Below are 144,179 nucleotides of genomic sequence, written 5' to 3' on the forward strand. Positions count from 1 at the left end.
AGTCTAGAGAGAGGAATAAGATATATCTTTAATTTTATCCACGCGATTTTGATTTTCACCACATCACCTGATTTAAGTGCTCAATAACGTTAATTTCACAAAATTATGAGCATCCCATTGTCTCCGGGATCTCAAGGTCATTTATTTTAATCATTGTAAAGGGTATCACGTTCGCAATGACGCGCAGACACCTAATGGAGGGAAACGGAACTCAAATTCAGAGTCTGCTAAAACTGTGAAGGGGACTAAATTTAGAGCAACTCCTTAGCAATGCGCATGCGTATCCAGGAGGTCATGGAGTATTTCCGGGAAGCAAGCCAATCGTATTCCCAACGCAAACTCAGCGGCGGCATTTTCAACTGGATGCCTGGCTGTGGTTCCGCCCTCTGGTTCCTTAGCTTTGTGTGCAGGAAACTGATGGGGCTCGGAACTGAGCGGGTAAAACCGCTGTGGATCTCGGTTCCTGAACGAAGCTTTTGGTGGACGTCGGCCTCATGAGTGGACGGCAAAGAACGCTTTTCCAGACGTGGGGCTCAAGCGTTTCCCGATCGGTTGGGACTCCTAGTTGCAGCTCCGGAACTGAACGGCCTCAGGCCCGCTCAGAGGCGCGTTTATCTGCCGCGGCTGCGTCTCAGTCGGAGTCGGACGATGATGTGTTACTAGTCGCGGTGTACGAGGCTGAGCGGCAGCTAAGTCTAGAGAATGGCGGGTTCTGCACCTCAGCGGGTGCCCTGTGGATCTACCCCACTAATTACCCTGTGCGGGACTACCAGCTGCGCATTTCCAGGACCGCTCTGTTCTGCAACACTCTAGTGTGTCTTCCTACCGGGCTGGGAAAGACCTTTATTGCCGCCGTGGTCATGTACAATTTCTACCGCTGGTTTCCTTCCGGCAAGGTTGTTTTTATGGCCCCCACGAAACCCTTGGTGACACAGCAGATCGAGGCTTGCTACCAGGTGATGGGTATCCCGCAGTCCCACATGGCAGAAATGACAGGTATTTGAGAAAGAATGGGTTGATTTGAAAATAAGAGCTTTATTTCTAGGGATGAACATACGTTGTGGTGGAAATAGAGCTAAAGAAATTCCTGATGCATGTGGAATACTTACTAGATCCAAATATTCTCATCTTACATTCTTTCGGAATGTGGTAGGTCCAGCACTGATGAACAGGATAGTTTATTAAACCTTCAGAGAATCCCTGTGGTTTGTCAGTATTTTGAAGCATTCGTGTATTATATCCCTTGGGCATTCTTACTAAGAATGATTTCCCAATTGAAGAATTTGCTTTGCTTCTAACATTATGCCATTTTGCAGGAATTATAAGGACAGTCTATTTAAATGATGCTCTTTGACATTTGGGGCAAATCAGAGATTTAACAAGTAGCATTCCAATGAGTTGTCACATTGTTCTCCACTTAAGCACATTCCTAAAGCATGATTACATTTTGAAGATAGGCTAGACTGTTTTTGTTTTAAAAATATCAGTCTGGGGCTGGGGATATAGCTCAGTTGGTAGAGTGCTTGCCTAGCATGCACGAGGCCCTGGGTTCAATCTCTAGCACCACAAAAAAAAAAAAAAAAAAAACCGTCTGGAGTTTAAAATATAGACTTTCACTTTATTTACAGGTTCCACTCAAGCTTTCACCAGGAAGGAAATATGGTGCAGTAAGAGAGTCCTTTTTCTTACACCTCAGATCATGGTAAATGACCTTACTAGAGGAGCTTGTCCTGCTTCTGATATAAAGTGTCTAGTTGTTGATGAAGCTCATAAGGCTCTTGGAAACTATGCTTATTGTCAGGTAATAATTTTGTAAAATAATATTTAGTAGTATACCCATATTGTTAAGGAGTATTTTGGGGGATAGTTATTAGTAGTGGAACTTACTGATGGTACTCTAAAAGCCTTAGATTTATTTATGATCTCAACAAATGGTGATTGTAAATAATTTTCCTTCTCCACTCAAATAAATACCTCTACTCTCATTTTTTTTTTTTAAACATTACAAGTCCACTAGCGTGAGATGTGGATTTTGAGAGCCTGGTTATGGTTGGGGTAGTGATTTAAAGTAGGAGATGGGTGATAAATTACATGCATGTATGATTATGTCAAAATGAACCCAACTTTTAGGCACAACTGTAACGCACTAGTTAAAATAGATAAAACATAAAGTAGAATCTGTACGGTGTTTGGAAACTAAGATAATCCAAAGATTGGTAGTAGATTTGTGGGGCCATTCTTTGGCAACTGGATAGGATAATACTTAACATTATTTTTCTAAGGATTAAAAAACATAATGTATGCAGAATGCCTAACAGTGCCTTCCACTTGAGTACTATAGGGATGTAAAGTATAAAGGTGGAAATGGTGGAATATGGTTGTAAAAGTTATTCATCTCTTTCACTAAATGGAATTAACCTTCTATTTACCTCTTTTATTGAGGAAACTTTGCCTCTTCTGTTCTGCTTAAGGACCGAATTGTGAAGGCATTTGATAGTTTGAAAGCCCATCTTTCTTATATTTGATCTTTTAAAATATATCCAGGAAATGGATATGTCTTTTCAATTATGTATTGAGATTTCCACTTTATAGGGATATTTTAAAAAATTGTTATAACTATATGGGATTCATTTTGTAAGTTATATTTAACTTATTTATTTTCAAAAAATTTCTAGGCATTGTTTTTTTCAAACTGCCAGCTTTATGATTTTATTGCATACAATCAAACATGGATTTGAATTTGTTAATAACCAAATAGTCCTGAGTTTATGCTACGCAAAGATTCCAGAGTTAATTTGCAATAGGCACAACAGCTCCATGAAGCATGTAGCTTCCTATGTTAAGAAAACACAGCACCATTTCCTCTTTTCCAAGATGGCTTAAGAATCCCTCTTGAAAAGAAGCAATGTATTTGGCCTGTTTTTCATGTGTAACAATTTTGGAAAGTCTGTTGGTACATGTGGCATATAACAATAAAACTATTTCATTCTGAACTGCCAGAATTGGTTTATAATCTGAAAGAACATTTTGAATTCTGGCTATCATACAAAAAGGATTTTTAAAAGACACTAATCCAACAAGTGATCTGTTTAGATCATCTTTCTTGTTGCATTTTTTATCCTTCAGTGATATCTGAGGACATCACTTATCACTTCTGGCACCAAGGATATTTGTGTTCCAACAGTTTTTTTGGGGGGTTGGGGCGTCATGCTGGTGATTGAACCTAGGGCCTTACATATGCTAAACAAGTGCTTTGCTACTAAACTAAATCCCCAGACCTTCTTAATTAGAATATTTCTACTTAGGTCTCTGTTGAGTATAAAGTTATTTCTTCATATGTAATCTGGGTTATGCTAAAAATTTCACAAATAATATTACTGAGTCTTAATCAGGATTCAGAATGAGTCTCATTAAACCTAAATCATTTGCTTTTCAGATAATAGACAAGTGGTAATTCCACTCTGAACTATCACTGCCATTGGAATAATGATAATAGACTAGAAAGAACAACTTTATTTAGCAGAACTACTATTATTTTTGCATTGAACTGATGAAATTAAAGAATTTTTTTTTTTTTTTAGGTTGTAAGAGAACTGGTCAAGTACACAAATCACTTTAGAATCTTGGCTCTTAGTGCCACACCAGGTAGTGATATGAAGGTAAGTAAAATGTTTTTCCATTTATTAACATTTAAGAAAATAAGAATTTCTGTATGGGGCCAGATCATTTTTCCATTCTAATATTTATATAGTCTGACTTTAGTGTCTCCTCTAACAGGCCTAACTTTTCTTCTATGTTTGTAGGCATTTCTTTAAACAGGTATTTATTTATTTATCTGTTTATTTATTTATTTTTTGAGATGGGGTCTGGCTGTGTTGCTCAAGCTGGGCAACAATCTTCCTGCTTTATCCTCTAGATCAACTGGTACTACTGGTATGTGCTACTGTACCCACCAGATTAGTACTTTTCTAAATTAAGTGTGCATAAGAATCACCTAAAGCTATTTGTTAAAAATACTGAATTTTTCAATAGTAGCATTTATTTGTTTGGGGTTTTTTTTTTTTTTTTTTTGGTTCCGGGGACTGAACCCAGGGGCATTTAACCACTGAGCCACATCCCCATCCCTTTTTTTACATTTTATTAGAGGCAAGGTCTTGCTGAGTTGCTCAGGGCCTCACTAAATTGCTGAGGCTGGCTTTGAACTTGCGATCCTCCTACCTCAGCTTCCTGAGTTGCTGGGATTACAGGTGTGTGCCATTGCATCTGGCTTAATAGTGTATTTAAAAAAAATTGTTAGTGTTTTTAGTTCTTTTTAATTAAAGCATAACTTTGCAATGACTTCAGACGTTCAAAAAATTTGCCAAAATTGTAGTTTTTATAACTCCCTTAACTAGCCTCCCCTAATGTTAGCATTTATATAAGTATAGTACAGTTATCAAATAAAATTAACATTAATATGTTAGTAATTAATCTGCCAGTCTTATTCAAATTTTGGCAGTTTTTACAACCATTTCTTTTTCTGCTCCAGGATACAGTCTAGGTTCTCACATTACAGTGGATTGTCATGTCTCCTTACTCCTTTCCAATCTTTTATAATTCTTTAGTCTTTTCTTGTCTTCCATGATCTCCATGCTGTTGAATAGTAGGTACTAGTTATTTTGTAGAATATTATTCAATTTGGGTTTGTCTGATATTTCTCATGATGGAATAAGGTTTTACATTTTTGTGAGAATATTCTAGAAGTGATGTTGTACTTTCTCAGTGTATAAGGGAACACATAATATTGATTTGTTTTATTAGTGATGCTACTAATCCTGACTTGGGTAAGATGATGTTTTTGGGTTTCTCAATTGTAAAATTAATTTTCCCCTTTGTGATTAATAAATATCTTGTGGGGGAGATATTTCGAGACTATGTAAATATCCTGTTTTACATCTACCTAAGGTTTTCACTGCTAAAGATTACTTCTGTGGTGTTTGCTTAATCATTGGTTCTTTTTTCCATGTCTTTTACATTCTTACTTTGAATTCTATAATGAAGAGTTGTATTTTTTCTCCTCCATTTATAATTATTTTAGTTCTTTATTTATATCCACATAGACTAATGGATATTTATTTCTTCTATGTACTACAATCCAACACTATTTTAAAAAAAAATTTTTTTTTTTTGAGGGGCTGGGGATGTGGCTGAAGCGGTAGCGCGCTCGCCTGACATGCGTGCGGCCCGGGTTCGATCCTCAGCACCACATACAAAGATGTTGTGTCTGCCGAAAACTAAAAAATAAATATTAAAAAAATTCTCTCTCTCTCTCTCTCAAAAAAAAAAAATTGTAGTTGTAGATGAACAGAAACTATGTTACTTGTTTATTTTTATGTGCTGCTGAGGATTGAACCCAGTGCCTCATATATGCTAGGCAAGTACTCTGTGCTGAGCTATAGGCCCAGTCCCTACAATTCTACACTATTAATAGCAGTTTTGTTTTTCAGATTGTTTCAGCTTTGGCTATTGGGAGCTTCTTCAAGATGGCTCCTGTGTCTTTTAGACATGCTCCTTTCCCACTAGTTAAAGTGCATCCTAACTTTCTGGCATCACGCGATATTTTATTTTAGTATTTTTCCTATCTCAGCCATGGAATCAACCATTTCTCTTGGGAGCTCTTGTTTCCTTTATTTGGAGAATGATAAAATTGCAGATTTTTCTTTGGTAGTGGGGTTGAACTAGGCCTTTGTACTTGTTAAGCACACTTTTTACTCTGAGCCATATCTCAGCCCCTAAGATGCAGAATTTTGAGCCGTATTCTATATTATCTTGGTTGTAGTACTTCTAAATGGTCTTCTGTTGTACCCCTGCCATGCTGAAAGACTTTTCCTGTCCGTAGCCTTGATAATGTTTTTAGAAATTTCTTTTACCCCTTGTTTAAACATGCTTAATTGTTTTTCAGTCAGATACTAAATCTCTGCTTAAATTTCATTCCTTTAAGAAAGATCCACTTTAAGCTATCAAAAATCAGCTTTCCCTATCTTGTTATTTTTTCTTAGACATTTTTCATAGCCTGTCATTCTTTTGCCCATTTTTTTTGTTTGTCTATTTCACTAAAATGTCAGCTACATGAATGTAGTGGTTATGACTATTCTATTTTTAGTTCTATTACTAATTTAGTGGCTGGCCTGTGGGATTACTTGAACATTGGTTGAATGAATGATTTATTGAAAATATTGAAATTTAATTTTATGAAATAGTAATAAATGCACTCTAGATTTTGAATGTATATAGATCCTCAGTAGCTGTAGTGTACTATTTTAGGCAGTATGGTAGGTGTTGTGAATACAAAGGTGACTTGAAATATGATTCTTGTCCTAGGGTGGTTTTTACTTAAACTAAGCCCCTGAGGAATTCTAGTGTTTTAAAAAAAAAGTACCTAATTTCTAGACACTTTCAGGATCCCTTTTCTTTTGTTTGTTTCTTTCTTTATGACTTTTAAATCACATTTTCAGTGTTATAGTCTTCTGATGTTGTAGTTGCTTATACCTAAACGTTATATCTGTTTTGCTCCAGTTCCCTGGTTTGATAATTGAGTTCCATTATATGCTTTAGGTGAATGAATTTTAGCCCAGAAATATATTCACAGCACTTACATTAATTTAAATGAAAAATTTCTACTAATTTATTAAAAGTTGATATAGTATATATCTTCCGTCTCAACAAGTCCATTTATAAACTATTCCTAAGATACATTGGTTTCCTTTAATAGTTCTCTCTGCTTTTCCCATAAAAATATCAGTAGAAAAAAAGTATTATGCCAGGTAATGAGGAAACCTGTGTTCTAATTCTGGCTCTGAAATTGACTGTGTTTTATAAGCTTTTGCGGATTCAGTTTGCCAATCTACAACTTTGGTTTTGTCTAAAACTTTTTTTTTTTTTTTTTTTTTCCATTTGGAAAGTGCCAAAATACATTTGAGGAACTTGTTGGACATTTACTAATATTCTTATTTCTTGGATGCTTGGCTTAAAAGGTTGTAGGGGGAAAAGATGTTCAAAAGTATTTTCCCTTATTGTGCTACTTGTGATATACTTGGTTAATAGGCTTGTCTTTTTTCTTTTCTCTTTGAAATTTAATGATATGAATTTCTAGTGCTTCTTTCAACATTTTATTGCTATTTTATTAGTAAGTTAAACCCCCCAAATTTAATGTGATATAATTTATAATCATACTTGATTGATTTTACATAGGCAGTGCAACAGGTTATTACCAACCTACTAATTGGTCAAATAGAGCTTCGTTCTGAAGATTCTCCAGATATTTTGCCATACTCTCATGAAAGGCGAGTAGAAAAGCTTGTTGTTCCCCTTGGTGAAAAACTTGTAGCCATTCAAAAGACATATATCCAGGTAAGCCGTTTTTAATCACAATTCGGGTTTTTGTTTTGTTTTGTTTTTGGGTTTTTTTGGGTGCCATGGATTGAGCTCAGAGGCATTCAACCACTGAGCCACATTTCCAGCCCTATTTTGTATTTTATTTAGAGACAGGGACTTACTGAGTTGCTTAGTGCCTGGCTTTTGCTGAGTCTGTCTTTGAACTCAGGATCCTCCTGCCTCAGCTTCCCAAGCCATGGGGATTACAGGCATGTGTCACTGTGCCCGGCTACAATTTGGGTTTTGATGGATGAACTGGTATTATAATTATTTCAGAATTTGGTTGTGAGATATACAGTATCTCATTGTATATAATTAACATGTGAGAAATTGTTTGGAAATTTTTTTTGGAATGAGCACCATGTTTTATATGTGCTAACCAAGTATTATGTTAAAGGGAAACATAAGAGACCATTTCTAAAGCTAATTATAGCTTTTTTTTTTTTCTCTTTTTTTCTTGTTGTACTGAGGATTGAACTTGGGACCTCACACATGCTAGGCAAGTGCTATACCACTGAACTACAATCTCAGCCTCCAGGTTTTTTTTTTTTAAAAAAATATTTATTTATTTTTTTAGTTGTACACAATACCTTTATTTTGTTTATTTATTTTTATGTGGTGCTGAGAATCGAACCCAGGGCCTCACATGTGCTAGGCGAGCGCTCTACCGCTGAACTAAAACTCCAGCCCCAGGTTTATTTTTTTAAGTAAATATTTTAACTTTAGTATGGAACACAGACATATCTAAAGAGCAGTCTACACAAAACTTAAGTGAGTTGTTGAGTGAATTTTCACAAAGTGAACATACCCATAACATACACCCAGAATCAGCCAGAAGTTTCCTTGTAATGAGATATATTTTTAATATTTTTCTTCCTGATCCTTTGTATAACAGTTCTCAAGTGAAAATGATTTTGCCCATTTGGTGACATGGCAATGTCTTGACATGGATTGGGTTGTTTTGGGTTGTTATAACTGGAAGCCACTAAACATCCTATAATAGACAGGATAACCACCTTACAATGAAGAAATTTCTGGCCCAAGTATCAATATTGTAGCTGTTGAAAAACTGCTTAGACAGTTGTTACTTTAAATAGGAGAAATCTGAGGTAAGGCATTGTTTTTCTGTAGTTTATAATTAGTCTCGTAGTAGGAGAACAACATGTTTTCACATCTACATAGGCAAAGATTAAAGGTGGCTGCAATTTATTTGCCACTTCTTGCCCTGAGAGGAGATAAAATTTCCCTTCTCTTAAATCTAGGCTGGCCCTGTGACTGACCTATATAGAATGGGATGACCAAGTTAGCCATAACCAATCTCAAGTTAGTCATTTTGAGAGGAAAGCAGGAGCAAGTCGTTAGGTAAAATCAAGAATCCAAATATATGGCTTCAGTCAAATTACTTCTTGTTGCCAGTTGTCTGAGACACCAGACATCAAGGAACTGAGACAAGCATTCCCTATTATGCTGTCTCTAGGTTTTTTTTTTTGTTGTTGTTGTTTGTTTGTTTGTTTTGTTATCAGGCGTTAAACCCCATGAAGGTTAATCACTAAGCCACATCCCCATTCCTTTTTTTTTTTTTTTGGAAGTTGTAGATGGACAGAATGCCTTTATTTTATTTATTTTTATTTTTTAATATTTATTTTTTAGTTGCAGTTGGACACAATACCTTTATTTTATTTATATATTTTTATGTGGTGCCAAGGATCGAACTCAGGGTCTCAAACATGCTAGGCAGGTACTCTACCGCTGAGCCACAACCCCAGCCCATTATTTATTTTTATGTGGTGCTGAGGATTGAACCCAGTGCCTCACGCCAAGTAGGCCAGAGCTCTGCCACTAAGCTACAGTCTCAGCCCCCCAGTCCTTTTTATTTTTTGACACAGGATCTTACTAAGTTGTTTAGGGCCTTGCTGAGTTACTGAGCTGGCCTTGAACTTGTGATCCTCTATCTCAGCCTCCAGAATCACTGGGATTACAGGTGTGTACCACCTGCCTGGCTAGAGTACTTGTTTAGGCAGTGTAATTAGAAATGCTGGAAGGGAAGAAGAGAAATCTACTTATATAACTATTTTATGAAATAAAAATTAGGCAAAATTTAAACAATCACATATCGCTGTAGTAGGTCTTCATTTGAAAATCTCTTTTTTTCTTCAGTGTGCCGTAAGCTTATTCCTGTCTCAGGACTCTTGATCTGCTATTTCTTTTCTGGAATGCTCTATTTTGAAAACTCACAAGGTGGACATACCTCATTATTCACATGGCAACTCAAATATTTTGTATTCAAAGATTCTGGAGCATTATTATGTTTTAGAGTCTTAAGAGTCTTTATCATTATCAATATTACCTACTTTAATTTTTCAGTTTTTTTTCCCTCTCTAGTATTGGGGATTCAACTTACAGCTTTGAGTATGTCAGGCAAGCACTCGACCACTGAACTGTATCTCCAGACCTGTCTGTGTTTACTTCTTCTTTTTTTTTTTTTTTTTTTAATTTATTTTTTAGTTTTAGGTGGACACAATATCTTTATTTTTTTTTTTAATGTGGTGCTGAGGATCGAACCCAGTGCCTTATGCATGCCAGAGGCTCGCTACCTCTTGAGCCACATCCAGAGTCCTCTGTTTACTTCTTTATTTTTGCATCCTTCCACCCTTTACTTCTTTATTCTTTGCTTCTTTCCACTGAAATGTAAACTACATGGGAACAGCAACTTTTTTTCTTTTATGTAGGGGGTTTAACGCAGGGGTACTTTACCACAGAGCTACATCGACAGTCCTTTTAGTTTTAATTTTATGACAGGGTCTCACTAACTTGCTGGGGTTGACCTTGAATTTATGATCCTCCTGCCTTAAGCTGAATCACTAGGATTATAGGATTTGCCTGGCAGCAAATTAAGCACAATTTACAACAATGCTTTTTATGTAATAAATGCTTAATAAATATTTTTGAAAGAGTAAATCAATTAGTGAAACTAAATATACTCAAGACATTTCAGTTTATTTAGTAGGCTACAAATATTTTCTGAAAAGCTATGTAGTATACTTTGTTCTGGGCACTGATGATGCAACAGTGAAGAAATCCAAGGCCCTCTTTTCATGGTACTTAGGGTGTGTGTAGGTTGACAAGGAGATGAGTAAATAAATAAATATGTTCTTAAAATGTAGCTGACAAAGTAGTTCCTTATGTTGACTTGTGGATATTATCTGGGGTTGCATGTCAAGTACTTCTAAATTTTGTTATCTTTGCTGGGTTTACTTAAAAATTCATTTAATGACAAACTTTATTAAACTTATAATTCCTATTTTAATATATGGTGAAATGATTGTATTTGAAAAAGGACTTTAAAATAAGCTTAAACTAATTTTATTATTATTTTTAATTTATAGATTTTGGAAGCATTTGCCAGTTCTTTGATTCAGAAGAATGTTTTGATGAAAAGGGATATTCCCAATCTAACAAAATACCAGATAATTCTGGCAAGAGATCAATTTAGGAAAAATCCATCTCCAAATATTGTAGTAAGTATTTTAAAATAAATTTTGATGACTGATTTAATTTTTGCTCAGAGCCAGGATAAAATGTAAATGATGAGTTTTAAGCACAGAAGGACTTAGATATGATTTATATAGTTTATAAAAGTCTAACAAGAATACAATTTAATTATTTGAATTAAAATAAATTTATCTTTTAACTTTTAATAAAAAATTGATCTTTAAGTCCATTCCTATTTTGTAAAGTCATATATCCTTGAGGTGGTATATGCTAACTAAACTTGAGACCCAGAGCATTTAGTCTTTTTTTTTTTTTTTTTTTTTTTTGGTGGTGCTGGGGATTAAATCCAGGGCCTTGTGCCTGCGAGGCAAACATTGTACCAACTGAGCTATATCCCCAGCCCTAGTCTTATTCTTTTATTTATTTATTTATTTGTTTAGTTGTAGATGGATAGCATGCCTTTATTTTATTTGTTTATTTTTATGTGGTGCTAACAATTGAACCCAGTGCCTCACATGTGCTGGGCAAGCACTCTGCCACTGAGCTATAGCCCCAGTCCCAGTCCCAGTCTTACTCTTAATACTAGTGTTGTAGGGACAAACGAGGCAAGGCACCGAAGATAGCTGGAAACAGTTTTATTTGGCTTCAGCCAGGTTCAGAGGGCACAGCTTTTGCTGTAATCAATCTCCTGAACCCCGAGTTCAGGGAGTTTCAGAGTTTTATACCCAGCATGTAAGGGGAGGGGCTCAGAAGTTCAAAGTCTGCAGAAGTTCACATAAAAGCAGCTTTATCTTTCACTGTTCTGGGCAAGTTAACTCTTCAAGGACAGCACCTGAGAAGGGGAGAGCTTCTTCTCCCTTTCTATTTTTCCCCTGCCAGCTGTTACCATGGAGCCCATTTGTAACTTATCTTAAAAATGTAGACATCTCTGTGAAGCCCAGCTCAAAGCCAGAGGCCTTGTTTGCACATTTCTTCAAAGTACTATACTGGATACATTTGTGAAAAACTAGTAAGGGGGTGTCCAGCACCTGGAGTGCTGGTATCTTCTCAGCCAGTGGCCAAGTAAAACAGGGCAACACGAAAATAGGAAGTCTATCTACATTGGACTCTTTCTCAGAGACTCTTTTGCTGACAGTCCTAAAATCAGCCATGGTGGAGAAAGAGGGTGCCACTTCACTAGCAGTTGGAGAAAATATCAAAGCAAGTTTCTTTTTCCTAATCTTCATAGGAAAAAAAGTAGATGAATACAAAAATATCCATCAAGCTAGGTTCATAGTCAGAGAGGCTCACCGGCCTAAGAAGGCAATGAGTCATTCTTGAACTGGGAGGTGATTCATGTGCAAAAGAACAGAACCAATTAAAAGAAGGCAGTGATGTGTACCCGTAATCTCAGCAACTTGGGACACTGAGGCAGGAGGATCATAAATTTGAGGCAAGCCTGGGCAACTTCTTAACAAGACCCTCAGCAAACTAGTGAGATCCTGTTTCAAAGTTAAAATTAAAAAGTTCTCCTGGATTCAATCCCCAGTATCAAAAAATAAAGGATCATTTTCTGTAACTTTAATAAACTTTTATAACTGTTGAACTTGATCTTATTGGTAAGGGTTTATGTTTTATAGAAAGGTGGATTTGCTTTTTTTAGGTTAATTAGGGTGACATTTTAGGCTTTATTGCTGCCCTGGAAACATTTAAAATGACTGTCACTAATGTTAAATATTTCTAAAAATGTAAGGTAAAACAGTTTTCATCCTGAATAAAGTAAAATAACTAAAATATATTCTTAGTGGACTTCTTTTAAAACTCTCTTATGTGAGTACACCTGCTGCACACTCCCATGAAAGGAATGTATGCTACATTTTTCCACAAGGATAAGTACTGATTGAAGTACAAGGCCTATTGACCAAATTTCCTGGATTTAAGTACTAACTCTGCTACTTATCACCTTTTTGAGCTTTCCTTTTCTGTAAAATGAGTATAACAATAGTACCTACTTCCTAAATATTAAATTATTTTGTTTGGGTAATATACTTAGAACAGTGTTTAGTGCTCTGTGTCAGATATTATGACATGTATACCTGGTATTAAGCCTTGGTGTTCAACAGTCTGATTAAACATTTGTCCTTTTGCTGATAACTTTCATGAGGATAGGTCCAGAACTGACATGTCCATTTCTGTTGTATCTCATATATCCAGCTTAGTGCATATTGTAGGTACTTAATAAATTGTCTTTGTTATTATTATTACTTTTTGGTCCTGGGATTGAACCCTGAGGTGATTTATCACTGGTCTATACCCAGACCCTTTTATATTTTATTTTGAGAAAGGGTCTCAGTATCAGTTTGGGAGGCTGAGACAGGAGAATCACAAGTTCAAGACCGGCCTCAGCAACTTATTGGGATGATTTCAAAATAAAAAAATAAAAAGGACTGGGGATGTAGAACACCTCTGGGTACAACCCCAGCACAGAATATTTAAAAAATAAATAAATAAATAGAAAGGACATGAATTTATAAAGGACTAGTAATTTACCTATAAAGAGAAATAATATGATAAATGTTTTTCTCTCTGTTTTTCTTTAAAATGTAAACTTTTCAGTTGAATTAAAGACAAAAGTAAGGGGGCAGATATTATATGGAAACTTCAGATTTCATGTGAAAGTATACTTTTCTGTACAATGCTGTTTAATAGAACCAGTAAATGTTAGTCTAGCATGGAATAATTATTATGATCATTTAAATTTTATTATAAATGATATACTGACTGTTGGCCTGATAACTTAGGCATGGAGGATATATCTTCATTTCTTTGTTTAAGTGTGATATGTGCTTGTTTTTCTAGGGAAAACAACAAGGCATAATTGAGGGAGAGTTTGCCATTTGTATTAGTTTATATCACGGTTATGAATTATTGCAGCAAATGGGAATGAGATCATTATATTTCTTCCTTTGTGGAATTATGGATGGAACAAAAGGTAAATTATATGAAATTATTTAAAGAAATAATGCACGTGTCATTTTGGTTAAAGACAAATTGACCAATTGGAGTGTCTTAAAAATGCTTTATTCTTCAAAGCAGGGGGCTAGTTATGTAATAAATGGCTGTATTTGTTTTTGAAAATTACTGAAAAAGGAAAGTAATTTATTAATATATATGTGAATATGGAATTGGAAAAAGTTGCTGACTTTCTTTTTCTTTTTTTTTTTAAAGAGAAAGAGAGAGAGAATTTCAATATTCATTTTTAATTTTTTTTAGTTTTCGGCGGACACAACATCCCTGCCTGCATGCTGTGCTGAGGATCAAACCCGGGCCGCATGCATGCCAGGCGAGTGCGTTACCGCTTGAGCCACATCCCCAGCCCAAAAGTTGCCGACTTTCATGTTTAAATTTGATAAGGTTGGGGCTGGGGGTTGTGGCTCAGCAGTAAAGTGTTCGCCTGGCACGTGCGAGGCCCTGGGTTCGATCCTCAGCACCACATATAAATAATAAAAAATAAAAACATATATGTCCAACTACAACTAAAAAATAAATATTTAAAATAAATAAATAAATTTGATGAGATCATTGTTTTAAAATTTTCATTCAATGTTGAAGTTTAATTTTTTAATAAATAATAAATCTGACTAGATTGCTATTAAGTTTATTTGTAAATTTTTTTCTAAATTTTAAAGGAATGACACGGGCCAAAAATGAGCTTAGTCGAAATGAGGACTTCATGAAACTCTATAATCATCTAGAGAGCATATTTGCACATATGTGTGATACTTCAGCAAGTGACGTTTCTGCTATCCAAAAAGGTCTGATTTAAAACAAAAATTATATATTGGTTTACCAGGAGTGGTGGTACATGCCTGTAGTCCTAGCTACTTGAGAAGCTGAGGCATGAGAATTGCATTAGCCCAGCTTATGTAACACAGCAAGACCATGTCTCAGTATAAAAAACCAGTAATCATTCATATATATATATATATATATATATATATATATATATATATATATAACATGTTTAAAATTAGTTTATAAATTAATAAATATATATTTAAAATTAATTTTGAAATTTTGCTCCGTTGATGTAAACGTCTATTTGTATTTATGTAACAACAGGTTTAAAGATTTTATTCTGTTAGAATTAATGTAGTCAGCCGTATACGTAATAGATATTAGTAGTGGTTACTAATAGTGAAATTCTCAGAACTGCCAAAAATTGATTTAGAGTTTGACTAAATATGTACTCTTTCCCCTTTTTCAATTTGGATTCTCTTTTAGAATATAAGTTTCATAAAAATTCCAATATTTTCTTCTGATATGCTTATGTGCTATGTAGATGCTACTTACTGTTTAAAATGAGGATGTAGCTCAGCAGTACAGAACTTAGATAGCATGCTTGATGCTCTGGGTTCAATCTCTGGTACCACTAAAAAAAAAAAAAAAAAAAAGGAAAATTTTAGCATGTAATTTGAAAAGGATATCTTCATATACATTAGAATAATTAATATGGAAAAATACTAAGAGAATGTTTGATTTTTTTTCCACAGGAGATAAAGATAAAAAGTTTTTCTATAGTCATCCAAAGTTAAAGAAATTAGAAGAAGTTGTAGTTGAACACTTCAGATCATGGAATGGTAGGTAATAATTTATGGTTCAAGGAAAGTTTTGAAAGAACTAAAACTAAATTTGTAGTTGTACTAACTTTTCTTGAAGAAGGTGGATTTTTAATTATTCTGGATAATGAATATTAAAAGCTCTGAGAAAGTTTGGAAGGGTGGGAGTAAGGGAAATAGTGGGAATGTTAATTAATCTACGAAAAAATTCAGTTTGGTGCAACACAGGGGAAGAAGGCAATGAAACTTTGTATAATATAGTGGCAGGGAAATGTGAAGTAGGAAAGGAGACAGAGAAAGAGAGGGAACATCATGGATGAGAGTTATTTTATAGGGCGACTAGAGAAGACCTGCCTCTAGAGTGATAGTGGAACAAACCTTCAGAATTTCTGGGGGAGGATCATTCCAGGCAGAGTATAGCAGATTCAAAGATCTTGAGGCAGTAGGGTGCTTGGTATGATGATTAAGGACTAGTAAGCAGACCAATGTGGCTATAGTGGTGTGAATGAGGATGAGAGTGGTATAGGTGAGAGGTAGCAAAGGCTAGATCATGCATGCATGGCTGGTAGGCCAACTCAAAACTTGGTTTTTTAATCTATGGCTGTTTATGGTTTTTGAAACCATCACTAGCAGCAAAGAACAGCAAGGATACATATGTAAGGTAGCACATATGTTTATTAGCTTGATTTAACCTTTCAAAAATGTATGTGTGTATGTATATATACATATGTATATAAAGTGTATATCATAAATGTATTTTCACTTGTTAATTAAAAAATACAAGAACAACATAGAGAGGAAAGAGCAAACATGTTAAGATGGTTCTGAGTCATCCAAGTAGAAATGTCAAGTAAGCACTGGACAAATAAATCTGGATTTCAGAAGAATGGTCTGGGCTATTTTTATGTATTTGCATATATATGAATAAATTTTGGAGTCATCAGCATAAAGATAATATTTAAAGTTTCAGGAATGGATGTGATCACCAGGAAGATAGTTTGGAGACAGAAGAGGGTCCAGAATGGTGTCCTGAAGAATAACAGCATTTAGAGTTCAGAGAAAGAAAGCTACCAAGGATCTTGATGAGGAAACCAAGTGAAGTATGATAGAAGCTGAGGGAAGAGACTATATTAGTAGGAAAGCGTGAATAATGTTCAATTTTGCTGAGAAATGTGGTAAAATGAACTGAAAAGTATTCATTGAATTTGGCAATATGAAAGTTGTGGATAGCTTTGGTACAAGGAGCTTCATTGAAATGAGGGTAGAAAGGCAAGCTCCAGTAAGTCAGAGATAGGCTTCGTGGTGAAAGTAGCAGTGTATCAGGAGTTAACAGATACAAAGGCTTGATGCAATGACAATTCAAAGGAGGTTTGTCTAGAATAATTTTACTTGTTAGAGCTGCTTCCTGCAAGTCCTACTTTTTGCTTATTGTGTTTATTGCTTGTATGCATTGTGAACTTGCTTGTTGCTTAAGTACTATAATTTATATGCATTAGATTAGTCTTTAGGGTTGTAGTGAAGATTAAATTAGTTAATATAAAATATGCGTACTGTAGTCTTTGGCACACATCTGATAGTTAATATAAGTCATAAAAAAGAAAAAAGGGCCAGACGTGTGGCACACACCTGGATTCCCAGCAGCTTGGGAGGCTGAGGCAGGAGGATCAAGAGTTCAAAGCCAGCCTCAGCAAAAGCAAAGTGCTAAGCAACTTAATGAGACCCTGTCTCTAAAGAAAGTACAAAATAGGGCTGGAGATGTGGCTCAGTGGTTTAGTGCCCCTGAGTTCAATCCCTACCACTTACAAGTTTTTTTTACTTATTTTTAAATATACTTCAGAGTGTAACTCCCCACCACAAAAAAAAAAAAAAAAAAAAAGAATTGTAAAATTCCTAACCAAATTCATAAACAAAAGAAATAATAATAAGCTGTGTGCGGTGTAATCCCAGCAGTTTACGAGGCTGAGGCAGGAGGATCACAAGTTCAAGTTCAAGGGCTGGGGATATAGCTCAGTTGGTAGAGTGCTTGCCTCACAAGTTCAAGTTCAGCCCCAGCAATTTAGTGAGAACTTAAGCAACTTAATGAGACCATGTCTCAAAATAAAAATAAAAAGGTTTGGGGATGTGGCTCAGTAGTAATATGCCTCTGGGTTCAATCCCCAGCATACTCTCTGCCACCGGAAAAAAAAAAATAGCCTTTATTGGACAAAAAGAAATAATCACCAAAACATCCACTCAAGTTGTAATTATGAATCAATTATTACGTGCAAAAAACTATTTTTTACTTCCTGTTAATCATCAATCCTTTTTAAATAAGAAGAAACTAAACCTCAAAGAAATTTAATACCTTTATTTACAATCACCCAGAAAGGAAGTGGCTCAGCCACAAAAATCATGTTCTCATTAGCTTATTTACTGTCTCCCAAGCGTAGATACATTGGGAACAGCTTTGGAATTGACTGTAGAGTATATTCTGCATTTATGTTTAGGAATTTCAAGTATAGCAGATTTTGGGATGCATGGCCTATATTAAATTAGTCTTTAGTAAACAGAAGGGCTGGTCAAAAGTGATTCTGATAACTCTTGTGTGATTTATTTAGTACTGTGACAGCCAATGAGAAATAGGGCGCCAGCCTTATTAAAAATTACTAGAAAATATAGTAAAGAATAGTTAAAATATAGTTAAATATTTTTAAAAAAGAATTATTGTTTATTAGTATATAGTTTCAGACTTGTATTTTGACTAGTTCTTATCTAAATGTTTTTCAGAAACTTTTAATTGAAATATTTTCTGTTATATAGCTCAAAACACCTCCGAAAAGAAATTTGGTGAGACCAGAGTTATGATCTTCTCTTCATTTCGAGATAGTGTTCAAGAAATTGCAGAAATGTTTTTACAGCATCGGCCAATTATTAGGGTAATGACTTTTGTTGGCCATGCTTCAGGGAAAAGCATGAAAGGTTTTACTCAGAAGGAGCAACTGGAGGTAAGTATTTTTGGAGGTGATGAAATAAAAATAAAATTGATTATCTTTGTACTTAAGGTTATTTTTATTTTAACGTACTGGCAATTGACTACTGAAAATAATTTTATAGTAAGTATGTGAATAAAGATTATCTTATTTTGAAAGATCAGGTAGTGTTTTAGTGGTTTTGAAAGTTTTATTATTTTTCATAACCTAAAGTATAATAGTTAATATATTATACTAGGTCCATACAATCTAGGTTGGAATTCTACCACTTACAAGTTTTTTTACTTATTTTTAAATATACTTCACAGCGTTGTTGTAAGCATTAAGTGATATCTTATTGTAGAGTTCTTAGTAAATGTTTACTATTTAAGTGACTTTAATAATTTCTTCTAAACCAATAATGAGCTTATCTCTTTCATCAGTTACTTAAAAATCTTTTTTTAAAGAAGGATTTTTTTTTAATTTATTTTTTTTTAGTTGTCCATGGACCTTATTTTATTTATTTATATGGTTCTCAGAATCGAATCCAGTGCCTCCCACATTCTAGGCATGTGCTTTACCACTGAGCTACAACCCCTGCTCTAAAAATCTTATTTTAAACGTATGGTTAGAGGAAACCATAATATATTTGAGGTAGCCCAGTGCTCTGAATAAGAAGTCATAAATTTAAGAAGTGCTGTGACATTTTGAGGGGGATTTTAGACTATCGGTTTTTATAAATCTGTAGGTTTTTGCAGATTAGCTATTTTTAGTCCATATATCAATAGTTACTTATAAATAGGTGTGTCTTTAATGTGCAGTTCATTTCAACAGCTCCTTTCTTGATTTTTTACAGTAGTAGTTGAGGAATTCCTCTTATTTTAAATACTGTTAGACTTGTCTGCACTGTACTCTCAAGAAGCCATTTATGCTTACTGAATATGGTGTGGAAATTTCTTTAGTCTGAAGAAAACAACACCTTTACCTGTTGTAACATCAGATTATAAGTAATTTAAAGGATGTAGACATCTAGTGATTATTGCTAATTTTAACAGTTATATATAAATGAAAAATAAAGTCAAATTTTTTGCCTTGGGGGGGTCAAGCATTTTCAATATTTGAAATACAGTGTCTATTGGAAATATCCAATCTGGTCTTTGCCGGTGTCAATATTACCTGAAGTCACTATTTCCTGATCTTGTTAGGCCCTGTAAGAAACTTAACTGGGCCGAGTGCGGTGGTGCACACCTGTAATCCCAGGGGCTTGGGAGGTGGAGGCAGGAGGATTGCAAGTTCAAAGCCAGGCTCAGCAATTTAGCGAGGCACTAAGCAACTCAGTGAGACCCTCTCTGTAATAAAATACAAAATAGGGCTAAAGATGTGGCTCAGTAGTCAAGTGCCACTGAGTTCAATTTGAGTGAGTTAGGATTTGTTTATTTATATCAATAATCTTTTTATGTAGGCCAAGGTAACAGCTCTTCTTATTATTTCTTTATATAATTACTTTCATTACAGCCATTTTATTCTGAAATGGGCTTTTATGCAAATAGTTGTGATTAAATTATCCATTTATTTAGAAACTGATTAGGTCAAGGAGGAACAGTAGAAGCAGATCCTTTAGGGCTCTGTTGGTCATTTCCATTTTATTTATTTATTTATCTTTTTGTGGTGCTGGGGTTTGAACCTAGGATCTTGTGCGTGCAAGGCCAGCATTCTACCAACTGAGCTGTATCCCCAGCCCGGTCATTTCCATTTTAATGATTTCTGTTTTTACCCTAAATGAGATGAGAAGAAATCATTGGAGGGTTTGGAGCAGAGGAAGTTCATGATTTTATTTATATTTTGAAAGAATCACCTTGGTAGACACGGGGAGAACAGTTGAGGCTTACTACTATTCAAACTGAAGATATGATGGCTTGAACTAGAGTCGTAGTAGGAAAGCTTGTGAGAAATAATTGAGGTATATTTCAGAAGTCAAACTGATAATATTTATCCACAAATTAGAATAGTATGTGAGATAAAGGAATATTAAGTGTAACTCCTAGGATGATTCCAGATTTTTTTTGTCTGAGCAGCTGAGATAACTATCAACTTAGATGGATAGAGTGCAGTAAAAACAGGTTTTGGAGAGAGTATCTGGAGCTTAGTTTTGGATGTTAATTGTGTCAGGCCTGTTAGATTAATGTTTTTCCAAAACTGATAATGACCACTTTATTTCCTTCCACTTGCTTCACAAACTGATACTTTGGAAGAATATAATAAAAATGAATTGCTAGATAAGTAAAACTGATGAAAACCAAAGCTCTAGTCTGTTTTACTTTTTTTCGTTAGAGTCAGCAAATATAAAACTTATTCTGTCAAATTTCTAAACCATTACTTTCAATTTTTGTACTTGTTGCCAACCAGTAATAAATAGTTCACAGGCTGGCACAGTATAAACAGATCATTGACCACACTTTAAGTAGCATTGTTTTAAATATCCAGTAGTGATGTTGAATATACAATTGAATATATGTCTTGAATGCATGGGAAAAGTTCACAGAAGTGAATATTCAATGACAGATCAATCCTAGGCAAATAAGTAACACTTTAAATTTTGACCGTTAACATCCTTTATTAATCTATTGACTATATTAAACACTTTCATTTTTCTACCTCTTGCACTGTGGCCCATTTTTTCCCTTCTCTGGTAAAAAAGGACACCTGTGTTACTATGTTAGATACACATAGTATTAAATCTTCCCCTGTCTTAATCCAAATCTTCCCTTATCTTAATCCATTACAGATTCCAGTTCTGATAATTAGTTCTCCCTGTACTGCGGTTTTCCATATTGAAGGAAAATCATTTGATCAATGATACTGTAAAGGTTTATAAGAGGAATTAATCTGATAACTTTATGTTTATATTTTATTACCTCACTTTTCAGGTGGTTATTTTTAAGGATTAAAATAATAAATTTTTGGAGTCAGATATCTAAATTCAAATGCTAATAAGTACTTAGGAGAGTTTAGACAAACATCTTAATCTTACCTTTCAGATCTTCAGTTTCTTTAATAAAATGGGTTGATGATATCTACCTCATAGGATTGTTGGGAACAGTATCTAGTGCTCAAGTTTAGTACTTGGTACATAGTATGCCCTTCATTATAGTAACTATCATCAGCCAATTCAGCTTTTGATGTTGCATTTCTCTTTTAATTACCACCATTATTACTCCCCCATATACAAACCTGCCAGCGGTGGTGTTGATATGTATGGAAAAACTGGGGCTCACACAGTTGAGACTAAGTTTATAAGTCTAGAAAGTTTTTCAAAAAGCTTTGCTGATTTTTTCATTAATTCATTCTTATACTATTGTGGTTTCATAAAATAATCAGAGAGAAAACCTGAAATGACATTATGAAAAGGTATGATATGAATTCTGGGAGTAATAAAGCGTTCTTAATTTACCTAATCATACATTTAGGTCTAAGTTGTAAGAAGTAGGGGTAATATCTGTAGGCTATTTACTTCTCCTATGCCCCTTTTAGTGATGCTAAAAAATAAAATCAGGGGGCTGGGATTGTGGCTCAGCGGTGGAGTGCTCGCCTAGCATGGGTGGGACCTGGGTTCCATCCTCAGCACCACATAAAAATAAAGGCATTGTGTTGTGTCCATTTACACCTAAAAAATAAATGTTTAAAAAAAAATAAAGTCAGAATCTTCTCCTTGAGTGAGAAACTGTTAAAATTGTTGACAATTCCTTATAGAATCATAATTGGGACTGCTCTTTCCATTTTATGAAAATTTCTTTTGCTTAGATTGCCATTTTATGCATTTTTTCATGTTCTGTGATATCATTAAAGTTGATTTTTAATCTGAATTCACCATTTTGTAATGAGTGAGAACAATATGCCTTGATCTGCAATTCTCTTTCATTTGTATCTAGCAGTTTTAAGTCATTTTTATTTTAGGTAGTGAAGCGGTTTCGTGATGGTGGTTACAACACATTGGTTTCTACCTGTGTTGGTGAAGAAGGTTTGGATATAGGAGAAGTTGATCTTATAATATGTTTTGATGCCCAGAAGAGCCCAATTCGTCTTATACAACGAATGGGTAGAACTGGCCGTAAACGTCAAGGCAGGATTGTTGTTATTCTTGCTGAAGGACGAGAGGAACGTGTAAGTAGACATATAAAAACATGATTTGACATTAGAAATTTGAAAAATACAGTCGAAAGACTACTGCCAATAATTTAGCATTCTAGGTCCAAATAATCTGTAGGTAATTGTAGTTTATTTTTTTCCCTTTGTGTTGGGTTTGAAATGTTCTTTTCTTATAATAAGAATTTCTAACTAGATTCAGTTTCCCATTTTTTGTGTGTGTGTGGTGCTGGGGATTGAACCCAGGGCCTTTGAGGCCAGCCTGGGCAACTTAGCAAGACCCTGTCTCAAAATCAAAAGTACTGGGGCTGTGGAGGAGCCTTGGGTTCAATCCTCAGTACTGCAGAACAAACCAGCCAGCCTCCCACATTTTAGTATTTCAGCATTAATTCAGAGACAGCTAGATGTAATAACCAGGATATACTACTATGTTTTACTATTTCCCTGTATTTCTAAGATTTGTTTGAATTTGTTTATCTTAGTTCTTTTTTTTAAATTTAAAAAAATGGAGAATGGTTTTTGATAAAATAAATACCAAAGAATATGCACCAGAGACAGTATGTATGATCTGCAAATCCTGGCCTTTTATCAAAATTTGTTGACGTGTATTCTAAGTGATAAAGAACTTGAGTTATATTCATACTTTGCTATAATGTTGGATAGAATTTCCTAAATGTTATATATGATATCTTGCATTTGTTACACTAAAGTTTTAACAAACTTTCATTTTATTGGGGCAAGTTCAATGTCAAGTATTTAGTTTCCTATTAAAGATATTCTCAGTTATGATAGTTTTTTAAATATGATTTTATTTTATTTAATTATTTTAGTACTGGAGATTTAACCAGGGGTACTTTACCACTTAGCTACATTTCTAGCTCCCCCCCTTTTTTTTCCCCAAATTGAGTCTCACTACGTTGTTGAGAGTGGCCTCATACTTGCTATTCTTGTCTCAGCCTCCTGAGTCACTGGGATTACACGTGTGTGTCTCTGTACCCAGATAAAAATTGAATTGAAGTGTTTTATATTTTCTTTAAAATCAGCCTAAACAATTAATTCTTTTCCCTTAAACTTTCCTTGTGATTATAACACCTTTGTTTATAACATTCAGTTTATCTTTAAAATGACCCTTATAAATGAAATGTTTGGTAGCTTGTAAAAGGTTAGATATTATTAACAAATGGAACTGAGTTTTAATTGTGTCACCTTACACTTATGTGACCTTACATTTTTTTTGTAATTATCTGCCTTATTCAAAAACAAACAAACAAACAAAAAATAGATTTCCTTTGTGTAAGATTGTTGCTAAGATAGGCTTTATAATAACAGTTTTTTTGGGGGGGAGGTATGTGCCAGGTGTTGAACACAGGGATGCTTAACCACTGATCCATATCCCCAGCCCTTTTAATTTTTGTTTTGAGATGGGGTCTCACGAAGTTACTTAGGGTCTCACTAAATTGTTGAGGCTGGCTTTGAACTTGCAATCCTCCTGCCTCAGCCTCCCAAGCTGCTGGGATTACAGGCATGGTCCACACACTCGGCTGTAATAATAGCTTTTGAAATGATTTTCATCAAGGATTCTTTTTTAAAATGTGTCCTTTTTAGTTATACATAACAGTAGAGTCTATTTTGACGTATTGTACAAACATGGAGTATATCTTATTCTATTTAGTATCCCAGTCTTGTGGAGATAGGTGATATTGAGATTCACTGGTATATTCATAGGAAAGTGATGTCAGATTCATTCCACTGCCTTTCCTATTCCTAATAATCCCAGTTGAGGCTAATGCAGGAAGATGGCAAATTCAAAGCCAGCCTCAACAACTTGGTGAGGCCCTAAACAACTTAGCAGGACCCTATCTCAAAATAAAACATAAAAAGGGCTAAAGTGTTAACAAACATTTTTTTGGTGTTCCCTTCCCTTCATTCCCTTTTGTATAATACAATGAATTTCTATTCACTCCCTCCCCCTTGTTGTGTGTTAGCATTTGCATATCAGAGGGACCTTTTGACCTTTGGTTTTGGGAGATTGGCTCATTTCATTTAGAATGGTAGTCTCCAGATCTTTCAGTTTACCATCAAATATCATTAGGTCATTCTTCCTTTTTTTTTTTTTTTTTTTACAATATCTTTATTTTATTTTTTTTATGTGGTGCTGAGGATCGAACCCAATGCCTCACGCATGCCACATCCCAAGCCCCAAGGTCGTCATTATTCTTTATGGCTGAGTAATGTTTTATATATATAAATTATATAACATTCATCTGTTTAAGACACCTGAGTGGGCTTAGCTGTTGTGAATTGAGCTGCTATAAACATTGATGTGGCTGCGTTACTGTAGTATGCTGATTTTAACTCCTTTGAGTATATACTGAGGAGTGGTATAACTGGGTCAAATGGTAGTTCCATTCCTAGTTTTTTAATTAATCTCCATACTTTCCATTGTGGTTGTACCAATTTGCATTCCCATCTACAATGTATGAATATATCTTTTTTTCTACATTCTCACCAACATTTATTGTTACTTGTATTCTTTTTTTTTTTTTTTTTTTTTGTAGGGGAGGTGGGTGTGGAGTGGAGTGTGGTACCATGATTGAACCCAGAGGCACTTAACCACTGAGCTAGTTCCCAGCCGTTTTTATGTTTTGAGACAGGGTCCTACTAAGTTGCTGAGACTGGCTTTGAACTTACCATCTTCCTACCTCAGCCTCTGAGATGCTGGTATTACAGGCTTATGCCACTGGGCCCAAACATTACTTGTATTGTTGATAATTGCCATTCTGACTGGAGTGAGGTGAAATCTCAGTGTAGTTTCAATTTAAGTTTCTCTAATTGCTAGAGATATTGAACATTTTTCCATATATTTGTTGATCGATTGTATTTCTTCTTCTGTGAAGTGTCTGTTTAGTTCCTTTCCCCATTTATTGGTTGGGTTATTTGTTTTTATGGTGTTAAGCTTTTTGAGTTCTTTGTATATTCTGGAAATTAACACCTCATCAATGATTATTCTGCTATGTTTTAAAATTTGGGGCAATAGAAATTTTATTCTTTACACATTTAAGTGAATCAGGATTTAGTTTAATGTTTATAATAAGCCCCAACTAATAGAACAATTGCTTATTTTGGCTGAGTGGTTATAATAGAAATAATGTGATTTGACATTTTATATTTTTTCTTTTTTCAGACTTACAACCAGAGTCAGTCCAACAAAAGAAATATTTATAAAGCTATTTCAGGTAATAGACATGTCCTTCATTTTTACCAAGGAAGTCCACGAATGGTTCCTGATGGAATCAATCCAGAATTACATAAAATGTTCATCACACATGGGGTGTATAAACCAAAGAAGCCCTCTCGGAATGTACAGCGGAACTCATCTCTGTTTTCCTGTAGAAATGGTAAATGAAGTTTCCCATTTGACACATGCTTCATTCACCCCCTTATTTTTATCTTGATAAGATAGGTCATATCTTGATATAATATTTCTTTGAAAATCTCAGTATATCTTCTAAGATGTTTTGGGTGTTTTCTTTGGAAGAATAAGAAACTGTTCATGTGGCGAGGGGAAAGACATATTGTCCTTACAGAGTGATAGAAACGCAGCGCTGGGGAAAATTGAAAATAATATCACCGACCCAGAGAATCCTCTCCACAAAGTATTGAAAAGAAAATTATTTTTTATATTGAATAAGCATTAAGTTAGATTACAGTGTGCATTATGGGCATCTACTAAGATAATACAAAGACAGAAATTCTCCCTGTGTATATCACTGAGTGATTATAATCCTTTACATATGTTCTTAAGATTAACAGTAACTTGTCCTCATATACTATACATTCTTTCCTATTTTATCCTAAATTTACCTGGTAATTGAGATAACTGTTTGTGTTAGTAATTGCCTTTATTCAGAGGAATAATAAAACTTCTCTTACTTCTATGACAATGAGAGGTAGACAACTTCCAGAAAGGTGCCTAAGCTAAACTCTTATGGTGATTAAAAGGTAGGGACACTGTCGGGTTCCTTGATGTTTGCATTTTAAAGAGATAGCACCTCAATTCTTAAGATGAACATTTTTTATTTGAAAAGCTGTGTAGCAGCTCCTTTATCCTTTAAAGATTTCCATATATGTCAAAGGGTTAAAGAAGGACTTGGAAACATTAAGTGCCTCTGGAAATGTTCTAAGAAAGGGGGAGGGAACACCTTTCCTTTATTCAGATGGAAGAAACATAAATATTTACCCTTAGAACAGATAATGGTTAAATTTAGACAGTTACTGGTAATATTGAGAGAGTAAAAAACAAATAATGTTTTGAAAAAAATATTTTTGCCAAGAACACAGTAATGAGAATCACTAGCTTAGAAGCTATAGAGACTTTGCTGATACCAAGAAAATTACCCGCTCCCACCCTAGGGATTGAAGTTAGGACCTTCCACATGCTAGGCAAGTGCTCTACTACCGAGCCATATCCCCAGTATCCCCCAAAAATATCTTGAAATATTTGCACTATGAAAATTAGAAATAAAAAAGTTTATTTCTTGGATTTTACTTAATGTTAAAGGGGCTTTTAAAGAATCATAAATACATAATAGTAATTTAAGATTTGGAAGGAATCTTAGGGATCATCATTATTATCAAGGTAGGAATGTTTATTACAACATCTTTTTAAAATGCATACCCTGCCTTAACTTGAATATTTCTGTTAATAGAAATTTTACTTCTTCCCTGTGCATGGTAGCCTGTGCCTATAGTCCCACTATTCAGGAGTCTGGGTTAGGAAGATTCCTTGAGCCCAGGAATTTGAGGCTAGCCTTTGTAATATAGATCCTATCTCTTTAAGAAAAAAAGAAAAATAGATTTTTATTCCTTTATGAGAGTTCTTTTTTTAAAAAATTATTTTATACATTACAGCAGAATCTAGTTTGTATTTAAATAATCATGGAATATATCGTATTCTAATGAGGATTCTTTTCATTGTTGAACAAGTGTATGTAATTGTAGAATATTGTACCTTATGTTGAAAAATCTGTCTCTGTATGTTTTTCCAGATGACTTGATTTTGTCTTCTAGATAAAAAGTATAGCTTTTCACAGAGAATAGATGTTTCGTGATCTCAATCATACATGGAAACTAAAAAAGTTTTATGTGTCTCAGATGTAGAAGGTATAATAGTGGTTACCAGAAGCTTGAGGAGGGATGTGGATGGGAAGAGGTTGGTCAGTGGGTAAAAAGTTGCAGTTAGGAAGAATAAATTTTGGACAACTATTGCATGATAAGATAGATAACAAAAATGTATAATCATCTCTTTGTGTTTGTTGGGGATTGGTCTCAGGACCCCACCAGGTATGTTCAAGTTCCTTAAATACAATGACATATAACATATGTATATATCTTAGGGACATCCTTTCATATACTTAAAAAAAAAACAAAACACCATTTTTAGTTGTAGATGGACACAACACCTCTATTTTATTTATTTATTTATTTTTATGTGGTGCTGAGGATAGAAACTAGTGTTTCACATGTGCTAGGCAAGCACTCTACCACTGAGCCACAACCTCAGACCCCTTTCGTATACCTTAAATCATTTCTACTTTGCTTATAGTACTTAGTACAATATAAATGTTATGGTAATAGTTGTCATACTGTGTTGTTTAGAGAATAATAGCAAGAAAATAAAGTCTGCATGTTTGTACAGGTATAATCCCCCTCACCTCGAATATTTCCAGTCTGAGGTTGTTTGAATCTACAGATGCATTCTCATGCATAGCTTCTTTTGGAATTTTTTTGTTATCTAAAGTCTGGAAGAAATATAGTATGAAAACTTACAAGTGAAAACTAGTGTGATTGTATTGTAGCAGTTTTGGAAAGTTTGAAATTTGAGGTGGGGATAAAAGCTAAAACTAAAAAGGTTGTAGGCTTAAACTTTTAAATAGGCAGTGGGAAAAGAGAAGTAAAGTGCAGGGGGAATAGGCCTGGTACTTCCAAAAATGACATAATAACACTAACTAAAATTTAAAAAAAAAAAAAAAAAAACCTATAATAGAAAGATCAGGAGGGTAGAAGGAAGGGAGTATGGAGAGGAGAAGGGAGGGAGGGAAAGGGGAAGTACTGGGTACTGAATTAGCAAATTTCATGCTTTTATAATTATGTCAAAATGAATTCTAATGATATGTATAACTAAAAAGAACCAATAAAAAGAAAAAAAATGAGATGATAAGTTCGGCGTGGTGCACACTTGTAATTTCAGCAACTTGGAGGCTGTGGCAGGAGAATTGCAAGTTAGATCACCCTCAACAATTTAGGGAGACCCTGTCTCAAAACAAGAAATAAAAGGGCATGGGATGTGGTTTAGCAGTAAAGTATTCAATCCCCATACCAGAAAACAACAACAAAAATGAAAAACTGACATTACAAAAAATAAATTAAAAAGCTTTTAAAAAGCTGCATAATAGGTTGGGCAGGTAGCAAGGCCTGTAATCCCAGAAACTCAGGAAACAGGCAGTTCCAGGTCAGTCTCAGCAACTTACCAAGATGCAGTAGGTTTTGAGCATAAAAACAAGAGTTGAGCTGGGTGCATTCCTGGTTCCCTGTGATTTGGGAGGCTGAGGCAGGAGGATCACAAGTTTGAGGCTGGCTTGGGCAACTTAATAAAACCCTGTTTCAAAATAAAAAATAAAAGGGCTAGGCATATAGCTCAGGGTAGAGTGCCCCTGGGACAATCCCTAGGACTAAAATAAATAAGGAATCGCTGCATAGAAAATTAATTGTTCTTGGCTTCTGTAATCTCTAAAGGAAAATAAATGAAGTCATTGCTAAAGGTTAGTTCCTAGACAGAGGAGTACTTTAAAAGAGATGAGAGAAGTTTAGAAGATATGTAGAAGCAGAAAGTGATAAACAGATTGCATTCCTATAACAAATTATAGTTTTAAGAAATTGAGGGCTGGGGATGTGGCTCAAGCGGTAGCACGCTTGCCTGGCATGTGTGCAACCCGGGTTCGATTCTCAGCACCACATACAAAACAAATGATGTTGTGTCCGCCGAAAACTGAAAAATAAATTAAAAAAAAAAAAAGAAATTGAATTACTTAGAGAATGTGAGTAGACAAAACAGTTTAAGTTGATATTTATATATTTTGTGTTTGCCTTTGCAGATTTTTAAAAACTGTTTTTCAATAATTTTTTCACTTACAGGAATAAGGCAAAATAATTCAAATAACTGGTTTTTATCAGAGGAAGAATTTAAGTTATGGAACAGGGTCTATAGATTAAGAGACAGCGATGAAATTAAGGAAATAACACTACCTGAAGTACAGTTTGTATCTTTACAGGATGGAGAAAACACATCAGTAAGTTGATCATGGTTTCAGATATTCCTTATAATGATTATGCAGTAGATTTGTGAGTAATGAGTGATGTGATTGGAGTTATCAACTTACTTTAAAAAGTAAGAATGTAATCAGTTTAAAAAGAAAAACTAGACTGTCTTTTAAAAATTACTAATTTTCCTATTTATTATATGTAAATGTAACTGATATTTTTGCATAAGTTCTGCTTTTTCTTCCATTTTTTACCCCACCATATAATTGTTTCAAAATGGGCACATATTTGTCATTTTACTCTGTAATACATGTAGTTTGCTATGCTATTGTTTCCTTTTGTGTTTTGGGATTTTTTTTTAATATTTAACTAAGTTTTGTTGTCATGTGCATTTTTATTTTTACAAACTATTTTGATTTTTGTTTTTAAAGTATAGTTAAAACTTTAAATTGGGTGTTACTTGTTTTTTTCATGTATTATGAACACATTGATAAGCTTAATGAAAGTCAAAAGAACTGATCAAAGTTTGCATATATGTAATTACTATAGCTGGAAAAACAACCTCAGAACTGATTTCTTTCAGAAGATGTATAAAGCCTATAAGATACAGCTGTTAGAATTTATTTTATTCATTAAAAGGAAGAGTAAGGAATGGAAGCAGGCATGAAAAGTTGGGATCAGTATCACCAAAAGATTATGAATATTTCCTTGTTAGATTATACTATAGACCGAGCAAAATAATAATTTTGAAGCCAAAAATATTTGCTTAAATATTTGCTCTTAACATGAAACTATATAAATAGGAATATGGTCAAATTGTAATTCATATAACAATTATTTAAAAATATGTTTAAAGGAGCAAATTTATATTAAATCATTTTCCTTGAGATTTTAGTCGACAAAGACTAAATGAATTAAAATTATTTGTTAGGCTTTTTTGCATATTAAGTGTGTTTTTTTAAATTAGTTTGAAATCTCACTGTGTGTCTGTTTTTATCATTTTTATTATTATTTGAATCATTAATCAAGACTCTACCAACTCTTGGGATTCATCAGCTCTCTCTCTCTGAATGGAGAGTGTGGCAGGATCATCCTTTTCCTACACATCAAGTTGACCATTCAGATCGATGCCACCATTTTGTAAGCATTATGCAAATGATAGAAGGAATGAGACATGAAGAGGTAGTGTTTTATATAACTTCCTTTTGTTGCTGTGATAAAATAAAGTACCCTTTATTTTTCTTAATTTGAAGTTATAATGATAAGAAAAAGTATTATTTATATTTATTGAGTAATAAGTATTATCATTTTATCTGCCTCAGTTTCATCTATGTAATAGGAATAATGATAATGGATACTTCATAGGGTTATTGTGAAGATTAAATGACAATACATGTAAGATACTTAAAATAGTAATTGGCATATAATAGGCGCTCAATAAATTGTGGCTGCTATTTTTATTATAGTTATTGTTTGAGAATATTTGTAAATAAAGTAATTAGTTGTTTATTCCAGAAAAACAATGTCATCAAATTAACATGTGTTTACGGAGTTCCAGCCATATGCCAAATTCTGTTCCAGGCCTTGTGGCCACATCAGTGAATAAACTAAATAAAACATTCTGCCTCTGTGGAGCATATCTATTGGCAGGGAAACAGACTGCTTATTTTAGTATTTATTGTATTTATTATTCAAAAAAGTGGGGCGTTAACTGCTCAAATCTGTGAGTAGGGGAGGAATCCTGAGTAAGTAGCATTTTGGGAAAAGAAGAGGGATGGTGAAAATTGTAATTTTAGCTTAATGGCTGAGAGAGAAGTAAAGCTCCTTCCTAAATTCACTTTACAAGTTCTTGTTTGGGACTTTGTTATAAATAGAAATATATTCAAAGCTATAGCTTAATAGACATATATGTACCATTGTTTTAAGAGTTTCTAAACACTGTCCTTAATTTACTATTGTTGAGAGAATAAATTTAACATATGTATGTGATTTTCATTAATGTATATTAATTTCTTAACTTTTAGGAAGTTAGAACATTATTAAATTAAATGTTAGAAGTGTAAAAAGTCAATATTTTTATTTTTATATATTCATTAAATTTGTTATTTGTATAACTAGCTATCATGGGTCCTTTGTTTATTAAATGTGAGGACTAAAAGAATAAAATGATTAAAGATAATTTGATTATTTCAGTCATGTCATTTATTGTTTTGATTTATAAGAGTAATTTTTAAGACTTAAAAGATGATCATTCAATGAAATATTGTTTACAATGTATTTAATATAGAGTGAAACATTTCTTGGAATTATAATTTTGTTTTGTTTTCCTGTGACTTTCTTATGTTCCTTATTTACAGGATGAATGCAGCTATGAATTGGAAATGAAATCTTATTTACAAATGAAAGATGTTAGCTTGGCATTTAGCATTCCCAGGAATGACTGTAATAATCTTACCGATGATACCTTAACTACTCACAAGAAATCTTTATTTATAAAGAATATAAATCAAGGCAGTTCACTTTTAATGACAGAATCTGATGAGAAATATGCTGAAATTTTTAAAAAAACTCACATCAAACCTACTAAAATTGTTTCTGCAAATAAAAAAACTTCTAAAGAAACGAAGAAAGACTGGCTTAATAAAGAAAATTGTGATGATATTAATTCTTTAGATACTGACAGAAATTCTACTGTTGAAACTATTTTTCAGGTAGACTTAATAAATGGTAAAAAGACAGATGGAATTTCTGCCACATGTACTATTAATGAAAATGGTGTTAATGAGCCAGGTGTCTTAGTAACAGAGGGTCAGTTTACAAATAAATCTAGTTCTTTTGCTGGAAATTTTTTAGATTCTGGTTATAATAGTTTTAGTGATGAGAAATCTCTTTCATCTAATTTGTTTCTTCCATTTGAAGAAGAGCTTTATATAGATAGAACAGATGATAAATTTTATAATTGTCACTCATTGACAAAAGAGGTACTTGCTAATGTAGAGAGATTTTTATCTCATTCTCCTCCACCTCTCAGTGGATTCTCAGACTTGGAATGTGAAACTGCTAAGGGTTTTACATTTGAGAATTTGCTTTCCCTACCCTATGCAGAGCACATACTAAATTGTAAGTCCACCTCTTTGATGTCATGTTCAGCTATGAATTCTCAACAAAAATTAGGATTGGATTTACTTAAACTTATCAATCATTCTTCGGAAAAAAGTTGTCTCTCTGATGCATCTAATGATAAGATTTCTGATGAGTCATGCTTCCATGGCTTTGATGATAAAGTACATAAAAATATTAAAAATGAAAATATAGTGACTAACAACCATGTTCAAATATACATAGATCCTGCGAAGAACTTAGTTGACGGAAATAACTGTGATATTGTTAAAAGTGACCTTCCAGTGTTGTTAACTAATCAGGATGAGAGTTTATCACTATTTGAAGAAGGTAGTGAAGAGTTTAATGATGTGACCCTTTCTCCTTTGAAGAGTGATTGCAAATCTTTATGTGTGTCAAAAAAAGCTGTTATAAGTGAAATGGCTCCTATCTCGCAGTTTTTAATTTCTGATGAACATTTATGTGATAATTCTCAATCCCAAGATCAAATTATTAGTGGTACTAATAGCTGGAAATCTCATGAAGATTTGAAAGATATCCATGAGGAAAAACGGAAGAGTGATCAATATGCTTTTGATTGCTCTGGGGATTTATTTTCCATTACCTTTGATTTAGGATTTTGTAGTTCAGATTCTGATGATGAAATATCAGAACAGCCATCAGACACAAATAACAGTAGACTTCAAGATGATATGTCTGGAAGAAATGTATGTATTAAGGAGGCAAAGGATACACATTATGTCTCAAATCAACCAAGAGATCATGTTGGAAAATTTACCAGTGGAGCCATACCTATCCCATCAAGTGAAGATATACACAGTCCAAATTTTGTACATTTTCCACTGACTGCAGCAAAGGGTAAAGAATTTGTATCTCCTGGATTTTCTGAGTTTTCTTTGCCAGTACGAGAAAAAGTTATGAGTACACCACTTCCTAAAAACACATTGAGCTCACTTTCTAAGATAAGAGAGGATATGCTTAAGACACCAGATTCTAATAAGGAAGAAGTAAATCTACAACGTTTCAAAGAAACATTGGATTCAGTTTTTGATGGTTCAGAATTTTCTCCAGAAAAGGCTAAAAGCAGTGATCAAATTTCTCTGCATCAATTCTGTGATTATTCTGCTGAAGGTAAGATTCTATATTTAGGGACTGCAATTGTGGCTCAGTGGTAGAGCACTTGTGTAGCACGTGTGAGGCACTGAGTTCAATCCTCAGTACCACATAAAAATAAATAAAGGTATTGTGTCCATCTACAACTGAAAAATAAAAAAAGATTCCATCTTTATAAAAACCCATGACTCTAGAATAGTCTAGAAATATGCCTGTAATTTTTCCACATGTAACTTTTTAGTATAAAGGGTATGTGTGTGTGTGTGTATACATGTATATTTGTCAAATTATATTTTTCTTAAGATGATGCTTACTAATATAAGATTTTTATATGCATGCCATGGGAAAAGTATTATGCTAGGTACTGTAAAATATACAAATAAATATAAAGTTGTGGTTGTAAAACACATTTATATAGCATATGTTTGATGATGTCAGTAAAATGTGGAAATTACCATAATAAGACAGTGGCTGTTTAGGAGGTTCAGGAGATGACAAACTTTTGAGTTATATTGGAAAGCCTTCATATATATGTTAATTGTCATTTTATCTCCTCAGAATTTTTTAAATTTAGATATATTGAAAATAATAAAGAATTTATGTGCAATAAGATGATGAAACTAAGGAAAAGAAGGAAGGTAAAGAATTTTGTGGGATAGTTTGAAGTAAAAGGATTTATCCAAAAATATTTGAGACATAAGACCATATGTAGAGGATTGAGAGTAGACCACAGAATATCCAGAAAATTTCTGTGATCTGAGTTAATAGCTACAGAAAAACTAGAGAATATAATGCTAAATATTTGGTATTAAAATGACTTAAGTATTTTTTAAATTCTATAGATCACAACTGTAATTTATTTACAAATTATTTTGCCATTTATGAATTTTATTCCTTATAACTAAAGAAAAAGAATAGTTGTAGGATAAAATGAGAGTTTCCTCTGTAAAATATTTTCCTTATGTTATTCTCATTAGTATTGAAGGCATCATTCATGAATATTCTATGTAGGATGAAAGCATTTTTAAGGTGAGTTCTGGAAATAGGTTTAATTTTCAAAACATGACTGTTCTGCATAGTTTGAGGTGTGTCCTGACATATGTATTTTCACTAAGTGTATCTTGCCTCTGAGCTTTCAATATTTGCTTTAATGTGACTGTATTAAGTCTTTGTTAATGGGTGAGGTTATTTTACTGTTTCTGTGTTAGATTTATGCTAAAAATTTTTTTAGCATTGTACTTAACTACAATGATGAGCAATATAATCTTGCGTGTGTGTGTGTGTATATATATATATAATTTATTAGGGACTATGTCTTTATTCCCTAATATACTTTATTTCCTAATATATACTTTTGATTTCATCTATTGAAGGATTTAAGATCACTTACCATATTATATATATTAAAAAATAGCTCATTTAAACAATACTAAGGCAGTTAAAAAGGAATCCTTCTATAATTAGTTCTTTACTGTAGCCTAGCCCTTCATTTAACTCTGGCTTCCTTACAAGGTAATGAAAAAAGGAAAAAAACAGATTATGTAGTGCCCTTCCCCCAGTAATTTCATCATTAGTTTATTAAATCATTTTCTATATTTTTGTCACAAATATGTGGTTCGTTCATAGAAGTTTTTTAGTTTGTTTTTCTTTTTTAGTGCTTCTTTGCAAAAAGGAATCATTCAGGTTTATCTGTCTGGGTAGATGTTCCCTAGCACAGAATGTGAGGAAAAGCTTATTGTGTGGATTTGTATTATCTATTGCTGTGTTACAGAATACCACAAAATTCTGTGGGGTAAATGTTAGAATAACATTTATCTCAGTTTTCATAGATCAGGAATTCAAGAGTTGCTTAGCTAGGTGACTTTCTGGCATAGGATTTCTCATTAAATTGTTAATAGTCAGGATTTTTTCTGGTTGCAGTCATCTGAAGGCTTGAATAGGCATGGAGAATCTGCTTCCAAGATGACCTGTTCAACAAGGAAGCTAGGCACAGGGGCACATACCTGTAATCTTAGCTGCTCTGGAGGCTGAGACAGGAGGATTGCAAATTTATCCCCAGCCTCAATAAGAGTAAGTTGCTGTGCAACTTGGATCCTGTTTCTAAATGAAATACAAGGTGGGGCTGGGGGTGTGGCTCAGTGGTTGAGTACCCATGAATTCAATCCCCAGTACCAAAAAAAATAAAAATAAAAAAGGGTAAGGGAGCAATGGAAGGTACACAGGAGTTATTAGTCCATAGCGACTGAAATCCAGCAGGGCTAAAACTGGAAGTTCCTTGATTAGGGCTCAAAATATGGGAATATTCTCTGATTCTTGGCTCCATCCTCTGAATATTTGATTTTTTTTCTTTAAACAGGTGACTCCTGCCTGCTGCTTTTTGTTATAAATTTGGAGTCAGAGTTGCCTTTTCAATTTATACTATTTATCCCTTTCAATTGCAGCTGGCTATTTATCTTCCAATATTATTTCTTTTAAGTCTTGATGAGCATCTTATAAATCTTCTTGGAGTCCATTCCATTATTCCATTATACATTGTCAATTATCTATGCCCATAAATCTTTTTGGGGAAGAAAAATGTCCTTCTTTACCTTAGACTTTGTGTGTGTGTGTGTGTGTGTGTGTGTGTGTTGCTGGTGATTGAACCCAGGGCCTTTTGCATGCGAGGCAGGAATTCTACCAATTGAGTTATATCTTCAGCCCCATACCTTAGACTTTTGCTGAGATATCTAGAAGATAATTTCTTAAGCTTCTTAAAAAGTCTGTTATTTGAGAGAATCTTTGAGGCGCATCCTTAAAATATTTAAGGGACCTTTTGTCTGACTGAACAGTATTCTGAGGCATCACCTTATTTTAGTTTATTATTTTTACCTCCTGGGTATTGAACCCAAGGGGGTTTTACCATTGAGCTACATCTCCAGCCCTTGCCTTGCTAAATTGCCCAGGTTGACCTTGAATTTGTAATCCTCCTGTGTCAGCCTCCTGAGTTGCTGGTATTACATGCATTTACCATTGCATCAGCTTGAGGCACCACCTTTGATTTCACTGGGCCAGTGAGAGTATTGGAAATAAGACACACACACACATACAAATATAGAGAAAATGGGACTTGGTGGACCAACTAAACTCCTGATGGGAAAGAGACTGATCACGTGAGGTTCTACATATTGATTAAACATCAAAAGGATTTACTTTGAGAAAGCTTCTTCAGGATAAACAACAACAAAGTTGTGAGTGGAAACAGCCTAATTGGGGCTTATCAGCTTACACCCTTCTCTCTTCTACCTCCAGGCAGTTTCTGTTTGAACACAAATCCATGAACCATTAAGTTCTGTGAGTGTTACAGAACCCCCTTTGAACAGATGTCACCAGTGACTAAGTAATCTCAATCAGTGCCTTTCCACTGAGAGTTCTGAGAAGGGCATTGCTTCTGCGTTGGGACTTTCCGAGAAACCTGTAATTCATTCACTGCTCCCAACAGTTTTATTAGAAAATTTACTAATTTTAGTATTGTCTGCCACCTGAGGATGCCTGGAGTTTTCAGAAGCAGCATGTTCCACCCGTTTCATGTTTTGTTTTGTTTTAAATATAATTTTTAGTTGTCAATGGATCTTTATTTATTTTATTTTTTTTTACATTTATTTATATGTGGTGCTGAGAATGGAACCCAGTGCCTCACACATGCTAGGCAAGCACTCTGCCACTGAGGTACAACCCCCGCCCCCGCACCCCCCCTTTCATGTTTAATAGTTCTTTTTTTAGTTTATTCTCTCTCTCGTATTTTACTTTAACAGCAAGAAGCAATAAGTGATATTGTAAACATTTGTCTAGAAGTCTGTTTAGTGAGATCACCTCAGTCAGTAGGTACATATTCTACTTTCCATGTTAATTACAGTGTTTCCACACTTTCTGGCAATGTTTATAAAAGATTTCCTTTCCTCCTATTTCCAATAAGTTCTTACCTGTGGACTCCTCAAGTGGCATTAATATTCTTATGAACAATGTCTCTGAGGCTCTTCAAGGCTTCAAGAAAACTTTTAAAAATCCTCTCAGTTTCTGCCCACTATCTAATTCCAAAGTTGCTTCCCCATTTTAGATTTTTCTTATGTCAATTCCCTTTTGAAGTACCAAAATCTGTATTTGTTATCTATTGCTGCCTAATTAGCTACTCTCAGAATATAATGACTTAAAAGAGAACTGTTTATTTTCTCAAAGTTTTTATGAATTAGAAGTTTAGGGTAGTTTAGAAAGGTTCTGGCTCAGGATAGTTTAGAAGTTGTAATTTAGACATTGACCAGGGCTCTGGTTATCTGAAAGCTTGAATAGGTTTGGAGGATCTGCTTTTAAGTTGATTTACATTACTACTGGTAGGAAACCTCAGTTTGATGTGTGGATTTCTCCATAGGGTCCTAGATATGTCCTTAAAACAAAGCATGTGGTAGCTGGGGATGGTGATATATGCCTGTAGTCCCAGCTACTCAGGAAGTGGAGGTGAGAGGATTGCTTGAGCCTAGGAGTTAGAGATTAGCCTGGGCATCAGAGCAAAACAAACAGCGTCTGGCTTCTCCTCATGCAGGTAATACAAGAGAAAGAGCAAGGATGTAAACATAATTCCTCTTATGATTTATACTTGTAAATAATATGCCTGCAAAAGAACTTGCAAACATATCTTAAAACTACCACAGGGCTCTTGTAGAAGGTTTCATGAAGAATCAAAGAGTGTTTTCAATCAAAATTTTATCAAAATGTAGAAACAGAACTTTAATTAAGTACTTAAAAATGTGAAGTAGTTGATTTTGCGTATGAGGACTTTGTTTTTGTTTTCTTTTGGTGCTGGGCAGTGAACCCAGAACATTGTTCATGCAAAGTATGCGTTTTACAACTGAGCTACGCCACAAGCCTGAGGGTTTTCATTTTCATGTTCCCTCTGACCCTGAATGTGTAATGCTAGTTACGTTTTGGTGAATATCTTACCTCTTTTTTTTTTTAATTAAGATGTTGAGGGACCTTTATTTTATTCATTTACTTATATGTGGTGCTAAGAATCAAACCCAGTGCCTCACACATGCTAGACAAGTGCTCTACTACTGAGCCACAACCCCAGCCTGCATTTTTTAAATCTTATGCTTAAACGTACATGTTCATGTACACATATGTATACAGAGAAATAAAAAAAGAATCTTTTAATACATAATTTTGTAGACTGTATTTTAATGATTTCATTCATTCAGGAAAGAGGATAATAAGTGCAAGGAGCAGAAAGACCATAATAGGTTTGGAGATGAATTCTAGACTAAAATTACATCTTGCTTTCTCTTGTTCTCATTTCATGCAATGTATAAAGCTGAATCTCATTCAGGATTTATTATCAAAGTTATTGTCCCTATTTTCCCCATTGGCACTGTTTTATTTTTCTCTCTCTTTCCAGGCTGATTTTTTTTAGCCAAACTTTTGAAAAACTTTTTTAAAAAGTAAATAAATGTTGAGATTGTCAGAAATATTCATTATTGTAACCATTTGTAAGGTAGGTAGTTATGATTGGATAAACTCAAATCTCTGACTGGATTTTTTAAAATAAATTACAGATGAACCATTACTAGTAAGCAATGAAAGTGAAGATGATGAGATTTTCCTAAGAAGTAAAAAACGAAAAGGAAATGTTTTAGAATCACCTGAAGTGAGTCATTCAGTAATTACAATAATCTAATCATTAAAGAATATTTTCTTCCCTTGAGGATTTTGTATAACCTTTCTCAGTCTGTTTATCCATTTGCTTACTTTACCTAGGATCAGAAAAATAGTGAAGTTGATTCTCCAATTCATGCTGCCAAAAAGCGCAGGTTTCTTAGAGTAAGTAAATAGATAATGTATAATAATTTAGATTCTTTTAGAATAAATCTTAAATGTATGTATAGGTAAATATAGTTATATTTTATCTATAAGTATATGGGTAACAGGAAAATTGATACTATATCTGATGTGATTAGAATTTCTACCTTTGTTGGGTGCAGTGGTACATGCCTGTAATCCCAGTGGCTTGGGAGGCTGAGACAGGAGGATCACGAGTTCAAAGCCAGCCTCAGCAAAAGCGGGGTGCTAAGCAACTCAGTGAGACCCTATCTCTAAATAAAATACAAAATAGGGCTGGGGATGTGGCTCAGTGGTTGAGTGCCCCTGAGTTCAATCCCCTATACCAAAAAAAAAAAAGAAGAAGAAGAAGAATTTCTACCTTTTAGTTTTCAGAGCTGTATTTATTGTAGACTTTTCTAAGCATAGTACTATGTTAAAATGCTGGGGATATTATCAAGAATATATTCTGTTAGGCATGGTAGCACGTGCCTATAATTCCAGTGGCATGGGAGGCTGAGGTAGGAGGATCCCGAGTTCAAAACCAGCCTCAGCAATTTAGTGAGGCCCTAAGTAACTCAGTGAGACCCAGTTTCTAAATAAAATACAGAAAAAGGCTGGGGATGTGGCTCTGGGTGAACACCCATGGGTTCAATCCCTGGTACCAAAAAAAAAAAAAAAGCTACGTACTGAATGCTAATGATCAATCTGTTTTAAGTTAAAAATTGTTTCTGTGAATTGAAATTATTTTGATAAACTATTGATTCTTTTGATGGGCTTTATATTATAAGAGATGTAGTGGTAGGTCTTGGAGTCAAACTTTGTTATTGTTATATTGATTTCTTGGTTTCAAAGGATTCCTGTATTTTCTAACAGATTTGATTAGTTTTGGGGAAACTCTCAAGGATATTTAAAGGAAATTAAACTGAAAATAAGAGTTTATTAAATAATTTGTGATACTAAATTGAATAAATATATATGCTAGTATTATTTACATAACCTGATTTGGTAATTAGTATGTAGTATTATTTAACTTATTGGTTTTAAAATTCTTCAGTATTATGTGTTTATAACAATAATCTGAGTTGTGAGATCAATTTTATTTTCCTAATTTTGGGCCAACTACTTAAAAATATGAAAATGAAAGCAACAGTCCTTGAAAAATGCAAGATAAAACAATTCAAATATTTTTGCTTATGTCAAAATTTTGTTGCATTTTTATAGTCAGAATTATCATCTAGTGATGAGGGTGAGAGTTTTCACAGACCACATTCACAATTAGAAGATTTCAAGGACTGTAACAGGAATGCCAGAAGAGGCACCAAAGTCCAAAAGACACAGAGTCACCTAAAGGTAATCTTTTCTTTATTTTACATATACATATTTTATTAGTAAGGATCATTGGCTTCTATATTAAAGAAAGTAAATTATTTATACATTTTTTATAGAAAGATGCCACAGTTTCTTTTTCTTTCTTTTTTTTTTTTTTTTTTTGTACTAGGGATTAAACCAGGGGAATTCGACCACTGAGCTACACCCCCCAGTCCTTTTTATTTTTCATTGTTTCACATTTTGACAATATCTAATTAAGTTGCACTTGCTGGTGCCTCAGCTTTCTGAGTCACTGGGATTACAGGCGCACACCACCATGCCCCACAGAAAAATCGCACAATTTTTTAAAAAGTATTTTGCTACCAATCTTGTTTTTTTTTCCCTGGAATTAAAATCTCCAAATGTGATATATTTTTTTCTCCTTTGTGTTGGTACTTTGTCTTCCAGTGTTGCATTACTTTAAATTTAGTACAGGGCCCTGGGTTTGATCCCCAGCAAACCCCTCCAAATTAAAAATCTATTTTCAGAAATTAAACCGTGAAAAGAAACTATTTTCTCAAGGGTGTTTTCTAATTTATTTTAGCATATAGCTAGGAAGTTTTTCGATGATGAAGCAGAACTTTCCGAAGAAGATGCAGAATGTGTTTCATCAGATGAAAATGATGAGTCAGAAAATGAACAAGATTCCTCATTACTAGGCTTCTTAAATGATGAAACTCAACTTTCACAGGCTATAAATGGTAAGTGTTATAATGATGCTTTTTAAAAAATGGTCTTTCAGCCAGGTGTAGCGTGGTGCATACCTGTAATGCCAGCGGCTTGGGAGGCCAAGAGAGGAGGATGGAGAGTTCAAAGCCAGCCTCAGCAACAGTGAGGCACTAAGCAACTCAGTGAGACTCTGTCTCTAAATTAAATACAAAATAGGGCTGGGTATGTGGCTTAGTGGTTGAGTGCCCCTGAGTGCAATTCCCAGTACCAAAAAAATTTTTTTTAAATGTTTCTAATATCATTTAAATATTTTAATTCATTTTCAAAGAAACTAGACATTAAAGGGAATTAAATTTGGTATGTGCGTAGTATTGGTCATTTTAATTTAAATTCTGTTAGTACTTGCTTTATTTTAGACTTGTTTGTTTATAGGCTTCTGCCTATTTAGAATAATTCTCTCCGGATTGATCTCGATGGCCTGTGTGTCAAAGGTTCATTTAGCTAATATTTAATGTTTGGTAATATGAGGCACTTGGGAAAGATGGCAGTGAATAAGGGGACAAAAAGTTTTCTGTATTAAACATATTTGAATGGAAGGAGATAGAATATACATAACAACTAAATTACTCAGTGTATTATAAGATGAAATATTTACATAAAAATAAAAATATAGGAAATTGGACTGGCTGGGGTTGAAGGTGTTAATAATGGACAAGTTGCCATTTTAAATAAAGTGATGAGGAGTAGGCCTTATTGAGAAGATGACATTTGGTTAGTGACTAGAAGAAGAGGGATTGGGTCTGGAGAATATAGCTCATTTGGTAGAAGGCTTGCCTAGTATGCACAAATCCCTGGGTTCAATCCCCAGCACCACCAAAAAAAAAAAAAAAAAAGAGGGATTTAGCAATGTGGATTAATAAAACCATCTGAGAAAAAAAGCTAAACTTCACTGAATTTGCCAAGTAAGGGAGATTTGGTTTCAGAAAACATGTCTTCAAGCAGTGCCTTGAGCATATTTTGTATATCAGACATTTTGAGTTAACGATTAAAACTGGCTATAACAGAAGTGAGAAATACTGTGATACGCTCTTCAGTATTCTGGTCTTTCACAGATGTTGTCCTTTATTCTGCTCATGCAGTCTTTGCTAATGGTTTACAACAGCAAAGTTTCCCAAGTTTAAAGAGAAAGAAGTATAAAGTTCTGATTATCCTTAATACTAATATGATTTGCAAAATAAGATTTTATGCCTTTCATGCTCATTAATCGTAACCAATGTGGTTTTTGTAGGTTTACACCATAATCTTGGTGGTAGAATGTTGATTTAAAGATAAGATAAATCAGATACAGTCCTAAAGTCTTTGTATCCATTTGTTTTGAATAGAAAAGCACTATCTAAATCATGTTCACCCAACTAGATGTCTGATTTCAGAAGCAAAAGTCCTGAATTTGCATTTTTGAGTAACTGTTTTTCAACATATTTTGTTATGTATTACTATCATTTGAATAAAATGTTTTCACATTGTTTGAATCATTAAATATGAAGTCAAAGTTAAATACCAGTTTTTATTTAAAATAATTCTATTTTATCTTAAATTCTTACCTTTTACAGATTCTGAAATGAGAGCTATTTATGTGAAATCTTTGCGTAGTCCATTGATGAGCAATAAGTACAAAATGATCCATAAGAAACATAGTAATGTAAACATTTTCTCACAGGTATGAACTATAGAAATAATAATGGAGAATTTCTTGATGCTGATGTTGAAATAAATTCCTGTTAATGATCTCTTAATTTTGTTCCTAAAGCTGGGCTATTAAGGCTATTCAAGATTTCTGCCTAGAGACAGGAAGGTGGATTAAATTAGTTCTTGAGGTCCCTTTTCGGCCCAATTGGATCAAATTATTCTTTAATTTAATCCAATTAGAATATACTTTGAAGGGGCCTAGGGATATAGCTCAGTTGGTAGAATGCTTGCCTCGCATGAACAAGGCCCTGGGTTCAATCTCCAGCACCATTAAATAAAATAAAACAAAACAAACAAACAAACAAAAAAACAACAAGCTGGTTGTGGTGGTGCACACTGTAATCCTAGCGGCTCAGGAGGCTGATGCAGGAGGATCTTAAGTTCGAAGTCAGCCTCAGCAACTTAGCAAGGTGCTAAGCAACTCAGTGAGGCCCTGTCTCTAAATAAAATACAAAATAGGGCTGAGGATGTGGCTCAGTGGTTGAGTGCCCCTGAATTCAATCCTTGGTACAAAGAAAAAAAACCCAAAGAATATACTATGAAAATTTTTTCTAATTAGGAGAATGTTTAAGGGAAGTGAGTAGAAATGTATCATCTGTTATTTAAAAATTTGATTTTCATATCCTGTTTCTCTTAAAATTTTAATTTTTTTCATAAAATATATTCTAAAATCTATAGGTCATCTTTGACTTATGGATAACATTTCTGTATTCATAAATTGTCATATTTGGTATGATAATTGATTATTCATATCTCTATACTTACCATGTAAGTATACATACATTTATCTCTATGCACACATTTATGGTATAGCACTCATTACATTTTTATTATTGGTTACTTTTCTGGCCACCCTCCCTAGACTATAAATTTCTAGAGGGTAAATCAGTTCTTTATACCCCAAGTTCTTATTTTCCTTCATAAAGAATGTACGAGTATGTGTTAGATGAATAAATTACTGAGTTAAGGAATATGTGAAATGAACATTCATGTTTAAAAGAATATGTAAAAACATGCTGATTATATGAAATAAATTTTATTTTTATTTGTGTTTTTCTTGTAGATTCCTGAGCAAGATGAAACCTATTTAGAGGACAGTTTTTGTGTTGATGAAGAAGAGTCTTGTAAAAGCCAGTCAAGTGGAGAAGAAGTTTGTGTCGATTTTAACTTAATAACTGATGATTGTTTTGCAAATGGGACTAAAAAATATAAAACCAGACGTGCAGTAATGCTAAAGCAAATGAAGATGAAACAAAATTGTGCACGCTCAGAAAAGAAATTATCCAGAATTATTTTACCAGATGATTCAAGTGAAGAGGAAAACAATGTAAATGATAAAAGAGAATCTAGTGTTGTGGGTAACACAAGCACTGTTAACAAGAATAAACAGGATTTGAATTTAGAGCCTTCTGGATCTTCATTGCAGCTCCGAGTTCTTCATAATACTATAGTAAATCAATCACCAAAGCAGAAACAACGGACATCACTTAATTCAAAGGATACAGTTTCTGAAACATTGGACTTCAGACCTCAGAGCCAAAATCAAATCAAATCTACCTCACCACCATGCACTACTATTGCATCACAGAAAGAATGTAGATCATTTCCAACTCAGTTAAAGGTATGGATCAAATTAAAGGAAAAAAACCTTCATATGTTTACCAGAAATGTTTTTCTTGGGTTTATCTTAGTTTTGTTTTTCTGTTTTTGATTTTTTTCTTTTTCTGTGTTTTGTTTTAAATAATTAGGTCAAGAAAAATTAGCAACAATATTTTGAAGAAAAAAATTTCAAATTAGCAAATCATATTAAATTATATTAATAATTCAGAGAATGCTTAAGTTTTAATTTTTAAGTATATTAATAGTTTTCTTAATAGTACTCTGCCAGAAAACTTGATAATTTTATTAAAAAACATGTAGAAAAATAGGGCTTCCTATAAGGTGAAATGAATAGAAATTATGTGTTCAGAACTTGTTACAAGTTTAACTTTTCCCCAAAAGACTGTGGGTACAGAACTTTTTATTAGGCAAAGGGGTGTACAGTCAGTACCTGGTTTCTCCGCTTTATGTTTCTTTACAGATTGTTGATAAATAGTCCAGTTTTACCTTTTCCCCATCTTTCTTTACTAAAAGAAATACTAAAATCATTTTCAGTTTTTTAGAGTTTATAGTTACAGTAATTTTGCTAAATAGGGGTTGATCATAGTAATAGGAATCCCTTAACTAAGTATTTATTTATTTCTGTATCACCTAGGAATGAGACTGAATGTTGACTTTTTAAAAAATTAAATTTTTAATTGGCATAAATAGTTTATATTCATTGTGTATAATGTGTTTAGAAATATATATACATTGTGGAATGGCCAGATTAAACTACTTAAAATTATTTATAATGGTTGTAGTGAGAACAGATATACAACATATTGTTATTTACTATAGTCACCATCTTGTGTAATAGGTATCTTGAACAAGACTTCCTAGCTAGCTAAAATTTTGTATTATTTGATCTACATCAGGATCTACATCCTTGCCCCACTGCCCTGGTAAATAACATTGTACTCCGTACTTCTTACCGGGATGTTCTAGTCCACTCTAGGCCTTCGAAGCAACATGTCCCATAGTGTCCACATAATTGTTCCCAAACCATAATTGTTTCCAGTTCCAGTTGTGCCCTGCTTTTTTTTACAAAATTATTTCTTGAAGACATAATTAAGATTAAATTGACTAGATTAAATCCTTGGACTAGACTGGGGAACAAGAAAATGCTTAGCTTCTTTGAGCTTCAATGTCTTCATCTGTAGTAATAATATAGGAACAGATTGGGTAATGTGTTCACAATACTTTAGGAACCAGGAAGCACTGTCATTTTAGAAAACATTTCAACTTTGTTATATCCTAACTGAAAATTAGATGTAGGCTAGTAAAACCTTAAGGACTATGAAAAAGTTAAAGTAGATTTTGACAGAAACTTGTTTTAAATTCTTTTCTATTATTTAATAGAGATGCATATAGTAGGATGCTTCTTTCTTGAAATTAGGAGGGGAAGGAATTCAAGGTAAATTTGAGAAAATGGCAAAAACCTTCAGATATTTAAATATTAACATTTGCTTTCTTACATATTGCAAACAGTATTCCTTGTCTGCATTTGCCTTTTGTTTTTAGTGTTTTTTTGCCCTATGAAAACACTTTTTTTATGTAGTTCCTATTTTTTTTTCCTTATACTTCATGTCTTCACAGTCATTTTTAGAAAACCATACTTACTCTAAGATAATTAAATACTTCCAATATTTTCTTTCAGTTCTCTAGAGGCCAATTCTTCATTACATTTATTTTTATAGTTTCTGAAATTAAATATTAAACATATTTTAAAGATTATTTCTGAGTGATTAAGATGTCTATCTTAGTTGAGGATATAAAAAGCCAGAAAGAGTGTTGCTCTCCCACCCTTACACTGACAACAAAAAGCCATATGAACTACAAAATCATAATTTTTCTTGAAACCAGTACAAAGCTGTAAGACAACCATTTTAGGCTGATATATGAGGAAGGACAGGTAGACCTAAAGACAGACTTGCAGGTTTGGGACAATTATGGAATACCATTAAATCTAGTAAGAACTCAGCTAAGAAATTAATGAATTGCAAAAGGCAATGCATTTGCATTAGCATTTAGAATTTCTGTGAGGTGTAAACACAAGGAGGATTTGCAACCACTTTTTGATTCCATAGACTTGTCAGTTGAGAATCCTTCCTGGTGCAGGCCTTCAGGAAGTGAGCAGCAGTTACTGTGGAAGAGGCACCAAACCAAACCAAACTCTAAGCCACTGGGGGATACTCTTTGGGGTTTTCTATACATAAGATGATGTTACTACCTAAAGTCATGTGATTTGAGGTAGTTTACATGTTATTTTCCAATTTGGATTTTTTCCCCCCCTTGCTTGATTGCTTTGGCTAGAACTTCCAGTTCCATGTTAATAGAAATGTCAAGAGTGGGCATCCTTGTCTTGTTAGCTATAAGAGAAAAGCTGCATGATGTTTGGTGTGGGCTTATCATAAGTGGCCATAATATCTATGTGTGGAAGTTACCTTCTATTCTTGATTTTGAGTGTTTTTATCATGAAAAGATGTTAGATATTGCCAAAGACTTGTAATGTATCAATTGAGATGATTGTGGGTGTGTCCTTCATTCTATTAATGTGGTGTATTGATTTTCATATATTGAACTACCTTTGCCTTCCTAGTATAAATCTTCCTTGGTCATGGAGTATAAATCTTTTAAAAAGCTTCTGAATTTGATTTGATAGTATTTTGATGAGGATTTTGCATTAATATTCTGAAGAGATTCTGATCTGTGGTTTCATATAGTATCTTTGTCTGGCTTCCATATTAGGATCGTGCTGACTTTTTTATTTATTTATTTTTGTTTTCTATTTATTTTTTTTTTTTTTTAGTTTTCAGCGGACATAACATCTTTGTTTGTATGTGGTGCTGAGGATCGAACCCGGGCTGCACGCATGCCAGGCGGGCGTGCTACTGCTTGAGCCACATCCTCAGCCCCCTTTTTTTAATTATTTATTTATTTATTTATTTTTGTTTTCTATTTATTTTTTTTTTTTTAGTTTTCAGCGGACATAACATCTTTGTTTGGTGTTGACTTAATAGAATAAATTAAGAAGGCCTTTCTTTTATTTTTTGGGAAAGGTTTAAAAAGGTTGGTGTTAATTAATTCTTCTTTAAATGTTTGGTAGAATTAATCAACAAAGCCATCTGCTTCTAGACTTTTCTTTGTTGAGAAGTTTTTTAAATTACTAATTTAATCTCTCCTTCTATTGATCCAATCAGATGCTCTGTTTATTCTTTTTTCCCCCCTCTGTTTGTTCTTGCATCAGTTCCATCAATGTATGTGTTTCTAGGAGTTTGTCCATTATCATATAAATCATCCAATTTGTTGGCATATGTTATTTTCTTTTTTAAAATATTTTATTTTTTTAGTTTTAGGTGGACACAATATCTTTATTTTTACATGGTGCTGAGAATCGAACCCAGTGCCTTACGCATGCTGGGCGAGCACGCTACCACTTGAGCCACATCCCTAGCTCCAGTTGGCATATGTTATTTTCATTGTATCCTTTTATAATCCTTTTTAGTTCTATAAAACTTGAAGTAATATCCCCGTTTCTTGCTACTTTTAGTAATTTGAGTCTTCTGTTTGGCCTTGTAGTATAGTTTGTAAAGGAAAGGAAGGCTTAGTACTAGATACTTCCCCTTCAGTGTTAGAACAATAGTTTCTTTACCAGCATCTCTCAGTAGTTTATGTATTTTTTTAACATTATAGACTCATGAACTTTCAACCATTACAGATTGTTTTGATGTCCCAAATTTGGCCATTGAGACCCTTCTTCCACATATCTCCTAAGTGCTTTGATAGGGCCCTGGTAGTCTTTGATCTTTTTTTTTTTTTGTATTTGGGAGTTGAACCCCAGGGGCATTTTATTGCAGAATTCTATTACTAGTCATTTTTTATTTTGAGAAAGCATATACAAAGAAGTCTTGCTTGTGCTTGTGTGCCTTTCACCCTGTTTTCTCCCTTGTACAACTGTAATATTTAAGTATGTATATTAAATATACATATTTAAAAATTTTTTTAGTTGTAGATGGACATACTACCTTTATTTTAATTATTATGTGGTGCTAAGGATCAAACCCAGTGCCTTACACATGCCAGGTAAGCATTCCACCATTGAGCCACAACCCCACCTCAAACATAAATATTTTTCATTTTATAAATATATATATATATATTTATTTATATATAATATTATAAATATATGTATTTGTTTTTCCATTTTTTGAAATATTATATATGAATCCCTTTAAATAGATGATAGCATTCATTTTTCTCCACCTTGTTTTTTCACTTAAATATATATATCCTAGGATTTACTTTATAGTAATATAGTTGTTTCTAATCTTTCATTCTTATAAATACGCTTGTATCAAATAGCTGTGTGTATATCTTCTTGTATTCTGACAGTACTGCTTTGGGGTGGATTCTTGGAAATGAGGTTTTTGAAAAGGTAAATGCAGATATAATGGTGCCAGATATTGCTAACTTCTCCATTGGGGTTTTACTGTTTTTTTTTTTTTTTTTTTTTTCCTTTCCACCAGCAATGTAAAAGAATTCCTGATTCTTCCAGATCCTCATTAATAGAGAATGTTATCAGTATAATGAGAATTGGTGTTTTCATGTGTCATTTCAAGTTGTCATTTTTCTTATTATAGCACCATTTTCATAGTATGTGTATTTATTTATTTGATGTGGTGCTGAGGATCAAACCCAGTGCCTCTCATGTGCTAGGCAAGTACTGTACCACAGAGTTACAACCTCAGCCCTCATTTTTCATTTTTTAAAAATTTGAGACAGGGTCTTGGTAAATTAGCTAGGTGCTTGCTAAATTGCTAAAGGCTTTGAACTTGCAATCTTTCCTGTCTCAGTCTCCCGAGTTTCTGGGATTATAGGCATGCATCACCACACCCAGCCCTTTATTTTATTTATTTTTATATGGTGCTAAGGATAGAACCAGAGCCTCACCAGTGCTAGGCAAGTGACATACCACTGAGCTACAACCTCAGCCCCTGCATTTCTTTTCTGAGCGCGTTTCAAATTGTTTGAGGTTTGTGTGTATTGTGTACAGGATTTTGGTACAGGCTCACAGGACTGAAGGGCTAGTTTGTGACTACTGATTCTGATAGGATTTTCCCCTCCTTTTCAGATGTCAAGATTGACTGTTTTTTTCTTTCTGCTTTTGTGGAATAGATTTTATTTCTTATTAAGCATTTATACTGTTTAACTGTGTTTTGGGTAGGTGTTTGGACAGCTAGTACTATGCATCTTTTTCATGTAGTGTCTCTGAAAAGAAAAGGTAATGGTCCACAGGATTTGGTAGAATTTTTCTAAGGGAATCTGGGTTTGTTCTGCCTTAATCAACTTGTAGAACTCTCTTTTTTTGGTATTGGGGATTGAACTCCGTCATTCCAGCACTGAACCACGTCCGCAGTCCTGTTTTGTATTTTATTTAAAGACAAGGTCTCACTGAGTTGCTTAGCGCCTCACCATTGCTGAGACTGGCTTTGAACTTGGGATCTGTGCTGGGGATGTGGCTCAGGCTGTAGCGCGCTCATCTGGCATTCGTGCGGCCCGGGTTGATCCTCAGCACCACATACCAACAAAGATGTTGTGTCCCCCGATAACTAAAAAATAAATAGAAATTAAAATTCTCTCTCTCTCTCTCTTTAAAAACAAACAAACAAAAAAAAACTTGAGATCCTCCTGCCTCAGCATCCCCAGCTACTGGGATTACAGGTGTGTGCCACTGTGCCCAGCCTAACTTTTGTTTTTGACTTCTGTGCGTTCCTTACTTGCTTTTCAGCCAGTTAAGCATTTTAATTCCCCCGCCCAGTGCTGGGGATTGAACCCAGGACCTCAAGCATGCTATGCATGTGCTCTACCAATGAGCCTTCATCTCTAGCCCTTAATTATCTTTTAAAATATGTTATTTAGAATTTAGCTCAGTGGCATTGTTCTTGCCTAGCATACATGAAGCCTTGGGTTCTTTACCCAGCACAACACTGTAACAAAACAATGTTATTTAGGAGATTTAATTGTTTTCAGATGAAGACACTTTTTGGTTATCAAAATCTCCCAGTTATTTTTCAATGATATCTTGTCTAATTTTCTTATTATTTGAGATAAACTCAAATCTGCTTTCAGGTTATTATTTAATCATTTTTTTTTAAATCTCTAGCTAGGCTAAAATTTAGAACAACTTTACTTTTAAAAACTTATTTTCCTTTCCTATTCATTGTTAGGCTTTCTCCTACTTTAATTACATCTTATTGCTCTTGGCTTTTGTTTTTAATTATAGCCTTACAATGTTTTTTGAGTTGTAAAAATGGGGACTTGTTCTTTAATTACAGTCACATTAGACTTGTTGAAGGAAAAGACCTGAACATTATCAGTAAGAAGAATCAGCATGAGATCTGAAAAGTCTGTGACACTAATACATATTTAACCAATTTGTGATCAGTGTTTTCTCTTCTTTCAGGTTTGTAGTACTTTGCAGGATTCTAGAATTTCATACGGTTTCAGTTCAAGACCACATTTGACTGAGATGCATAGTTCTCTTAAAATTCCACAGGAAGGAAAAAGAACCTGTATTCTTGTAGACAGTCGTGAAATCACTTCTGGTGTAGAAGTTATTTCTTCCTTAAGAGCAATCCATGGGTTTCAAGTAGAGGTATGTCCTCTTAATGGCTGTGATTACATTGTGAGTAATCGCATGGTGGTGGAAAGGAAGTCTCAATCTGAGATGTTAAATACTGTCAATAAGAACAAGCTCATCGAGCAGATCCAGCACCTACAGAACATGTTTGAAAGAATATGTGTGATTGTGGAAAAAGACAGAGAAAAAACAGGTTTGTATTTTAAAATATTTGTTTAGGAGCCTGAATAGGAACTTGACTATTTTATTATTCTACTGTCAAGCAATAGAAAACTCTTAAAATATAAATACTTAACTCGATGAATGTCATTTCACATTTTAATGCCATTATGTTTATCATCAGTTGTTGTAATTAAATGAAACCTATGAGAACTGAAGGCAAGTAAAGTCAATCATGACTTCAAGAATCCGAGAGAGGAGGGCCTTAAATAAAGCAGCAATGGAGAACAGAAGTAGGATCAAAGAGATGCTTAAGAGTCAGGATTTGTAGGAGTTGGTTGGAAGAGTTGAGAATTACTCTTACTTGACCAACTTCTTGGTAACTGGCCAGTTAGGTAATGGTGCTGTTTATTGCAATATGATTATAAAAAAAGCAGATTTAAGGGGAACTCAACTTTGAATGAACATGAAGATTAACTTTGCAATTGGTCATTGAAATGGGTGCTAAGATAAATTTGGAAATGTCAAATTGGAGTTACAAATTAGGGAATTTCTGTGGTTATTATTTAATTGTATGTATGGGGAGTTCCAGAGAATAGTGAAAAGATCAAAGGAAATGGAATCCAGATGTGTTGATTTCAAGTTTCTTGATGGGGATGTGGCTCAGTAGTGGAGCATTTGCTTGGCATTCCTAAGACACTGGGTTTGATCACCAGCACTGCTAAAAAAAACAAAAACAGAACAAACAAACGAAATCCAGCTTCTTTATAGCTATGTGATGTTTGTTACCTTGATAGATCACTCCCTCTGATGAGTAAGTATTAACCATATACTTGTAACACTCATTTTATCATATTATGAGCATTAAGTGAAATCATGTAGGCAAAAGCCATTATGGACAAATTGAAGACTTACACACGAAACGAAATAGTATAGTTTATGTAAAACATTGATTTGAGAATTAGGCAACTTTTTCATCCTCCATACTATCACTGGTGAACCATTTGACCTTGGATAAGTAAATTTTATCTTTCAGTTAAATTAAGGTTTTTTTTTTTTTTCTCCTTTTTAATTTAACAAGTGAGGGATAAAGGAATTAGATTTAGAACAGAGAGAAAGTAACATAGAAAAAAATTATATAACCAGCTTCTTGGTTAACTGGCCAGTTACAAAATGGTATAAATGGGGTGGGCATAAGTGGGGAATGCCAAAAACAGGTTGTACCTAGAATATGGAAAAGAAAATGAACAGGAATGTTAGGCTAATAAATTAATGATGAAGTAACATTAAAATGGGCATGCAGGATATTTCTGTAGTTTACCTTTGGAATAAGTACATGAGATAATTTTTTTATATTAGTTAAACCAATAATTAAGGAGCCCTTCATCTATGCCAGCAATAAGAAATTAATAATATAGCCTTGGTCTTCAAAAGTGAATTATCTAGAAATATAAATTCTCCCTTATATTTTCACCTTCCTATGTTGATTTCGGTTGAAGTTCTCCTTAATATCTCTTAGATATTAGAGAGTCACTTTAAAACGTTTGCTGTCAGTTTCTCATTAGTAGAATGTAGCACTAGTTTGTTCAATGCTATAGATCTTGGTATTTAAAAAATATAAATTAATGATTCTACTTAGTGTTAGTTACTAAATTTTATATTTTCCTAAACATGAAATATTTAGGAGACACATCAAGGATGTTCAAGAGAACAAAGAGTTATGACAGTCTGCTGACCACCTTAATTGGTGCTGGAATTCGAATTCTTTTCAGTTCCTGCCAAGAAGAAACTGCAGATTTGCTAAAGGAATTGTCTTTAGTGGAACAAAGAAAGAATGTTGGTATTCATGTTCCAACAGTGGTAAACAGTAGTAAATGTGAGGCACTTCAATTTTATTTAAGTATTCCCAATATAAGTTATATAACTGCATTAAATATGTGTCACCAGTTTACATCTGTGCAAGAGATGGCTAACAGGTATGTCTATTTTTGTAACATTTTATAATGATTACTTTTAAATGATTCTTAGAAGCATTTCATAGAATTTTAATATTTTCAAAAAAGACTCAGTGACCATTAATAAACTGTTTTTTTGTTTTGTTTTTGCCTGTTAACTGGTACCAAGTATTGGTTAATTCATGAAGATGAGACACTAATTGGGGGCAGTGGGGGAGTAGGCCTTGCCTTCAAGGTGCTTAGAGCTCTATGGGGAGATAGACAACAGTTTGACCTTGCATTCTAACATTTCTGGGCCATTCAGTTCTGTAACTAGAACATTCAAGTTGAGAATTATACTAGTTTTGCTTGTTTTAAAGTGCCAAGGATCAATCCCAGGACTTTGTGCATGCTAGACAAGTACTTTTTTCATTGAACCATACCCCTAGCCTGGTTTTTGATTATTATATTGCTTGCAGAAGGATATATTAGAACGTAAGTTTATTTTAATTAAAGGTCCATAAAAGGTATGGTGTCTTAGTTAATTTGGGCTGCTATAATCCCATACACTGGTTGGCTGACTTACAAAGAGTTGTAGAGGCTAGAAGTCTGAAGTCTAGGTGGCAACATGGTTGGGTTTTGGCAAAGGCCCTCTCTTCTGGGTTGCAGTCTACTGACTTCCTGTATTCTCTCGGGTAGAAGCAGAGTTAGTTGGGGCCTCTTTTAAAAGGGTGCTGAGGACTCTTACCCTTATGATCTACTTACCTCCCATAGTCCCCACCTCCAAATATCATCTGTGTTAAGTCATCCCACTGTTATGCTAATGAAGTAACTGGCACAGAAAGGTTTGTTTAGCCCATTTTGGAGATTGAAAGTTCAACAAGCACAGCAAAGGCTCTGTAGTGATTCTGTGTTACCTCAAGGAGTGGATAGCAAAGGCAGGAGCACATGATTTTATGGAGCACATGATTTTCTCTCCCAGGTACAGGGAGAGAAACAGGGATCCTACAATCCCTGCCAAAGGCAGTGCTGACTCCAGGAATCTAAACTTTTCCCACTAGGCCCCACCTCTTAAAGGTCCATACCATCTTCCAGAACTGCCGCCTGGAGGACCAAGTTCTCTACACATGAACCTTTTTTGGGGATGGTAGTAGTAGGAGACAGAAACCAGCACCATCAATTTGGGATCAGAGTTCCATCACATGAATTTTGGGGAGATAACAAATATTCAGTTGATTACACATATTGAAATCATTAATGCAGATGATTTTATATAAATGAAATGTTTTTGTTTTATTTAACTAATGCTAAAGACTTTATCAGTCGCATGTGTAATGCTCAGGAAGATGTGATTTTTCTTAAATGCTATTTGGTGTTCTTTAGGTAAGGTAAGAATATTAAATTTTATAAAAACCAAAAGTTATAGTATGTTTTTGTCCCATTTATTTTTCAGCTCACCTCAAGAAATCTCCACCTGTGCACAAGTAACTCATCAAAAAGCTGAGGAGATCTATAGATATGTTCACTACATATTTGATACGGAAATGTTACCAAATGATCTTAAAGATAGATTGAAATCTGATACATGATCAGAGACTACTCAAGATAGTTATTGTACTCTCACAATTCTAAATGCACTTCAGTAATCATTGCTGTGGTTTGTGCCAGTTTAAAATATGTAACAGAATATTTCCTTATCACTTAAAGATATTTTGTGTACATTTTTATTTATGTAGATTATACAAATTATTTTAAAAGAAATTCTTTAATGCTTAGTAAACATTTTGACTAGATTATGAAATTAATTTCTTTATTTAATAAATCAATGTTTTGTTACAGGTAATATTAAGGAGAAAATAAAAGCTGAGTGAGATGTGTTCTGGGATTTTCCCTGTCATTGTTATTTCTTAGCATGAATAGTATCCATGTCTACTGCCAACTTAGTGGTCACAAACCATTATTCCTATATATGAACTATAATATTGCCAATATTTTAAATGTACTGGATCTAAACATATATATTGATAAGGTTTAAGTGGTAGGTGTCTTGTCAGATCAATGACCCAGTCCAGTCACTAGGAAAGTAGAAAATTTAGATAGGGCAAGGGGATGGAGGGGAAGGGAAGGGGAACTGGGGTAGGAAAGACAGTGGAATGAGATGGACATCATTATCTTAACTACATGTATGAAGACACAAATGGTGTGGTTCTACTTTGTGTACAGACATGAAAAATTGTGTCTATATGTGTATTATGAATTGAATCACATTCTTCTGTCATATACAAGTCAAGTATATTCAACTATTACTTTTGTTGTTGAAATATATTCTAAGTGGCATAAGAGCTTGAACTTAGTATTTCTTGTGTGTGTGAAGGGGGTGGATTTCCCTAGGGATTGAACCCAGGGCTACTTTACCACTGAGCTAAATCCCCTACCCCCGTTACTTTGAGACAAGTTTTCACCAAATTGCTTAGGGAGGTTTATCTTTAATCAAAGTAGATTTATTTATATAGAATAGAAAAAAAGCGATACTTTTTCCCCCCATGTATGTATGGTACTAGGGATTGAATTTAGGAACATTCAACCACTGAGCTACATCCTTGTCCTTTTTATTTAGAGACAGTATCTCAAACTTGGCAATTCTCCTGACTCAGCCTCCCCTCCCAAGTCCATAGGATTACAGATGTATGTCGTAGTACCTGGCTGGAAAAATTTTTTTGAACAAGTTATTGAATGTATTTGGTTTTCACCCATTATGTTTGTGATGTTATTAATTTAACATGACTTTATGTTTTTATTTCGAATATAAATTAGACTCTTAAAGTCAGTCTAGAAGAACTAATAAGCAGCAGTCTCAATTGTGTCCCTTTACTATTCATCTTTTTGATTACTAATCTTATTATTTTAATCCTTGAGCCTTTTAAAGTCTTTTGCATTTTTGCTTTGTTTTCTTTAGAGGTTACTTATCTTACCTTAAACATTATTAATTTACTTTATGACCTAATAGAAATGGGACTACCAGGAACCTGGCAGGGTAGGATACCAAAAAGAAAAAAAGAAAGAAAAAGAAAAAAGACGACCAAAGTAGAAAAGGACACTGAAGGAGTTTAGACTGGACATAGGGAATATGAGCACTGAGAGTAAGACTTGTGTTCTGGGTCAAGTGTATGCCATTCCCAAATTTTTTGTTATTAGATTTGACTTAATGTTATAAAATACTTTTGTGTCATGGATTTCTTAACTTCTAATATATTACGGTAAATTTAAGCAGCAGAATGTAATATCAAATATTGGCACCTAAGTTGTAAATGGTATTTTTTTAGGGCCACTCTAAAATAAACCTTTTATATCTTTCCTTTCCTTTATTCCATCCTACATCAAATAAGAGTTGTGGGAATGGAAATAATTATAGTAGTTTAAAGAAGAAGGGTAGTCCAATCATGGTATTTTTAAGTAATCTTTTAAATTTTTTTTAAGACGTTGATGGGCCTTTATTTTATTCATTTATTTATATGTGGTGCTGAGAATCAAACCCAGTGCCTCATGCATGCTAGGGAAGTGCTCTACCACTGAGCCACAACCCCAGCCCCCAAGTAAACTTTTTAGAAATGCTCAAGTAGAAAAACTTCTACTAAGAAACTTAATCAGCACCCTTAACAAAATGTGTATTTGTTTTCTTTCTCTGATCAGTCAATAAAACAAAAATAAAAACAACCTGGAAACAAATACTATAAAGACTAACTTTATTTGAACAGTTAGGAATGAATGTGTACTATAACCAGAAAGAAAATATTTTTATGTCAAACTTTGAAACATAATGACAGAATTACGCTAAAATGTTATTTCTAAAGAGCTGTAAGTAAAAGAAAGGATGTTTACTATGACATAATATTCATTAACTTGGCTCCTTATAATGGTGGATCTATTAACTTGTATGTCTGCAAATGAAAGCAGGTTGGTAGAATGCAGCAGCATCTGTTCTCTAGTAAAATATTTAAAAATCAATAAATTAAAGTTACATTGGTTTCATAGGGAGATCATGAGAAATGAGAGAAATGTTAAATAGTTTAAAACAATGCATAATTTAAACATTAAATCAACTTTGGTGGTGACAAATGCTGTAATTTTTCATGAATTCAGAAGTCATTAATCCACTTCTTTCATCTTCCCACCTCCCCTTTTTAGGGTAGCAAGACTTTAAAAAGTGTTATTTGGGACATGATTTTATCAAATCATTAAAGTAAACAGACTTAGATGCTTATAAGAAACTTGACTATATTTTAATATTACAAAACACACAAATATATAGCTGTGTCAACAAGCTGCAGCAATGAGGAATATTCTACAGGATATTTTAATACAAACATGAAACCTTTGGGGAAAAAAATCCATATTTTCATATGAAGCTACATTATGAAAAAAATGCTTATTCACCCAATGGAGATACAAATATACTGTCTGCTTTATGATAAAAATCATTAAATCATTCTCATTTTTACTATTCAGAATCAGTATTTGAAAAATAATCATCTTTTTCTTCTTCATCTGAAGGTTCCATAGCATTAGTTAAAAGTTTTCCAATACCAGATGTGTCTAAGTCTGTAAGGAGATATTTAATAAAAAGGATTAATACATATCCAAGTAATTTTAGTGAAAATTGAAAAAGTGTAAGGAACTAACTCTTTGGAGCTAACAAACAACAATTTCAGGATTGTTTAAATAAATATTACCAAATAATAGATGCCTTATTTACAAAATAAATTACCTTGATTAAACAGGGTTTTTCTTGATGTTGGAGTTGAGAAATTAGTTTCAACCTATAAAAGAGTTCACATTTATAGGTAAGTGGTACCTACTTTGATGCCTCCTCAAGCATAGACAAAATTAAGTATGCTTAATACATAGTATAACAGTTAAATCACTTGATAGTTATTTGTCAAAAGCCTAATTTTATTTTGCATTCATCCAGGGCAAAAATCACAACTTGTTCGATGTTGTTTCTCATTGTTGGCAAACATTACTATAAGAAAACATTACAAACTAATGCTACATACAATGGCTAAAGGATAGTCTATATGCTTCGAAAGCTAATATTGAAGTATTTATTTCACTTAAATCCTTGTTAGTAAAAATATATTTTATCATAATCAAATAACTGACTATAGTAAAAAAAAAAAATAAGTCCATATTTGGAAAACATTATACTATCAAAGTATTAGTTCCCCCTACCTCAAAGTCTTGGCTTAAAATGGTGGTAACATGCAAATTTTTAAGTGAATTTTCATATACAAGGTTTTTCAAAGTACTAGCCACAATTGGCACTCTTTGTGCACACATTTGAGAAGCACTGGATTGGAGAATTTAGCAAGAATCAGTTTACTGGAAAAAAAGACAAATCTTACACTTAACCATTGAGCCACATCCCCAGCCCTATTTTGTATTTTATTTAGAGACAGGGTCTCATTGAGTTGCTTAGCAGCTCACTAAGTTGCTGAGGCTGGCTTTGAACTCATGATCCTCGTAAGCCACTGGAATCACAGGTGTGTGCCACAATGCCTGGATGAGTCAAATCTTTAGACTCCCATTCATTCCATGGCTTTCTCCCCCTAAGGATGTGGGACTGTAGAAAAGGAATCTTAAGGATCACTAAGGAGTCTATCTAGTTCATTTATGGAGTTCAAATTTCTTTGGAAGAACAAGAGTCCCCAGACTGATTTTAAAGCAAGGTCCCAGTGAAATACCTACTATTTCCTGTGTATAAGTGAATGCCAATATTTAGAGAGACTGAGAGAGGAATTATATTCCAGCCAGTATGAAGCATAAACATTTCAAGTTAAGTTAGGGAAGAAAAGGAGTACTTTCAGGGAATGAATGTCCTGTCCCCATAAATTATTCTGCAAGATTAGCTTTGAGGAAATTTGAGGTGAATTAGCTATTCTAAAATCTTGCTACTTATTTCTGGTTATCATTAAGTAGATGAATCTGAAAATCATCTGAAAATTATTTTAAAGCTGCATGGAAGCTGATGAAATGTCTTCTATAAAAATCATGATTTAATTAGTCTGATTATTCCCTGGTAACTGAATAGACACTCTTTTTACTCATTCTTACCTTGCTCAAATGTTTGGTCTACGAGTTTCCATCTGTAATCTTACAGTAGTTATTTAGTTATCATGGCCACATATTAGATTTTAAGTATCTGTAGGGCATGGACTATTATATAGCTATTATAATATGTCATATCTTACAGGGTTCTATAGATAAATGTTGGATAAAATAATAAAAATACTTACCCTTTTTTTCTTAACATTGCCCCAGACAATGCCACCATTACTTTTATGATTTTTTTGCATACGATAAACATACTTATCACAATCATTCCTGTTTAAATACAAAATAATTTCAAGTCAAAATTAACTATAATACTTTTAACTTCAGGCTGAAAAGTAATCGTTAAAAATCTAAAATCTATTCAATCTTAAAAAAAAGTAGATTTTCACCCGGTGTGTTGGCACACAACTGTTAATCCTAGAAGCTTGAGAAGCTGAGGCAAGGTGGATTTGCAAGTTCAAAGCCAGCTTGGCAACTTAGGGAGACCCTGTCTCAAAAAAAAAGAAAAGGTTGGGAATGTGGTTCAGAGCCCCTGGGTTCAGTCCCAATTACCAAAACAAAACAAAACAAAACAAAAATCAGTAGTTCACTACTGAGAATGTACACCTCTTCCAATTATGTTTGGTTTTCAATCAGCTCAGCTTTTATTTCTCTATATATTTCTTGTATTCCCCATAACAATGATGAAGGTTTTGTTTTTTCATTTCTTTTTACCTCATCTCTACTCCAGCTCATTCTCAGAAAATAGGACTGCCCTACAATTTACAGATGAAAACTGAAGCCAAACATAATGGTTGTTTTCAATTCCCTATCTCGCTTCGCATGCACAAGGCCATGGGTTCAATTCCTAGCACAACAACAACAAAAGTTAAGCCAACTTTTAGAGCTGGTTAAGTCAAGAGACAGTGAAGGTTTAGAAAACTCAATTTCTTAAAGTAAAAAAGTTTTTAGGAAAGAAAATCTATTGGGTATTTGCGCTATAAGAAAAAAAGAAGTCCTGTTTTATTATAAACGCAGTATAAACAGTAAATATCCTCCCCTTGAAGACCAAACAAAAACTCACAGACTCATATCAGTGTTATCCCACACAGCCTATAGATAATAGCTATTGATGTTTTAGTTTAAAAAATTTCCTTTCTCATATGAATTCATGTTGTATAAAATTGGAATCATGCTATATGTTGTTTTATTTAATTTTTAAAAACAATTATTGTCTGAACATTATTCCATGTCAACAATTTTTGAAGACATATATTTTTTTTTGGTACCAGGGATTGAACTCTGAGGTACTCAACCACTGAGCCGCACACACCCCCTTTTTTTGTATTTTATCTAGAGATAGGGTCTCACTGAGTTGCTTAGTGCCTTACTATTGCTGAGGCTGGCTTTGAACTCTCGAACCTCCTGTCTCAGCCTCCTGAGCCACTGGGATTACAGGCGTGCATGATCACGCCCAGCAAGATCAGCATTTTTAATTGCCAAATGGAATAGCCCTCTTTGTGACATCAAACTATTGGTCACTCCTATTCTTTCCTGTTAATTTCATTTATATTTATATTTCAAATAGTTCTTATATACACACAGTTCAAGATTCAAGTCACACTTTCATTCATCCCTAGGTCCCATCCCTAAAGATTTTTACCTATCTCGTCAAGAGATATTTAAATAAAAGCAATTATACACATATATATGTACATAACACATTATTCACTGCATCTTGCAATTTTCAATTAATATATCTTGGGCATTTGACCATAGTAGTAATAAAAAATTTCTTCATCAATTTGTATGATGACATAATATATCAGAATTCATTTTGAGATTCCCTACTGATAAACATTTGAATTCTGCCATTTTAACAATGCTACAATAAATTAGGTGTGCATTCACAATTCTAAAAACAGAATTCCTGGTTCAAAGGCCATGTATGGTTTATACATATTGACACATCCTGACAAATTGTTGCTGCAGATTCTACTTATTTATTTTTATTTTTTAGTACTAGGGATTGAATCAAGGGGAACTCTACCACCTAACTATCCTCCCAAGTCCTTTTTATTTTTTATTTTGAGACAAGATCTTGCTAAGTTGCTGGCTTGCCTCAAACTTGGGATCATCCTACCTCATCCTTCTGAGTGTCTGGGATTACAGGTGTGTGCCACAGCACCTGGAAGATTGTACTGATTTACATTTTTATTAACATATGCATGAGAAAAGCTTGTTTTCTTGCTGATTTGTAGGAAACATATTAGGGAAATTATTAGCCTTTGCCTGTGACAAATTGCAGTAAGTTCTTTTGTGAGAACTTATCTTTTCAATGTTTGCAGTAGTTAATACCAGGTGAAACGTATACAATTTTTTCATATGGCTGACTTTATTTATCATTTGTGGCTTCTGGATTTTTGCATCACACTTAGAAAGACCTTCTTCCATACCATCGTCCTACCTTAGCTTCCTGAATGGCAGGAATTACAGGTGTGCATCATGCTTGGCCCATCATTCTTTAAATAATAATTCTTCCCATTACTACATCTTTGTTTCTCAACTCATGAAATATTTAAATGTTCCTCAATGATGCAGAATATTAAAATAGCACATGCAAAATTATTCACCTGTTTATAGAGATCAGCATGCCAGGAGTGACATGCCGACACTGAGGAGTTTCTGCCAGTGGAAAGATAACTGATGATGGAGTTGTTGGATTTCTGTCCATATTTGGCAGAATATCATCAGCATCTTGACTGTCCTGGAAACTTGGTAACTAGAAAACAAATATTTTCAGCAGGCACACATAAAAATAAATATTTTTTTCGTTATCATAAGATGATTTTTAGTGAACTGGTGTTTTTCTCCTCATAATTTTCCAAATTAGATAATTAAAAAGAGTACTAGATTGATGACAGAATCACTAAAGACAAAAGAAATTGTTTGCATGTAAAATGGATTCAGTAACACCTATTTCTAAAGGCTGTGCTGACTAGAAGTATGCAAATGATTTCTGCAGTCAGATGGTAAATACTTTAGGATTTATGGCCTACACAGCTTTGTCCCACCTACTTAAAATGTGTCACTACTATGAAAGCAGATGCATATAATATGCAAACAAATCGGCACCTCTGTGAAACAGATGATAAACTGAATTTGACCAAAAGGCCCACAGCTTGCTGACTTTAGGTGTAGAAAAAACAAAATAAAAATAAAAATGAAAATGAACTGTGCTTGGCTCTTAGTAGGGACTCATGCAGTGTTAAAGATCTTTATACTGAAATTGTAGAAAAAGTAGACCTATGCCATGGAAAATGAGCTAATTCACTTTCCATTTCTATCTTTTTAATGTTGTTACTCTTGTATTTAGTCCTAAACATGTATTCAGAGCATGAAACGATGGTGGGATAACAAAGGGTACAACCTCTATTGGACCATGATATTGTGAAGGGAACACAGTAATGGCTTCAGATGGCACCCTTAAAATGTATCCTATAATTTGTATAAGCAAAAAGGAGGCAGAAATAATGTTGTAACTAGATTCTGCAAAGCACTGAGTACTAGTCTTGTTAAATTTTAGAAGATGATTTGAAAACAATATGAAGAAACTGGTAGCTGAAAAAATTACAGTTATTACATTATTCAATTCAATTGTCCATATCCACGTATTTGTACATTAATCTATATACACTTAACATTTAGGTTCTAAAATACTCTTAAACTAGCACTTCATATTTGCACTGTATTTCATTGCTTATGAAAAACATTTACTGTATATTCATTTCCAGGTTTTTGCTATACAGTTAAACCCAGAATGATTATTTGCAAAGATTTTAAGCTTCTGAATTTCTTAGGGTGAATTCTGAAGAACAGAATTTACCTTTATAGCTTTTGTAATATATTACCACAATATGCTTTCTGAATGGTATGAATCCATTGATGTATCTACTGATATATGACTATTAATATCAGACTTCCTTTTGTTAGCAGTGAACATTTTAACTAATTTTTTTAAAAAGTCTATAACACAGAAGGTATGTAGATATACACATCTATATACCTATACATATTTTATATTTATTTATTTACTTACTTATTTGCTTATTTATTTATTTATTGCTGCATTGCTGGGGACTGAACTGGGCGGCGGGGGTAGGGGGTGGATGGGGAGGTGGCGCTTTACCACTTAGCCTAGCCCCTTGTTTTTTAAAAAATTTGAGACCAGATCTCATTAAGTTTCCCAGGCTGGCCTCAAAACTTGGGATCTTCCTTCCTCAGCCTTCTGAGTTTGCTGGGATTATAGGTGTGTGCCACAGTACCTAGAAAAACAAAACAAAACAAAAATCTACTCAGCTGTTCATTACATTCATCTTTTGCATTTCTTTTTTAGTCTCTACTTCAGTAAATTTTGCTCTGATGTTTACTATTATTTTCCTATTAATTTGGGGTTTGGTTTGCTCTTATTTTTCTAGTTTCTTAAGTTATAGTGTTAGACTATTTGGTAGCTTTCTCATTTTCAATATAGGTGCTTATTGCTAATTTTCTCTGTAGTATGAATTATGCTGTATTCCATAGGTTTTGGCATGTTGTGTTTTTATTAGTTTGTTCCAAGAAATTGTTTAATTTACTTTTATATTTCCTCATTGGCCAATGGTAATTCAAGAGTATGTTTAGTTTTCATGTATAATTGCTAAGTTCCTCTTGTTGAATTCTTCAGCACCACTGGTGTAAACTCCACTGTTGGAGGGGTGTAGAGTAGTGCCAGCTCTAGCAATGCTGGCGTATTGAGTATGTATACTTAGCAGACGCAGTCTGGGGTATGTGCTCTCAGGCCTAGTGCTGGAAATGGTATGAAAGGTAGCCAATGGGGTAGCTAGTTCTATTGGGAAGTGAAAAGGCAGGGGTGCAGTTCCAGCGGGGAAGTGCCTTGATATCTTGGGTCCTGGGGGTGTCCTATACTGCTGAGCTTAGCCACCTACTGTAACATAAGGCATTGTGCAGGCCTGCATGGTGCAGTCAATTTCACTCTGGGTCTAATTGTGTTTGTGAGACTGAAGACCTCTGTCCTAGTACGGTAGAATATCTATAGGGCCTAGGAGATGGGGATATACAGAGGCTTATGGCCCCTAGGGAAGTCTGAATTCCAACTGTGACTGTTCTCAAGATGATGTCAAGCTACAATAGTCTAGACTCTTGGAATGCAGTTTTCCATCCACCTGTTGCTCTGGTCTTCTTTGTGGAGAAGGAGAAGGTGAGCACCCAGAACCTCTTTTTGGTCATCTTGAAATCTCCTTACGTTTTAAACATATATGTTTGACTATTTATTTGTTTCCTATTTGGTTTTACAATATTAAGTTTGAACCACTGAAGGACAGACTCTAGAAACTGGTGAAAATGGCATACAGATTATTTCCTATCCTACTCTTTGGTCATATCTATAAAAGCTATCCATCCTTGGGCTGAAATATTAGTAATGAACACTACCATAAATAAAAATGAAAGATGTAAAATATAGTCAATATAAGAAGCTGGGTGTGGTGGCACATACTTCTAATCCCAGTGATTTGGAGGGCAGAAGCAGGAGGATCAAAGTTCAAAGCCAGCCTCAGCAACTTAGCAAGACTCTGTTCCAAAATAAAAAATAAAAGGACTGGGGATTCAGTGGTAAAGTGCCCTTGTATTCAATCCCTGGTACCCGCCACCCTCCCCCCCAAAAAAAGGTCAGTATAGGTTAAGAAAACAATGATTTCATACATTTGAGACTCTTACCAATACTCTTTTTTGATTTTTTAAAGGTGTTGTACTGAAAAAATCATCATGGTCATCTTTTGGCAACTGTTCCAGAAAATCCCTCATTTGTTGTTTCCTTTTAAGAGTTCCCACTTTGGCAGTTATCTTAATATTCTGCTTTTTATCATTCTTTCTCTCACCTTAAGAGTCATCAAGACATTTTGATAAAGATTTAGTTATATATTAACTGCTTTATAGTTAACAACTTCTATTATTTTAAGTCTCTTATATAACAAATGATTCTTTCTACATTGACATCTATGCAGTATGATTAGCCTACATAAACTCATTAAACTAAGATTAGGCAAGGTGAGGTTTAAGAGATTGTTACTCTGTGAGAAAGGCTATGTCCCATACTCCTGCTGCTAAATGCCTGATTTAGTTATTTAGCTAAAATGTAAAACCTTAATGAATTATCTCTCTAAATCTTGTTATAGGATTTCTCTCGAATAAAACACCTTTTATTAGCAACCACGGACCTAAGCATGTAATCCTGGGACTATGAAAATTAAATTTATTCTCATCGTTTTCTTGTTTGTGAATCACTAGTGAGCCCTAATCAAGCAGCCTCAAAATCAAATTAGATAATCAGAATAATAATTTGGGTACTGAATCTCTGTATCTAATTTACGATTTCCTAGAAAAAATTCAAAGCACAAGGCTACAAAGCTACTACTGACAAAAGTAGGTATATAGGATAACACTTTTAAGAAAATACCTATAATAAGACTATGGATAAATATAAAATATAATTGGTGAGTGATTAGAAGTCTACACTGAGCACTAGGAAAAATTACAAAGGTTACCATTTTGGCCTTTGGGATTGGCTTGCTTTTTCTTAATCACATGTTTCTGGTGTCCTTTTCCTCGAGGATCTTCCAGGTATTTCTTCTGGCATTCCTTAGCAGTTCGAGAACCTACTGCCTTAGCCACATCTGACCAGAAACCAGGTTTGTACTTTGGTAGAGATGCAAAAGCACTGTGGAAGACCAAAACCAGTTAAACAAGAAGAAAGTCAAGGGCTAGGGATGTGGCTCAAGCGGCAGCGTGCTCGCCTGCCATTCGTGCGGCCCGGTTTGATCCTCAGCACCACATACAAAGATGTTGTGTCTGCCAAAAACTAAAAAAAAATAAATATTAAAATTCTCTAAAAAAAAAGAAAGTCAAATCAACAAAAACAATCTCCTGAAAGCACACCATTGAGTAAATGAGGTTTACTGGGCTGAAGGAATTTTATCAAAATCATTCTAGATAACTTTGGAAAAAAGATGTTATTCCCTCTGCTCAGTAGTGCTTAAAATATGAAGATGTAAGTTTACAAATCTAGTAGATACTATTTTGTTGAATTCTACTATACCTGAAATTTTTTTTCCATATTTCAACATTTTTTTTTTCAAAGTTCATCTAATCAATGATTTGGGAAAACTTTGGCATAAATGACTTCTATATACTGTTTTGTAAATCTTATTAGTGCCGACTATGCCAGAAGATAAACCTTTTTTTGTTGTTTTTGTTTTGGTGGTATTAGAGATTGAACCTGGGGTTGTTCTACTACCTAACTATATTCGCAGGCCCACCCCCCCTATAAAAATCTTATGCTTAGTTTCATTCCACTGTAATTTGAAGATCTTCGTATTTTAGAACAAAATGCCCTTTTAATTGAGGGAACCAAAATTTGAAAAAAAAAAAAAAAGTAGAAACATAAGGTAATTCCTTACTCATTCTAAAAGTTCCTTTGTAAATTTGTTTAGAACCTGGTATACATATTACCTCCCACAATAAAAAGACTTTATATATTGTACTTAGGCTGACTTTTCAGGCAGAAAATACTTATTTATCTCACCAATTAGTTTTAAAATGGTGTAGGATGAGTATCCCTTATCCAAAATGTTTGGGACAGGATCAGAAGTGCTTCAGATTTTCATTGTCATTGGACTTTGGAGTATTTGTATGTAATGAGGATGGAACCCAAGTCTGAACGTGAAATCTGTTTTATAAACCACATATATACACATAAACCAAAAGTAGTAATTATTGTTTTTTTAAATATATGTATATTTTTAGTTGTAATTGGACACAATACCTTCATTTTATTTATTTATTTTTATGTGGTGCTGAGGATCTAACCCAGAGCCTTGCACATGCTAGGTAAGTGCTCTACCACTGAGCCACAACCCCAGCGCCAGTTATTATTTTTTGGAAATGTTAGGTTTTGAGCCCAGGGCTTCCTATATGCTAGGCAAGCATTCCACCACTGAGCTATATCCCTTGCCTGAAGGTAATTTTGTACAACATTTTTAGTGTGCTTGTGTTTTGACTATGATCAATCATGTAAGATTAGGTATGGAATTTCCCACTTGTAGCATTTGTCAGTACTCAATAAGTTTTAGATTTTGGAACTTTCAGATTAGGGATGCTAGTGTTATATCAACTATATCATGTCTTTACTTCAAATACTGTTTCTTTGACAAAATTTGCAGCAGCCCTCTATCTCTGTGGTTCCACCTCTGTAGATTTGACTAAAATATTCAGGAAAAAAAAATCTGAATGTTTACAGACATGATCAGAATATTCAGGAAAAATAAAATACATCTCTACTGAACACATACACTTTTTTCTTCTCATTCTTTAATGATAACTGTTTATATAGAATTTACATTGTATTAGGTATTAGAAATAATCTAGAGATGATTTAAAATATATGGGAGGATTATAATAGGCAATATACAAATACTATTCAATTTATTTAAGAGACTTGAACATCCACAGATTTTGGTATCCCTGAGGGGTCGTGGAACCAATCCTTATGGGCATGAGATTTTAAAGAAATAATGATAAAGAATTTAAACCTAGCTTTGGAAGAATTACATTTCCAGAAATTGAAATGGGCAGGCAAAGTGGGTAGAGGATTTGGGAAGTCTGTTTTATCAATGGAAAATAAACCTCTCAACCTTAATTGTATTAAGTCAAACCTTATAAAGTGATATCCAGGCAACATCTAAATACAAGAATTCAGGGCCAGATAGATAGATTTGAAAATCACTATATTAAAAAGAGAGTTGGAATTTGAGAGGACATAAGATCACTAAGGGGGATACCATAGCACAAAAGCAGCCTAGAATAAGAATCTGAAGAGTAAGAAGGAAAATTACCTTCTCTGTCTGAAAATAAGCAGAGGCCATGCATGGAAGTGCATACCTATAATCCAAGCAACTTGGGAGGCTGAGGCAGGAGGACTGCAAATTTGAGTCCAGCCTCAGCTGGACCTAAATTTAGTGAGACCCTATCTCAAAAATAAAAAGGGTTGGTGATGTAGGTCAGTGGTAAAGCACCCCTGGGTTCAATCCCCAGGGATAATGAATAAGTAAATTAATGAATAAAATAAGTTAGAGGAGGACTATTTAGGAACTGGAAGAATACAATGCCATGGAAGTGCCTGAAGAAAAATATTTCAAGAAAGCAGATTTGACCAAATGTTATAAGGTTGGAAGGATTCAAAGGAAACAGAATGTTCCCGTTATCCTTCTCTCCTTTAATCAATCACTTTTTCCTTTTTTCCACTAGATCATTTCCATCAGCATACCATTATACCCTGGCTTTAGCCATCTTACAAATAAGCAGGTTAGCAACCAAATATCTTCCCTTATCTTCACACCTGCTTTTGGCCCCAAATTTTTCTATTCCCCATCATTGCCAAATTTCTTGGGTTGTCCATCTAGGTTGTCTTTATGTCTTTACCCTCCTATTCATTCTTGATTACTCAATTGTTACCTGGTTTCTGTATTACCACATTACCCAAACTGTGAAATTTATGTAGACAAATCCAATTCTTATCATACCTGAGTTACCAGCAACAGACACAACAGATCAATCTCACTCTGTTGAAAACTCACTATTGGCATCTTAAAGTAATAATGGTTACAATTCACTAAAGCAGCCCCTTACTGATGTATTTTATGTCTTTAACACTTTTGTAGCCACTACTTACCAATGAAGTTTCTGTGATTCCTTTTCATTCCATTCGTCATCCTGAATTAATGAAGGTAAACATTCTAAGGGATGCCTGTTAGTTTCATCGGATCCCATTCCCTCAATAATTGGAAGCTTATTCCTAACACCAGATTTCAGAAGAGTTTCTTTAGCAGAAGATCTAGCTTTCTTTTGTTTAATATGAAATTCATTTTCACCTTCCTCAGTTTCAGATTCTGAAATCACTGAGATAGTCCTTGTGGAATTTCTTGTGCTTTTTCTCAGCTGAACCATTGTTTCTTTGGTATTTCTTGTTTCTGGTTTCCTTCTAATTTCCTTTTTAATTTTACTCTCTTCACTTGACAAATTTAGTGATGACTGATGATTGTAAAAACACATAGCTTCTTGATTTTCAGTTTTCTTCAATTTTGATAGTGACCCGGCATTTTTCTTAAAGTCATAGGTGACCATTTGTTCATTTTTAGGGCTAGGCGTTTTTATTTTCTGGTTGACAGTGAGTAAATGACATTCATCACAATTTTTCTTGTTTTCACTATTATGATGCTCACTACACTCAAATGTATTTTCCAGAATCTCAGTGGATATACTCATGGGACTTACAGTTTTGTTTAAGTCTGACTTGTAAGTTTCTTCTTGATGCTTTGGCACTGCAGAATTTGTTATTGCTTTAATGGTTTCAAAGGACAGATTATACTTCATGCATCTTTGCTCTATCAATGTTTTAGTTTTCAGTGGTGTTACTAAAACATAAGCTTCCTTCTGCTTGACAGCCATGGATTTTCTTTCTTTATCTAAGAAAAACTGTTCTCTTGAGGTTAGAATATCAATGGGTACATCCGATTCTTCAGTTCTCTCTTTAATTTCACAAGACAAAAACAGAACCAAAAATCTCAAATTACGTCTAAATAAATTTTAGTATAGAAAAAAATTTTAACATAAAATATACAATATTTTTTACCAAGTTCCATTGTATATCCTACTGTCCTATTAATCTTCCTGAAGCACAGGTAAATTTAAATCATTCCTCTTTCAATTTAAGTATACCAGATTATTTATACAAACCTACCAACGACTTCTCAGTCTACTGGTACACATACGAGCTCCTCTGAGAGGCCTTCAATAAAGTTCCAGTCTTTCACTGTCCTCAAATCTGAACCATATTCTATAAGACCATTGGCTATTTCTCACATCTGCTTGGTTCTTGGCTTTAATGCTTTTCACTCTACATGTAAAGTTTCCTCACTCTTCTACAAACCAAATTAATACCTGTTTTGGTTTAATTCTCTAACCCAGTTAATCTACAAACTTTCTTTTGAATGAAAGCTATTCTTTTAAGCTTGCAGCATACACTTAAAGTCATGCTATGTTTGAAAATGAGTCCTGCATTATAACTGCATATTAATCTTTTCTTTTAATTAGACTGGAAAAAAAACATTAATGATAAGAACTTTATTTTCATGTTCAGACATTTTTGCTATTGTTGGTACCAATGTGTATGTATACTGTAGACACTAAACAAATATTTGTTACATTAACTCTCTGGAACTAAAATATTTAGAAGATATTAAGAAAACCACTAAGGTCACTAAACCTGACTAGACATGTAAAATATGAAACAATAGTTGTGCTAGTTAAGGATGGAATTAGGAGAACATAGAACTCTAATCTTTATAGCTCTACCTCAACCCTGAAGGTAGTCAGAGACAAACCTTCACTGAATCTCTGCCAACTCCATGAATTATCATGGGAAAGTAACCAAAATTAAATAACTGAAAATTCTTTACCATATCATGTCACTAAAGAAAATATGTTGAGTGCAGTGCTCTAATGTGAAACTTGAGAAATCAGAAGCTAAACTAAGTGAAATTCGAAATTTAAATTTCCCATTATAATTATAAATACATATAAATTTCAAATCATCATACCAATCATAAAACAACAGACTACACATTTTATATGCTACTGTTTACAAGATCAACAACAAAATGAAAGACTAATACATAATACTGAATCTGTGGGCTGGGGTTGTAGCTCAGTGGTAGAGCACTTGCCTCACACGTGTAAGACACTGGGTTTGATCCTTAGCACCACGTAAAAATAAATGAATAATTAAAGATGTGGTGTCCATCTACAACTAAAAAAATTTTAAAATAATAATAATATTGAATATGGGAAGAAAAGCCTCTAAAATATAATTTGTGAAGAAGTAGTACTAATCCAAAGTAACCCAAAAAATTTCTGTAAGATTTTTCACTGGCGTCATAGATCTTCAAATCATGAAGAAATTATTTCTCCTAATTCCTCATATAATTCAAGTGTTCAACTGAAAATTGGAAAATTTTGAAATTATAATTTTGAAAAAAAACATTTCTATTCAGAATATTTTAAATCATTTTATTAAATAATCTTGACAAAGATTCTGCCTATTTTGGATACTTTAACCTAATATGTATGAACTCGGCAATCTAAGCAGTATTGATTTCCTCACCACATTTATAAATGTTCTTCATTTTCATATACAGGAATAAAAAACATAAAAAGAAAAAAAACGCTATTAGGCTGATGGATTTAAATAAATGTTCAAATTTGAACTCGCTAATATTTAGAGAAAGGCTCTTTAAATTTTGATACATAAGATTTTAATTAAATCACTCTAAAAATGCATACAACACAAAACTAATTTATAGTATTCATTTAATGAAAGGATTCAGTCTTTGAACATTTCTGTAAGTATACTTAAGATTATGTATAATTTTGTAATCTAAATAAAATTATTTAGTACCAAGACTTGAGAAGGTAGGCCTGTGCATAACGTAGTTTTTAAAGTAACTGATTATTTTATTATAAAAATCATTTCATGTAAAAAAAAATTTAAAGCCATTAAAACAGTTTATTGTTTTCTTTTATTTTTTTTAAAATAACTTTATTTTACAGTTATTTGGTGCTGAGGATCGAACCCAGTGCCTCGGGCATGCTAGGCAAGCACTCTACTACTGCGCCACAACCCCAGCTCCCAGTTTATTGTTTTCAATTAAAAAATTTTGGGGCTGGGTTGTGGCTCAGTGGTGGAGCACCTGCCTAGCACATGCAAAGCCCTGGGTTTGATCCTTAGCATCACAAAACACTAAACAAACAAATAAAGGTACTAAAAAATTTTATAAGATCAGGTTTAACATATTAAAAACATTTCAACAGTAACTTCTTATCATTACAAAATCATTAAAAATATATTACCTTGCTTCTGATTTTTAATTATCCTTTTATTTATCTCTTCACAATTTTTATGTTTCTTTGAAGACAATTTTTTATATTCTTTATTTCCAATCAATTCCTTCAAAAAAAGGAGATAATTTGCTTTTATTTCAGCAACTACCATTTAAACAGGATTTTAAGCATTTTTTGGGGGGGAGGGGGGGTACCAGGGATTGAACTCAGAGGGTGTTTAACCACTGAGCCAATCCCCAAGCCTTTTTGTTTTTTATTTTGAGATAGGATCTCACTAAGTTGCTTAGAGCCTAGATAAGTTGCTAAGGCAGGCCTCAAACTTGAGATCCTCCTGCCTCAGCCTCCCAAGTTGCTGGGATTATATGCATGCACCTCCATACCCAGCTCTCAATTTCACTTTTCAACTAAAGACTGGGGAAAATAAATATCAAGACATTTACCTAGAGTTCCAAAGTTAATGAAAAGTTATGAGAATTATAGCAAAGTCACAATAAAAACAATATTAAAAGAGCTTTTCAAAATGGATTCAGGAGGCTTTCAAGTGAAGACTTGTACAAGAAGATTCCAACTATGACCTAGGATTGTGGATTTTGGTTGCCTTCTGACTTCAGGCAGCTAGAATGGATAATTACACTGTGCCCAGAGAGTTAAGATGCATAACCAAGTTAGTGGATTCTTATTCTACGGATATTTTTACTACATATACAGGTTTTTTTTTTTTTTTCTTTTTTCTCTTGGTTACATGGCCCTATTGCTAGTACCTGGTTCAACACTAAAAGCAGTTTCTTCACAAAAAAATTTGTTATTGTCTTTTAGTAGATTAACATCTTTTGTCCAATATAAGTTCTCACTTTTCCCAGCCTTCTATGGAACACTTTTTTAAAGATCCAAATAAAGTCCCTTTTACTTTTAGTTTCTGAGGTTGGACTGACACACAAAACTGATACTGGTACTTACAACACTTGTGTCTTTTAAACCTTTTCAAGTACAACATTACCCCTCTAAACAAGCAGTGTACAGTAAATAACTTACCTGCTTAGAAAAGTAAGATCCTCCTGTATTTTGACTAGCATTATTTACTTGGTCAATTGGTGGTTTATTTTGACAATTATTATAGCCATTGTTTATTTCTGTAGGTCCTGGCAATCCACTACACTTAATATTCTTCATTTCTGTGAGTACAATAATGGACAGTTCAATAAATGATTACAGCAAAGGTAAGCTGCTTTTCTACATTAAAGAGCCTATTTTGAAAAAAAAAAAAAACTTACTTAGAAAGGGCTATAAATTAATGTTCATACTTTTTTGATGGGGGTGGTGCATATAAGGCAGACTCTTATAGTTTGGCAAAAGGATGAAACAGAAGTCTGTCAGCTACCTCTATACCAAGAGAAAAGACCAGACGTACCCAAATTATCACAATCAAGGTCATAAGTGGTGCTGGCCTTTTGGACGACATATGTTTGGTTTTCTTCTGCATCATTTTTCCTTGATTTTCGTATGTCAGAGTCAAACCCTGCAGTTTTCTGTTCTTCTCTGGCCTCTTCCCTGTTCTTTTCATTAGCCCTAAAGACAATTATATTATTTTTTTCTCTAATATTATTTCTCAAAAACAAAACAACAACAACAAAAAAAAACTAAACCTAAAAATAAAGGAAAACCCTCAGATAAAGTTCCCCCTCCCCCAGCCAACTGTACTTTTTAATGTTACATTTTTATTTTTTCCAGATTTCCATCCCTATTCCACATATTCAACATATTGAATCAGAGGATTCATAAAAACATAACTGATTCCTACTGTATGCTCTTAATTCCTACTTAAGCTGATATTATAAGAAAACTATGGGGCAAGTCCTGTCAATTGACTGTTTTGTAAATAAAGTTCATTGAAACACAGACAGGTTAATTCATTTTCATACTACCTATGGTTACTTTTCTGCCAAGGTAGATCTTCTGGAACAGACACAACATATTCACAGAAATACTTACCATCTGGTCCCTTACAGAAAAAACTGCTATCCCTAAGTTATTTGTACTCTGATTAACTTTAAGCTCTGTATCCCCTATGGGCTCCTTAAGGACAAGAATTATTTACACTCTTTATTTTTTTCAATGCTAACTACAGTGCCTGTTAAGTAGCTGACAGTGAATAATTACTAAGAATTAATGAAAAGAAAAAAGGTATTAAACAGCATTATGTCCTTCAAAGGGTAGGTGAATGAAGAATATTTCTAGAAATATGCTGAAAGTTTTATTTCCCTTTTAGATTTATTCAACATGACAGAAATACTTACAAAGTATTATTTTTTCCTGAAACTCTTCTGAGATCAAAAAGAACTTCAAAACTGGTACCATCCCAAAAAACAAGTACATGTATGTGAAGTTCATTATATTTTACATCTAAAATGCATACATTTATTAAACGTAAATTATACTTTATTAATGTTCATTTTTTTAAAATTTAAAAGAATACTTTACCTTAATTGCTCTAGAAAATTATCAATGTATTCTTTCCAATTTTCTGGAAATCCAAACATAAATTTCCTTATGAGATAATATGGATATCCTATTTAAGGACAAATGACAACAATAATTATCTAAAAGCCTAGAATTTTAAAGAGATATCATTAATTCACTAAATCAGTCAAGAAACATGTACTTTTGTTTATTATGTGCAGTCATTTTTAGTGAGGATTCAGCAGTTAACAAGGTAAATAAAAATCTCTGACCTCGTAGAACTGGTCTTCTAGTATATACAGTTAAGCACACCAACAAGTAAAATGTCCTGTTTGCTAGATGTTCTGCAGGGAAGGGGGATAAGGATGTTCATGGGAGAACAGCAATTTTAAAAATGGATAGTCAGGGAATACCTCACTGAAATGCTAAGCAAAAGTCCTAAAGAATTAGAGGGAATGAACCATGTAGCAATGTTGAAAATGTAAGAAGGGCAGAGGAAAGTAAAAAGCCATGAGGCAAGAGGATACCTGATCTGACTGTGAAATAATAAAATCAGTGTAGTTGCTAGGGTTGTGGCTCAGTGGAATAGAGCCTAGCATGTATGAGGCCCTGGGTTCAATCCTCAGCACCACATAAAGATAAATAAAGTATTGTGTCCATCTACAACTAAAAGATAAATACATAAAAAAAAAAAAATCAGTGTAGTTCCAGTGATATGAGGCGTTAGTATTAGAAGGTTACACAAATGGATAACAGATGCAGTGCATAGGAGATTACAATTTGAAGTTTTGTGGTCATTTTGTGGACTTGGACATTTATTTAGGGTAAGATGGGCAGCTATGAAAAGATTTTGAGCAAAGAAGCTACAAGATCTGACTTACTTTAATAGAATTGTATTAGCTGCTATTCTGAGAAGAGTCTGTGTAAGTGAGTGGAAAAAGAACGAGACTAATTAAGAGAGACTAATTAAGAGACTATTATTATATTAATTGAGACAAAAGGCTGGGTGTGTTGGTACAAACCTATAATCCAGTGACTTAGGAGGCTAAGATACAAGGATTGCAAGTACAAGACCCGTCTCAGAACTTATCGAGGATCTAAACAATTTAGTGAGCACCCCTGGATTCAATCCCCAGTATTAAACAAACAAAAAACTGAAACAAAAGATGAGGTAGGTCTAGATTACAGTGGTGCAATAGAGATCAGTGTTTTAAAGGTGTTTTGGGAGATACTGCCAACAAGTTGTACTGATAAACTAGACGTGGGTATGAGAAAAACTAAAAGGTTTAAAAATGGTTTTTAAAACTAAAAGGTTTAAAAAGCTCTAAGGAGCTAGGCATGATGGCATATGTCTATAATTCCAGTGTCTCAGGAGGCTGAGATGGAAGGATTGCAGGTTCAAGTCATCTTCAGTAACTCAGATAGACCCCATCTCAAAATAAAAAAAATTAAAAAGTGCCAGGGATATAGCTCAGTACTATAGTACCCCAGGGTTGAATCCCTAGTACTCTGCCATCCCAAAATGTCTCCAAGGATTTAGGCTATTCAGTAGAAGCATGGAAAAGTGGGGAAGAGTACTGGCCAAGCAGATTTAAGGAAGATCAGATATTAAATCTGAGATAATTATAAACATCTCAATGGAGATGCCAAATAGATAGAAAATGAACTGGATACTTAGAGGAGGTCTTGGTTTGAAAAATAACATTGGGGGTTGGGGTTGTAGCTCAGTGGTAGAGCACCTGCATATATGTGTGATTCAATTCTCAGCACTGACTATAAATAAAATAAGGGCCCATTGACAACTAAAAAAAAAAATTATTATAACACTGGCATTTGGCACTTCAAACCGAAAACGATTCAGCACATAAATGAGTGTACAAAGAGCCCTAAGTTACCCCATTACTTGGAGGTAAAGAAGAGAGAAATATACAAATAAATTAAAAAAGAACAGGCAGTGAAGAAGCATCAAAATTGAGATATGGTATTCCAGAAGTCAAATTAAAAAAGTATCTCAAGGAAGTAGGTAGATTAAATCCAGTATAAGTGTGTACTGGATCTATCAATGTAGAGGCCACTGGTGACTTTCATATAGGATGTTTTGCTTAAGAAATGGGGGTTAAGGCATGATTAAAGAGAATTCTAGAAAAAAGGGAGAGAGAACTCAAGAAAAATCTGATGTAGTAAATCTTCTGAGAGTTATTTTTATGTAAACGAGAGCAGTGGCTGAAAGAGGTATGCTTAAAAGAGCAGTGTTTTGCTTTTGAAACAGGAGAAGAGAAAATTACTGGAGTGATGTCCTCAAGTAAAAGAAGAAAAATGGAGCTAATATTTAAATGGAAAGACTAATACATAGGAACATGGATAGTACATTCACAATGAAAGCAGGTTTGGATGTAAACAGATAAGTAAATGCAGTGGGGAAATTCTCTTCTGAATGTTCCTATTGTTCAGGTACTCCCCTCTCATTCTATCCTCTTTACCTGAGAATGTATGAGGGAGAAGGTGGTGGAGATTTAAAAAAACATGAAATAGTAATCAGGAAGGATGGGAAAGTAAATAGATTAGGGAAATACAGTAGGTTGCCAAGCATCACCAAGGGACCACTAAAGAACTAGTCTATAACTTGTTGCTGGTAATCAAAAATTTAAAGTAGAATATTTGGGTATGTTTTCTGACCTACATTAGACTGTATGCAAGGAATATGCAAATTAGATTATACCCGGAGAGGGTTATGTCAGCGAGGTTTAATAGAGACAGAAACCAAGGAGCTCAATTATATTCTTATAAAGCAGTTCCTTATAAATAGGAAATTTTGAATTTTTAAATCACAAAAACTTAAACTGTAACAATTATGAAATTCAAGAAAATGATTTTGTAAAATTCTTATGTAAATTTTACAAAATCTAATCAATTGCTTTAATTTATTCATAATTTTAAAAAAGCACATATACACACATATATATTACTGTTAGAAACACGGTTAATCGCTTCACTTACGAAAATAACATCAATTAACAATAATACTTATTTACCTGCTTCTTTCATGGAAATCTTGTCTATCAATCCTTTTAATATATAAATGTTGCCTGATACAGTCCTAAGTTCATTGTGCTTAATCCGATCTATAATTACATTACTGTGCCAATATATGTTAGTCATGTCTCTAAAAACAAAAAACAAAACAAAACAAAACAAAACTTAGTGAAGGCCAAAATATTCACATTTTATCAGGAGTCACAAAACACATATATACGTCTACATTCTAGCTACAGTAACAATACCAATATTGTTAATCAAATTACAAAATATTTGAGTGACAAACACTACAGTAGAACTTAACTGCTTCACTAATGTGGTCCTCAGAGTATGTGCTAAGAAACTTACTGTGGCTAAACCATGTCCCTGATATAAAATACATCATTAGGATGGAGGCAGAGCTTTCTCTATCTTGTGCTGGCGATATCTGCAACTTCAGCTTAACTGATACTAAGCTTCCAAAGAACATTTTCTGTGACCCTTTCCCACAGATTTTAATGTTTCAAATTTTGTGCAGAAGTGTAGTTTTTGTTTTTTTTTTTTTAAGATGTGGTCTTGCTATGTTGTCTAGGCTATCCTGAACTGGTGATCCTCCTCCTTGGTCTTCCAAGTAGCTAGAATTATTATAGAAACATAATTAAATTTTACAAAATCTAATCAATTGCTTTAATTTATTCATAGTAAATTATGAATTACAACAAAAACAGATCAGAACCATCTAATCTTCTGTGTATGTGTTTTCCCACAGTACATAGCCAGATGTTTTCATCTTCCATTTTGGAAAAGTACATTCTCACTCATTAGATAATAACATGCTATTTACAAACATAATAAGGAAGTTATTTTAACTCAGCCAATGGGATTAAACTCATATATTATACTTAAATACACTATTCTCTCCTTGCATTCTTTTTTGCTTTATTTAACATTTAAACAATACTCTAAAAGCACTCTTCTTTTGTATTACAAATATTAACTTACTTAATTCTTAAATCAATCTACAGGGCTGGGTGTGATGGCTCACACCTGTAATCCCAGAAACTTTGGAGGCTGAGGCAGGAGAATAGTATGTTTGAGGCTAGCCGGGGCAACACAGCAAGACCACATCTTAAAAATAAAAATTAAATGACAGTAAGAGCCTGTTTCAAAATAAAAAATGAAAAGGGCTGGGGATATATCTCAGTGGTAGAGTGCCCCTAGGGTACAGTCTCTGTACTGCAAAAAAAAGTATGTAATACTATATTCTTATTGTACAGATAAAGAAACTTGAGCCTGAAAGAGGGTAAATAAATAACCCAAGTCATTCTGGTGTAAGCATGAATAATAGGATTCCTAAAGACAATCTAAACTACATCTTGGATATTAAGAAAATGGGCACAAGGCAAGCAAAGTGAATAACACATACTTTATAAACTTCCATGTACAAACTTTAAATACTGAAATCCTATACTATTTTATTACAAAATTTGTTTTACCACCAAGAATAGGTTTTGAAAATAAAAACTGGTGCTGACAGAGTGGCACGTACCTAGATGAATCTCTTATTTTATTTTAGGGTGAACCAAAAAGAGACAATTACTTAATATGTAGCTATATGGCAAAGTTTTCAATAATTTAAATTTATTTTCTGGATCAGTAATTTATATCTGGTTTTTCCAATTGAGATTCGAGAATCTGGACTAAAATGCAAGTAGTAAATATTAAGTGATCATACATAATTAAGCAGATAATACCAGTCTACTTATTAGCCCCTCAGGAAAAAAAAAAAAAAGCACCTTATAAAATTGAGCTCTCACTATTTAAAGAACAATTGGAGAAAACAGGCAAAAACTAAGAAAGCTGGTAGCAATCAATATGGTGAGTATCTGCATAACCATTGTACATTTTTGCCTTTATAACCTCATGACAAAGTTTTTATAGCTTTATAGAAAGATACTATTTTTTTTACTTTTTTTTTTTTGTACTGGGGATTGAACTCAGGGATGCTTTGCCACTAAGTTATATTGGTTCTAAATTGCTGAAGTTGGCCTGAAACTTGCAATCCTCCTGCATCAACCTCCCAAATCACTGGGATTATAGGCATGTATCACTGTGCTTGGTTTCGCTAGTATTATTTTTTTTTTAAATATTTTTTAAGTTGCAAATGGGTCTTTTATTTATTTATTTATATGCGGTGCTGAGGATTGAACCCAGGGCCTCACACATGCCAGGCTAGTACTCTACCACTAGGTCACAACACCAGCCCTCTTGTATTACTTATAAGCTTTTAGACAAATGTCCTCTTAAATTTTATTACAAGAATATTTAAATGTTATACTTACATCAGTTTTCCTTCTACACATATAGCAGTATTATTATTGATGACTTTAATCATCCATTCTTGAAGCTGGATTACCTAATCAAGCATTAAGCAAAGAACATGTCTTATACTACTTCCAGGATAGACATTACAAATTAAATTATAAAGAAAAAACTTAGATCTAAGTAATCCTAGCAATTCCTTATACTCATCTATATAAGAATGTTAATGTATTAAAACACAAATTATCATAAGGGATCTAATAATTTAGAAGAAAAAAGAGTTACAGACCATCAGCTTTGTCCCTTAAACAATTAGACCATTTGTTTTATAAAGCTGATGTACAGGTGCATTTCAATTTCCTATAAACTCTGGTGACTGCTGGTAATATACATTTAGTAGCATTTTATTTCAAAGTGAAAGTATTTGAATAGCTCAGAAAACTAATTTTCTAGTATGAGTAAAATCCCATTCAAGCGGAAAAATTTCTATGAACATCTGTGCAAAAAAAAACTGTTTATATTTCATAGTAATTTAAGATTGAACTCTCTCTGATGAGAACAAAACCCAAAATTTATAAGATAACTAATTTGAATTGTCATTTACATTATATGATATTATACATTTACATATAAAGACAAATTCTCCAGTGGTGGTTTTATACTGCATCAGAAAATGTTAAAATGGGAAGATAGTCTTATAGGTAAGACTTGGGCAAAGTAAAATAAAAAACATTCCTTTTTTCCCCTACTCCCCACATTTGCTACTACCTGAGATTCATCAAAGCATTGGTCAGATGAAGATAATATTACAGTATAAACTAGTACTAACACTGTTCCAAGTACCTTAGCTGTATTAACACATGCTATCTTCACAACACTTGGAGGCAGGTACTATAACCTTCATTTTACAGATAAAGAAACTGTAAAATCTAGTTAAATAACTTGTTCATGTCAAACACATCTAATTAATGGCACAAAAGTCACAAACTGCGGAATTCTGCTGCCTCTAGAATTCATTCATTGTTTATTCAGTAAATATTTGTTGAGTTCTATACACTATTCTAGACAATGGGGATGCAGCAAAAACCAAAATGGCTGACCTCGTGTGGCGGGGGGAGGCAGGGGAGGAGGGGTTTGGTGGAAGCAGGAGGCAAGTAATGTGGTGGTATCCAAAAAGATAAAGATTAAGATGTCAGCAGACAATAATTACTAACAGAAATAAGTTTAAGATGTGAGATAATTGGAATGATTCTTCAGATATAATAGTTAGGGAAAGTCCTGGAGCATGGAATTGAACAAAGTTGACAGATGAGCTATATGAACAAAAAAAGCTGGGGGCACTGGGATTGTGGCTCAGCCATAGAGTGCTTGCCTAGCATATGCGAGGCCCTGGGTTTGATCCTTAGCACCACATAAAAACAAATAAAGAAAATAAGGCTGGGGATGTATCTCAGTGGTTAAGCACCCCTGGGGGTCAATTACTGGTACCCCAGAAAATAAATAAAATTCAGATGAAATTTGAATACATCTATTTTGAAATAAATAAGTAAACTTATACCCTTCTTTTTTTTATTTTTTAATTTTTAAAATTTTTTAGTTGACACAACACCTTTATTTCACTTGTTTATTTTTGTATGTGGATTGAACCCAGGGTCTCGCACATGCAAGGTGAGTGCTCTACCGCTGAGCCACAACCCCAGCCCCATATACCTTTCTTCTTAAACCTGTATTTCCATTCCAATTCCTTCAGAGAATTTATCCTAATGTAATAGAGTTTGATGTTCTAAAAAACTCTTTTATGAATCACTCTACATCGTAAATCTTCAAATCCTTAGATGCTGTAATTCCTTTTTTTTTTCAAGTATTCTCTTTGTACCCCAAAATCAGGCAAGAAAATTTCAGAGCAGGAATGAATTCAATGTTCATAAGTAAACTGTTGAAGGATGTGCAACTAGAATAGAGAAATATAAACATTAACACCAGGGTCTTATTACTTTCAGTTCACTGTTCTTTTTATCATGCCACACTATTGCTATAGTAAATAATAATAGAGCATTAGAGTTCAACCTCTTAAAGAAAGAGGAGTAACAGTTCTGGGGGTAGCTCAGTTTTAGTGTGCTTGCTTAGCATGCGCAAGGCCCTGGGTTCCATCCCTAGAATCACAAAAACAAACAAAAAAAACACAGCTAAGAACAAGTGATACAAACAGAAATAAATATCTGCCTTAAAAAATTTCCTACCTGACTTTTTTTAACTTCATTTCTAATAGTTTGAATTACACTTTGAGGAGAAAGCTTTGAAATATTTCTTTTTGAATTCCGAGGTAGTGTTAAATGTAATCTTGGACTTGCAAGTACAATTTTACATGTATCATTCATGGAACCTGGAAGGCTAGTCATTATAGACACTGACTTTTCATTTTGTTCCTTAATTTCTTCTTGTGAAGTCCCATCTTTTATCACTTCACTATCAGAAACCATTAATTGATTACCATTTTTAATAGGAACACAATTAGTATTAAGAATCTCAGCATTAGTATCTTGGAGTTTTTCATAAGCAGAATCATTGCCTTCTAAAACAAACGTGTCCTTTTTGGAATTGGTGGTTCCAGTTGTATTCTCTTTTGAGTGCAGAATTTGTTTAGTTAGTTGAGCTCTAATTAATGCCTTATTTGATACTTCTGCAACTGAAACATTTTCTTGGTTTAGAATTGGAAGTTCTGCAAAAAAACACAAAATAAAATTTACAGAAGAATCACATGAAATTAAAAGAAATAACAATTTAAAACTCTTATATTAAAAAAAAGACTTCACATTAGGAATGTACCTCCCTTCTACCCAGTATTTCTCTGAGTACCTCTGGGTTTTATAATCCAACCATTTGTCCACAGTCAATATTTATTGCCTACAATAGGAAAATAATTATCTACAACATTTAACAATACATTGAACTAACAAACTAAAAAAGAGACAAAATAAGACAACACTTTACCGTAAGTTAAATTGTGCAGTTGTGCTTTCTTTTCATTCTGGTCTTGAATCTTTTGTTTGATGGGAAGAATATTTGATGATTCTAGAGGAACTTCTTGAACTGAGGCTGAGTTTTTTTAAAAAAACAAGTTGAATTGTATTAGTTATGCTTAAGAAAAAAATGCCTATTTAAAATCTTGAAATAAAGACATTTAGGTTCAATAATGATCAGACTAGTATGGTGCACTTTTGCAAAACATGACCGTCATATAAATTTTCCCTTTATTATTTTTTCATGCCTTTACTCCATTATATATGTATAAATATATATATAAATTTCTCTAAGGTCTAATCTGCCCAATATAGACAAAACTATACTTACTATTTCTTTCAGTATCTTGGGCCCTGGCCCTACCTCATGCAAGGGGTAACAAGGCTCCTGGTTCAGGCACCTAGGACAGGCTTGACCTCCATATAGCAACACACACCAACCATCTGCACTGGGTACCAAGGCCCCATGTGGCTGGGCATAAGCCCTGCTTGAGAACCTGACTAAAGGACAGATGGACAGTCTCACACAGTGGCCTACAGGCTGATTCACACTTCCAGCCAAGAACTCTGGGAATGAAGGAGAAGGGGACCAAATAATATACTACTAGACTTAGAAACCTAAAATATGGAATAAAATTCTTGTGCTGCCACAAACTGGGTATGCTAAGATTACGCATGAAATACCACCCAGGCTTGAAATTTCTGCTTCTGTTTTCTATAAATTTCTAAAACATGAAGAACAGTTGAAGAGCGGTTACTTATTCTTTAAAAATTTTATGTTGAGAATCTAATAGCAGACTTAATCATAATTTATATGGCTTTGAAATCTCTTTTGTAGGCCTTCAAAGGCACAGAAGTCTATTGACATCTATGATAAATAAGGACTTCTGGTATTGCTTGCACTTTATACACTTTATTCTGATTTACATACTAGATCTTTTTTTTTTTTGGATACCAGGGATTGAACTCAGGGGCACTCGACCACTGAGCCACATCCTAGCCCTATTTTGTATTTTATTTAGAGAACAGGGTCTCACTGAGTTACTTAGTGCCTTGCTTTTACTGAGGCTGGCTTTGAATGTGTGATCCTCCTGCCTCAGTCTCCCAAGCCACTGGGATTGGAGTTGTGCGCCACCGCACAACTAGGTCTTGAATGTTTCTTGTGTATAGAAACATTTAGAAGTTAGAATAAAGGGTAGAAGGCCACTGAGAAAGGTGTATAGAAATGAGATTCTTTCACTCATGAACGGAATGATTATAGATTTAAATTTGTGCTAGAGAAAGAAAAACTGGGTTTATTTAATGTCAAATATTATACTTGAAAAAAAAATAAGAAATGACTATGCTTTAATATATATACCACTTTGGACTTATAAATCTTAATATAAAGATTTGATTATAATGATGTCATAAAAAGAAGCTTAAATTTCATGGCTAATTGTTATACTCTTGTACTCCTCCTCAACTCTTTTGTCCTTCTGTCACTGCATCTTACTTGGCAAAATTATAACTCAGATAATATTTAACTCCCTGCCTATTCCACACCAGCATCTATGCAATTAAACAGGGCTAGAGGAAAACTTACAACCATATTTATTGGTCCCCCTTTAAATTCATGCCCACAAATCTCAAGTAGCTCTTTAATGTCACCCAGAAACTCAAATTTATGCCTAGATAATTAACTATTCTCCTCTCCTATACTATTCAAACCTCCACCTCCTCAAATTTCAATACTGTATAATATTTAAAGCTGTGAGATTAGATGGGATCATCAAGGAGTTAAGTCTAGAAAGAGAAAATGTTCAAGGTCTGAGCCTTGAACATTCCACCAAAACTGCCCTCATTCAAGTCATCAGTGACCTCTAAATCACTAAATCCAAGTGATCCTCACTCAGTTGATGATCTTATTTCATATTTCAGACTATGTGTAAAATTTTACAATGACCCACCAGTATCTGTATTTACATACTGGCTTCGTTTTTTTTTTTTTTATATTTTTAATTTTTTATTGTGGGTTGTTCAAAACATTACAAATTTCTTGACATATCATATTCCACACTTTGATTCAAGTGGGTTATGAACTCCCACCTTCACCCCATACACAGATTGCAGAATCACATCAGTTACACATCCACTGATTTACATATTGCCATACTAGTGTCTGTTGTGCTGGCTTCGTTTTTGTTAACAATTTTGTGTCCTAGCTAAGGTCAAATCTCTACTTATGCATTAGATTCTATTTCCTTTCAACTATTCAAGGACATCATACAAGCAATCCATTCATCTCTTCCCACTGAATTATTCCCAAAAGCATATAAAAATATTGTTACTTCACCAAATATCAAAAACTACAATATACTCTTTAACAATTCTCATTACCTCTTTGTTCCCTCAGAAACACTTTATCTATGGTCACCATGCCAATTTCTCTACTTACATTCTCTTAAACCCTTTCGTAACATTTTTATTCCTACCATTCCACCAAAACTGCCCTCATGCAAGTCATCAGTGATCTCTAAATCACTAAATCCAAGGATCAAATCTTAGCCTACTTGACCTACTAGCAGAATCAGACATCGTTGATGTCTCCTTCCATTTTTTTAAAAAATTTTCTTTGTAGTTGTAGATGGATAGCATGCTTTTAATTTATTTGCTTATTTTTGTGTGTCATGCTGAGGATCAAACCCAGTGCCTCACACGTGCTAGGCAAGTGCTCTGCCACTGAGCCACAGCCCCAGGCCTGATTCCTTCCATTTTTAAGCATTTTGTTCTTTCAGCTTCTTTGGCTTCATTCTCCTGGTTCTCCTTCTTCCTAATTACCTTTCTCAGTGGCCTTCTACCCTTTATTCTATCTTCTAAATGTTAGAGTACTACAGGCTCAGACCTTGAACATTTTCTCTTTCTATACTTAACTCCTTGATGATCCCATCTAATCTCACAGCTTTAAATATTATTTGGTGCTAATAATTCCCAAATGTCCTTCTCTGCCCTTTATAACTTCCTTAAATTCCAACTAAAAATTCCCAACAGTCTAACTGACTTATTTGCTAATTTCTAATAGTCATACCAAAATTAACCTGATGAAAAATTAACAAGGTCCTCCCACCATTCTTCCTTCAATCTATACCAGTTCAGTTAAATTATCCTTCCAGTTGGTCAGGCTAAAACCCCAAACCAACCAATCAACTAACTAACCTGGAATTATTCTTTATATTGCTTTTTCTCTTTTATATTCCACACCCAGCCTATGAATCAAATCTATTGATTCCACCTTCAAAATATAACCAGACTTTAACCACTTTTTAATCCAATCACACCTACCTCCTGGACCAAGTTAGTATTGTCACATGCATAATTGTAGTGTCTCTATTTCAAATCAACAGCCAGAGTGATATTTCAAAAACGTAATTAGATCTTGCCATTCCTCTGCTCAAAGCCTTCCAATGGCTTCTTATTTTGCTTACAGTAAAAAACAAGCCTCTATTTTTTTTTTTTTTAACCAATAAGGTTCTATATTATCTGACCCTCTCTTATCCTCTCCTCTTTGGGCAGTCTATTACTCCATGGCACAATAACTTCATAGTTAATCCGAGTTTTCCAGGCATGTTCAGCTGTTACTTAGGTGTCTGGATCATGCTCCATTTCCCAAAATACCTGTATCTATCACTTCCTTCAAATTTTTGGGCTCAACTGCCACCTCACTGATGTTTACCCTCACCATTCCACTGAAAATTACAACACCCTCCAAGTCTCCCCATCATCCTTATTCTGCCTTTCCTTTCTTTGCTTCTTCCTGCTTTTCCTCTTCAACTATACCATAAAAAATACTCTTTTAATTTACCTGAATGTGACCTATGCTCACAGAGGCAGAGATTTTGAAGCACTCTGTTCATAGCTGTATCCCAAGCACCTAAGATATCTGACACATTAAAACACTTATGACTTTATAGCTGTTTAGCCAACACATGATAAAACTAACCTCTTAGTGAATTGTTATCTGATAAGAACGAGTTATTTTCCTTTTCTTCATAGAAGCAGGTATGCTGCAATAGTCTTTTTTCATTTTTATTAGGAGTAAAGATTTTATGATTTTCACTTTTCGGTGGTTCCAACAAACTATCGTTTCTTGATGCTTGTTCTTGCTTATCACGCAGTACTTTTTCTTTCATTCTTTGAAATATTTTTCCTGGTGATTCATAATTTGCTTTACTTTTTAATGCATCCATGTTGGACTTGATAGCACTGATATCAAGACAACTGTTAGATGTAGTAACCTCTGTTAGCATGGTAGATTGAAATATATTTTTATTCTTAGGAGTTGTCATTTCTAAAGACTGATTCTTTTTGTGGTCATTAGATTTTAAAGAGGAATTCTGATATTTGACCAAATCTTTTATAGGAGTAAGTGTGCCTGAAGGAATGTTGTCAAAAAAGATTGCATCCATGGACATATTTCTTTTTTGAGAAGAAGTCTCTGAAGACAAATGAATTCCTGGATGTTTTAAAGGTGTTGTAATCATCTTGATAAGGACAGTAGCAACAAAATCCCCCTAACAGAAAATCCAATCAAGCACAATTTTCAGGATAGTGTGTCCAGAGAAACCTGCAGTTCGATGGGAAACCAATCATCATCATGGGTTAGTGCAGAAAGTTTTATTTATTTGCTTTCCATAACAATATCTCAATTAAAAGGTTCAACTACTCATAAAAACACTAGATATTCTATACATCCCACAAATCTGACTAGGATTTTATTTATTTAAAGTCTCATTTTTATTGTTTTTCAATAGATGAGCAACTTGGTCTTTAATTTTACTTCTTTACAAAAAACAATATTCACCAAATAATATATCCAATAGCTCTACTGAGTTTTGAATATCTGTTTTGAAATTTATTTGAATATTAAGTTTTAGATGTTTCAATCTAATATCTGCATCAAAAAGCAATGACATAGGCAGTAAGTATTAATTATATTGTTATAAAAGATTAAGTTTTGGGGCTGGGGTTGGGACTCAAAGGTAGAATGCTCGCCTAGCATGTGTGAGGATCTGGGTTCGATCCTCAGTACCACATAAAAATATATAAATAAAATAAAGTATTGTGTCCAACTATAACTCAAAACAAAACATATTTTTAAAAAAAAGATTAAGTTTCACAAATGTGGCATTTCCCTTTATGCACTTAAATTTTAAGGCAGCATCTAAAATGTCCAAAAACAAGGGCTGAAAATTCTATTCAGTTATTTAAATAATCTCCAATGCTGACTTTTATGCTCCAGAACACTTAGATTATGAGGTCCTAATTGAAAACCTTCAAATAGAAAGTAAATTATATTTATTCTAAATTTTTTTGAAAAAAGAATGCTATTTAGAATTTTTGGAGAAAATCATATACTTGAACATACCAGTTCTTAGACTTGTTTTACACTTGATCTTAGCCAAAAGGCCAAAAAGCAGTTTCTTTAAAAAAAAACAAAACAAAAAAAACTTTATTTCATTTACTTATTCATTTTTATGTGGTGCTGGGGATTGAACCCAGTGCCTCATATGTGTGAGGCAAATGCTCTACCACTGAGCTACTACCCCACCACCCCTTAGACTTTTTTAACTTGATTCTTACATATGAATTTTATTTCCCATACCTAGAAATTAAGATTCTAGGTGAGGAACCACAAATTTCGTAAAGTAATTCTTGGGAAAAAAACACAAAACATTTCAATCCAAGAGGCCTGGAACTGACTAATCAAGATCAAAAAAGACATCAAGCATATTATCTACATAACTTCTATGTTAAATAAATAAGCAACCTAAAAATTCATATAAAATATTTTATACAATAATTTATAACTGAAAATGGAAACAAAAGAGTATTACTCAATATATAATGAGGAGGGGGTCTTGGAAGTTTGATCCTGTGACAGGAAAACCATTGTAATTCTTTCATAAAATACATGTTAATGCATTTATTTGTATGTCTCTCATTGTGCTAAGTGTCAGAAGCACTGGGAGTTATGATAATCACTATTGTTCATTTTAAAGGGTATCAATAATGCTATACTATTTCTCATAACCAAAAATGTTCATGGACAAATACAGGGGAAAATTATTAGAGTATGTTCAAGATTTCCCAGTCTCAGTTCCTCAAACCCTTATCAAACGCTTAACAGAAATTGCAAACACACTAGTAGCACTGAAAACAGGCCAATTCTGTACTGACATAAAGAACTGCTTTAATTTAAAGACAGATATTTATGGGTACGTTGAAAGGCTCCAATAATCAGTAGCACAGAGCTTCTTCCAACAACCTACCCTTTCTCCAACTAATTCAAACAAGTAGCAGGATGAAGGTGAACAATCAAGACTCTGAAAAAATCCTCAAATTCTATTCTCTCCCCAAAAGACACAAGAAGTTCCTCTAGAGTTATTCTTTCCCACTATGTGATAAACAGAAACTCTAAAGAAGCTAAACAGTTAGTGGAAGAGAAGACGCAATGAAAAAAAAATTACCTAGGATTTTCTGACCATAGAGTCTCTGCAGAATACCTATAGAAGAAAAACAAACCTGGATAGTCACCCAAGAAAGATCTGAAGCCCCATTCCCTAGTTAAAAGGGCAGAACAAAGAAAACAGATCATTATCAATGTTCAACCTTTGATGAAACAGAGGTTATAAAATGGGAAAATAGGGTCAGTGGTTGAGTGCCCCGGAGTTCAATCCCTGGTACCCCCCCACATCAAAAGTACATTGAGATACCCACTCACTCTAGTTAGAATGGCTATTATCTATAAAATACAAAAGAAAACAACTGTTGACAAGGATGTGGAGAAAAGGGAACCCTTCTACACGTTGTTGTAATGTAAATTAGTACAGCCATTGTTGAGAACAGTATGGAATTTCCTCAAAAAATTAAAATGGAGTTATCATATGATCCAGTAATCCCTATGTCAGAGTAATCTGTACACTCATGTTCACTGAAGACTATTCACAATAGCCAAGAGGGAAACAACCCAAATGTCCAATAACCGATGAATAAAGAAAATGTGGTATATCTATACAATAGAATACTACTCAGCTATAAAAGAATGATATATCTTGTCATCTGAGACAACATGGATGAAGCTGGAGGAAATCATGTTAAGTGAAACAAGCCCCACACAGAAAGACAAACACTGCATGATCTCACTCATGTAGAATTTGTAAAAAGCTGACATTATAAAAGTAGAGCTGGGCGCAGTGGCTCCTACCTGTAATCCCAGCAGCTTTGGAGGCTAAGCCAGGAGGATCCCGAGTTCAAAGCCAGCCTCAGCAATGGCGAGGTGTTAAGCAACTCAGTGAGACCCTGTCTCTAAGTAAAATATAAAATAGGGCTGGGAATGTGGGTCAGTGGTTGAGTGCCCCAAATACCCTGCAAAAAAAAAAAAAAAAAAAAGAGAGAGAGAGAGGATAGAAAGGTAGCTACCAGAGAATGGGGAGAGGGTTGGAAAAGAGGAGATGAAAAAGGAATCGCGAAGAGGGAATATGAGGAGATTGGGAAGAAATGGTGGTCAAGTGGCACAAGATAGGAGGAATACGTTCTGAAGTTTTAGTGCTAAGGTATTATATTTTTCAAAATAGCTAGAAGAAAGTTCCTATTCTCACCACAAAGAAATGATAAAACTGATGAGGTGACAGATATGCTAACTATCCTGATACATAATGTATACATGTATCGAAATATCAAATTATAGCCCATAAGGGCTGAGGTTGTGACTCAGTGGTAGAGCGCTTGCCTAGCACGCATGAGGCACTGGATTTGATTCTCAGCACCACATAAAAATAAAGGGCTGGGATTATAGCTCAGTGGTAGAGCGTGTGCCTAGCATGTGCGAGGTACTGGGTTCAATTCTCAGAACTGCATATAAATAAATTAAATAAAGGCCCATCAACAACTAAAAAAATTTTAAAAAATAAAGTTACTGTGTCCACTTAAAGCTAAAAAATAAATATTTTAAAATATTGTAGCCCATAAATATACACAAGAAAAAAAATCACAGATATGAAAATAAAAGTAGAGTAGCATAAGGGAGTATAAATATGGTGGAAAATAATAACAACTATGAACAATAGAAATGAAACAATAAGATGAAATTATAGTTTTAAAGTAAGTTATAAAGAAACTGAAGATGGACAGTGGTGATCCAATAGCACATAAATGGAATCCCTAAAGAAAAGCAAAACAATGGAACTGAACAAACAGTGCAAGTAAATATTCCTGAAATAAAAAGCAATTTGACGCTTTTTAGCAGTAAAAATGACAAAAAAAGGTCACTGCCTAGACATATATGTGAAGTTAATATAAGTAAAAATAATATCTCTTCAAAAATAATTGTATTCTTCAAGTTGAAGAAAGAATAGAACATACTGAAGGTCAAGCAGACTGGATCTAATAGATGGAAGTTGTTAGGGGACAGACAGATGAGAATGGTGTGACTACAAGGTTAATTGACATTCTATAAAACGGGCCAATCCCCCACACTCTTTGCTAAAAAGCAATTTACATGCAGCCCTGCCTGGCCTAAGTAGAGAGGTTTTGTCACATTCTTCAGCAAACTACCTGTTATTTGCAAGGAAATGCAAACAAGAAATAACCTTGATAACAGGAACCCACGTTTCAACCCAAGTTGAAAGTAGAGATTTTTGTGACTCTTTTCACACACCAGATTCCGTAAGGATAATTCCTTCTGACCATAAAACCTGTAATTATTAAGAATCATTAAAATTATTAAGAATCCAATTAGAACTGCTCAGCATGGGTCAAGGATACATGAAATAGCAATGAGGCCAACCTCAGCAAATTTGCAAGGCCCTAAGCAACTTAGTGAGACCCTGTCTTAAAATTGGAAAAAAAAAAAAAATTGAAAAAAGGGCTGGGGATGTGGCTCAGTAGTAAAATTCCCCTGGGTAAAGTCCCCTCTACCCTCACTGCCAACACATACACACAAGGAAACCAAAAAACTGGCAATAGGTACATGAAAGTCATGATGTCACTGTGCTGTCAGTCAAAAGTCAAGAGGTAGATGTGGGGGAACTATGGAAACTTCTCTAGGATCCACAATAAAACTTGAGTGCAGGAGAGGTATATTGTCTCTCTCCTCTCTGAAAGGACCCACTTTCTCTCTGTAGAGTGTCCCCTTTCCCTTTTCCTATCCCTTCAATAAAACTTAAGCCTGTTACTCTGAGGGACATCTCTGAAATCTTCTCATATTAGAGACGGTGAATTCTAAAACGGTATACTTCTGTTTTCTTTAATTGCTTATGGCTGTTTAGAAAATCTACTTTAAAAACTGACAAATGCTGATAAACTAGGGGAAAAAATGCCCTTTATTCATCACAAAGACTCAGCTGAAAAAACATTTATGAAAAGGTGGGCTTTAAACATAGTATATGTAAAGAGTTAAGGCTAAACAACTGTTATTGTGTATGATACTGAATGCTACTCTTCCCCAAAATAAATTCTTCTGGGGACTTACTGCAGTGGTAGCTGTAGTAATAATTACCATAATGGAATGGGTTGAAAATCTTGAGTACGCTAACAAAAACTGGTAGGTGGAGTTAAGAGAAACAAAATTCTAAGTTAATGGGCAAATAAATGTGTGTGGATGTGGCAGGGGACTTGGCATATAAGACAAAGGGCTAGTATACATGACACTCAATGAGAACAATGAACCAATTTTAAAGGATTATCAATATGGAAAATGGCCAAAGTACACGAAAGGCAATTGACAGAAGAAATACAAAAGGCCAATAAATGATTCATCTAACACTCTATTTTACTAATAAATGAAGAGATGCAAATTAAAACGTTTTACTTATCAGATTGGTAGAGACTAATTTCAAAATATATGTCTATACCACTGACACCAAAATTCTTCTAAATTATTTTCTCTACAGAACCATAAGATTGCAAATTCATATTAGTGTTAATATTAATATACATTAATAATAGCCAACATCTACTGAATAGTATTAACATCATGCCAGCCACTATATAATCTTACTGCAACTCTTTTTTTTAATTTAAAATTTTTTTTTTTAATTTGTTCTAATTAGTCTTACTACAACTAAGTACTGTTATAGGGGCTGGGGCTCAGTGGCAGAGCACTTGCTTAGCATACATGAGGCTCTGGGTTCGATCCTCAGCACATAAAAATAAAACAAATAAAATAAAGGCATTCTGTCCATCTACAACTACAAAAAAAAAAAAAAAAAGAGAGAGAGAGAGACACAGAGATAAGTACTGTTATTGTGACTAGTTGGTTAAGTGATGTGCCCCAGGTCACACTTAACAGTGAGAAAGAGCAGGAACCAAGTCTACTGGACTTCAAAGCCAAAGTTCTCCAGCAACAAGCAACAAAAGCTACCACCACACAATGACCTTCACTGCAGTACCAGGGAAATTAAAAAACAACCTAGACTAGACATCCACCAATAAGGGTTAAAATAAATTTCAAAATAAAATATAAGAAATTTAATTCTATGTACCCAACAACAACAACAAAACATACATCTATCTATCTATCTCTCTCTATATATATATTAACACGAAAGCTTCCAAGAAATACGAAATTAAAAAAAGGAAGCAGGTCAGGATGTATGGTTTCACTTCTGTAAAAAAATAAACACATATGGCGGGGTGGCGCACTCCGGTAATCTCAAGGCCAACTTCAGCAAATTTGCGAGACCCTAAGCAACTTAGTGAGACCCTGTCTTAAAACTGAAAAAAAAAAAAAAAGAAAAAAGGGGCTGGAGATGTGGCTCAATGGTAAAATTCCCCTGGCTAAAGTCCTCTCTACCGTCCTCGCCAACACACAAACCAAAAAACTGGAGGGGTCCATTATCTATATATCCCTGTGAGTCCTGGGCCCCGCGGTGAAGAGTGGGGTACCGCGGCAAACAATTTTCCTACCTGATAATTATTCTAACCAAAGATTCTCTCCCTAGAATTGACTCTTGAGCAAACGCGTGGTGCGCTCGCCATCCAAATCAACGCGCGAGGATTCTACCATCGACAACCGCATGGACAGGCAACACCGAGTGAGTGCGCAGTCGTGAAACCACTGCCACCACCAGAAGCGTATAAAAGCCCGCGTGAGTCCAGAACGCGGAAGGGCCGGCAGGATAGGGAGGGGGCGCCCGCGCGGCTGGAGAGGAGGGCAGAGGTGCTCCTACCTTGGGTGAACGGCCCGGCGGGCCAGAGTGCGGCAGCCCCAGCTCCGCTCCTCGCCGAGGGCACCCGGAGCCCAGAGCTCGCGCCTCAGGAGCACCGCGGACCCGCGGGCAGCAGCGCGGCGCAGAGCGACGCTCACCTGTCTCTCGAGCTTCCTTCTAACCCAAAACAGTCTGGGATTTCAAATCTGAAAGGCCCGCCCTCAAACTAGCACGGGATTGGCACATTCAAGAATTGCGTCACGGTGCGTCTCACGGGGACTTAACCGGATCCCGCGAGGACAACGCTGTGTTTATAAAATTTGTGTAACTCCAGGCTGCCGCGGTATGGGGCTGGCGCGTCCTCTGCGCAAAGTTAGGTTCCTCTTTATAGGAAGCGCGCTCATCTCCTATTCAGCTGCACCCTACCTCGTGGGAGAGGCAGACTACAGACCCCGCCGGCGCGCTCCACGAAGGCCTGACTAAGTTTGGCCCTTCCCGGCCACCGCCTACCGGCTCCTGTACCAGCCCCACTCGCGAGGTGGCATTTGTTATCCTTTCCTTCCATCTCTGAGGAGCACGGGTTGCTGAGTGCATTTGGGATAACTTAATTTTTCTCAGTGCTCCACATATTTGAGGCCGAGAAAGAACGTTTTGTTCTTGAGGCATGGTGGACCGAATTCAAAATCGCATGCATAATTTTTTAGTTTGGGCTGGTTTTTTTTGTTGTTAACTCTAGCATCTCAGATTCTGAAAGCATTATTTTTTTTTAACTGAATCATTTTGTTTATCTTGTGTTCTCTTGTTTTATAGACTTTTAAAGATCTTGATTGTATTTTTAAGCTTCGTTTTTAATATTGCTTTGGAAAAAATGCTACCTTTTAAAGGTAGTATTTTAATTTTACCACTGAGCCACATCCCCAGCCCTGTTTCACAATTTTTGTTTTTTAAATTTTAAGACAGGGTCTCAGTAAGTTGTTTAGGGTCTCGAAAATTTGCTTTTAAAGGTGTTTCAGATTTACATAAATTTTAAAGGAAGCACGGAGATTGTCACTCAACATCCCTTCTCCACCCCCACCCCTGCAGCTCCCCCTAATATTTATTTGTTTGTTTGTTACTCATCTATTTACTTATTGGTAAAGCACTTCTGGAATCTAACCCAGAAGTGGTTTACCATTGCGCCACATCCTCAGTCCTTTTTTATTTTTCATTTTGAGACACGTTCTTACTAAATTATAGAGGCCCTCGATTAATTGCTGAGGCTGGCCTCAGACTTCCCATCCTCAGGATTCTCTGGGATCAGGTGCCAGCGCCACCATTGCCAGGCAATTTCCCTTATTAACATCTTGCACTCATGTGGTACATTTGTTACAGTTAAAGAACCAATATCAATGAGTTATTGGTAATTAAAAGCCTTAGTTCATTCATATTTCAGATTTCCCTCGGTTTGGGCTGGGGATGTAGTAAAAGCATTAATTTTGGCAGCTGTAGGTTGCAATGCATTTCGTGACAGTGTTAGAGTTTATTGGTGATGAGTCCTTGCTTCCCCAATGCTGAAGTATAACACCAGAGAAGCAGCCCAGGAAAGTTTAAAGTGGAAAGTAGAAGCTTTATTAAAGGACAGCAGAAAAGACTTCTTCCCCCCCCCTTCCCTGCAGGAAGAAGGGGACCCAACAGGTGGAATCCATGGAAGGGCAAGATCTTCCCTCTTTTATATCTAAGGTCTTTTGTCAGCTTTCCCGCATTTCTGTCGGCATTCCGGTCCATTCCGGTCCATTCCGGTTCTGTTATCTTGTAGTGAGAGAATGTAGGTAGGAAGCCGCAAAAGGTGAGGCTAGAGGAGTAATCTGGGCAGGAAGGGCCTGGGGCCTGCTTTTGATTAGCACCTCCCAATTTCCTGGGAGCTGCTTCATTAACATTTCTTTAGAATGGGCTCTGGGCCTTGGGAACTGTTGAGAGCCACGGCCAGGTCAAGATAGTGCCTGGCATTTTGCCAGAAGGAGGGGTTCCTGCTGCCTCAGGTGCCCGCTCTGGCGGAGCTCCTAGAGAGTTCGCGTTGGTTGGTTGAGTTCTGGTGGAGCTCGGGAGTTCCTGGAGGGTCGCGTGGGTGACGTTTGCGTGACTTCGAAAATAAAGTTCATTCCTGCTTGAATCTACAAGTGGCTCGACCTCCCGGTTGTTTGTGCCCAGCCAGACTGCAGCAGGGAACATTAACATTTCAATTTCCCCAAGTGCTGCTCTGCTTTCGCGGGCTCCATTCTCAACATGGCCTTCATTTTCCATTTTACTCAATATTAGACCCGATTTACCTAACTACACTATCTTTAAATCTGGCTTCAACAGTGTTCTGTAGAATGTACCCCGCCTTACATTGCAGCCAGTTACGGTCTGCTGTCAACTGTGCAAGACGTCTTTCCTGGCTGGAAGCGTTTTGTAGGACTCCTAGTTTCAGTCCTAAAGCCATTTAACTCCAAACCTGTATCATCGCTCCATGAACTGCTCCCTTATTTTCTGCAGTCAGCAGTTGGGACAGGAAAGTTTTTAAATTTTTATTTATATATGAATAAGGCTTTTTTTTTTTAATTTTGTGTTTTATTTAAGAAAGTTCCTCCCATGTGCAGTGACGCACCCCTGTAATCCCAGCGGCTGGGGAGCCTGAGGCAGGTGGATCATGAGTTCAAAGCCAGAGCCAGCCTCAGTAATTTAGCAAGGTCTTATGTAACTTATGGAAACACTGTCTCAAAATAAAAAATAAAAAGGGCTGGGGATGTGCTTCAGTGGTTAAGTGCCTCAGGTTCAACCCTGATTTAAAAGATAAAAAAAATCTCTTCAACTTCCCTGTTGAGTATTGGACTGAAAAGGTTATTATGGGTTAAATTTTAGAAGTGGCTTTTGCAATTCCCTTTTTGATATTCTGTGTGAAAGGAAAGTGAGAAAGCGAGAGGCAGACCAGCGGGAAATAAAGATCGGAGACCAGGCAGAGATACACACAAAGGTTTTTTTGTCAAAGGTGACAAAGGCCATCTCTCTATAAAGTGGAGAAAGAAGCACGAAATAATATTTGGGTGTTCAGCTTTTGTGGGTAGGGGTTTGGAGTTGTAGCTGTGATGCTAGGGGATAGGCTTGGGGGGGGGGGCGGCTTGCATCAGAGATAGGCAGGTGGATAATAGCATGGGATTGGATTAGGCCCATCACACCAGGGGCTTCCAGAGTCAAGGGGTTGTGTCCTTCTGGGATTGGCCTAGGGTTATGGTACCATGGGGTAGGTCACTAATGGGGGTGGAGGGAGTTCCGGTAAGAGGAAGTACAGGAAAGCAAAACTTATCTCATAAGATGGTGGTTAACATTTAAAATGGCTGCTCAGATATTAAATCAAGACCCTATACTGTGTCTGCTAAATTTTGTGCACACCAAGTACTCTGAATCTAAAATATAAAATTTTTTTTAAAAAATGTTTTCAGTTGTAGTTGGACACAATACCTTTATTTTATTTATTTATTTTTATGTAGTGCTAAGGATCAAACCCAGCGCCTTGCAGGTGCTAGGCAAGCTCTACCACTGAGCCACAATCCCCAGCTCCTAAAATATAAATTTAAAACATACAAATGAAAGCAATTAAGGAAAATAAACTAGGTGGGTATTAGGTCGGTGGTGGCGACTTAGAACAAAGCAGCCCTCATGGGAAAGAAAAATCAATCAGGTGCCGGCGGAAACGCCTGTCAATCAGCAAGATCTCCTGACTAATGCCTGTCAATCAGAAGGACCCCCTGGCCAATCCTGGAGTTCACCCAACTCCCCTGACCAACTCCAAAGGGACAAGGGACCCTAAAAACACCTTTTCCTGTCCCAAGCCCTTCCCTTTCTGCTGTAAGTCCCATAAAAGTCCAGTCCAGTCGAGCTTCCACGCGGTTTCTCCTCACACCCTTCTCCTGTCCACTCTGTCGGTCTGAGTTCCTCCTGGGAGTGATATCTCAATAAAGTTTGGCGGCCCTTTTTAAATCTGCCTCCTTTGGTCGATGCCCGCCTCGCCTGATCTGACAGTGGGGGTGTAACTGAAATCTCAGTCCTTGTCCCCAGTGCCAATTAATGCCAATTTAATAATGAGGACACAGTTTTGAGAAAAAGGAAAAAGAAGTTTTATTGCTTTGCTAGCAAAGGAGAAACACTGGGGACTCCTAAGGATGTGATTCTGCCCATTACGGAAAACAGAGGGCTTTTAAGGAAGTTGTTTGAAGCTGGGGATATAGTTCAGTTGGTAGAGTGCTTGCCTTGCATCCACAAGGGTTTTATCCTCAGTACCACACACGCAAAGCCTATTAAGGACTACATTCCAGGTGTGCCCTCGGAAGGTCCCCTCTTAGAGCCTCTGGACAGATATCCACCTCCTGTGGTGGGTCCTTTCAAGGACAATTAAATAGGGGAAGAAGAAAGAAAAGAACAAGTCCTTTTAAAAATAAGCCTCAGAGCCAGGAGGGCTATATTCAAAAGGTAAAGTCATGGCTCAGTGATAGAGCCCTTGCCTAGCACAGGTGAGGCACTAGATTCCATCCCTAGCACCACATAAAACAATTAAGTAAACAAAGTAAAGGTATTGTATCCATCTACAACTAAAAAATATACATTAAAAAAAAAGGTAAAATGGATCACTGTTACAGGGGGTAGGGAAACAAATCTACAGGAATAAAATGAAGTTTCTTGTCTTTACCCGAATAACCAAAAAATGGTTGGGGCTGGGGTTGTGGCTCAGTGGTAGAGCACTTGCCTAGCACACATGAGGCACTGGGTTTGATCCTCAGCACCACATAAAAAAAATAAAGATATGTGTCCACCTAAAAATAAAAATTAAATGTTTAGAAAAGAAAAAGAAAATTGTTGGTCATGGATTTGCACCAAATTTGGGAAACACCAGACTTAAATTGTAGATTAAGCAAAACCTATGAAACACATTTTGTGGGATAGAGGGACTTTAAAGAGGTAGACATTTAACTGCCAAAGTGTCTGCAATTTAGGTGTGAGAGGTTTTTAAATCTGCAATGGAAATAGTCATGGCTCACACAATTGGGAAAAATAGGCATTCTTGAAATATTAAGAGCAAACACTCAGAATTTCAGACTTTTATTTTTTTAGTGAGTTACTTATGTGAAAAAATAAGTATGTAGCATACTCCAGTGCAAACAGCAATAAGAGCTTACATCAGAATGCCTAATGATTTTCCAAGAGAAAGTAGATAAAACAACTGTGAATAACAAAATTTGATAAGAAGGCATAGAGGCTAAGGGCCAATGTTTACAGGTCCATTGGAATGTCAGGAGGCTGGCCCTGGGTGGGCCCCCTTACATTTCTGTCTGCCTGCAGGAAAGAGCATCTCCTAGCTCATAGCCTCCTGGAATAATCTGTCCCATCTTAGGCCTGTTACTCATGGGAACACATACAGACCCTACTAAGGTTCAAAGAAAAGACAAGAGGAAGACACTGGAAGCTTCACATTGTGTCAGAGTTGCTGCTGAGTCATCTGGGATTGTTAACCTGGAGGAATATTCCAGGACTGAGTATGACACTTTTATTGATTAATTTTGGCACTGGGTGTGGTTAAGTTCATGTTCTACCACTGATCTACACTTTTAGGTGAATTAGAAAAATGTTCTTCCTTCAAGACCAGTGATTATCAACCAGGAACAATCTCCCCTAAGGGACAGTTGACAATATTCAGAGACATTTATGATTTTCACAACTAAGGAAAGTGCTATTGGCATATAGTTGGGTGGAAGACATCCTATAAACATCCTAGAATGCACAGGATAGCTCCTCCACTATACACAATTATTCAGTTTAAAACATCAGTAGTGCCAAGGTTGAGAAATCCTACTATTGGCATATGTAGCCTTGAAATAGGATGTTAGCTTCTTCACCCTCTCTCAACTAGGTGCCCTTAGTTAAGGCACAACTGTATAACCACTACTGCCCTGTAGTGTTTATCCCTAGAGGAGGGATGAAGACGAAGTCAACAGGTTCTTTCTTTGGAAAAAGACTTCAGAGATCACTGTGTGATGAGATGATATACACACAATCATATAAACATTATAAATGGTGAAAAGTGCTATTAAGATATATCACTTCAGGGGCTGGGGTTGTGGCTCAGTGGTAGAGCATGAGAGCACTTGCATACAGGAGGCACTGGGTTCAATCCTCAGCAACACATAAATGTAAAATAAAGGTATTGTGCCACCTAAAACTAAAATAAATAAATATTTAAAAAAAATATATATCACTTCAGATTCTCCAGGAAGCTAAGGCAGAGTTAGGAGTACAAGCAATTTACTGTGGGATAAGTACTGAAAAAGATTAAAGGAGAAAGAGCACTGGGCCTTGTCAATTTTCATGTCTTAATGAAGAGCTGACATTTTTAATAGGAATGATTGAAAGAAGCTGAATAGGGAGATTTGTGGAAGTCCACCAGAGGGATCTTGCAGAGGGCAGAAATGGCCCAGACCCTCGTATTGACGAACTCAGCCTAATTCCATCTTAAGATTGGGAGTCATCTCATCACAAAGTCATGAAAAGTTCATTTCTCTTTTGCTATAAAACACTAAGATTTTTATTTGGTCTGATCATAATTTGATGTTCTAAAAACTTGTTTGAAATTCTTGCCCATGCTCTGAACTCACCCATACCTGGCTCTCCTTGACCAGATAACAACCCTCCCCAAAACCTTAGCAGCCCCTCATAAATTCTGATGTTGGAATCTCAATTTATTCCCTACCTTGAAATGTCAAATCATGTAGATCATTAACCTGCTACCTGCCTTTGTATTACACTTGCCAGGACCCTGTTAGCTGGAAGTTCCCAAGACACCCCCACCTTTGTAACGTTTTTGTGTTATAAAAACTTTTATTTTCCCTAGAGAGCTGTCGCTGTTCTCTAGCCCGGCTTTGGGTGAGACAGCTGCTGGCCAGCTCTCTTGTGTACTCAATATAAACTTGCTTTAATTTGATTAAAAATTGGAGTCAGTGGTCTTTTCTTTGCGTTGTGGGTTCAACAGTATCTGCCTGTTGGAGGTTTCCTGGGAAGAACAAGGCCTCAACTCAAAGGCTTTTACATACTCAAAGGTATTGAGGTTACCTGCATTCCTCACAGCTCAATAACATTCTTCTACAAGAGGAGATCACCATTGCACACTTCCATATGCTGCCATAAAAGGTTAATTAAAAGATCACAGGAGAAGGACTTTATTTCTAGTAGTTACTGTGAGAAGTGCAGGTAGTGTATAATACCTTTGCCAAGAACTGTGGGAGTTAAGAATAGGGAATGACTGCTTAGTGTGTATGGAATTTCCTTTTAGGTAACAGAAATGTTTTGTAGGTGGTGGTACAGAACATTGTAAATGTACTAAATGTCACTGAATTGTACATTTCTTAGTGGTTGTTATATATCATGAATTTTATCATATTTTTTTGCAACTCACAGAAGAAATATGTTGTACATTTTAATCTAGTAAGTAAAACAAAAATCCACTTAACAAAGAATTTTAAAAAACATTACTTACCATTACTCTATGCAATGCATGTTGTTATTTTCTATTTATTTTTTTTTAAAAATGCATGTTGTACACTACTGTAGTATATTGTGAGTATTTTAATCCACATGGTCAACTTCTCATTTTTTATTTGATTTTTATTTTTTGTTATTGGGAATTGAACCCATGGATGCTTTACCACTAAGCCACATCCCAGTCCTTATTTATGGCTTCTTTTTTTCTTTTCTTTCTTTCTTTTTTTTTTTTTTTTTTTTTTGGAGACAATCTTGCTAAATTGCTGAGGATGTCTTGAAACCAGCAATTCTCTTGCTTCAAACATCCAGGTTCCTGGGATTACAGGTATGTACCACTGTGCCTGGCTGGCTTTTCATTTAAAAAAAGATAAAATTCACATGACATAAAATAACCATTTAGGAATATACAATTCAGTGACATTTATTAAATTTGCAATGTTCTGTACAATCACCTACAAAACTTTTTTTTTTTTTTTGTACCAGGAATTGAACTCAGGGATGGTACTTGACCACTGAGCCACTTCCCCAGCCCTATTTTGTATTTTATTTAGAGACAGGGTCTCACTGAGTTGTTTAGTGCCTCACTTTTGCTGAGGCTGGCTTTGAACTCACAATCTTCCTGTTTTAGCTTTCTGAGCTGCTGGGATTACAGGCATACGCTATCACACCAGGTAATAAAACATTTTTATTACTTAAAAGAAAATCTTATACCCATTAAGTAGTATAGGGTCTTGATTTAACATCTGAGAAGCCATCTTAAATGCTAACCACCATCTTATAAGTTTTGCTTTCCTGTACTTCCTCTTACCAGAACTCCCCCCACGCCCATTAGTGATCTACCTCAGGGTACCATAACCCTAAGCCAATCCCAGAAGGACAGGATCCCTTTGCTCTGGAAAGCCCCATGATGCCATTGACCTAAATCAATCCCATGCTATTCCCACCTGCCTAGCTCGGACGCAAGCATCCCAGAGCCTATCACCCAGCGCCACAGCTACAACTTCAAACCCCTACCCCACAAAAGCTCAACAGCGGAACATCTCGGGGCCTCTCTTTCCTGTAGAGAGATGGCCTTTATTTATCAGCTCTGACAAATAAACTCTCGTGTGTATCTCTGCCTGGTTTCCATCCTTCATTTCTTGCTTACCTGTCTCTCGTTCCTCACTTTCCCTTCAAGTAGTCATTGCCCAGTCTCTCCTCCCACAGTCCTTGGCAAAGACCAATTTGTTTTATGTTTCTATGAATGTATTTAAACAGACATTTCTTATAAAATGTTTGTTTAGCTTCCTCCTGTAACATAATTTTTTGAGGTTCATATACATTGCAGCATGAATCAGTGTTTCACTTTGTTGGGCAGTGAGGGAGACTCCCCACTGAAGTTAAGTTTCCATCTCTGGAGAACATCACGGAATCCCTTACCCCTCCCCCTCCTCTCCGAAGGGCACCAAGCTGAAGAGCACCAAATTCAAAGGTTTTCTTGACCAATCCCCGCAGGGATACAGTGCTCATTGGTCCTGAGTCACCCTGCCAATCAGCACCTGCCACATCATCTACGCAACCCTTCTTAAACTGAAGCTTGCAAGCCCACTCTCTCTGCCCTCTTCCTCTCTGCCCTCTTCCTCTCTTCCTCTCTGCCCTCTTCCTCTCTTCCTCTTTGCTCTCTGCCCTCTTCCTCTTCTTTCTATCCTCTCTCTGCTCTCTTTCTCTTTCTCTCTGCCCTCTTCCTCTCCTTTCTCTGCCTCTCCTTTTCTTCCCCTTTGGGCATCCCCCCAATAAATCTCTTGGTTGAATCTCCATCTCGGGAGAGTCATTCACCTTTCACACTCCTTTTTATGGCTAAACAGTATTACATTTTATATGTATATTACATTGGTATTTTTTAGGTTCCAAATGAAAATGCTCTAAAACTAATGTCTATTTTTTTTTTTTTGATGCTCAGCCATATTCCTGTTGCTCATCTCTAAGTCATCTAAGTGTTTAAAGTCATAATACCAGATAGCAGGCCCAGAATCAGACAGTTGTCAACTCAAATGATACTTTGTAAGCCACCACAAGAATCTTGGATTTACCTTGAAGGCTCTGCAGAGGCACTGAAGGATTTAAATTTGAGCTTCAGATCAATCATACTGAAACAAAAATGAAAATAAAATTTATATAGATACAATGAGATGATGAAAGACATAAATACATGATAGAATAAAACAACTGCAATGGTGAATATCTCTTCCTTGCTAACAAAACCCACAGCCTCAGTTGATGGCTTTGTGGCCCTGAGGTTGATTGAGGCTGTTCTCTAGCTTAGCTCTGATGCCATCTTGTGGTTGAATGGATACCTGCACTAAGGAGACTTATATAGCAGTTTTGCTCTGTATTTTTTTTTTTTACCCCCTGTGAATCTGGATCTGGTTGGCCTTCTTGTGCAGAGAAGAAAATCCAAGAGTTTAATGTCCACCACACTGAGAAGCTTCATCCCAGGAACAATTTCTGGGGTGAAACAGATATTAAACTCAGGGGCACTCGACCACTGAGCCACATCCCTAGCCTTTTTTTTTTTTTTTGTATTTTATTCACCTCACTTTTGCTAAGGCTGGCTTTGAACTCGGCAATCCTACTGTCTCAGTCTCCCAAGATGCTGGGATTACAGGTGTGCACCACTGCACCTGGCTTAATTCTTTCTACTCTTTATGTCTGTGAAAGGCTAAGTCAGAGCCTGAAAAGCCATTCTGCATTTTTTCTCTTTCTCCTTTCCCCTGTTCTGCTCCCCAATTCCAAATAATCAGTAAATTTTTTTATTCCTCTATTACTGTCTGAGTCATGACCTTCAGAATTTCTTACTGAAACCATTGCAGTTGTTTTAGTCTAACATGTATTCATGTCTTTCATCATCTCATCATATCTATATAAATTTTATTTTCATTTTTGTTTCAGTATGATTGATCTGAAGCTCAAATTTAAATCCTTCAGTGCCTCTGCAGAGCCTTCAGGGTAAATCCAAGATTCTTGTGGTGGCTTACAAAGTATCATTTGAGTTGGCATCTGTCTGATTCTGGGCCTGCTATCTGGCATTATGACTTTAAACAGTTAGATGACTTAGAGATGAGCAACAGGAATATGGCTGAGCATCAAAAAAAAATAGACATTAGTTTTAGAGCATTTTCATGTTCACAACAAACTTGAGAGAAAGAGACAGAAATGTCTTATATGCTGCCTGCCCTCACACATGCAATAGTCTCTCATTATCAGCATCTGCCACCAGGGGTAATATGATAAATTTTCTGATGCAGAGTAGCCTGAGCTACTTTCTTTTTTTCTATTGTAAGTCTCTCAGCCTTCCTTATCCATTCATTGAGGAATATGTGGATCCTGTGTGTAAAAACGACCAGCCAAAAGAAACCAGGGTGTTGCCCCAGGTTAATTATCCATTTACACCTGCCTACAGTTGCTGTTACACTCTCCCCAGTGCCATGTTGAAAGTAGTCATATGCAGAAATTCATCTGGGCATGTGGGTAGAAATGTATCCCAAATAAGTTTTTAAAATTTTATTTTGTGAATTAAAAGTATTCTGAGAACAGATCTACAAACTTTATCAGAATTCCCAAATTGATCCATGGAACAAAACTGTAAAAATTCTTGTTTTCAGTTGGTTTCTAATATGGGTTTCCATATTCTTGAATTTCCCATACCTATCTAGATATTTCTAAGCTCAATGTTTGTACAGAAACACTAGGGCATAGGGAGAGACAGATATTAGAATCCAAGTATCTAACTTGTTGGCTCTAACTTTGTCTTCTTTCTTCCTTCTATAAAACTTGGGTCTGGAAGGGATACACTTTCCATGTCTATCATATTAATGATTATGATAATCATTAATGATAGTCATATTAATGACTCTCAAACCTCTTGATTATGTGACCCATTCATACTTTTAAGAAATATTGGGGACTCCAAAAAGCTCTGGTTTGTTTGGGTTATATCCATCAATATTTGCCAAGTTAGACATTAAAATGATTTTTAATGAGATTTATTTATTCATTAATTATATGTATTATATAAATACTCTGTAAAATGAAACTATTTTTCCAAAGTAAAATACAATTAAAAAGAAGAATGGCTTCATTTTATATTTTTGCAATCCCCTTTGATGTCTGATAAAGTAGAGAATGGTTTACTAGAAGTTCATATCTGCTTCTGCATTCAATTTGTTGCAATTCACACATGATATAGCCATTGGAAAACCTCTCTACTCTCTGGAGATAATGAGCAAAAAAAAGTGCATAATGTTTTAATGTATTATTAAAATAGTTTCAACCTAAGAGAACTAACAAATTGATCTTGGGGATCTCTAGGGGGTTTCTGGTTCACATTTTGAGAATTGCTATTCTGTGTTTAATACAGCAAGACTCAAGTCTACGCATTTTTGCCAAAAGGATGCCGTCCTCTGATCTCTCTGCCAAATTGTCCTTATATACCTAGTTTTGTCCTGTAATGCTCTTGAGAGTGAATCAATTTAGAAATTACTAAACCTTGACTTCAAAACTGGCTTGAAAATCTTATTTTGATTCCCAGAAGCTGATTATTAGCCTTTCCTTTCATTTGCATTACTGCTGCAATATACATAAGTGTTCTTGAGACATGGATATTCCTTCAGAATATGAGGAGATTTATCACAAAGAAATGCAAAAACCAGAAAATAGAAAAATTAAAATTCCTGTTATCTTATTATGATAAAAGAGTTTAGCTTGTTTTGATTGCTTTTTCTCCAATTTGCTTCTCTGAGCTCACTTGGTGCTCCTGCCTCTTTTTATTTTAAAATAATCTTAAGGTTATAGAGAAGTTGCAAGTATAATATAAAACCCTTTTTAAAAAAAAATACTAAAAACCAGCTATTTGAATGCTATATACCTTAATACTTTAGTATACATTCCTATAAATGAAAGCATTCTCCTATGTAACTTCAAAATAATCATGAAAACCAGAAAATTTACATTGATATGTTAATTATTCCCCTCTAATTTCAGACCCTAATTTTGTGTGCCATTGTGCCTGGCATAGTCATAGTTTTTTTTTTTTTTTTCAATACTGGCTATTGAACTCAAGGGTGCTCCATCACTGAGCTATACCCCCAGCTCTTTTTAATTTCTTTCTGAGACATAGTCTTACTAAGTTGCCCAGGCTGGCCTCAAACTTGCCATCCTCCTGCCTCAGATTTTTGAGCAGCTAGAATTACAGACGTGCCACCTTGCCTGGTTCCAATATTATATTTTGAAAGCATGTATGTAACTTGTCAGGTTTCACAGTTTCATAGCTGGTCAGGAAGTTTGTTTCAGGATAAACTATACCTAGAATTTCACCCATACCTGATTTAGATGGTATTTAGATGAGACTTTGGATTTTAGACTTTAAACTTGATGCTGGGATAAATTAAGTACTTTGAGGGGGCTGGGGATGTGGCTCAAGCGGTAGCATGCTCGCCTGGCATGCGTGCGGCCCGGGTTCGATCCTCAGCACCACATACAAACAAAGATGTTGTGTCTGCCGAAAACTAAAATAAATAAATAAATATTTAAAAAAAAAAAAAAATTAAGTACTTTGAGATTTTTAGATTAAAATAAATTTGTCTTGCATATAAAAAACACATGAAAATTTTGATGGGGTTGGCCTCTAAGGAGATAATTAGGTTAAATGATTTAATAAGAGTGGGATCCTAATAGGATTGGTAGCCTTATAAGAAGAGGAAGATCTCTCTTTTTCTTCCCCTCTTTACCCTACCTCCTTACCTTTCTTACCTCCCTCCCTCTTTTTCTCTCTGCCCTACCTCTTGGAGCCCAACAGAAGGAAGTCCATTTGTGGGTACAGCAAGAGAGCTACAAGGCAAAAAAGCCCCTATCAGGAACTGAATTGGCTAGTACCTTGATCTGGAACATCTAGTCTCGAGAACTGTGAGAAAATAAATTTCTGTTGTTTAAGCCACCCAGTCTGTGGTACTTTGTTATGGCAGCCAAGCAGCCTAATATAAAAGAGGAGGGAGGGAAAGAGAAGAGGAAGAGGAAAAAGAGAAAGTTTGCAACAGGGGATGTAAAAACTTTTGGGGGTGATGGATATATTTATATATTGCTCTCAATCAACCTATCAACACCCAAATCAATTTGGGGTGAATTGAAAACATTGCTTCCAATACATGAATATCATATATGCTGACACTTACCTAGATCTCTTTGATTCTTAAATTCTCAATTAGGGCTCTAGATCGAAGTATTTATGTTCTCTATCCTCCACCAATAGTAACCTGAAGAGAAAATAGACAGTTTTGTCATATTTCTGGGAAGAGACTTGGAGGCCATGGCTTTATTTCCTTTGTGAAAAAGAATGCTGTTTTTTTTTTTATTTTGTTCTCAATAGTTATACATGACAATGGAATGCATTTTTACACATTGTACACAAATGGAACACAACTTCTCATTCCTCTGGCGGTACACAGTGCAGAGTCACAACACTAGTGTAGTCATACCTGTATACAGGATAATAATGTCTGTCTCATTCCATTGTCCTTCCCACCCCCAAACCTCCCGTTCCCTCACTGCCCTTTGCCCAATCCAAAGTTTCTTCATTATTACCTGCACTCCCTACCCTAGCCCCCCATTATGGATCATCATCCATTTATCAGAGAAAACTGGACTTTGTTTTTTGGGGGTTGGCTTATTTCACTTAGCATGATAGTCTCCAGCTCCATCCATTTACCTGTCAATGCCACAATTTCTTCTCTAAGGCTGAGTAAAATTCCACTGTGTATATGTACCACATTTTTTATCCATTCATCTGTTGAAGAGTGTCTAGGTTGGTTCCATAATTTAGCTATTGTGAATTGAACTGCTATAAACATTGATGTGGCTGCATCACTGTAGTATGCTGACTTTAAGTTCTTTGGGTATAAACCGAGAAGTGGGATAACTGGGTCAAATGGTGGTTCCATTCTAAGTTTTCTGAGGAATCTCCATACTGCTTTCCATAGTGGTTGCACCAATTTTCAGTCCCCACCAGCAATGTATGAATGTACCTTTACCCAGCATCCTGGCCAACACTCACTATTGCTTGTATTTTTGATAATTGCCACAAATGCTGGTTTGATGGACATTTCATTTAGTCAGTAGTAAATGTGACCATCTGTAGTTGTCATTTGCTGATTGTTCTCTAGTATCTTTTCACCCTCTTTTTGGTAACAGTATCAGATATTGTATCTAGAATCCATCCTCTCCTAGCCTTAGTCCTAGATGGTTTTGATGGTGCTTCACTTCTGGCCCTAGGAATGGAATAGGTGACCCAGGCTTTAATCAGTTAGCACATGACACTACTTGCTAACAGTGTTTGATTCAGGGTGGGTGAATGATTGAGGTGAGTCCACTCAAAGATGATACTGGGCAATTTATTACCAGAAAAGTAGGATTTCTTTTTTTGTTATGGTCTTGAATGAGAGCATGTGGGCAGTTTCTGTGTTTTTTGTGCCATCACATGAGAAGAGAATCAATTCAGAATAAAGAGGTAGCCCCAAAGAAGGCAAGCCAGGTACTGGATCAAGCTGTATCTGAACCTAATAATAACTCATAGCTTTTTAGTTATGTAAACTAAGTGTTCTTTTTCTGCTCAAGTCAGCTCAGGTTGGGTTTTGTCACTAATATCAAAAAAGTTTCAATTGTCAGGACATTGAAAACACTTATAATATCTGACAGCATCCCAGAAATATTCAGAATATATGAGGTGGTCAATATCCCTACTCTGTTCTGGTATATTGGTCCTAGAGTATTATGTTTGTTATCAGGTGCAATTTTCAGAAAAAGAAGGGAGAATAGAAGAGGATGAAGAAAAGGAGAAAAGAAAGGAATATGAATGTGAATGTTAATTGAAGTGAAGTGATGATCAATCTTTCAATTAAATAAGTGAAAATGAAAACAGCAATGAGACAGCACATTGAATACTATATTGGCAAAGATTAGACTATACAAATGTCCAGTGGTGGGGAGTGTAAAGTGGCAGACTCTTTCCCATGCAGTTGCTGCAAATATAAATGTTTACAACTTCCCTAGAGGGAAATTTGATAGTAACTCTCAAAATTTTAAGTGGGCATATCTTTGAATCTAACAATTCCACTTTTAGAAATTTATTCTAATAAATGCACAAATATAGAATGATATATGCACAATGATAAGTGCAGTTACTATTGTTTCTACTAAAGAAATGAAAAATGATCTAAATCATTATCAATAGGGTAAGATTATAAGTAAAAAATAGTACCTTATTCAAATGAATGCTATGCAGTCATTAAAACTGATCAGAGAGATGTGAAGCCTTTGCCATAGAAAGAAGTCCGTTATTATTTCAAGAAGCAAAACAAGTTAAAAAAATGGTAATCATGTATCTTTCCTTTGTGAAATAAATATTTCCTCTTATTTGAATGGATTTTTGATGCATTTTTAAAAGCCTGAACAAGTATTGGTTGATTTGGTTAAGAATTCCTTTGATGGCAAATCCAACTCAAATTAGTTTACATACCTACTACTATAAAATGAAATAAATTCATGAACCAGAGTTTTACAAAATTTCAGAGATTATAGTATAAAATATGAACACTGTCAACATTTTTTTCCCCACTCTGTCTTTATCTTATTTCAGCTTCATCTTCCTTTACTGCAGATGGGATTTCTCCATATTGTGAGGAATACGGCTAGATTTCTACAGATACACATTCTATTACACTAAAACCAGGGTGGAAACATTTTTCTCTCTTTTAGCTTCTCATTCTGAAACTCTCAGGGCAAGATTCTGATTAGCCTTGTGTCATACGCTCACACTTTTGACCAATCTCTGTTATTAGGAGGTTGAGATTCTGTGATTGGTCCTGGGTGTTGTCTAGGGAGTGGACTATGTCCATAAGAGGGCAGTATAGATATGGCCATTGAGGCATAGTTCTGAAGTGGATGGCCATCCCAGTGGTGTCTAGTGTATACATTAAAATGTTAACTGTAGTGTGTTAAGGAAATGAGAACAGATGAGAGGCTTTTAATTTTATTTTATATACGTTGTATTTAAAAAAAATTTACAGCAAGACTTACTTACTTTATTTATTTTTTAATTTATTAATTAATTTATTAATTTTTAAATTTATTTTTAAGTTTTAGGTGGACACTGAGGATCGAACCCAGTGCCCCAGGCATTCTAGGCGAGAACTCTACTACTGGGCCACAACCCCAGCCCCCAAACTTACTTTATATTGAGTAAAATAAAGTTATTCCTATTTTGAGACAAAAAAAAAGGATGAAATCTTATTGTTAAAGTCTACAGAAAAGAAGATTCAGAGGATCATTGTAGTTTTAATTAAATATTTACTGGCTACTTTGTAGAAAAGTGTTTGTTCAGTGCCAAGGTTATGCATGACTCTGGGTTAGAATTGAAACTAGTGAATAGAAGCTATAGAGGGATGTTGGCTGAACATAAGAACTTTTAAAGTCAGAATTTTCTAAGGATGAAGCATGCAATCTCAAGGAAATATTAAAAAATTTCACATAGGTTAAAAAAAAGGCTGGGGGCTAGGGATGTAGCTCAGTGGTAGAGGGTCTTATGCTATACCATTTTTTATTTTGAGACTGGGTCTTGCTAGGTTGCTGAGGCTGGCCTTCCATTTGCAATCCTCCCGCCTCAGCCTCCTGAGTAGCTCGGATTACAGTCATGCACCATCATACCAGATCTTTTTTTCTATCATATTTTAAAGGGTAAATGTGTTTTTAGGTTTGTTTGGTTTATGGATTATCAAAAAGACAGTATTTACTTTTTTAGGCCAGAAAATATCTTTTGCTTAAAATATACATGAAATCAAGAGAAAAAAAATGTTCTTTTTAAAAAAATATTTTATTTTTACATTTTAGGTGGACACAATCTCTTTATTTTATATTTATGTGGTGCTGAGAATCAAACCCCAGTGCCTCATGCATGCTAGGCTAGGACTCTACCACTGAGCCACAGCCCCAGCATGAGAAAAATGTTCTTATTTGCATTTTATTCTCCCTTTTTGTTCCTTTGGCATATGCCTAAACATCAAATAAGCTTTACTGTAATTGCCTCTTTATTATGTATATAGATTTATCCTCATTACAATTTTGAGAGCTATTTCTTGCTGTCCACTTGCCTTTTTGATTAGAGAAATGGAATCTCATAACTCTTAATTCTTGAAGCAAAGAAATGGAACTCAAGTTTTTTTTCTTTTTGAGTAAAAAGACAGCCAGCTAAAATATTTTATTTTCCAACTCTATTTACAGGCATATGTGATCAGCTGACTCAGTTTAATTGAATTGTAGTATAGGATTTCTGGGAAGATATTTAAAAAATATTTTATTTTTAACTGATACACAAAAACAGAGAAATTAATAGGGTACCATGTAATGTTTTCATATGTGTTTAGACTGTGTAATATTTAAATCAGGTTAAGCATGTTTAACTCCTCAAACATTTATCTTTTTTTTTTATTAGAAACTTCCCAAATCCTTTCTTTTAGCTTCTTAAAACTGGCAGCACATTATTGTTGTCTATAGTCACCTTACTGTGCAATAGCACTCTAAATTTCTTACTCCTATTGAATTGCAGCTTAGTTTCCATTGATCAACCTTTCCCATACCACCTCCTCTCCCCTTCCTTTGGTAATACCATTTTATTCTGAATTTTTATGACATCAACATTTTTGGATTCCAAGTCTGAATGAGATATAGTGCTTGTCTTTCTGTACCTGGATTATTTCATTTGCCATAATGATCTCTACTTCAATCAAAGTTGCTGTCATTTACAGAAACTTTATAATTGAATAGTATGCCATTGTGTATGCATACCACCTTTTGGTTGGTCCAGTCATCAGCTGATGATTATTTAGGTTGTTTCCATTTCTTGGATATTGTGCAGAGTTCTGAAATGAATACAGGAGTGCAGGTGTCATTTTGACATACTGGTTTCATTTCCTCTGGATATATTAATTTTTTGAGGAATCTCCATAGTGTTTTCCCTAAAGGTTTTACTAATTTACATTCCCATAATAGTGTATGGGGCTCCCTTTTCTCTGCATTTTCACTAGCACTTGTTATCTTTGGTCCTTTTGATAATAGCCATTCTTATTGTGTGGAAAGATTATTAATGGGAACCGATTTGGTTGAGAGAGAACTCATTTTCTGCCATTTGGAATGTGAATATGATACCTAGAGCTTAGCAGTTATCCTGGTTTATGAGATGACTTTGAGAATGAAAGCCACTTATTAAGTTGAGAGGATAGAATGAGTATGGTCCCTGGTGCTTTTATGGAGCCACTATGCAGGTCCTGATGCAGTGAGTGTTTCTGTTTAGCATCATTTGTGATCTCCTTTGAAACCAATGATAGTATTGAGAGTAAGGGGGATTTAGAGGGAAGGAATGAGAATTTGGCACAAGAGATCCTCTTGAGTGCTCTTAACTTGCTCATAGGGAATAGTCTGTGGCTTGAGGGAAAGAGAACCAGAATAACAATAGCTAATATGTGTTCTATGTTGTAGACAAATTAAAGATAAAAAATTTGAGTTGTTAATGTCAATAAATGTATGTGCCAGAATTTACAATTTCAGCGATTATTACATGAAGAGTAAAACGATACCAATGTTTGGTGTTTCTTAAATGGCATTGACTTTACATTTTTATCATCTTTTGCATATTATAAAAATGTTATTTTTTATAATGTATATGCCATCAAATATATTTACTTCATTTTCCTATCAAAGAGCTCTTCTGTTTCTCTCTCTCTCTCTCTCTCTTTCTCTCTTTCTTGTTTTATGTACCAGAGATGGAACCCATGACATTACACATTAATCAAGTGCTCTAATTCTAAGCAACATTTCCAGCCTTTGTTTACTCTTTAAATTTTTTTTTTGTTGTTGTTGATGGACCTGTATTTTATTTACTTTTATGTGATGCTGAGGATTGAACCCAGTACCTCATACATGGTAGGCAAGCGCTCTACCACTGAGCCACAACTCCAGTCCTTGTTTACTCTTTTGTTTCAAGTGACATGAGATGTTTACATTTGGTAAAACTGACTTTTTAAAAACTGATTATATTTTTAAACTCATAATTTTGTAGCACATGTGTATATTTATCTCTGGTTAATATGTGATCACATGTGAGTTAGTTTCCTTCTTAATATCCTAATACATTTAATGGATCTTTTCCAAAACTCATAATTACTAGAAAATATTATGACATATAACAAAGAATTAAGTTAAAATGTAATATTCAAAATAATGTGGAAATTCAGAGAATAGTTGTTTGTGGCTTGCTGCTTAAATGAAGCAGAGTAGATAGGGCATTGGTAGTTGACTAAAGTAAGGGTACAAAAATGTTCTGGCAGCTCAGTCCCCAGACATGTCTCATGTCTGGCCAACACAGTTGAATCTGGGAGATGACACTCTCCAGGGACATATATCTTAGGAGGGTCAGGTAAACAGGATATAGGTTGCTTTACACTTGTTGTTATTAATCATCAATGGGTAAGGTATTTGAATTCCATGCCTGATTATTCTGATTCCACCTAACTTCTCCAGATATATTTTCTACTCTTCTCTGCTCCACTATTTTCCCGTGGAGAGAGATCCTGGTAAACTGTATTATGTAGACTTCCTTGTCCTCTGGCTTCCTGTTGGTTCAGGCAATGGGAGAAACCAGAAAGGCGTTTGAAGTGTGTGAAGAGGGTGTAAGGAGGCCATCAGGGAATTTCTTTTCTCCATCCCTGTTTTGGGGCTGTGTTCTGGCTGTAGCTGCAGCTACACAACTGGTTTACATTTCCCCCGCCCCACCATCACTCCAGCTTGAACTTGTCCCTTCAGGGATATGGGTCCCAGAGTGCTCAAACTCCCTTCTGGGTCTCATAAACCTATTCACACATTTGTAGATGATGTCATTATCTTCAAACCTCAGCTGAATGTTCTTTCTTTATCCTGCTGAGACCCGTATTCTGGGAATGGACTAAGGCAGGAGAGTATACCTTTTCCTAGTGGCAGGAGTGGATACTCTTCTTAAAAAAGAAAGCTTTTAACAGATGACATGAAGCATCTGGGTTTTTTGTGTGTGTGTGTATGTGTGTGTATGAAATACCTTTTCTTTTGATTGATTTATGCCTGTTTAATAGACGAGTTAGAGTATTAATGAGTGTCATGTTTCTGCATGATCAAATAGCTGGTTAGCATAGTTCTGCTCTGTGCAGTTAAAAATATTACAACTCAGCTTGTCTTTTGCTGTTTTATTTTTTTAAGCTCCTCTAACATCCTTCCTTTCCTCCCCTCCTCCATTTATTTTTCCCACCTGAGTCATCTTAAAGAAGAGTCTTTAGAAAAGTGTTTGTTTAGGTGTTCTTTATAATTATCTAATCTTGGGAGCTGGAAATAAAATTTTATTTTTTTGGTACTAGGTATTAAACCCAGGGGTGCTTAACCACCCAGCCCTTTCTTTTCTTTTCTTTTTTTTTTTTTTTTATTTTGAGACAAGGTCTTACTAAGTTGCTGAGGGCTTTGCTAAGTTGCTGAGGCTGGCTTTGTATTTGTGATCCTATTGCCTCAGCCTCCTGAGTTGCTGTGATTACAGGTGTGCACCATCACACTGGGCCCTGAGATAGAATTTTAAAAATGTAAAACTTATTTACTTGGACTTTGAAATTTTTCTTCTGCAGACATTTGTCTTCCCTTGAAAAACAGAATCCAAGATCATACTGATGACCAGGGTTCAAACACTGAGTATGTTTTGGTTCCAAGTGTATCATAAAGATAATTTCATTCTTCTTGACATGAACCAGAGATAAATGTACTGATTTATTAGACTGGCAATTGAACCAATATTAGTTTTATCTCACATTTCTGCCTCTATCTTAGAAGATGAAGTGAGAGATGATCCCTTTGCCTCTGATGAAATAGTCTTAAACATTTTCTCTTCCTTTGGCGTGAATTAGGTGGTAAGTATTGAAAAGCTCAAAATTTGTATCATAGTCTGGGGTTTTTATAATTGGCATGATAGCTATTCTCTTAGGTTGACTTCCCCAAAGCCAAACCTATTTTTTTTCTGAAGTTCTTTTGAGGATGAAAAAGATGAGAATTAGCAGAATAAGAGAAGGAACATGGGTATTTGCTACTTAGAGGGAAGAGTTTTTTGGTCTTTTCTTTCTACATTTGCAACTTTTTTTCTTTTGGTGATAAAAGTGTTTTTATCTAGGTTTGATGATAAAATCAATCACTGAATACATTTTTAAAATAGAACATGAAGACCAATTGAATTTATTCCAATTTATATATTATCATTTAATATTAATGGTAAAAACTCACACAAGAAAATTGTAATTGTTGTATATTTTTACTACATCATATATATTCAATATCTTGTAATGTCTTAAGAGTAAGTAATGCTATAGAAGTTCCCCCAAATCAGGGAAATAATAATTGAAAAAATACACTTGGTGGTTGACTTCTTATTTAGTTGGTTTGAATTAATTTTTGAATGACTGTGTTTATTGATTTCTAACAAAGATAAACTAATTAACATATGTGGACTATGAAAAAAGATCAAGTTCCAGACTTTCCTAACAACAACAAACATAAAATAATTTAAAAAAATACAAAATGATGAAAAAACTGTATTTTTCAAAGGCTGAGAAAATACATTGACTATCTTAAACCCTTCTAAAACATTAATCTAAATGGAGAGGGGAATCCTTGAGGAGTCACAAATGTTGAAGGATGGAAAATGGTGTGCAGTGATGAGGGTCTTACCTTAAATGTAACAGGTATAAAAAATGTTATTTGAAAACATATTGCATTCAGCTAAAAATACATATTATAAGCCTTCAGCAATCACACACAAATGTACACACACATACACTCACACACACACTCAAGTAGGTTTAATCTATAAGCACATTTAACTTAAAATAAAGCAGAGAAAGCATTCACTAAAAACAAAGAACATAAGAACATACTAGAAAAACACAAAACAAATAGCAAGGTGGCATGTTTAAACTCAAGTATAGCTAACAATTCCATTAAAAGCAAAGTAAACACACCTATTATCAGTTGTATATTGTCAACTATATATTGAATACAAGAAATACATTTTAAACATAAAGATATAGTAAGTTTAAAATAAAAGACTGGAAAAATAATTTATTTTACAAAGACTAATTGAGAAAATTCTGGACAGGCTAAATTAATATTAAATAAAATAAATGTTGGAAAGGGAAATATCACCAGAGATAAAAGGGGATATATTACAATTATAAAAGTATCAAATATTCAAGGAGATACAAAAAATTAAAATGATGCTTGCAAATAGTATGAAAGGCCCAAACTATATGGAGTAAAACCATATAGAAAAGAACCTAAAAATGAATTTCAATAGGACTTTCTCATTATTTATTAGTAAAAGAATACAAAACTATTTAAAAATATATTTAGAGAATGAGCTAATATAAACATTTCTAAACAATAGAATGTAAACTTTTCTAAATTCATATAGAACATTCAAATATGTCTCAGCAGTATTAAAAGAAGGAAATTCTACAGAATATGTTCTTTGGCCTCATCCACATTCGTAACTTTAATATGATTTGATACTAGTTTCTCTCAGGGAACCAGGACTTCATTAAACTTGGTTACCAACCTATTGATAAAATCTCTGTGTTTTATTTTTTAGACCAATGTCTCCTAAATACACAGGGCATGGCAGAATGAGCCTTGAGGAATTCCATTGATGAACTTGTTCAGCTGCCATCTTACAGAATACCCTGTTCTCATGATTATACAAGTCTTTGGCATCTATTTCCTGGTTTAGTGTTCCTTGAAGAATAAGGCAAAGAATCTTCGGATTATTTCATCAATAGGTGATATTTACGAATGTCACCTAGTCTTTCATCTCCCCATAATAGCTTAGACTCTAGTGCCCAATCTGGTTTCAAATGGAGTTCCTGATCTTTGAATCTTGCTAGTACTGCCAAGACCAACATTGTCCTCAGTCTCCAGGTAATCACTAGTACCCCTTGCCAATAAATGTGATTCAGATTCTTCATGACTTACAGAGTGTATTTAATCTCATGGAATCATATTTCCTCATCTTTCCTTTTCTTTCTTCCAATAAAGTGAGTTCTGGGGCACAAGTGTCATAGTGGAGCTTATCTGTCTCCTGTAAGACCCAGAGACAGAGACTTTATAGCTAAATGTGATGTAGTGAACAAGGACATGTATCAGCCAGATTTATGGCTATAATAATTCCCAATGACTTCTGTGACAAATCGCCACAAACTTTTTGATTTAAAGAAACAAAAATTTGTTTCTTTTTATAGGTCTGGAGCAGGGAAATTTCAAGATCAGTTTCTCTGGGCTAAAAGTAAGATATTAGCAGGACTGGTTGCTTCTGGAAGCTCTGAGGGAAGATTCTTATTCCTTGCTTTTTCAACTTCTAGTGGCTGCGTGTGTTCCCTGGCTTGTGGTCCCTCACTCCGTCTTCAAGGTCCATCACTCCAGTCTTTGCTTCCATTATCATATTGCCTTCTCCTTTAATTCTGATTTATCCTCCTTCCTAATAACCCAAGATATTCTCCCCCTTTAAGATTTTAAGTCAATCATATCTGAAAAGCTTTTATTTTCTACATAGGGTAACATTTACATTTTCCAGAAATGAGGGTGGTAAGGACTTTGCAGAGTTTGCCTCAGCTGTAGAGAGAACCTCTACATCTGGAATCTCACCCTGTTTTACTCAGTTTTTTTTTTTTCATTTCTGAGACCAAAAGCATGATAAAAACAATGCAAAGGAGGAAGAGTTTATTTGGGGCCCCACAGTTTCAGAGGTCTCTGTCTAGGTCAGCTAACTCCATTGCTGTGTGCCAGAAATGAGGCAGAACATTGGGGTAGAAGAGCATGATGGAGGAAAGCAGATCAGAACGTGGCACCAGGAAGTAGGGACAGAGCTCTGCAGACCAGGAACAAATTATATACCCCAAAGGTGAGCCCACCACAACCTAATTCTTTCAGGTACACCCTACCTGCCTACAATTACCACCCAGTTAATCCCTATCAGCAGATTCATGCACTGATTAGGTTAAAGCTTTTATAATCTGATCACTTCCTCTCTGAACTTTCTTGCATTGTCTCACGCATGAGGTTTTGGGGGACAACTAATATCTCAACCATAACACACCTTCTCTGGGCAGGTGACTGAGTGAAGCAAAGGCATAAAGGCCTGGTCATCTGGGCCCAGCCCAGTACATTTTGATGGACAATGCTTACTCCAGAGCTTTCTGCTGTATAGACCAAGGCCTTTTGGACCTACATCACAGTTCCATTTTCCCCCCTCTGTCCTACTTTGCTTTCCTTTTCTTTCATAGGTGTTGATCCCTAATAAATGTTTTGTACCTCAAACTGACTATCTTCATCTGCTTCTAGAGAATCCAGACTTGTGACAGTTGGTACTTGGAGTTGGCTGAACAAGGAGTTGATTAGATGGATCATTCAAGCTGGATCATTCAAATGGGCATGGTGGCACACGTTTCTATTCTTAGCTACTTGTGAGGTTTAGGCAGCAGGACCACAAGTTTGAGGCTTCTTGAACAATTTAGTGAGATCCTGTCTAAAGTAAAATAAAAAGGCTGGAAGTGTAACTCAGTGGTAGAGGGCTTGCCTAGTTTGATCGTTAGTACTAGGAAAAAAAAAACAACAACAACAACAAAAACTAACTCAAACTGAATCCTTCACTGTCTAAGCAGACAATGATGATCCCAAAAGCTGCTGAAAAAGTTCGTGACTCATTGGAAAGTTTTTACTCTTAGTGATTTGGGAGGGTAAACCAGTAGAGGGGAATGCACTAGTAGGTAAAAAGTATTAGACATTTGAGACTTATGGAGGATAGAGTGGGTACATACAAATAACAAGATTGGATAGCTTTTGCCATCTAATGGCATAATCCAATGATCTAGTTTAATATCTATCTTCGTAAATAAAAATTATTTTGGAACACAGCCATGCCCATTTATTTATGTATTCCTATGCTTTTGTGCTACAATGGCAGAGATGAGTAGTTGCCACAGAGACTGTATGGCCTAAAAAGTCGAAAATAGCTGCTGTTTTGTCATTTATAGTATGTCAACTCCTGGTTTGATGCTCGAGTGGTTGTCCCTGTCATATCTTATAATTTACTTGGTTTCTGTAGAATCCAATGGATGTTTGAGAATGGCTATCAACTATCACAAGCACAGCAAAACAATATCCCTGATAGCACTTACTGTATCTGTTGAGAAATATTTGCTTGTATAAATTATGTTGGCTTCAAGTATGTGGTATGGGGCTATTGAGTCATAAAATATATTCTATTCTATCCACTTAGATAAAAGAATAGGAAACATCTCATATTCACATGGAATAGAGAATAATATTCAGGTATGTGCCAGGGCTGTTTTAGCTCTCCTTCTTTCTGTTATAATATTGTCTGAAGATATTTGGACCATTTTGAAATTTGGTATTACACTGGTCTGTTACTTTGATGACATTTTATTGATTACGTTGAATCTGCAAGGAATTGCCGCAGTCTGGCTGGGCACAAATCACGAGCCACTGAAGCAGGAACAAACTTTATTTCTGAACTCCACCAGCATGCTCCACACACGCTCCTGGGAACTCCTCCCGAAGGCTACACTGCTCCTCCAGGAACCAGCAGCCGGAAATATCCTCCGGAAATCCCTCCTCCTGCACTTCCCCAACCAATGGGAACTCTCCGGGAATCCCCCGGGAATCCCCACGGGAACTCCAAAGTAGCTTGAGAACTGCAAAGCAGCAGCCAAGGCGGATAGTAATGCCTCGCCTGTCAATCAATACTATTGGCAAAATGCCAGGGGCCATTCCGACTCAGCTGTGGCTCTCAGCAAGGAATAGCTAGCACAATGCAGCTATGGTAAGACATGTCCTCCAGAGTGTGGAAAATTATCACTACCCATGTGATATTTCCTTAGTTTCCTGGACTAGGGCTGATGAGGGGATTGGAAATAAGAGATATAAGAAATAAAGACAAAGACTCAATTATAAGTGGAAGCAGGACTTGGTGGGTGAACCAGCCCTGGTGGGGTTTGATCTCTAACAAGAAGTGAGACTCTACGTATTTTATTGTATAGGCAAAAACATCAAAAGGATTAACTGTGAGAAAGCTTCTTCAAGGTAAACAAAAGTGAGGTTGAGCAGGAATTGCTTGCACAATATCTTCTCTAGCTTCAGGCAGCTAGAGAAGGCTATTGAGTGTACCCTTATTTCTTCTACCCCCCAGGTAGCAGGTGTTTGAACTCAAAGCGATGGAACTCATAAATTCCATGCCAAACATGGAATCTACTCCATTAACACGGGCACCTGCAAGTGGGCATTTCTCTCAGCATCATTGCCCTGAAATATTCCCAGAAGTGGTGTCTCACTGTCCAGGGCTAGGGAGTTCAAAGCAATGATTTATTTGCTGTTCCCGACAGAAAGTAAACCGTATGAAGATTTAAGTGCTTGCCACAACTATAAACAGTTTAAAGGTCCATCGATCAGGGATGAATATATCCTCAAAGTAAAAGACATTAAAAAGAAGCACAATACCTGGTGGGGATTTGAGTTGTACTGGCAGCATAGCACAATAAGTAGGGATACTTCTCTAGCCTTTATACTGGGTGACACAAAAGGCTTCCACCTTTAAGTGGGATCCAGAGTAGGAAGAACTCAGCAATAGGTATATGATGTGGTATAAGAAGTTTCCCACTTGAGTCCTACAATTTGTAGAATCTATGATATTAAAGGTACTTGTGAAATAAGATGCTGTGTGGAGCTTGTGGCAAGTGTCAGCAGGCAAATCATGTTAGCCCCTTAGGTTCAGTAGAGATTATATACTTTTTGATGTGCTCCTGGGTCCTGATGGAGAGAGGATGCCTGGCCATGAAGCAACAAATGACTATGAATATAGAAATATCTATTATGAGCTGAGTCCTGTCAGAGTCACCAAATGATAGGGTTAGACACGCCCAGGCACTGTGCACTGCAAAATAGAAGGGGTACCTCTGGGAGCAAGTACGAGCATGACAAAAGCAGTCTTCATGAGCAGGTATCATAGACCCACCGTGGCACTTTTAACTGTTTAATCACACCCTTTTCTCATTTAATGTCTGTGGTTTTATGAATGATTCTACCTGAAAGATAAAGGGAAAAAAAAAAGCAAGATTTGTTATAGATCAGCTCAGTGAAGATTGAAACTAGCTTCAATAAGAGGTTTTGCCTTGAAAGACACAGTGTCCTGGGAAACGCTGTCTCTTACATTCTTTGCACAAATATTTCTCCTTTGTCTCACTGGCACATTCTTTTCCACTCCTAACCACAGCTCTTATTCCATTATATTAAAACCATTATTCTTTCAAATAATTTTATAAAATCCACTTACTTTCCTCTCTTAAGAATTATCACCCATAACTTTGTCAAGTTTCCTCCCATTTAGAGCAGAGATCTTCTTCAACATGTAGAATGTAGATTTGTTTACCTTTTGACCCAAGAATTGTCCATCATTGCCACAGATCATGACTCTATCAGTGTAATTTGTTTCTTGAGTATGGATATAATTTATTTCTCTGTCTGCTTCAGAGTTTTTAGATCTATGGTGATTAAAGGAATATTAAACCAAAACTAAAACCAAGCAAGACTTGTCAAACATGATAATCTGATAAGAAAAAAGAAAATTATTTAGGGTTCTTTTTTTTTAATCCTGGGGTACCATATCGCTGGGCTACATCTCTGGCCCTTTTTACAATTTATTTATTTTATAGTACAATGCATTTTGATGTATTGTATACAAATGGAGCACAGCTTCTCATTCCTCTGGCTGTACATGGTGCAGAGTTACTCCAGTGGTGTAATCATACATGTATATAGAGTATTAATTCTGTCTCATTCTACCATCCTTCCCATCGCCACAGCCCCACCCTCCACTCACTCCCCTCTACACAAACCAAAGTTCCTTCATTCTTCCCTGACCCCCAGCCCCACTATGGATCAGCATCCACTTATCAGAGAAAACATTCAGCTTTTTGGGGGGGTTGGCTTATTTTATTTTGCATGATGTTCTCTAGTTCCATCCATTTACCTGCAAATGCCATAATTTCTTTCTTATTTAAGGCTGAGTAATATTTCATTGTGTATATGTAAAACATTTTCTTTATCCATTCATCTGTTGAAGGGCATCTAGTTTGGTTTCACAGTTTAGCTATTGTGAATTGAACTGCTATAAACATTGATGTGACTGCCTCACTGTAGTATGCTGATTTTAAGTTCTTTGGGATAGCTGGGTCAAATGGTGGATCCATTCCAAGTTTTCTGAGGTATTTCCATGCTGCTTTCCATAGTGGTTGCATTAACTTTCAGTCCCACCAGCAATGTATGAGTGTACCTTTACCCTGCATCCTGGCCAACACTTATTATGTTTGTATTCTTGATAATTGCCATTTTGACTAGAGTGAGATGAAACCTTAGCGTAATTTTGATTTGCATTTCTCTAATTACTAAAGATATTGAACCTTTTTTCCTATGTTTGTTGATTGATCGTATTTTTTCTTCTGTGAATTGTCTGTTCAGCTCCTTAGCCCGTTTATTGATTGGGTTATTTGTTTTTTTGGTTTAAGTTTTCTGAGTCCTTTAAATATCCTGTAGATTAGTGTCCTATCTGAGGTGCATGTGGTTAAGATTTCTTTCTTATTCTGTAGATTCTCTCATCATGTTATTGATTTTTCCTTTGCTGAGAAGAAGCTTTTTAGTTTGCCTTTTTACTTTTTATTCATTTATTTTAAAGAATTTAATATTTATTTATTTATTTTGGTACTAGGGATTGAACTCAGGGGCACTTGACCACTGAGTCACATCCCCAGCTCTATATTTTTTTAAAATTTTATTTAGAGACAGGGTCTCACTGAGTTGCTTAGTGCCTCGCTTATGCTGAGGCTGGCTTTGAACTCCCAATCCTCCTGCCTCAGCCTCCTGAGCTGGTGGGATTACAGGCATGAGCACTGTGCCCAGCTCCTTTATTTATTTTTATTTATTTGTTTTTATGTGATGCTAAGGATTGAAACCAGTGTCCCACTGGTACTAGGCAAGCACTCTAACACTGAGATTCAACTGCAGCCCCTTACTTTTTATTTTGAGACAGCATCTTACTAAGTTGCTTAGGGTCTCACTAAGTTGCTGAGGCTCCCTTCAAACTTGTGGTCCTCCTGCCTCAGCCTCCCGAGTTGCTGAGATTACAAAAATGGTCCACCATGCCTGGCTAAGTATGTGTCTTTTGGAATGCTATTTATTTATTTATTTATTTTTGAAATTCTCTTTTAAACCAGACTTGAAGATACCATGATATATGTTATCCTGTAAAGCAAATTTTGTTTGCTCAGAGGATAATTCAAGTTTACTATTATTGTTATTTTGTTGCACTACAGAACATGTACCCCTTATAAATGTACACAAAAAGGTATGTAGTTTTTAAATAAGATTTCATAAAAAAATTAAACAAAATTTATAAAATGAATAGTTAACTTTAATTCAGGAGTTTGCCAGAACTCAGAAGAGTTATTGGAATTCACAGATTTCCACTAGGTGGCAAGCATCATCTTTCAATTTCTTAGTGTCATCATGCTAAAATATTGCTACTCTTTAAAACTTACATCTTTACTTGAGAACAAATAACTGAATGCGGTGGCATGAATGAAGATTACATGAAAATTATAATTAATCAGGAAAACAAATCTGGTGGGTATAACACATCCTTTCAGTGTGTTTACCTCTTTAACAGTTGAAAAAGATACTACTACTTAAGACAAAATGAAGCAGCTCTACAGAAATCAAAGAAGAGCATTCAAGATAAAGGCAAGAAAGAAATCATAGTGCCAAAGCAAAGTCTCACTTGAATAGGAAACAGAACTGTCATGCAGAAGAACATTCAGGCAAGACAGTGTCAGAGAGCACAATGAGACAGGTCTCTCCCTCCCTTTTGACTTCTTGGCCCACCCTATTTGTAGGTTGAGGAGGAAAGCCTAAGTCCTATCTCTGGGCAAAATTATTGCTAAACAACCTCACACAACTGACCACATAATAATTTTGTGTCAGTTTCTTGAATCTTCTTAAGCTATTACCAGGGGGGATTTTAAAGTTTTAATGAGGTAAAACTGAAATACCAAATAAGCAAAAATAAAAACCTGTATCTGTGTAATTTATAAAATCTATGAGTTCCAATATATGCATGTACTTGTGATTCCCTATTCACAATCACAGTATAAACACATCCATGACCTCCAAAAGTTTGTGTCCTTTTCTGTGCTGTGGTTTATAATAAGAATACTTACTTTGAGATCTTCCCTCCTTAAAGAATTTTATGTGCACGATACTGTATTACCTATAGAATCACTAGAATTTATTCATCTTGCATAATTGGAAACTTTATACCAATAGAGCAATAACTCCCTATTTCCTCCTCCTTCACTCCAGCCCCTAGCAACCAATTTTTAATGCATAAATTAGTTATTTCCCAGATTAAACCCTTCAAATAGGATTAAGACAAATTCCTTTCATGAGCCGCTTAAGATTTTACATGCTCCTCTCCTGCCACTTCCACGTGCTCTACCACAGTCATTCTACCCTGCCAAGTCAAATCCCAAAGCCTTTGCACGTTGCTTCTCCTTTGGTCCTGTCAGCTCCCTCCTATCTTTTGTGCGCTTCCCTTTCAAATCTCAAGTTTTAAGTACCTTATGTAGAATCACTCTTTCCTCTGTACTACTGATGTAGTAGCACTTACATCAGTGTATTCAGACAGAGATATCTCTGAATTTTCCTTGCTAAGTTCCCTGAGGATAGAAGTGCCTTACTCATCTCTTTAACTGCAGCTTCTAGTACACAGTCAAGGACTTATCACTATTCTCACTAGATATGTGTCTCCATTTCTGGATTCTCTAGTTTTTAATTAATTTCTTGATTAGCTGAACTTTATTTGTTAAGAAAAAAAAAAGAGCTTGATGGGATTTTTTCCCTCTTTTCTCTTAAAAACAAGTCTTAAATGTTTATTTCCTGAATCCTTTTATTTGAATGATAACATGGGTAGATACAATATTTTGTCTAAGAATATGGTAACTATTTCTATTTCTTCCAGCACTGCATGTATCTGTAAAAAGTCTGATACAAGGGCTGGGATCGTGGCTCAGTGGTTGAGTGCTTGCCTCGCATGTGTGAGGCACTGGGTTCGATCCTCAGCACCACATAAAAAATAAATAAATAAAATAAAGATATTGTGTCCATCCACAACTAAAATAAAATATATTTTTTTAAAAAAGTCTGATACAAGCTTGAATTTCCCTCCCTTTAAATAGCTTTTTTTCCCCCTGCTTTGTCTCTAAAGAATTTTTTAAATTCATAAATAACAAAAAAGCCATTTTTCAATGTTGATAATTCAGTATCAATTTTTCCTGTTAAATGTATGCACTTTCTTATTAAAAAAATTTTCCAGTACTATATCTCTGAACACTTTTCCTCACCATCTGCTGTCTACTTTGGAGATAACATTTGTTTTGTCAATCGTCCATCTCTATCTGTTTCTTCCTGGTTGCTTTCATCTCCCTCTTGTTTTCGTTTAACTGTGATTTTCTTCAATCACATTAATTTGAATTTTAACTGACTCTTCTGTTCCTTTTTCTTTAACATATTTATTAGATTTAAAAGACTGTTTGGGGCTTGGGTTGTGGCTCACTGGCAGAGCACTTGCCTAGCACGTGTGAGGCACTGGGTTTAATCTCCAGCACCACATAAAAATAAATAAATAAAATAGAGGTACTGGGTCCATCTATAGCTAAAACAAAAATTAAAAAAAAGAGACTGCTTTACATCTGAGGGTGTTTCCTTGACTGCATTTACCTTTTATCCCCCATCTTTTGTTTTATACTCTTGCCTTTAAACTTTCATTTTATTGAATTTGTATTTGTACAAAATTCTTCCACAGAAGGAAGCTCTCTTAGAGAAAGTTTTTGTTACTTGAATTATGATTTCTTACAGAAAGTTTCCTCATGTGTCTTCATATGTACATTTCTCTTATTCTCTTGTTTATACATTTGCTTCCTCTGTAGTACATTTGCAGAGTTTTATGCCGTTTCTTCTCATCTTTCATATGCTGGAGAGGCAACCTTTTACAGATATTATGGGCTCTAATAAAAGTGCATTTTGCAATCATTTTTATTTCTTTTTTTCAAATTTTTTTAGTTATACATGGACACAATATTTTGTTTATTTATTTTTTGTGGTGCTGAGGATTGAACCCAGTGCCTCACATGTGCAAGGCAAGCACTCTGCCACTGAGCAACAACCCCAGCCCTCATTTTTATTTCCTTATACACAGACTTTCATAAAGGTAATGCAAGAACATTTAACTCTGTTAAGATCTGCAGTGGCACACACCTGTAATCCCAGGCTCAGGAGGATAGGACAGGAGGTTCACAAACTCAAAGACAGTCTCTGCAATGGTGAGGCGCTAAGCAACTCAGTGAGACCCTGTCTCTAAATAAAATACAAAATAGGGCTGTGGATGTGGCTCAGTGGTCAAGTGCCCCTGAGTTCAATCCTTGGTACCAAAAACAAAACAAAGCAAAGCAAAACAAAACAAAAAAACCTGCAACAAGAAGAAATCATAACTGATAACTTTAAATACTATTATTTAATATACTGTGATAAAAACTTCTAAGTTGATTTTTTTTTTTTGGTGGTGCTGGGGACTGAACCCAGGGCCTTGTGCATACTAGGCAAGCCCTCCATCAACTGAGCTATATCTCCAGCCCTTAAACTGATTTATTATAATTTATTTATGATAAGCAGCAAAACGTAGAGGGAAGGAGAAAGGGCTCTGGGACAACCTGTGTAGTTAAAGTTTTTACCTGTTTATATTGGGTGAATAAATTATTTAATTTCTGTAAACCTGTTTTGCAATCTCTAAAATGAGAGTAATAAAAACACCTTCACTGGTGGGGAAACGGAATTAAACAAAGTATAATAACATAGGTATTTAGTGTTTATCAAATGAACAAATGAGTGAATATTTATTCTTCAAATAAAACTGTTAACTATCAATATATTTTTCACTTTCACCATTATTTGACCAGCTCATAAATTTTTTATGTTCCTTTAAAATGAACACAGGGCTCAATAATACTTCTTTTATTAATGTGTTTTAGTTATTTAAATGGAAATACAGAATTCTGGCTGTGGAACATCAGAGCTAGAAGAGACCTTAAAGTCTATGCTGAAAGTGTTTCTTAAGCTTTAATGTGAATAGGAATTAATCCACTGTTGTTTGATTTAAAATGCAGATTCTGGGCTGAGGTTGTGGCTCAGTGGTAGAGTGGGAGAGCACTTGCCTAGCATGTGTGAGGCACTGGGTTCAATTCTCAGCACTGCATATAAATAAATAAAATAAAGGTCCACTGACAACTGAAAATATTTAAATAAATAAATAAATAAAATGCAGATTCTGGGTCTAGGGCTGTAGCTCAGTGGTAGAATGCTTGCCTAGCACATGTAAGACACTGGGTCGATCCTCAGTACCACATAAAAATACATAAATAAAAATAAAGTGTCCATGTACAACTAAAAATATTTTTTTAAAAATGCGGATTCTGATTGAGAATGATTCTGCTAATTATTTGTTTATACTTTTTTAAAATACATTGTTGGTGGGATGCAAATTAGTACAACCATCTTGAAAAAACAGTATGGAGATTTCTCAAAAGATTAGGAATAGAATCACCATATGACCCAGCTATCCTATTTCTTGTATTTATCCAAAAGAACTAAAATCAGCATACTATAGCGATACAGGAACATTAATGTTTATAGTAGTGCAATTCACAATAGCTGAGTTTGGGAACCAGCTCAGGCGCCTAACATCAGATAAAGGAATAAAGAAGATGTCGTATGGATAAAAATGGAGTTTTACTCAGCCATAAAGAAAGATAAAATAATTATGGCATTTGAAGGTAAGGGGATAGTGTTGAAGTCAGCACTTTCACTGCTGTGACCAAAAGACCTGACAAGGGAGATCCAACATGGTGGCGGGCGGAGAGGCAGCGTTTTCAATACCCCCCCCAGTGATGGGGTCATAAAGATGCATAGATAACGCTTAGATTCTACCAATGGAGATTCTCCTAGCAAAATTCCACTGAAGAGAGACTGGCCAGGAGCTACTAGGATTTTTTGAAGCGACAGATTGCCCCAGATGAGCGAATCCCTGCCAGGAGACGCAGAGGTCCAGATCCACCAGCCACAGTCTGCGCGTCACGGCGCGGCTGCCGGCCCATCCGCCAGCAGCAAATGTGACTGGGTCCCGCTAGCCTCCCAGATGCAGCTTGGCAGGAAGAAGTCTTTAGCCAAGCCTTCATGAAATAGCGAGCTGGGAGCTGAGGCCAACCGGGGACGGACCAGTCCCACCCCTCCCTTCGGACACTCCGGCAAGGAGCCTGGGGCCCGCCATAGCAGAGAGGTGACGTCCTCGGAGTTCGGCCGATGGAATTCCTTCCCAGCAGAATCTACTTTAGCAGGTGTGTGACTCCCTCCCCATCCAGATACAAGCAGCCAGGAAACTTCATGGACCTCTCAGGGGTCGTGTCTGTAGGGAAGCAGAGGGGATCCCCGACCCCCAACCCCCCATATCACCAGCGGTGACTCCCAAGGTCTTAGCCGCCAGTTTACCACAGCACTGGGGCTTAAATGGGACATGCGGTGGGGCTGCAAGTGTAACTAGATCTCTGGGGAACTGCTTCTGGTGAACAGGACCTGGCTGGCTGGCTGACAGGAGGAAGCGGGGGTAAGGGCCGGAGAAGTGAAATGGCTCTGGACTGACAAGTCTGAGAGACTACCAGGAGACGCCTGACAGGGATAGCTATGGGCAGGTAGAGAGCAGAAGCTCCGCTCGGAGGGCACAGCTCCGCCTACTGGAAGAGAAGAAAATGGATCTCTAAGACTTCAATATTTTTTTTTCTTCTTCTCTCTCTGTTCCTTTCTCCCCTTTTCCTTCTCTCTTTCTTTCCCGTTTCAAGTTTTATTGTTCTTTTCATTCTCCTCTAATCTATCTATCTCTCTCTCCTTCTTTCTTTTTAAGAGCACCATTATTCCCCTACCCCCCAACTTTCATCCCAAGCATTACATCTTCCATTACGTGTAATTGTCTAAATGCAAATAGGTGAATGTCTCGAGGCTGTCTATAGGGCTCCTAAATACCTAGCTACTACCAACACTCTGATCCAATTGCCTGTTAGTATCCACCTTCAGTAGAGCAATCTTCTAAAGTAGCCAAGACATACTAACCCTCGTACCATCATAGCACCTAACCTAAACATATAGTCCTAAGAACAAACAACAAATCACTATATGCATACAGAACCTGGAAGCCTTTTATGAATTGAATGAATCAGCTTTAAAGTACAATAAAGCCCAACATTTCTAGACATAATCTCCCACCACAAAGGAGAGACAACAGAGATATACAAAGCCAAAACAAATGTATAGGAGAAAGCAGTTACAAAGCAGTCAAACAGAGCTGGAAAGTAACGTGAACAACATGAAAAAACAAGGGAAAAAAGGACTACAAACAATGCAGGACAACTTAAATCTACAGGAGGACCTAGAAGCATCAGAAACATGGACAGGGAAAGAAATCAAGGCATACCTAACTCAGATGGAACGGAATATTAGAGAAGACATGAGACAGCAAGTCCAAGCATTGAAAGTATATTTTGAAAACGAACTAAACAAACAAATTCAAACTGCAAAGAACGAGCTTTACCAGGAGATAGAGATTAAAAAAAAAAAAAAAACCAAACATTAATCCTAGAAATGCAAGAAACCATAAACCAGATTTAAAACTCTAACAAGAATATTACAAATAGACTAGATCAAGTAGAAGTCAGAACATCAGATAATGAAGACAAAGTTTATCAACTTGAAAAGAATATAGTCAACACAGAAAAGATGCTTAAATCTCACGAGCAATCTATCCAAGAGATATGGGATCTCATAAAAAAACTAAATTTGAGAGTCATTGGGATAGAAGAAGGCACAGAGGATCAAACCAAAGGAATGGACAACTTATTAAATGAAATAATCCTAGAAAACTTCCCAGAGATGAAAGATGGAATGGATTGCCAAATCCTGGAAGCCTACAGGACCCCAAACATCCCAAACCATAATAGACCAATTCCAAGACATATAATTATGAAGATAGCTAACATACAGAACAAGGAGAGACTATTAAAAGCTACAAGAGAAAGGAGGCAGATTACATTCAGGGGTAAACCAATTAGGTTAACGACTGATTTTTCATCACAGACTTTGAAAGCGAGAAGATCCTGGAACAACGTATTTCAAACGCTGAAAAATAATGGATTCCAACCAAGAATACTGTATCCAGCAAAATTAAGCTTCAGATTTGACAATGAAATTAAAATCTTTCACGATAAACAAAAGCTGAAAGAATTCGCAGCCAGAAAACCAGCACTGCAAAGCATTTTGAGCAAAATACTACAAGAAGAGGAATTGAAAAATAGTGCCCAAAACTAACAGTGGGAGGTATCTCAGTAAAGGGGGAGAAAAATAACCAAAGAGGAAAAACTAGCCAAACTAAAATAAATAAATAAATAAACATGACTGGAAGTACAAACCATATTTCAATTGTAACCTTAAATGTTAATGGCTTAAATTCACCAATCAAGAGACATAGGCTAGTGACCTGGATTAAAAAAACAAATCCAACAATATGCTGCCTTCAGGAGACTCATATGATAGGAAAAGACATACACAGGCTGAAGGTGAAAGGTTGGGAAAAATCATACCACTCACATGGCCCTCGGAAGCAAGCAGGAGTGGCCATACTCATATCGAATAAAATCAACTTCAAACCTAAGTTAATCAAAAGGGATAAAGAAGGACACTATATACTGTTAAAAGGAACCATCCACCAACAAGACATAACAATTATCAATTTGTATGCACCAAACAATGGTGCTGCAACGTTCATAAAACAAACTCTCCTCAAGTTCAAGAGTCAAATAGACCACAACACAATAATTATGGGGGACTTCAACACACCGCTCTCGCCATTGGACAGATCCTCTAGACAAAAGCTGAACAAAGAAACTATAAAACTCAATAATGCAATCAATAACCTAGACTTAACCGACATATATAGAATATATCAACCATCATCAAGTGGATACACGTTCTTCTCAGCAGCACATGGATCCTACTCAAAGATAGACCATATATTATTCCATAGGGCGACTCTCAGTAAATATAAAGGTGTGGAGATAATACCATGCACCATATCTGATCATAATGGAATGAAACTGGAAATCAATGATAAAAGAAGGAATGAAAAATCCTACATCACATGGAAAATGAACAATATGTTACTGAATGATCAATGGGTTTTAAAAGACATAAAGGAGGAGATAAAAAAATTCTTAGAGACAAATGACAATACAGACACAACATACCGGAATCTATGGGACACAATGAAAGCAGTTTTAAGAGGGAAATTCATTTCTTGGAGTTCTTTCCTCAAAAAAAGAAAAAAACAACAAATAAATGAACTCACACTACACCTCAAAAACCTAGAAAAGGAAGAGCAAAACAACAGCAAATGTAGTAGAAGACAAGAAATAATTAAAATTAGAGCAGAAATCAACGAAATTGAAACAAAAAAAACCATTGAAAAAATTGAAAAAACTAAAAGTTGGTTCTTTGAAAAAATAAATAAGATCGACAGGCCCTTAGCCATGCTAATGAAGAGAAGAAGAGAGAGAACTCAAATTACTAACATAAGGGATGAAAAAGGCAATATCACAACAGACACTACAGAAATACAGAAGATAATTAGAAAGTATTTTGAAACCCTATATTCCAATAAAATAGAAGATAATGAAGATATCGATAAATTTCTTAAGTCATACGATCTACCCAGATTGAGTCAGGAAGACACACACAATTTAAACAGACCAATAACAAAAGAAGAAATAGAAGAAGCCATCAAAAGACTACCAACCAAAAAAAGCCCTGGACCGGATGGGTATACAGCGGAGTTCTACAAAACCTTCAAAGAAGAATTAATACCAATACTTTTCAAGCTATTTCAAGAAATAGAAAAAGAAGGAGTTCTTCCAAATTCATTCTATGAGGCCAACATCACCCTGATCCTGAAACCAGACAAAGACACTTCAAAGAAAGAAAACTACAGACCAATATCTCTAATGAACTTGGATGCAAAAATTCTCAATAAAATCCTGGCGAATCGAATACAAAAGCATATCAAAAAAATTGTGCATCATAATCAAGTAGGATTCATCCCTGGGATGCAAGGCTGGTTCAATATACAGAAATCAATAAAAGGAATCCACCACATCAATAGACTTAAAGACAAGAACCATATGATCATCTCGATAGATGCAGAAAAAGCATTCGACAAAGTATAGCATCCCTTTATGTTCAAAACACTAGAAAAACTAGGGATAACAGGAACTTACCTCAACATGGTAAAAGCTATATATGCTAAACCTCAGGCTAGCATCATCCTAAATGGAGAAAAACTGAAGGCATTCCCTCTAAAATCTGGAACAAGACAGGGATGCCCTCTCTCACCACTTCTGTTCAACATAGTTCTCGAAACACTGGCCAGAGCAATTAGACAGACAAAAGAAATTAAAGGCATAAAAATAGGAAAAGAAGAACTTAAATTATCGCTATTTGCGGATGACATGATAATATATTTAACAGACCCAAAAGGGTCTACAAAGAAACTGCTAGAGTTAATAAATGAATTCAGCAAAGTGGCAGGATTTAAAATCAACACGCATAAATCAAAGGCATTCCTGTATATCAGCAACAAAACTTCTGAAATGGAAATGAGGAAAACCACTCCATTCACAATATCCTCAAAGAAAATAAGATACTTGGGAATCAACCTAACAAAAGAGGTGAAAGATTTATACAATGAAAACTACAGAACCCTAAAGAGAGAAATAGAAGAAGATCTTAGAAGATGGAAAAATGTACCCTGTTCATGGATAGGCAGAACTAACATCATCAAAATGGTGATATTACCCAAAGTTCTCTACAGGTTTAATGCGATGCCAATCAAAATCCCAATGGCATTTCTTGTAGAAATAGATAAAGCAATCATGAAATTCATATGGAAAAACAAAAGACCCAGAATAGCAAAAGCAATTCTAAGTAGGAAGTGTGAATCTGGAGGTATAGCGATACCAGAGTTCAAACTGTACTACAAAGCAATAGTAACAAAAACAGCATGGTACTGGTACCAAAACAGGCAGGTGGACCAATGGTACAGAATAGAGGACACATAAACCAATCCACAAAAGTACAACTTTCTTATATTTGATAAAGGGGCTAAAAGCATGCAATGGAGGAAGGATAGCATCTTCAACAAATGGTGCTGGGAAAATTGGAAATCCATATGCAACAAAATGAAACTGAATCCCTTTCTCTCGCCATGCACAAAAGTTAACTCAAAATGGATCAAGGACCTAGATATCAAATCAGAGACACTGTGTCTGATAGAAGAAAAAGTTGGCTACAATCTACATACTGTGGGGTCGGGCTCCAAATTCCTTAATAGGACGCCCGTAGCCCAAGAGTTAATAACAAGAATAAACAAATGGGACTTACTTAAACTAAAAAGTTTTTTCTCAGCAAGAGAAACAATAAGAGAGGTAAATAGAGAGCCTACATCCTGGGAACAAATTTTTACCCCTCACACTTCAGATAGAGCCCTAATATCCAGAATATACAAAGAACTCAAAAAATTAAACAATAAGATAACAAATAACCCAATCAACAAATGGGCCAAGGACCTGAACAGACACTTCACAGAGGAGGACATACAATCAATCAACAAGTACATGAAAAAATGCTCACCATCTCTAGCTGTCAGAGAAATGCAAATCAAAACCACCCTAAGATACCATCTCACTCCAGTAAGATTGGCAGCCATTATGAAGTCAAACAACAATAAGTGTTGGCGAGGATGTGGGGAAAAGGGTACTCTTGTACACTGCTGGTGGGACTGCAAATTGGTGAGGCCAATTTGGAAAGCAGTATGGAGATTCCTGGGAAAGCTGGGAATGGATCCACCATTTGACCCAGCTATCGCCCTTCTTGGACTATTCCCTGAGGATCTTAAAAGAGCGTACTATAGGGATACTGCCACATCAATGATCATAGCGGCATAATTCACAATAGCTAGACTGTGGAACCAACCTAGATGCCCTTCAATAGATGAATGGATAAAAAAATGTGGCATCTATACACAATGGAGTATTACGCAGCACTAAAAAATGACAAAATCATAGAATTTGCAGGGAAATGGAATGCATTAGAACATATTATGCTAAGTGAAGCTAGCCAATCCTTAAAAAACAAATGCCAAATGTCTTCTTTGATATAAAGAGAGCAACTAAGAACAGAACAGGGAGGAAGAGCATGAGGAAAAGATTAACATTAAACAGAGACGAGTGGGGGGAGAGAAAGGGAGAGAGAAGAGAAAGCATATGGAAATGGAAGGAGACCCTCAATATTACACAAAATTACATATAAGAGGTTGTGAGGGGAAAGGGGGGGAACAAGGGAGAGAATTAAACAACAGCAGATGAGGTAGAGAGGGAAGATGAGAGGGGAGGGGAGTGGGGATAGTAGGGGATAGGAAAGGTAGCAGAATACAACAGTCACTAATATGGCATTATGTAAAAATTGTGAATGTGTAACTGTTGTGATTCTGCAATTTGTATTTGGGGTAAAAATGGGAGTTCATAACCCACTTGAATCAAATGTATGAAAGATGATATGTCATGAGCTGTGTAATGTTTTGAACAACCAATAAAAAAAATGGCTTTTCCCCCCACAGGGTAACATTTACACTGAATCATTTAAAAAGCGTTGTTAAGGGTCAAGATGTGAAAAAAGTGGAAGGAAGAGATTCCAGCAGGAGGAAGAATCCATTGGTCCCTAATTGAGGAAGCACTCGGTGGTCCCAGGAGTCCTCAGGAGATCTGTGTCGCTGAGACACAGCAAATGAGTGACAGAGTCTGTCGAGGTGGCAGCGGCCGGACGTACACGTTTCCTATGCTGTGTTCAGAGCCTGGCTTTCATCTGAAATCCCACTGAAGCTACTAGAAGTTTCAAGCAGAGGCGAGTGATGTGACCCAGGTGTCCTTCTAGAATTCCGGTCTGGCTGCTGTGTGGGGGGTCCCCTGGAGGAGGCCATTTAGAGTGACACAGAAAGGGGCTCTTACAGAATCCTGGTGACTAGTCGTGGTTGATGGTGGTGGGTGGTAGACTCAAGATGAAGGACGAGGATGGTCGGAGACTTGTTTTGGAAGTGGACCTGCATGGAGGGTGGTGTGACGTTACATGGGCGATAAGGGTTCAGGTGTGAGAAGGGCCGAAGGGCTTCAGGCTGGATCAATGTGGGCGGTGGTTTCATTTGAATTTTTACTCTTAATTTGGATACAAAATGCTTGCCACAATATCTGACAGATGTTAACTGCTTGATAAGTGTCAGATTTGAAAAGATAATTGAGAGAACACATCTTTAATAAAACCAGTTCTTAGAAAAAAAAAAAAAAGACCTGACAAGGACAATGTTAGAGGAGGAAAAGTTTACTTGGTGCTCAGGGTTTCAGAGACCTCAGACCATAGCTCACCAGCTCCATTGCTTTGGGTCTGAGGTGAGGCAGGACATCATGGTGGAGGAGAGTGGTGGAGGAAGGTGGCTCAGGACATGGCCACAATGAAGTGGAGAGACCAAGCTTGGCTCACTAGAGACAAAATACCCTAAAGGCATGCCCCCAATGACCCATTTCCTCTAGTCACACCCTACCTGTGTACAGTTATCACCTAGTTAATCCATTTATGGAGATTAATGCACTGATTAGGTTAAGACTCTGATAACTCCATCATTTTACCTCTAAACTTTCTTGCATTGTCTCTACACATGAGCTTTTGGATATCTCATATCTAAACTGTAACAGACAGAAGTGGAAAACACCATGTTAAGTGAAATAATCAAGATGTAGAAAGTCCAGGATCAAATGTTTTCTCTCATATGCAGAAGCTAGAGCAAAATAAGGGAAAAAAATGTGGGAAGGTGGAGCTAATAAAAACAGAGAGAAGATCAGTGGAGTAGAGAAAGGGGACTGAGGGAGAGGGAGGAGGGATGGGAAAAGGGAGTGTTGGCAGCAGGTCCACCCTGGCCCCTGGAGCCCAACCTCCACTAGTTTGTTCTGCATGCCAGTGTGGCCAGCTCACAAGGCCATGGCGAACTTGCGGTTTTTCTGTTCCTGCTTGTCCGTCTGAGACATATGTATCCCACGGGAATGCCTTGACCTTTTCTGGTCTGATGGACTTATTGTTAAGGGAGGTTTCGGTACCTGACAATAATAGATGTTGAAACTAAATTTCTTCCCCCTCCCTCCTGCTTTTGGGTAGTTTTCCACTTCTGCTGCTTGGGGTATAAAAAAGGTGTGTTAGCAATAAAGGGTATTGACTCCTGGATGAAGAACCTTGGTGTCCTGTGTGTCTTTTAACCTTGCTGTCCCTCGCCGGACTCGGCTCCCTTGGCCGGAGGCGGCAGGGAGGAACTGAGGAATGAAATGGACCAAATTATGCCATGTAAATATATGAATATACCATAGTGAATTCCACCTTTATATATATGTAAAGCACCAATTAAAAAAAAAAAACAATAAATGAATAGAAGGAAGACCAGTAGGTAGAGGAAAGGAAAAGAGGGAGAGAGATAGGCCGACAAAGAAGAAGTACCGGGGACTGAAATGGAGCAAATAATATTCCATGCATGTATGATTATGTCAAAATGAACCCTACTGTTATATATAACTATGATGCACTAATGAAAGCATTAAAAAAAGATTCAGGCAACAATAGGCACTGTCTTTATGGTGCAAAGGAATGTTATTTTGGCCTTACTAGTTTGTTTTAATTTTTTGATCTCTGAACATCTGCAACTTCCTCAGGATTGTGCTGTGCACTAAAAATAAAACAACTATAGCTTATGATTCACCTCATTTTTACTGAGTCAGTGCTGTTGATTCTAGGGAAGTCAGTGACATTGGAGAATTACAAAAATGGCAATAAAATTCCTGAATCTGAAATGAATTTTGAAGATGAGCATATGACCTCTGCTTGCCAAAAATCAAGCCTAATGACTGGAAGCTCTGACTTCTTCCCAATTTTACATGGGGAAATCATTTTAATACTTATTGTTGCCAGGCCTCATTATTACCTGGAGTCTGTAGGTTTCATATGTGGAGCTGTTTGGCACAGATGTTTTCATAAGTGATATGTATTATGGTTTGTGTTTAAGAAAAATTAGATGATTTCTGCCCCCACAAATCAGACTTACTCAAAACTTTTAATAAACCCAGTACAACTCAGTTACTATTGTGGAAATAAGGAATTAAAAAACCAGGTAAGGTTACTATTAGCCAGTATAGGCTTATGAATAGACAGATAACTACAATAGAACTTTCCTGGCAGGAAACTTTCCTTTCAACTCTAAAGTTTCATCTTTAGAATTAATTTCTCTAGGTCTTGCAGGGTTTGGTCTTTTAAAGATTCCGAAAATAAAAACATGCTTTCAAGGCATAGTACATTAAAAATGTAGAAACTGGATTTGTAACTGACTTGAAGACTGTGTTCAAATAATGCCTAAGGTATATTTCTAGTAATATGCCTTTGAAATGTTGAATGCAACAATTTAAAATTATTTTATTAAAATGACATTCTCATTAAATTGGCAAATGATGAAGCTTGGGGACATAGCTAATGTGTTGAGTAATATAATTAACATCTAAATGATCTAAATGATTAGTTGGAGATGGAAGGTCAAATTTAAAGAAATTTCCTTACACTAATTTTAGAGTGCAGTGTTTTTTAAAAATAATTTTTATTTATTTTTATTGTTTAGTTTTTGGCGGACACAACATCTTTGTGTGGATGTGGTGCTGAGGATCCAACCCAGGCCACACGCATACCAGGCGAGCGTGATACCGCTTGAGCCACATCCCCAGCCCGAGTGCAGTGTTTTTTTTTTTTTTTTTTAAGGTGACATACTAACAACTGCCCAACCTTTGCATAATGTAGCAAATGTGAAAACATCTTAGGGGTACTGTTGACTTCAAATTTAAAATAAATTGACAGTATGATATAGTTGTGAGCTCCCCTCCCCCTGCCACATCACAAAATCATAATGCAATCATTGGTCCTATCACAAAGGGAATGAAATTCTCTTCTACTTACAAAACATATCTGGTGGATTGTGTTTAATTCTGGGTGTCACATTTTGAAAATTGCTGACCAACCTGAGTATATCTAAAGAAGACTGAGTTGAAGCCACATCTTGTGAGGCATAGTTGAGAGAATGGAAAGTATATAAAATGGAAAAGAGAAACTTGGATGGACTTGATTCTGTCTTTACGCAGCTGAAAGATTGTCATATCAAAGAATTAGATTCATTCTGAGAAGACTCAGAGGCAGAAGTAGAAGAATGAGAGTGTTGGGGCATGGTAGATACTTTGATTAAAAGAGTTATCTGAAGATCAATGTGTTTATTTAGGAGGGATTCTTCTATCACTGAAAGGCCAAGTACTTATGTAGAGACTTTTCATTTACTTGTCAGGGATCTTATAGAAGGTATTCCATGTTCAGTGCTTTCTGCTATTGTTAATGAACATCTTAAAGGAGATCATAAAGCATAGTCAATAGTGGGACACAAAGTAGGTAATTGTAGTCAGGGAGAATAGTGCAAAGAGGAGAGATAATCTTTTTTTTTTTTTTTTGAGAGATAATTTTATTAAGAGAGTATCAAATCAACTTTTTGCCTATGCAATTGTTGCTGAGAGTCAGCCTGTATGGCAGGTGAGGCTGAGGTAAAGAAGAGGAGAATGGGGCTGGAATTGTGGCTGGAGTTGTGGCTCTCTGTTGGTCAATGTGGCTGGAGTTGTGGCTCACTGTGGATCACTAGCTCTTCCCTAGCATATGTGAGGCACTGGGTATGATCCTTAGCAACACATGAAAATAAATAAATAAAGGTATTATGCCCCCCCACCATATATATAAAAGGAGGGGAATGATGCAAGGTGTTGTAGAATGTCTTCCATTTATTTAATCCTTCAGCCATATGCCATGTATAAGGTCTTTGTGCTAGATGCCGGAGATACAAAGTGAATAAAATGTCACTGGAGCTCACATTTTGGTAGAGAAGATGGACATATAGATAAATAATTTACAGTACAACATAGTAAGCACTTTGACAGTAGATGATACATGTTGGATGGAGTCCTATAAAGGGAGCTTGTCTGGAAAAGCAGCAAAGGAAAGTTTTTTGAGCACAAAATTTTCACAGTAAGTAAAGTTGTTTGAACAATCATTTTGTTGGTATAGATCCAAGAAGATGGATTATAATTTGAGAAGCAAAGTGGTTCAATTGTATTGAAAATCTAAGTAGGAAAAATAAAACTTGCTCACCTTCTCTTTGTGGGAATGTGGGGTTTTGTTTGTTTTTGTTTTTAAATTTGTAATGTAAACAAGTGAGAGAATACAGCTTAATAACTTAAACCTAAAAACAATTATTTTCTTAGGATTTTTAACATACTGAGAATTTTACTTATATTTGAAAATTATTGTTCTTTTTTTTACAGTACAGTGAGGTATGCTAATATATGGTTTTTAAACATTTTTAAAAGTTTTTTTAATTGATTTTGTTTTTTTAAATACACGACAGTGGAAAGCATTATAATTCTTATTACGCATATAGAGCACAATTTTGCATATCTTTATATATAAAGTAGGTTCATACCAATTCATGTCTTCATACATGTACTTTGTTTTTTGCATTATAATTCTTATTACACATATATACCACAATTTTTCATATCTCTGTTTGTATATAAAGTATGTTGACACCCAATTCATGTCTTAATACATGTACTTTGGATAATGATATCCATCACACTTCACCATCTTTGCTAATCCCCTGCCCCCCTCCCTTTTCCTTCCACCCCTCTTCCCTATCTAGAATTCATCTATCCCTCCCATGCTCCCCCTCTCTACCTCACTATGAGTCAGCCACCTTATATCAGAGAAAACATTCGGCATTTTTTTGGGATTGGCTAACTTCACTTAGCATTATCTTCTCCAATGCCATCCATTTACCTGCAAATGCCATGATGTTATTCGCTTTTATTGCTGAGTAAAATTCCATTGTGTATATATGCCACAATTTTTTTAATCCATTCATCCACTGAAAGACATCTAGGTTGGCTCCACAGTTTAGCTATTGTGAATTGTGCTGCTATAAACATTGATGTGGCTGTGTCCCTGTAGTATGCTGTTTTTAAGTCCTTTGGGTATAGTCTGAGGTGAGGGATAGCTGGGTCATATGGTGGTTCCATTCCCAGCTTTCCAAGGAATCTCCATACTGCTTTCCATATTGGCTGCACCAATTTGCAGTCCCACCAGCAATGTATGAGTGTGCCTTATCCCCACATCCTAGCCAACATTTATTGTTGTTTGTCTTCATAATAGCTGCCATTCTGACTGGAGTGAGATGATATCTTAGAGAAGTTTTGATTTGCATTTCTCTGATTGCTAGAGATGATGAGCATTTTTCCATATATTTGTTGATTGATTGTATATCCTCTTCTGAGAAGTGTCTGTTCAGGTCTTTGGCCCATTTGTTGATTGGGTTATGAAAATTCTTATTCTTACCTTCACACAAAAGAACAAAGAAAGCAAATCCAAACCAAAGGAGAGGTCTTCTGCTATAGTTTCTTTCTGCAAAGAAAATATCCACAGCCTGGAAATGAGAGATTCCATTTGAGATATTTTCTTCCTGTGTGCACCAGTATAGTGGCTGCACTTATTTATCGGTGAATACTTCCTCCTTTATAAATGTTATCATTTTCATTATCAGTGATTTGGCTCTTTGTTTCAGCACATACTCTATTATTTCCTCATTTATTATTATTAGGGGCTGGCTGGAGCTGGCACTTCTGATTCTCAGTGCCATTCCATTGGTTGTTCAACATGTTACTATATTGCAACAAAAAACATTGCTTATTTTATTTTTTTAACTTATTTTAATTATACAGTTTTAGTTAATTGGCAGTCAAGGCTCTCCAATGTTAATATATCCACTCTATCACTACTTTCCCATCTAGCCAAAGTTATGAAGTATATAAAGTTCATTTATAACTAATTTCTGCCTTTCCAAATATCCAAGTGGTTACACATCACTTTGTAAAAATTTATCTGAGAATGAATATACTATGGATAATTTAGAATCTGAAGTAAATATATTGATTTTTGTAAATATATTGATTTTTTCTCATGAGATATTAGTATTTTCAAACATTCATAATTATTAAAGTTTTTGTGCCTTATTAAAGTAATTTGGGAAATCCATGAGTATGTGCTTTAAAGGAGATAAAATTAGATAATAGATAAGAGAACACTTTTAAATTGAAAAGGTTTACAAGTATTAGGGATTAGGTAAAAGCATCCACCTACCCCCAAATTCTTCCTGGTATTCCTATAACCAGGAAAGGGAGTCACACAAAAGGGGTGTTTTCCTGGAGTTCTTGAGACCCTAACTGGATTCACCCATCTAGGCTACTGAACATTATCTACATTGGGTAGGAGGTCAGAGTAGGTCAAACTGCCCTTTCAACTTTAAGTTTATAAGATTATGTAAATCATCTCTGAGGGAAATACAGTAAACCCAGATTAATTCTCTATTTCTACTTGGTACAGGGACTAACATTTGAGATAGACTGATCATTGAGTTTATAACCATGCCAATTCAAATTAGTAACAGGGAAAATATGATGATCCCCTATTGATTTGTTGCCAACTAAAGCATATGCTTAGTAAAGTCTATTATTGGGCTAGTCTATGGGAAATTTATAGGAAGAGGAGATTACCTTAAAGTTTATGAAAAACACTTGGGGATTTTATTTGTTTGCAAGCTCATATGAATTCACAATGTGATGTGGCAGCAAAAGAGCCTATGCTATTTAAAAAAACACAATAAAAGATGTATGATACTCAGAATAATTGAGTTAACATCAGAACATATTTGACATGAAGTACTGAGATTTAAGGGGAGTATTGATAGTATAAGCAGGATCATTTCTCAAGTTATATGAAACACAATAGAAGGAACCAAATGTTTTTTCCTTCTTAGTT

The 144,179-nt window shown here is 35.3% G+C and overlaps 2 protein-coding genes across 8 annotated transcripts; one reads left to right on the forward strand and one right to left on the reverse strand.

The window, feature by feature from the left end:
• The first annotated feature begins 291 nt into the window (after window positions 1–291).
• Fancm (FA complementation group M) lies at window positions 292–57,877 on the forward strand. 2 transcript variants are annotated; one of them, XM_046461665.2, is made up of 23 exons: window positions 292–996; window positions 1,629–1,801; window positions 3,582–3,659; window positions 7,231–7,389; window positions 10,800–10,931; window positions 13,744–13,876; window positions 14,574–14,699; window positions 15,438–15,524; window positions 18,303–18,487; window positions 22,406–22,612; window positions 25,779–25,992; window positions 29,789–29,943; window positions 30,944–31,096; window positions 32,272–34,165; window positions 39,730–39,821; window positions 39,932–39,994; window positions 41,216–41,344; window positions 41,907–42,063; window positions 43,642–43,748; window positions 44,841–45,398; window positions 51,882–52,251; window positions 53,902–54,193; window positions 55,605–57,877. In XM_046461665.2, exons 1-23 carry the CDS (start codon window positions 495–497, stop codon window positions 55,738–55,740), a joined length of 6,102 nt encoding a protein of 2,033 aa, XP_046317621.1. In that variant the 5' UTR covers window positions 292–494; the 3' UTR covers window positions 55,741–57,877. The 2 variants fall into 2 exon arrangements, with proteins under 2 accessions (XP_046317621.1, XP_046317624.1); XM_046461668.2 differs by lacking the exon at window positions 1,629–1,801 and having other exon boundaries at window positions 862–996.
• On the reverse strand, window positions 57,878–95,450 carry Mis18bp1 (MIS18 binding protein 1). Of its 6 annotated transcripts, none has more exons than XM_046461595.2 (17): window positions 95,274–95,449; window positions 88,046–88,669; window positions 84,038–84,142; window positions 83,287–83,765; window positions 81,067–81,140; window positions 78,742–78,872; window positions 75,731–75,818; window positions 74,661–74,818; window positions 74,285–74,424; window positions 73,262–73,358; window positions 70,026–70,881; window positions 66,844–67,016; window positions 66,017–66,177; window positions 62,875–63,023; window positions 60,445–60,532; window positions 58,917–58,968; window positions 57,878–58,750 (listed from the first exon to the last, which is right to left on the reverse strand). In XM_046461595.2, exons 2-17 carry the CDS (start codon window positions 88,584–88,586, stop codon window positions 58,650–58,652), a joined length of 3,393 nt encoding a protein of 1,130 aa, XP_046317551.1. In that variant the 5' UTR covers window positions 88,587–88,669; window positions 95,274–95,449; the 3' UTR covers window positions 57,878–58,649. The 6 variants fall into 6 exon arrangements, 5 of the variants coding, with proteins under 5 accessions (XP_046317551.1, XP_046317552.1, XP_058440492.1 ...); XM_046461596.2 differs by lacking the exon at window positions 95,274–95,449 and adding an exon at window positions 95,011–95,180; XM_058584509.1 differs by lacking the exon at window positions 95,274–95,449 and adding an exon at window positions 91,310–91,446.
• Between the last annotated feature and the right edge of the window lie 48,729 nt (window positions 95,451–144,179).

This window comes from Marmota monax, unplaced genomic scaffold (genome assembly GCF_021218885.2).
Source record: "Marmota monax isolate L192 unplaced genomic scaffold, Marmota_monax_Labrador192_F-V1.1 WCK01_AAM20220418_F8-fsc00001, whole genome shotgun sequence".
In the NCBI taxonomy this organism is placed as follows: domain Eukaryota; kingdom Metazoa; phylum Chordata; class Mammalia; order Rodentia; family Sciuridae; genus Marmota; species Marmota monax.

Bases quoted from the DNA above. Each gene is read 5' to 3' on its own strand.
- Fancm (XM_046461665.2), top strand. From the start codon at position 495: ATGAGTGGACGGCAAAGAACGCTTTTCCAGACGTGGGGCTCAAGCGTT. The intron at 7,390-10,799 runs GTAAGCCGTTTT...TTTAATTTATAG, and splicing joins TTCAAAAGACATATATCCAG to ATTTTGGAAGCATTTGCCAG. The intron at 34,166-39,729 runs GTAAGATTCTAT...AATAAATTACAG, and splicing joins CTGTGATTATTCTGCTGAAG to ATGAACCATTACTAGTAAGC.
- Mis18bp1 (XM_046461595.2), bottom strand. From the start codon at position 88,586: ATGATTACAACACCTTTAAAACATCCAGGAATTCATTTGTCTTCAGAG. The intron at 66,178-66,843 runs GTAACCTTTGTA...ATGACTCTTAAG, and splicing joins CAATCCCAAAGGCCAAAATG to GTGAGAGAAAGAATGATAAA. The intron at 58,751-58,916 runs GTAATTTATTTT...ATCTCCTTACAG, and splicing joins AAAAACCCTGTTTAATCAAG to ACTTAGACACATCTGGTATT.